Source organism: Serinus canaria, chromosome Z (assembly GCF_022539315.1).
Source record: "Serinus canaria isolate serCan28SL12 chromosome Z, serCan2020, whole genome shotgun sequence".
NCBI classification, from domain to species: Eukaryota; Metazoa; Chordata; class Aves; order Passeriformes; family Fringillidae; genus Serinus; species Serinus canaria.
In genome coordinates, this window is record NC_066343.1 from 37,908,536 (window position 1) to 38,030,431 (window position 121,896).

General features: G+C 39.6%; 4 protein-coding genes and 2 long non-coding RNA genes across 20 annotated transcripts in view; 3 read left to right on the top strand and 3 right to left on the bottom strand.

The window, feature by feature from the left end:
* The window catches only part of AOPEP (aminopeptidase O (putative)), a 579,142-nt gene extending 552,845 nt beyond the window's left edge, over positions 1–26,297 (bottom strand). For 6 of the 9 annotated variants that reach the window (XM_050986949.1, XM_030237059.2, XM_018922983.3 and 3 more), the window contains exons 1-4: positions 25,823–26,042; positions 17,469–18,422; positions 10,290–10,456; positions 3,698–3,860 (exon numbers count right to left, since the gene is read on the bottom strand). In XM_050986949.1, the coding sequence (XP_050842906.1) occupies positions 3,698–3,860; positions 10,290–10,456; positions 17,469–18,274 (1,136 nt within the window). In that variant the 5' untranslated portion in view covers positions 18,275–18,422; positions 25,823–26,042. Of the gene's footprint in view, positions 1–3,697; positions 3,861–10,289; positions 10,457–17,468; positions 18,423–25,822; positions 26,147–26,216 lie in introns of those variants that run through there. The other 3 variants (XR_007780448.1, XM_030237056.2, XM_030237061.2) reach the window with 3 other exon arrangements.
* A 19,705-nt stretch (positions 26,298–46,002) lies between these two features.
* LOC127061077 (uncharacterized) lies at positions 46,003–52,834 on the top strand. 2 transcript variants are annotated; one of them, XR_007780519.1, is made up of 4 exons: positions 46,003–46,264; positions 47,959–48,048; positions 49,513–49,585; positions 49,935–52,834. It is a non-coding gene; the product is annotated as an uncharacterized LOC127061077 (long non-coding RNA). The 2 variants fall into 2 exon arrangements; XR_007780518.1 differs by having other exon boundaries at positions 49,513–52,834.
* Positions 48,451–50,262, bottom strand: LOC127061078 (uncharacterized). The gene is made up of 2 exons (XR_007780520.1): positions 50,198–50,262; positions 48,451–48,786 (listed from the first exon to the last, which is right to left on the bottom strand). It is a non-coding gene; the product is annotated as an uncharacterized LOC127061078 (long non-coding RNA).
* Positions 52,835–52,999: 165 nt separating the features above from the next.
* On the top strand, positions 53,000–62,804 carry LOC103822944 (fructose-1,6-bisphosphatase 1). Its single transcript, XM_009097980.4, has 7 exons — positions 53,000–53,207; positions 55,659–55,821; positions 57,401–57,493; positions 58,549–58,692; positions 59,896–60,033; positions 61,269–61,388; positions 62,371–62,804. The coding sequence occupies exons 1-7, from the start codon at positions 53,038–53,040 to the stop codon at positions 62,560–62,562; spliced, it is 1,020 nt and encodes a 339-aa protein (XP_009096228.1). The 5' UTR covers positions 53,000–53,037; the 3' UTR covers positions 62,563–62,804.
* Positions 62,805–62,921: 117 nt separating this feature from the next.
* LOC103822945 (fructose-1,6-bisphosphatase isozyme 2) lies at positions 62,922–87,306 on the top strand. 4 transcript variants are annotated; one of them, XM_018922986.3, is made up of 8 exons: positions 62,922–65,076; positions 67,089–67,370; positions 70,032–70,194; positions 71,109–71,201; positions 75,943–76,083; positions 77,279–77,416; positions 83,238–83,357; positions 86,481–87,306. In XM_018922986.3, the coding sequence occupies exons 2-8, from the start codon at positions 67,198–67,200 to the stop codon at positions 86,673–86,675; spliced, it is 1,023 nt and encodes a 340-aa protein (XP_018778531.1). In that variant the 5' UTR covers positions 62,922–65,076; positions 67,089–67,197; the 3' UTR covers positions 86,676–87,306. The 4 variants fall into 4 exon arrangements, with proteins under 4 accessions (XP_018778531.1, XP_018778530.1, XP_030092793.1 ...); XM_018922985.3 differs by having other exon boundaries at positions 67,092–67,370; XM_030236933.2 differs by having other exon boundaries at positions 67,226–67,370.
* Positions 87,307–100,578: 13,272 nt separating this feature from the next.
* CTSL (cathepsin L) lies at positions 100,579–105,595 on the bottom strand. 3 transcript variants are annotated; one of them, XM_030237233.2, is made up of 8 exons: positions 105,485–105,595; positions 105,038–105,173; positions 104,564–104,686; positions 104,314–104,469; positions 103,908–104,132; positions 102,193–102,361; positions 101,793–101,910; positions 100,579–100,991 (listed from the first exon to the last, which is right to left on the bottom strand). In XM_030237233.2, exons 2-8 carry the CDS (start codon positions 105,161–105,163, stop codon positions 100,892–100,894), a joined length of 1,017 nt encoding a protein of 338 aa, XP_030093093.1. In that variant the 5' UTR covers positions 105,164–105,173; positions 105,485–105,595; the 3' UTR covers positions 100,579–100,891. The 3 variants fall into 3 exon arrangements, with proteins under 3 accessions (XP_030093093.1, XP_030093094.1, XP_050843131.1); XM_030237234.2 differs by having other exon boundaries at positions 105,467–105,592; XM_050987174.1 differs by having other exon boundaries at positions 105,461–105,523.
* Between the last annotated feature and the right edge of the window lie 16,301 nt (positions 105,596–121,896).

Here is a 121,896-nt window from a genome sequence, read left to right on the forward strand (position 1 = left end):
GTTAGCCTATGTTCTCTACAGTGCGCAGCCTCTTTGGTTTGAAACTTCAGTTTAAGTAATCTGGTTCTACTATGCCTCAACAGGCAAAGCACCTAGCATTGCCTAAAGCACTTATGCTTGGAAGATCATGCTGACACAGGAAACAAAATGATGACATGTAGAAAAGGATAAGAATTCGTTGAAGTATTAACACTTTAGCACCTTACATAAGTCCTTCTGTCAAAGAAGTGGACTCTAAGTCCTTTAATTGACTACATATGTAGTATGTATAAAGAAGTATAAAGAGTATGTATAAAGAAGTATAAAGTATAAAGAAACCACATCTGTTGCTACACATTTTTTTCCTAAGGATTGTTTAATCTAGTATATTTCTACTCTAAAGCAATGTCACTTTGCATTTTATTATAAGAGTTGAGATTAGGCAGGAACATGAAAGTTACCGCCATATCTCTTATAAAGATTCCAATTCCTTAATGACCACAAGGAGACAAAAAGTTATAAACATCATAGCTCCATTTAACATTTACTTTGATACAGCCTCCTTAGGTCAAACTCACTGGCACCTGGATACAAACTACATTACAGGTAAAACTCACTGGCACCTGAATACATATTGCATTACAGGTAAAACTCACTGGTACCTGGACACAAATTACATTACACATTTCACCAGCTTCTTTCAGAATTTCCTTTCTTTTCCGGCTGCCCTAGAGTTTATCTCCACTATCTTATCTGAGACACATGCCTATCAATCTATCAGCACTGAGCCAGAATAATTTTTTGCACCAAAATCAATCAATAAATAAATTACTATGACCAAATGTGCTGAACTTTGGAGAGGAATACATCTACAGCTTATTTCTGCAGAGGCAGTCACATTATAACCATATAGGTAGCAAAGAAATAAACCCAAAGCAATTTCTAGAAGCTCATCAAACCTATAAATTATTTCAAAGTTAGAACAGATATTTCTTACTGATCCTACATAACGTATGAAAATTTCTATCCTCAAAATTAATTATCATTTTTAATCAAAATCAGCCAAGCTGCAAACCATTAGAATAATTTAATTTTAAATTCCAACAAAAACATCCATTTTAAGTCCTCAAGTTCTAAAGTCTCAGTAGTTCCACTGTTTTAATGCTAACAAAGTATTATTCAAAACAGCTGTCTAATAGACAAGTATTTTTTCAGCAAAATTTCAGACTGAGTAACAGAAAAATGTTAAACGCTTAAATAATAAAGTTAAATAAATTGATAAATAATAAAGTTAAATATATAAAAACTTAGAACCCAAATCACCCTTTACAATAGCATAACAGTTCCTGTTGATGTGGGAAGAGTAGTGGACCTTGTTTGCCCGGACTTTTGCAAACCATTGGCCACAGTTTCCAACAGCCTTCTCCTGGACAAATTGGCAGCATAAAAACTGGAGAGGTGGTCTACAAGATGGACACAAAAACTGATGCACGGGCCACACTCAGAGAGAGGTGATCAGTAGTTTTCACTAAGGCTGGCAGCCTGTCACAAGTGAAGTTCCCCAAGAAATTGTGTTGGGCCCCACACTGTTCAACATCTTCACAAACATTCTGGATGATGGATTTGAAAGCACCCCCACCAGGTTAGCTGTTGAGGTAGACACATCAGAAGGGAGAGGTATCTCAGAGACCTGGACAGGCTGAGAGGGCGGGGCTGGCAAGAGCAGCGCAAGGTGCAGCAAAGACGAGGCACAGTCCTGCAACTGGGGTGGCATCACCAAAGGGCCAGCGCAGGCTGTGACCTGTGTCTGGGGAGCAGCCTTGCTGAAAGGGACACGGAAGTTCAGGGGACAATCTCTTGGCCACGAGTCACTGGAGTGGCACTGCAGCTACAAAGGCAAATCAGACCCTGGGCTGCAGCTGCAGGGGCATTGCTGGCAGAGAGGGGGCAGAGGGAATCAGCACGTTCTGAGCACAGCTTGTTGGGCAGCACCTGCAGGAAGCATCGCGTCCCCTTCTGGTCCTCACAATTCAAGAAAGACACAAAAATGAACAAAGAGCTGCAGAACCTGCCCTGTGAGGAAAGACAGAAGGAGCTAGGCCTTTTCAGGGAAGAGGAAAGAGAACTTCATCATAGTGTTTCAGTACTTGAAGGGCATCTATAAAGGGCACAGAGTTGCTCTCTTCACAAGGAGCCACATGGCCAAGACAATGGCCAATGGATGTTAGATATCTTTATCTAAGCTCATTCCCATGAAAGAATGGACCACATGAACTTTCAAAGTCCATTACAATCTGGTTTGTTCTGTGATGCTTTGATATGAATTTGAAAAGGTGAGAGTAATATATGAGGAAATGAAGTCCCATGTCTGAGACTTCTGCTAACTAAGGTGAATACATGTGAAAGCAAATGGTATTTTTCCAGAAACTTGTTTTTTATCTTCAGTTCTTATATTCAGGCGCATATTGTTCTGTTCATCTACCACCCTGTAATAATTTAAACTCAATGAGTTTTCACTAGCCCGGGAGGAGGACTAGATGTATTCAAAATAATTACATTTCTACTAGTTTTGTCAAAACCAACTCAGAATAATTGGTCCAACTCTATTTTATGGGACCACTGTATTAGATCTTGCATATACCTGGTCATTACACGTCACCCCAGGCAAACCACTGCACAGGCCAGCTCTAACTGGGCAATGAGACTGGATGAGAACAAAAAACTAAGTAGGCAATTGTCCGATCGGCTGTCTGTCTCTGTCGGACATGCGTAGGGTGGTTCGCGTGGGACGGTTCGCAGGCAGCCCGCGATGAACAGACGAGTCTGGACTCCTCTATAGTTCAGTCTTCGGGTTGTTTATTAAAGCTTATCTCTAAGGTTTTTGTTCTGCCCAGCCGAGATCTGACCAGCAAGGCAGCCACAAGCACTCTCTGCCCCTTTAGGGCGGTGGCACATTCTTATACTGATAATTGCGTATGTGATATTTACAATTTTTCTCCAATACCCATCACCTTTATTAAACAGTGCACCTTTAGTATGAACCAATCTAAAATGCACACATCACAGAGAAGATGGATGACAAGAAGAAGGAGAAAAGCCACGAGGTCGGGCCTGAATCCTCCATCTTGCCTCCATTAGACCCCCCTGTACCAAAACCTTAAAACCTATATTCTATTCTATAAAAACACCTGCCCTACACCATTCAAACCTCTGAAACTTCCATACCCTCATGCTTTGATAGCACGACCCTTGAAGGGTCAAAATCAAGCCACCAGGTGCCTTTGGCTACATTCCAGGACTTCTGAGCCCCCCAAGGAGTCTCCCTGGGACTCAGAGCATCCGAGGTGATGCGCTGAGTTCCCACAGGCAATATTGTAGTAACAGTCATTAGTATGCAAAATGGACTGAGTCAAGTATTTTAAGAAACAAGACAGCACCTGGCATTGCTGCAGCTGAGTGTTAAGTATACAGGATACAAACCTAGCAGACAGCGGAATTTACAAACCCTGTTGCTCACTAAGTAGCTTGCTTTCACACAAAAAGAACCACTCCCATGAAATAATGCCTTTGGAATTATCTTCCTGTCAAGATTTTTATGTTCAGATTAAACAAGCTCTATTTTGATTCCTGTGCTAATATGACTCATTTTCACATTCCACAGAGTACATGGAAAGGCTACCCATATATCTAATTTTTCAAAAATATTATAAACACCAACCTTAAATCGGTTTGTGATGATGGCAAGGAAAACTCAGTGTTTGTTCCAATAGCAGCTTTTTGTTTGAAGGACTGCTGTTTAACTTCCTGCCAGCACCCCACAGCAATAGTGAAGGTGGATGCTGGCATTGGCATAGACACATAGTAGTACCAGCTTAAGATACCTGTAAACAAAAGAACATTTGCACAGACTCATGAGTCTTACAGTACATATTAAGTACCCAACATTTTCATGTACTTGAGATTTTGGGCCAAACCTCCCACCTTACATCCTGGCATGTTTGTGGAGGAAATAAAAATAATTCCATCGAGACACATAAGAACAGTTGCATGTAACCACCATGAAGTCTATGTTCTGTTTACTTACACATGCAACTTTGCTCTTTCTGCAAATGTCTTCACCTCTAAATTAATCATCCATAAGTGAGATGTTATTAATGCAACTTAATATGATTGTGCTGTTACTACCTAAGAGTTACATCAGACAGAAAATCTAGTAACACCTTTAAATACATACACAAACACAACATTAAAATTTAACTCTTTCAACCTTATATCTACTATCTTGTGATTTTGTCTTGTTTGCATTATTGTTTCATACAACCCAAACCCTTTCTTTTGTGTTCTGGGCAGTACCAAACTGATAGGCAAGTTCTAACAAATAACACTAATGTTTGTGAATTGGACTCACTTATTTGAGGTACATAACATGTCAACCAGCCAGTAAGAAATCCAAGCTTAGAATCAGAGAAGATATTACCTAAGTCAGCAACTTGGTCATGTTACCCCATGAAGGTGCTAAAACAAGACAAGAATCTATTAGAAGGTAAAAAATATGCTAAGTTCAATCATTATGGAACACAGTGTCGGGAGACAAAGGAGTATGGGATTTCCGTATGTACAAACACATTTTTATAAGGTGGATGTTTTAGAACAGCATACTTTCATTAATACAAATGTTGCTTAGATTTTCTGATTATACCTTTAAAAGGGATATATTTTAAGAATAACATCCACCTATTAATTTATGGTCATAATGCACTATTACTACACCATACTAATAGATTCATTATCTTGAAAAGAACCTAGCATGAGTTACAATCTGATGATTCATGTGCAAATGACTGTAGCTAGGGCAACGTGAAAACATACAAACTTCAGTTATTTTGACAGAACCTTAGTACTTGTTCTTTTGCAAAAGTATTCTGACTAGGACTATGGAACACTACCAAAAGGGAAAAAAAAGGAAAATAACACAAGTGGAGACCACAAGGCACAGAGGAAAGGAAATAGACAACTGCTGCAAAGCATCACTTGATTTCCTTCCTTAATGACCTAAGAAGGTCAGGCTGTCCAAAGGAAGGACAAAGAAAAAAAAATCTTTAGTTTAGCCTCAACAAGTTTTCCACCTCCTATTTAGTATGACAAAACAATACCATTTGTAAAGTCTTCTGGGAGGCAGATAAAGTCTTTGCCTCTTATATGCACTAGAAACCACTTATACTCCTTCACCCCATTCCACTTTAGGCAACATCCATCAAAAACCTTTTGTCAGTATTGTCAGGTGAATATATATTTCTCCTGTAATTTTCCTAAACTCCTGTCAGTATGCAAGCAGAATAGACTTATTTGCTCCAAACACATTAAGAATAAGGACGATAACTTTGCCAAATTTCATTCCGCCTTTTGGGCTTTTATAATTATTAACTTAACAAAGCTACAAATAAACAAAGACAAGCAAATGCCACCTTGAGAGAAAAAGGTTGTACGCAGCAGCAACAATATATTATTTCAGAATACAAATTCCTGATGTACAGAGTTTCATTGACAGACACTGTGCTAAAGGCCCTAGCCTACACAGACTGTAGATAGTAACAACTTTGCCATTAACTTATATACATACAGGAGAAGGTTCAGAGGTTCTGCACTTAGTGTTATATCTAAATTCAATAAAGCGTTACTAAATGCTCCATATAGTTATGTTAATTGCAAAAGCATAGGAATTAAATAACATCAGAGAAAATTGTAACTGAAAAACTGTCACGTGTTTTAAACTATGTTCTGCAAAAAGCACGGAAGTCAAAAAGCAGTTACAGAAAACTGTTCCAAATGGCACAAGGTATAAGGGAGAAAGCTCTCATGACTGTGTGATTGTCTAAAAGGAAAGGGTGTTGGCCTGTGCTAGGTAGAGATCAGAGAGTGTTACAGTGAGAAACAAGTTCAGTAAGACAGGCTAGAGCAAGCAAGAAAGTTTTTTCCTAAAAAAACACTCCACAAACAGCTTGAACAGAATGTCTAAAAGGCAAGGCAATCAGATTAGCAGTCCAGAGAGAAGAACAGCATGTACTGCATTCAGAAATCTATACAAATTAGCAAGGAACAGAATATTTAGAGCTGACCCAATGCAAAAAGAGTGAAGGCGCCAAAGCCCCTTTTACTTTGCAAGGATTTTAGGAATCATGTGAACTATGGATCCTCCCAGAGCAAGATCCAAGTTTTATAATGTGTCTGCATATCTACCCAGGGCTCAGCCCACTTCCTGCAATGCTTTTTGATGCCTTCAGCATTCATATTCAAGAACTAGTAGATTACCTTTATATTTATCCTAGAGTTGTGACTGAAATCACACGCATGGGAATGACAAAGCGAGTTCTCCCTATAGAACCATAGAATCCTTCAGATTGGAAAGCAGTGCATTTGCTAATCAGTGACTGAAAAGGTCTTTTTGCTGGCAGAAGTTCTCTTGGAGAGAACCATGAAGCACCTTCTCAAAGACAGTTTAACTAACTCACTAACCTTGTGTCTTCTCTCACTACTGGTAAGATTGTCTCCCAGCCTGACCTCTCCCATAACTTCACTTCCTTCCTTACACTATTTTCACGTCAGTGGGCTTTGTTTTGTTTTTCCTTCATCTGTATCCTATGATCTATCCCAGCATACAGATTGGGATCACAAGCTTTACTCAACTCCTTTTTGCTGCTCTCTGCACCCTCTGGCTGCATTGTGCTTTTCAGTGTCAGCCTTGGAGACAGCTCCATCTCTAGGATAACAGAAAACAGTGCAGCTGAAACGTGGCTTTCTTTACTAAACACAGCATTTTGTACCATAAAAACATCTTCAGACTAAGTGAGAACACATTGGGAAAAACAAGAGGTTGGGCTGGGATTAGTACATGGGAAAAATAGAAGTCGATCATCCCAGTCCTTGTACTTGTAATGCAATTTTAAAACAACTTGATTCTTACATATACATCTTTTGGGCAATTCTAATAGATTCAAAGTATTTTGTTATTTTCCCTACCTGTAATTCTGACTTTTTTTCAGTTTTGCAAAGCAAATCTATTGTGTCATAACTGCACTAATCATGCAGCAACAATCACCTAATCTATGAGTTAAAAGTGAAAAACTTTCCATGCAATTGTTTAACAAGAGCAGGAAATTTTAATCTATTTATAACTGCGCAAAAGAACAATTTAAAGATTGTTTGTTTCTCCTACTTGAAATAATAATGATGAATGATGTAATTACTTCCTAGAATTTTTAATGCATTCAGCTATCTTTGACATCACTAAAATTGTTTGAGTCTTGCAGAGTTCATTATAACTGAAAAAAATGCCAAAGCTATATCTGTTAATGTCAGATGCAAGTACATTATGAACATTTCTACTTATGAGTATATTTTTTGTCACATAGTTTGCACTAACACAAACACCACAAAATACAGCTGATGTTTACTATTTACAAAAACCCACAAAGTTCAACTACCTCTACGGAAAAGGAGAAATAGCCTCACACAGCAATGGATATACAAAGTAAGAGCTAGTGCTAATATATAAAAGTGCAGCTAAATACGTAATTATGTAAAAACTACTCTCTGGCTGGAGCACCAGGATTAAGAACCCTCCAGCTTTCAGAAACTCTTTGTGATATGTAGGGATTTTTTTATCTCATCTGAAAACCAGAACTCCCCACAGATCTCCCTCACATTTTTGCCAGAGCATTACCTTAGCACTGGGTCAGAGAGATGACAGCACATGACAAGCTCTCAACTACCATGCTGTAGACCCTGATACATACTGGAGATCAACCAACACAAGTACTGCACCCTTTTGTTTCACCTTGTGGAAAGTGAGGAGCACATGCAAAGGCAACAGTAGAGTAGTTAGCAGCAAAGGTTGTTGCTGCTAACTATACTGCAGGAGCAGCGGCTCTTCTAGCACTCTATTTTTTCTCAGTACCAGTGTACTCCTCACTTACAGAGCAGGTGTCAAAACAAGATCAAGGATTACATAGTAGTAGAGTAACCACACAAAAAGCGAGCCAATCTGTTCCACACTTAATGGCTGAATATCTACTTCTTGAATATGAATGGAACAAATAGAAAGGTGTTTGTGACTAATGTATTTGCAGCTTCTATGTGTTATAGTAATGTGCTAAAGGAAAGTAAAACTGACAAATGTAGAAAAATAAATCTAATGTTTAAATGGCTCACAATACACACACATGTAGTGCTCCCCATCAAGCTTTCTCCCAAAGGGCATTATTAATTGCATTTTTCTGATCAATATTTTTAAGTACTCCATAAAGAATGCAAGGTATTCTAAGCACTTTTGGTCATTCTCAGTTACCATTTCGATTTGTATAAGTATTCTAGCACTATTTTCAAACAAATATGGACTCCCTCTATTTCAAGTGACAGCATCAACCACAGTTTTAAAGGAGGCAGAATGCAAAAATGGCACATACAGGAGGAAACAGACTCTTGACAAAACCTGCAAAAACAAGTGATAAATGAGGAATCTGCATATAAGAGTACACCTAGCCCAGCTGGATTACTGCATCCGTACATGTAGAGATGTGTGAAGAAGGATGCAGGTCTCTAAAAACTTGAAGGAGTTGACTTTGCTTGGTGTTCTCTTACTGTCTGTCTGCTCACTGGTTTTAAATATTACTTTTAAAGGGAAAAAAAAATTCAGCTAACTTGTAATTCTATTAAAAAAAAATTTATTCACAACTGCTTACCAAAATGCTAATTATTTCCAATAAATTGCATTTTTTTAAAAAAATTTTGTTACTCTGCCAGTTATGTATGATATTATAAATATACAGCACTAGCAATAGCATACTGTATGTAAACAACTTGGCAAACTTATTTAAATTGAAGTTACCCTGGAAGGTTTTCTGGTGCGTAAAGACAAAATTTTAAGCTGGATACATTTCATAAACCTTCCAGAATTGCCAAACAACAAGATCTATGTGGACAGGTTATTTAAAACAACAGAACATTTAAAACTTTTTAGCTCTTAGAGATTCTATTAATTAAACTCACAAATGTGAATTCCTAAATTCATTAGGAATTTATCCAAGGCTTCAGATTAGCACTTAAATCTTGGGTTTACTTGGATTTTAAAACATTCCTCAGAATATTACTCCTTTCCATTTTTGCCTCTGTATTAGTTTTGTAAATTTTTACAATTCCAAAAAGCTTGTTGGTTTTTTATTTCCAGCTGTATGTAAGCATGAAAATTAGGGTCTCTCATTAAACCAGTTAAACACTGATGGAAAAGCTGCTATCCTAGCCTGAAGTCAAGAGGGTCCTTGCTTTCTTGATGCTGAGACAGAAAAGTATTATTTTCCAACGGAACTGATCAGCTCATCATAGCAGTTTTCCATATTTCAGCAGCAGAGACAAGCCTTGAAAGAGGCCCCATATATGGCCAAATATAATCAGACAATTCCATGAAAATGGATTCTCAAATCAAGAGACTTTATCCTTTTTTTCTGCTCAAGAATAAAGCTGTGTATTTAAAGGGGAACAGAAGATATTTCTCCCCAGAAAAGCTTAATTCTAACCTTTTCTTACATGCTATGTCCCATTAGACCTACTCACACTAGAAAATACTGACTCAGTTTGACAGATTATATCAAAACTCATGAGAACAAGACACACTTCATTATATGTAGAACTTACACAAGCCTTAAAAACTTCCTTTACTGTGCAGAAAGAAGTTTAGATAACAAAGTATAACCAACACAGAAGAAATCCCTGTTTGCTTACTGTTGAAAAAGGTATGTTTTGTCAATGCTAAGAAACCCCATGGAGATCAGATTTTCAGGGCACTGACCTAATATTCTTCAGATATTCCATGTATTCTAGGCAACACATATGGCACAATGGCTGCTTCTAATCATATGCTGAACTACACTCAGACTAGAAAACTAAAACTGAAAGATACTTGTCTACCAAGGCTTGAAGGTATTGAGAGCCTGATAAGGATTGCATCTACAAAACTCAAGTACACTGTGATTAAAATAAAGATAATTTATGAAGAATTAGATCTAGTTTTGGAAATACAGAGTGGGGGGGAAAGCAATATAGTGAAATGCAGAAATGTAGATACTTCAAATGCTTATAAAGTTATCCTGAGGCCTTGAGGAGGTAACTTTTTCACAGACTGACATGGAGATTACAGAGAGACATGGAAGTGTTTTTAAGGTTAGGAATTTCATTCTTTCACAAATCACTTAGTTACCAAGCTTGATTCCTAATTATAAAAGTTTGGAAAATAATTTGGCTTGAAAAATGTATTTCACCTTCTTGATGCTGGACTGGTTCTGCTGAGTTTTCACCACTCATTAACACAACAAAGCCTGCAGCTGTTCGAACTGAGGCTTGCCATGTTGACAAGGCAATTGGTGGTTCTTGGCATGGAAAGAGAGCTCTGTTGTTTATTGGTGATCCCATTGTGTAAACACATGGCCTAGATGGAAGGAAAAGAGATTGACATTGGAATTACAATAAGAAAGATTGAATTAGGTTCTACATTAAAAAAAATCAAAGATGCTGTCGTACTGAGGTGGTTTCTTTCTTTAACTTCAGCTCTGCAGGTTCCAAACCTGTATGACATGAACAAAGTACAATCTAAGTAATTTAAAACAAGAAAAGCAAGATTACTACAATAATTTTAAACTAGAAAATACTAACTCCAGTTTTTCCTGTTTTTACATGAGCCTTCCAGCCTCATACAATAGCTTCCAGTTGAGCCCATAAGGTCAAAGAAGGCTTCTGAGCATCTTCTGACGATGCCAATGCATGCATACCTCCCTGCTACCATTCCAGTAGTGCTTTCACTATCATGAATCCAGTCTCCTGGATTAGCAACCTTAAGGCTCATGCAAAATCAGCAGTAGATCTAGTTTTGAGCCTTCCTTAGTCCAAGCCTCAAAAAATCCTGGCATTTTTACATTTAAAGGTAATGAATCCTAGCTCACCTGTCTTTGGGAATTTCAGCCACAGGGCATATAATAAGAAGAATTAATTTCTATTCTGCTAGCTTCAGCCTCCTTCTTGCTTCTTACATAGCAATCTTCCTTGTAGTACTGCTCCTTTTGGAGTTACTCTAAACCTTTCCCCAGCTGAACCTGTCAGTCTACTACCCCTTTCCAATTTCAGCTGCAATATTTGATGACAGTAAATTTCTTATTAACCATTTAGCTACAGCTGGGAAGGTAACAAGGCCTTTCATTAGCTCCTTCTAACGTGCTATTGCTGGTGGATAGACTTAATGATTCTTGGTTTACTTATTTTGTCCCATTTTACAGTATTATCTAAATTCCTATAGCATGCATAACAACACTACTTATTTTAAGGAAAAAAAAAAGCTAATTTTTCAATTATAAATTATATAAATATAAATTATATAAATTCACTGTCAATAGGTTTCTTCAGTAAAAGAAAGTTCTGAAATTATCACTTCACTACACTGAACTTTTTAAAACCTATGATATTTAAAGCTAAATATTATGGGAGCAAAATACATTATTTTGTGAACCTTTGAAGCTAAAAATATTCTGATCAGTATCTTTCATTACTTGAGTTGAAAAGTTATTAAAACACTTCAGAAAGGAGGAGATAAATTGTTAGAGCAAAATTGATTTTGCAATGGCTAAGATCTTAGCCTTTTATTTACTCTCCCCCCAAACTGCTTTTCCTTTCAAATTATTCCTTTTCTAAAGCCAACTTCAAACTATACAGAGAGAAAGAACTTGGAAATTCTGACAGTCACAGATTAAATATATTCCAAAGATAATTTTGTCCTCTTGTCATTGCTATCTCTGCTATTGGATCCAGAGCTGTCTTGGCACATTTAAATTACTGTTAATTTAAATTAACTAATGCAGGCCAGTTGATCTTCCAGCAAAACAGAGATGAAAGCTGCAGTTTAAGTAGGCCTTGTGTTAAAGCACACAAGCAGGAAAAGAAAATGGTCTAACTTCCCCCATCATGAACCAGAGTGAATAGAGTAGGACCTAGACATTGAATGAAGTTCAGGTAACTGCAGTGGAGAGAAAGCCAAGTGGTTATTTCTTAAACAGTAAAACACAATGTGCAGCCAAAATGTAATGGACAACTAACCTGCATAGATTTTTAATTTACTTAGTTAGAATTTAATTCCTAAAACTGAATCTGTAACCTATTCGATAAACATAGAATAATTGGCTTTTCTCCTGTAAAAACAAAGAGTGAATGGCAGTGAGTTCACAGGAAAAAAGAAGAACCTGTTTTTTCACCTTCCAGGAAGAACTGCTTCCCCTAGCAATGTTAGTCAAGAGCTACTGGGATTATTATTTACCCTAAAACACACATGTGCTGGGAAGGCATGGAAAGAAAAAAGGAAAGGTGGGATTACTGACTACTGCTACAAACATTTTCCTAATGATTTGCCATGCACTGTGAAGGCTGTTTTGCCAGGTGCCATCAGTACAATCCACTCTTAGGAGCAGTACAGGGGATCCTCATATTCTATACAGGGACAGAGAAAACTGGCTAGCAGAACAGTGCTAAACTAAATGTTATAACGCTGTGTCAAATATAAGATAAACATTTCAGATGCTACCAAGAACATTTATGTCACCTGCTCTCAGAGAGCACCTTTACCTGCAGACCATAAGGTATTTTACAGATAATGTCAACACCACTTTGCAGATGGGGAAAATGAAATTCAGTGAACTCAGATATGCTTAGTGCTAGCACTCAAGCTGCTCCTAGAGGCTTAGTTCTAAGCCTCCTAGTCTAGTAGCTCATTTTAATTCTAAAATATACACACACAGGAAGGTCACAAGTCTCTACCATAAAAGCCCAAGTAGAAAGTGAGTTAGATAAGTGGAGAAAGACTGGTCACATACATAATCTGTTCTTCAGAAGTAGGACTTCTTTCCATTCCTCACCCATTTTAGTACAATTTTTGACCAGGTATATTTATTAACTTCATTATTTTCCTAAATATACCCAATTATGTCAGTCTGCTAAAAAATAATGATGAAATTGACAGGTTCTAAATTTTAAAGGAAACTATTGGAATAACAATTATGTAAGCCTTTAATTAGGTGTTTGTTATACTTCTTTTACAGTGGTAATTTCTTTTTATAGCATTGGTAATTGTGCAATGTTACTTTAGGACATCCACTGCAGCTGACAACTGTCTTTGTTTGGGGTCAGGCAGCACTATTCCAGCACTTAAGAGGACCAGAAATATAATTCTTATACTGGTATCAATCAGTTTCTTCATTTGATCCAGAAAAAAAAAACCAGCTAATCTAAGCACATGATAGAATAGCAAAGACAAATAATTAGGTTTAGACAGCTTTTGTCAATTGATAGCAGTATTTACCCTTTTTTAATAATTTATCTCCACCCCTCCTAGCAAGAAACTTCACAGTTCCTTTCCTCTTTCTACTACCTATCCCTTCCACCCCAGTCTTTAACTTTTAATGATCCTGTAATACTCAAATCATCTACTTATGTAATATTTATGCCAACCATAATCTTTGCCATGATAGGCTTCAAGAGTTAAGGAAATTTCATGCAGCAAAAGAAAGGTAAGTGGAAAACTCAGAATATTTATTTAGTTATTTGTCACACTGGAAGAACAAGCATCCCCAAAACATTCACAAAACACAGGAGTGACATCTCTGGCCACTCCTCTGGACAGCTTTATGACAAGTAAACAAAAAATATAAATAAACAAAAAAATAGGCAAACTCTGAGTACAAAATGAATGGATTTGTTATGCCTGGAAATGTAGAAGGCAAGAAACAAATATTTGTAAAAACCTTTAAATTATCTCCTCTGAATCAGTTGTCCTGACAAAAAGGAAGACCATGAGAAAAATGGATAAATTTTCCCAAGTGAACAGCCATCCAGACTACTCGAGAAATCAGTACTAGTTGTGGTTATGTTTGGTTTTGCCCCAAGAGGAGACTAGAGACTGTCTGTTGTTCAGTAATCTCTCTGATGAAAATTTGATTCGTGCAATTGTAACTCATCAGTAGTCCACATATCTTTACAACTCAACAAAATCAGTTCAAACCACCTCTTGGCAGACCTCCCTCTCCCATGTAGGCCTATGCACTGTACTAATGAATTAAAATGATCTTCAGGCTAATAATAAATGCTCGGTTGATAATCTGTTCTCGGAACAGGAATCTGCAGGCCTTGAGATGCCTACCATCAAACACCTGAAACATATTCCAAGGCTCACCCATGTCAACCTGCTTTGCCTAACATCTGAGGCTTTATCAAGGGAAAAGCCCACCTCAGAAACTCTACCCCTTTCCTGTATTTGAAAAATCACATTCCCTATTTTTGCAAAGGTTGTCTCTAAGGATGTGAGGGGGCACCCCTTCCAAGGGTGATCTACAAGGCCAATCCCTGTAAAAGCACTGCTGTTTGCAGCTCTTCTTTACTCTAAATCACACTGTTGAAGCAGCAGGACTTTCTGGCATCTAAATCACAAGAACTTTTTTACTCTGCCTTACCAATTTACATATCTGCAAGGTTCCAGTGACTGTGATCAGATTCCACCAGAGCAGGTATTCTTGTTTACATTTTGCTGTTGAAAAAACCACCAGTCAATAATACCCATGTTTCTCATGCAAACCTATGTCTTCCTTTTAGTTAGAGCAACTAATTCAGAGGATAGAATTTATATTTTTTACAAATATTAGTTTGTTGCCTTCCACATTTCAGGAATATCAAATCCATTTATTTCGTACTCAGGGTTTGCCACTTTTTTTGTTTGGTTTTGGTTTTTTGATTTTTGTTTGTTTGTGCTTTTTGGGGTTTTTTGTGGTTTTTTTTTTTTTGTTTGTTTGTTTTACTTTTCCATTCTATTAATATCATTTGTCAATCTTTAGAATTCATTGCATAGCACATGAATGATCCAACGAACTTTAAAGTACTCCAATAATTTGTCAAATATTTATATTCCCATGTTCCCATTGTTGGGAACAAAATTAAACAAAATAACAGTAGAGATTCCTCACAGCTGAGGAGAGCCTCTTAAGGTTTGGTCTGTGACCTATGAGGGTTCTGGACTATCTTATTCTACCAAATCTTGCCTATGAAGAAACCAAATTCTTTATTCCCTTCCTGTATTTCCAGCTTCCAAGAGCACAAAACAATGCTAAACTCACACCACTGAAAAACCAAACATCTCTTTTCATAAAACATTTCATAATTTGTAGTAAATAACTCCTCCTTCCAAACTAACCTCAGTAGTATTTTCCAAACATATCTTATTCCCTTCTACTCTCTTCCCTGCTCTACTTATTTCAATTAGATTAGCTCCCTAATATGCCTTATGACCCAGCTGTATACACACCTGTGTAATCATAACAGTGATGCAAGGAACTAGCATCCAAGTTTAGAGAGGTCAAAAGTGTCCCTTTCATCAAGTGTTTTTTGGTAGGTATCCTGATCATTCCTTTCCTCTTTCCATTAGCACAAGTCAGCTCTGTCATTGCCTTTTCTGTTTGGTCCCAAAAGCTTGGACAGGGAAATTCTGAAATTCTACATGTTCAGTTCCTCTACCGAAAACAGAAGTGTGTTCTGCTGTGATAACATGTCTGTACACATATATCTGATCTTGCCTAAACTCATCCCACAAGCTTTGTTTCCACTGGTGTTATTTGTGTATTATAATACATCATTCTTTAAAACAAATAAAATTGAGCTCTTGATAAAATTGTGCATAGGCTAAATTTCAAAACATTGTACTAGTGTTAAATTACAGGAAACACTGAAGTGGTTACACAATGTGTGTACTTTGTAATTTACTTTTCTTCAGAGCTGGAACCACCATATAGACTCCTTTAGCAAACAGTGTGACATCTGAAAAAAAAAAAGCACCAGATTATTCCAAATTTGGAACAATTTGAAGAATTCTCCTATGGCAATATGAGATTTACCACTATGTTTATGGGCTCATCACATATAGAATTTGATTTTAAAAGGATACCAAGAAAGATTCTAATGACTATGCTATGAAAACTTATTTTCTGACAGGCATTAGTTTTTGGAATACCCTACACAGGCCCGATAATAAATCAGTTTGTACTATTTTATACCATCAAACTGCTGGATCCATGTCAAGCCTGCTTTTTCTGCTCCACTGCTGATCCATAAAATTCCATCCATTAGTGTACAACTGCCATGAAATGTCACTAAATTAAAAACAATGCTCTGCAGTGAAAGGGTTATAAAGAGTCAAAACTGTCCATGATTTAGATGACTAAAAGAAACATTCAAATGCTCAAACCACAGAGAGGAGGAGTCCTATACCAGCGGAGTGTTGCTAACATTAGTTAGTCGGGCAGGTGGACACAGACATGTGATCGTGGGCAATTGCTCTACCTTCACATGCAGTCAAAATTCAGAATTTTCAGATATAAGGGTACTATGTCAAGTTAAATTTCCTAAACTCATACCAAAAATAATTCCTCAGGGAGTGAGGAAAGGAAGGGAAAGAAATAATGAACACTACTGAGACATTTCTGGACTTGATGGTGCTTACTGAATTAGTAGCAGAATTCCCTAACCAGCACAAATACAATCAAAAGGTCTCATTTTCCTCACCAACACAGATGCTAGTGAAAAGACTTAATTTATATGAATATAACTGAATAAAAGATATAATTTATCTTTTGACTGAAAAAGAAAAGCAAGTATTCAATTAGGCCACATTTGTTCCTTATCTTCCAACTTTGTTCCTGCTTTTTAGACATCAGAAAGAAATAACAGCCATTAAAATCCAGCTTTCCACATTCCAATAAAACAATTACAGTTGTAGAAGTCAAGAGTAGATTGTAGTTTCCCTTCTATAAAAGGCTTATATTGAAGATTTCAGTACAATACCATGTCCTTTTCACTAACACTAGATATAATCCCAATACTTCTTTCAGTTTGCAGTTCATTTGCTATCATCAATGTTCTTAACATTATAGATGAAGATTCTGAAAGCTGATTAGGAGAGACTAAACAGAAGAAGACTGTATTTCTAAGCTGATTACAATATTGATAAAGAACTAATTGTGAAGTAATTCCATTAAATCTTATGTATAATGAACTTTATGCTGTGTAAGCCAGGAAGGGAAAAGAGCACAAAGTAACCTAACATTCATGTCTTATCTTTCCCTAAATGATAATTCCCCATTTCCTGCACACACTTATTGAAATACACACGTTATTTACTCCCACTCAGAAAGAGCAAACAATCACTAAAACAGGCCTGTGATCTTCAAGTCCATTAGGGTTTCATGAGCAGAGATTGTCTGTTCTTCTACAGGACAGCAAAAGGATTCAAACCAAGGATGAAATGAAAACTGTGGAACAGTTTTCATTATGTTCACAGTTGCTCAGCAATTATATGATTCTCCATTCTCGCACCCATTTAAATTTATTGCATACAAAGCTTTCAGCAAACAGTTACATACCTGCCACTCTGGTCTGTAGTCCATGCAACAGATCTTCCCTCTGGCTTGGTTTTGTACCATATTCTTATTGCATGAGGAAAGTCCACTGGAGTCTGAATTCCTGATTTCCTTATCTCCAAGCTCCAGGTGCCAGTACTAAACAGAAGCTCCCCACAGCCAGGTGCCTGGCTACAGTGAGTAAAATAGTGTAGCTGTTCCTTCCAGCGATCTGCAGGTAAAGTCACAAGTTCATGTACAATCCGATTCCTGAGATTTTCCAGCTCCTTTGAAACACCAGTTAGCTTGGCAGACCTTGTAAATTTTTTAATGCCTGACACAGCAGCAACATCTACCTCTTCAACCTTTAGCACAGATAAATCACAGCAATCCAATACCAGCAGAAAATCCTTGTTTCCATGATCCTCTATGTCACAGCAGTCCTTTGAACTAGAAATCCCAGAAGCCTGTTCATTGTTGCTATGGTTACTATCTTCATCAGAAGTAGCTTCCTCTTCTTTACCACTGACAGCAAAATCATTACATTCCGTTTTAGAAGAACAGGTACTAACATTTATCATAGGAATGTGGCAGGGTTCAGATGCTCTCATTTTACAGATTTCATCAAACTGTGGCTGGCAGCATTCTTTGCCAGCACTGCTGGTTTTCCTGTACTGGCTCCCAGTCTCAAAGAACAAAACTATGCTGCCTTCAATAACTTTACTTTTAAAATCCACATCCAAGTCCAATACATAGTGCTTTACAAGCATGTAGCTAGTGTTTGCCATTAAAGGCAAATCATCCTTCATGGGGTCTAGCTGTGTCTCCATGTTCACCTATTGGGCAAGAGTTTTACAAAGCCTTGAACAATTCTGACATATGATGACTCCAGAAGGAGAATATTCAGTCTCCCAGTGCTAAAAATAATATGGAATAAGATTACAATATTGAAATTGTAGTTTATCCACTTCTTGCACTCTAAAAAGAAAAAAAGATAAAGAAAATCATCTCACAACCATTTCTGAAATGCACTGATTCTAACTCTATTTAAAGTCCAGCTGCCTTTATTACAATGGTACTGCTAAAGGGTGATTGTATCTCCATACAATGGTATCAGGCTAGAATGGCAGCTGCTTGCTTCAGGATTTGCTGTCAAGGACCACTGGCTGTATTTTTCAGATAAGAACTTAAATTCAGATAAGAACTCAAATACTTTCATTTGAGTTGTTCTTTCAGAGAAGAACTCAAATGAAAGTATTTCTAGACTTTTTATAAACTTTTATAAACCAATAGAAACAACCAAAAGTATCAAAAGATAGTGATATATTTCTGCTGTGATTTTAAATAACAAGAGTAAGTCTAAATCACCTCATAGGTCTTAAATGTTTAGAGTAATAAATTCCTATATACAATGCTTGTCCACAGATTAATATACTTTCCACATTACAACCACTCTCATATCAGCTCTTACACAAAAATAAGCCAATTTACAAGGAGTGCATTCCAAGTATTCCTTTGAGATTGCTCATGAAGGTTTTTAAAATCTTAAATACTTGAGGTATCTAATTACATTTTTGTAGCTGGAAACTCACAATAATGACTCAGAATAGTTCCTTACAGAAAACAAAAAGTCTTTTCACTGGAAAATAAGTAAATACCTATAAAGGCACAAAAATACTAAAATGCACCAACATTCGTTGCAACAATTGGCAGAAGTTCATCACAAAGTTGAACTGACATGCATTCTCTGTTTTGCTATGACCATTTGCCAAAGTCAAGCACATTTAGCCCACTTAAGTCCTTTCTGTTTGCTTTCTAGATAAGGAATAGATATCAGAGGATGAAATACAGACAGTTCTCCCCCTGCCATTTCAGTGACACTCACCATGATGGGCAGCCAAAGTGCCTTAAGAGAACAGATACTCCATTGTGACATGCACAACCCATTTCACAGTTTTACACCTCATCACAGACTTTACCATCCAAAGCCAATTTTTATATAGTTCTCAAAGTCAGCACAGAGGGGAACTCAGACTACCCAAAGACTTGCTGTATCTTTTCGTAGGAATCCAGGGCATGCTATCAAGTTACTATCATTATGTGAAAGGCTCAGGGCAAGAAACTGTCCACATAGTTCCCTCAGGTAGTTTAACACAAAGCACAAGAACATAGCATGTATCTCCCTGTCTCAGTGCCTTTCTAGCTCTTTCAGGGCTCTTTTTGATGGCAAGCTGAGAAAAACCTTTCTTTGAATTTTTAACAATCTTTCAGTACTTCTGCAAACATGCCCAGGCAACAAGCTCACATCAGAAGGTTCTTCCACTGAAATAGCTCAGTAAATTCAGGCAACATGAGCAATGTACCTATGATGTCTATGTGTAATGCTGTGGACTGAACCTGATGTTACCTGGATTTTTTTCTTACTACCAAAACCTCATGACTACTAGCAGGTCAAGTAATTATTGGTGATAGAGTAAAGAAATAAAGTGACTTGGTGGGGGAAACCCCAACACTTAACTAATATTCAAACTGTTTTGCACAAACACATTTTTAATTTGTAAATATTTAGAATATAATACTGACACCTTTTATAAAATATGAGTACTATTCTATGCACAAAATTGTAGGGAGAAGAGGCCAGACTTGGGAAAAGGCAATTAGAGAAAATTACCTGCTACACCCCAGGTCCTGACTGGGTGTGTAGAGCAGATGTAGGCAGCCTCTCCCTAGAGGGGCATGGAGAAAAGACAAGCAAAAAACTCTAAGCTGTCTTGCAAATACAATTATCCTCCATGCATTGCAAGGCATTACACTGAGCTAATTTTCTAAAACTGCAAAAATTGATTGGTTTTCTGTAGAGCTGCTTTTTTTTTGTTACTGAACTGAAACACTAAATGAAAAGGGAATGAGAAAATTAAGAATCAGAACAGAAATCGACAATTTCAAGTATAAGAATACCAAAATATACGCCCAGGAAACAGCGTTCTCGGTGATCGTCATGAAATGCATTGCTAATTTTATGACATTCAAATGCATTGATAAATGGTTGCATCCCACAAAAGTTGGCTTATCAAATATTGGACCTCAACCACCTTGGGAAATTACCAGTTTTATTCCAGAAGAAAATACAGGAATGAACTGTTTCCTTGGATGCTGAAATAGACAGCGGGCACTTAAATAGACAGCCTTTTATTATCAAGGAAAAAGTAAAAGATCAGGGCACTGAATGACCACGCACACAACCTCTGTAGCAATGAAAAAAATAACACAGGAATCACATTAAAGCAAACCTGAAATAAAGCCAAGCAAAAAACAAATGGTAAAGGAAGGATGCACTTCAGCAAAAGAGGAGGATAAAAATTACAGCAGAATGTAGTATCAGAGTTAAAAGGTAATGAACTTTTTCACAAAAATTTTTAAAGGACCATTCTCAGAACACATAACAGAACAGAACAAACTTATTTATATGTATATAATTTGTTACATTTATTTTAAGTCTAGGTATCTGTACATTTGCTTTCAATCGGTAATGCTAGTTCAATGATGTTGTAAAACAACATACTGATCCTTTGTTTGAAATTTAGCATCTACACATAGACTGTCCCTCATTGGTCCAACATGACTAAACCACTGAGATGATATACAGAGAATGTATGTGTGCATTCACAGAAGAAAGAAGTTGTAATGACAGATACTAGGGACTGGTGAGAAGGAAAAAGGTAGCTGTGCAACTATCAAACATAAACCCCATTCTCTTCTTTGCATAGACTGTGATGTCTTTTCATAAATATGTGATAATTTGGGGGGGTTTAACTAAACAGGATGTAAATAATGATTTCATTTACCATTTGATTCCAACTGCATTTGAATAAATATAACTTCATGGTGTCTTTTCTTCAATCACATCTTCCCAAAAATTGTAAATAAATCATAGTATTATTATCCCTCCAACACAATTACTACTGCTGGAACTAAAATACAGCCTATCAAAATCCTAGGCAAAATCAACAGGAGCTGCAATGCTATACAAATTTGCAAGTCAAGCCTAGGTAAACAAATAAGGATTCTTTCCTACAAAGGAAGAATTATTTCCGACATTTTTGTGACAAATTAAGTATAGACTAAGATGGAGTATAAAAAACTTAATTCCCAAACTGTGTACAATCACATAACTAACTCAGTCTAGCATTTGCCATTTATTCTGTATTTCTTTTCATTTTCCTTAATAGGTTAAGAGGACAAATTCTAATCATGGTGTTGATATAATACAGGAAACACATTACCTCACCTTCTGAAGCAAACCCCTTGCTGTACACCTTGAAAGTTCTCTGTGCATATTCGAGCTTTGTGCATGCAAACAGTACATCATTTACTACTGCGGCATAAATATGCTGTTCTGAGAAATATTCTTTGAATTTGATAAGTTGTTCACTACCTTACACATATATCAAGGTACTGGCATCACAGAAAAGATACATTTTTTGACATCTTTTTTTGAAATACATCTCTTATTCAACATTGTCTTCTGTAATATTTTTTTACTATAATACGCCCCTAATACAAGTATCTGGTTTTCACTTCTGTGCAATTAATGCATTTCACCTTTAGAAAAGGAGGTTCACTAGCTGAACTCCAGGCATGGAAAAAAAATTAAGCAGAAATTGTAAAGCTGCTACAAAGTCCTCATGATCATTTCCTAAACCGTGTTTCATGTTATACTTCTTTTACACAAAGGGATGTAAAAAATTACTAGTGTATTTTAAAGATAGACCTTAAATTCAATGGATCTTTCTTATTAAATGTACTTTATAAACACATTTTGTAAGTAACAAAATAAATAAAATTACATGGAAAGCTGATTATTTGGTTTTATGTTTTAATATTTTAGAAGACAGATGTTCACAAAAGAACAAACAGTAACAGCAGATGGTGGCCAACATTAATAGAGTCAATCTTGATCAGCAGCACATAATAGAATTGCATAAAAGACATGAAGAATGGGAAACAGGAGAGATATGATCCTTTGGGGAATTATATTTGTATAACATTGTTTTCCACTCAATACAAAAAGCATCAGCCTGAATTAGAAACACAGGTCTCTGAAAGCAAATATGAGAAAAAAAGTTTCCAGGCAACATAAAACACAGCTGCAAAGTAGACAAGATTAAGCTTTGTACAAATGTCTACAGGTGGGAAAAAAAAAGTTTCTTTTTGATAGGCAATATACTGTAACTCATAGCCTCAGGTTTAACAGTTAAAAGCAAAAAGGAAATAAAGAGATGGGAAGGACTTCGAAATATAGTTTTGTCCAGTGAAAGTTGAGGGAAAAAACCCCCAGGGACAGCTGAACTACACAGAATACCCATTTCAAATGATGAACCAGAAGGGGGAGGAGAACTGTTATACAAAGGAGTCTAGTTAAACTTGTAAACAGCACGTTAAAAACTAGAGTGATCAATTATGATAACTGATATTGATATTTCATTAATCCAAGAAGCTGTTATTTCAAATGCTAATAGTTAACTACTCCAGTCTAACTCCACTCTAACAGTAACAATCCAGATAAGAAAATTAGAAAAGCCTCTGAACTTGCTGAAATGTCCATCAGAGGCACTACTAGGTGGAAGCAAGTGAAAGGCTTACAGACTTTAAAAAAAACCCAAACAAACCCACCTTGAAAAACAGATGATGCGTGGTCATTAGAGATAACTTAAAATATATAGTCAGGAGCTAGAAACACACTATCAAGAATGTTCTGAATTATCTACTCCCTTTGCAAGCACACACTTCATTTTCACTGCACTACTGCTACAGCAGACAGTGAAGAACTGTCTTACATGTGACACTGTCATGCCTCGCACGACTGAAAGGCAGGCACAAAACACAGCTGCCTAAGATAGTCCTGCATCTTGTCATGAAGGCATACACCAAACATGAAGCATACACAAAATACATCTTGTTTCAGAGCACAACAGCAGCTGTCGTTTTTCATGCATTTCCAAAATCTTAGAAAGCAAAAAATAATGAAAAGAGGGCCGTACAACAGAAGATCAAGTCTCCAAGCAATCCAAGCAGTTACAGCTCTGTAGTTGATATCTATCAAGCCCTGGAAAACCCCCAACATGGAGCTGTTGCAAATATTTGAACACATAAAATGGTTAATGCCTTACAAACCCTACAACTGTTTTTCATTGTGCAAAATCAGAGTCACACAAAGTAACACACAAATGCTGACACAAGTAGCAGGCATGAATCCCTAAGACAGTGCCCATTTCTGTCTCAACTTTTGTTTTTCACACCTCACACAAACTCATTCACTGAAATAACAGTCCATTTAAGTAACTCCATAGAAATTTACACAAATTTAGTTTTCTAGCAAACTAAGGATGGTCAGAAGAACCCTACCAATTTATGCTAAGATGCCTGTTTGAAGATCTTGCCAGAATCATCTGCTTAGATCAACAGTCAGCAGAGACAGCTAATTCCACGCACAGCCACTCAAGCACACAGCCTGGCAGGTGCACCTGAGCTGGAAATGTAAGCTAATATCCTGATCCACAAACAAGGATCTCTAAAGCACAGAGCACTTGATTGTGTTACTTACTCACGGTATTCTTCAAAAGGTGTAGAAGAATTTCAGTGACACAGACTCTCCCTACATGCCACTGGCCAATATTCAGACACATTTAAACACCACCTTTTAATACAAGGAAAATAAAGCCACGTTTGGTCTCTCTTCACCTTCAGCCAAGCATGATTTTCTTCACCTGTACAAAAAAGCTAATTCAAATACTTTCAACAAGCAGATGTTACAATTAAGGCTATAATGCTCTCTACTTAACATTTAAAGAAACTTTTAAATGAAAAAAAAAAGTGTATTTTGGATAAACATTCTCTTTGATAATTAGAAAAGGTTTATAACTAATGCTGCTTAAACTGCTTTCAAGGGAGCTCCTTCCAAATCCAGGTTTATACATTTTCCACGCAATATAAGACACTAAGATCTTACTAAGAACTCAGTTTTGACCACCAGCATCAGCAAGAATTTTATTCTTTAGATACCAAGGAATACATTATTTCGGTAATTACGAACTTTTTTTTTCCCCTACACACACACATAAGACAAATACCTAGGAGATCTTAAGCCTTTTAAGGCAAGAATGGGTTCTACAGATGGAAGTAAGGCTTAAACAAACTAACAGAAACATTTGCTCATGTTAAAGTACTATAAAACAATGCACAGAAGAGAGCTTACAGACCTCACTCTGCATCATAAGAAAAACAGCGCATTTTGTAATGAGGCTTTGATGTGAAAATTAATTCAATCATTGATGTCCCTTGATAAAACAATTGGTACCTTTCCAGAAAGCTCCTTTAAAGCCTGAAAACTGTAGGAATAATGAGTATAATGGAAGACATTCTTTACCAACTACAGCAGCAAGTTGGCAGTAAGGGAAATTGATTTCTATGAGCTGAAATGACAAGCCAAGAGAGAAAACTCCATCTTCCAGCTCAAATAAGAGAAATAACAAAAGAAAAGAAGTCCCCTCCGACCTCCAAAATACTAATTCCCAAAGAAAAACACCCAAGACTGAAAAAGAAGCCTAACTTACAACTGGCAAAGGAGCTAGGATGAGTAACCTGATATTATCCTTAACCCATCTTTCCTCCATTGAAAATTATTTGTATTACAGTAATGACCAAATACTTAAAAAGAGACCAAATATGTGTTTTACAATTTTCTGCCCCAAAATTTCATTACTTTATCAAAAAACCCTCAAAAAAACAAAAAAAAAACCCCAATAACCAAAATTAAAAAACAAAACAACCCCACAAAAACATAACTAACCCCATGACCAACACTTGTGTAAGGACAGAATTTTCCAGTTTTATTTTACAAAATGATTTCAAGGTGGACATGGGCCTGGGTAATTTGCATGAAGAGGGACTAGAAAATCTTCAGTGGTCCCTTCAAAGTGAGGGATTCTATAGAGATGCTGAACAGCATTAAAGAGGAACTACCCTGGATTTTATTTCAACTCAAAATGCACAAGGAAAGGTTGTGTGTAACTGACTTTCAGGACACGGAGCATGCATGTCTGACGATATTCATATATAGGAATCACCCAAATAAAATCTGCGCGGAAACAGAACGACTGTCTTCAACTTAATGCAGCTGTTGTTAATGAATAATACCTACAATGTCAAAGACCTAAATCTTTAAGGCTGGAATCAGAAAAAGTCTTTCCAATGTTGTCACTGGCAATCTGTCTCAGCCATTTAACTAGATCTCTGCAATATAGACTTAACATACAACTACGCTGAGATCCTCAGATGAATTACACGCCACCATTTATTAAGAGAGGAGTTTCACCTACATGTTTCCACTGTAAAGAGGACAATGAGTGGAACAGATTTGAGACGGTCGAACACATCCACGTTTAAAATTCTTTCAGGACATCAGCAGCCCACAAGAAGGCATCGACCCAAGCTGCGTGAAAAAGGACAGCAGGGCTCGTCAGCCGCACGCTCCCTACTGCTTTGCATTCCGCCTCCTCCACAGCTCCCTACCCTCTGGGCGCAGCCATTTAGTTTGTAAGGAAAAGCAGGGACGGAGAGTTTTGTCACTTCCAGCAGCGCCTCCCTCGCACGAGGCGTGGCGGAGCGGCGGGCAGCGCTGCGGGACAGCGATGCCGGCCCGTCCAGCCGAGGCGGCGGGTCCCGGCCGGAAGCACGGAGACGGGGGGCGACGGACAAGGAAGGAACACTTACAGCGGCGGCCACTGCCCCGCCTGCGCGCCGGCTCCCGGGGCCTGTGCGGGGACACGCGGGGACACACAGGGACACGCCGTCCCCTGCCCGGCCCCGCCAGCCGCCCGAGCTGCTGCCGCCGTCGCTGCCACCACCCACCCGCGCCCGGCGCCGCGCCGGCTTCACCTCCCCGCCCCTACGGCGCGGCCGCGGCGCCCGCGGATGAGCTCATCGGGCCGCGCCCGCCCCGCCACCGCCTCGGCCTTCGGCGGCGCAGCTGCGGGCAGCCGAGTGAAACGCGTCTGCTGTCAGCAGAGCTGGCCTCGCCTCCTCAGCTAGAGGCTGATATGGTGGGTGACAAGTTGCCCATCAGCCGGCAGTGCCCTTGTGGCCAGGAGGGCCAAGGGTATCCTGGGCATCGGAAAGAGTGTTGAAGGTTGAGGGAGGTGGTGCTGTCTACTCGGCCCTCGTGAGGCCGTATCTGGAGTGCTGTGTCCAGTTCTGGGCCTCACAGTAAAAGAGAGACAAGGAGCAACAGGAAGAGGTCATAAACAGTCGCAACAGTGGCCATAAGCATAAAAAAAAATCGCTTCACAATAAGGAAGAATTTCTTTTCAATTGAAGGTTGCAGAACACTGGAACAGACTGTGCAGGAGATTAAGGGTTTCAAACCCTCTCTGAAGATACTTTAAATCCACATGGGTGTATTCCTATGTAATCTGCTGTAAGTAACCCTGCCTCGGTGAGGGGGGTGGTTGGACTGGATCATTTCCTGAGGTCCCTTCCAACCCTAACTATTTTGTGATTGTGAATTTCTTTCTCCTTCGGTGTGGGGGAAGAGGGGCAGGGCAGCAACTGGTGATGTTCAGTGTTGGGATTGTCCAGCCATTTGTACCAGCCCTGGAGGACACATTGAAATATCTACATGGAGACACACACTTTGCACACTGAGGTGGGCCCATGTGACTGATCTGCAGGCAGCCAAAATCCCAGTAGCCTCTGCTTAGAGCATAAATAAAAGCATTTATTTTTACATTATATGTGTGATTAGACACTTAATTGAGTCATTTAGATTGGCGATGAATGATTAAGCTCTTGGAGCAGTTAATCAGTTTAGCTGATTCTGTGTGACAGGGCTTGTTGATGCAAGCTCCAAGGATGCACCTCAGTGGAAAGTTCTGTTACTCCTGGTAGTGCAATAAAGAGACATGAAACATTTCCAGTGATTTTGAACACTGAAACAGCCCATGAACATTTAATTGCTTATGCACATGGAAAACCACTGACAGCAAAAATTACAAGTCTCTCCCAGAACTGCCAGTTGCATTTTCTAGGGCATTTTCAAGGGTGGTGGGAAATTTGGATTCAGATCCTTGCTAACCAACAGAAATAGCAAACAAATTTCTCTCCCATGAAGCAATTGATGTCATCCTTGGATTGCAGTGACTTCCTGTCCCCACTGGACAAATTATGCTAGGCAGGGAATTTGTGAAAGTCGTTTGAAAATCATCCTGAGGAAAAGGATTTGACTTAGTTTTGTGAATGTGTTTTCAGATGAAAAATTGTTTGCACCTGATGGGCTAATACAATGCTTACTCTTCAAAAACCACTGGCCTGTGGAACCACATAATGCTTATTCTGTAGGAACAACAACTGGAAAGTAGCCAGTTCTGCTCTGCCAAATTTTATCAGTTCACCAGGTAGTCAGGTATGACTTTGGGGTCACTGACCAGGGACCCCAAAAGAGACCCCCAGGACAGAAGGACACATGCATAGAGGGGAAAGAATATATGTCAGATTTCAGGGAAATCATGATCAATGTATGTTTATTCCAGGAAAATCAATGAATATATATGTAAAGAAGAGTACACAAAAAGTAGCTTCTTCTGTACTCAGCATGCACAATTTCTGGAGGAGATATGCCTTTGTGCCTCTGGCTGAATAGAGAATACCTGCTTCTTAATGCTACACTGGTGTTAAGGAGTTCTTTTCTTTATCCTGATTTTTGGTATCAAATGCCTGTTAGCAGAAAATGTAGGGGCACAAATTGGACTCAGGAGCCTATATGACATTTGGATGCCTACTTGCCCTTATGAATTGCAAACTTATTTAGAGCAGGTCTGATGGAAATGGTTTTTAAAGCATCAAAAACTGCCAGAAATCTCAATCTTTTCAAAGTAATTGGAACATACTAGCACTGGTAGGAACATAACAGAGAATATTTCTGACACAGCCAGATCCAGTAGAGGGTCTTCTGTTTGAGGATTGCATCCATACCACCTGTACTCCAGAAGGACTTTCTGACTTTGTCACTTTCTGACTAGGTCTATCTGCAGTAACCAAGGGAAGGACGAGTCTAACATCAATATGCCACTTTGGTTAGGTTTAAGTATGTGTCCTGAATTCAGATAAAACCACTATTGTAACACTTTATTTTGAGAAGATCTGAGATATGTAGATACATATGTATAAATGTATAGATATAAACAATGGAACTACACATTACTTTGCAAATACTTGAAAAGGAATATTTTCTCTTTTTTTTTTTCTAGTCAGGAAAACCATAGGCTTAAGCAAATGCTGCACTGCAGCAGCCTTTGAGGGTTTTTTGTTGTTTTCAGTGCACAATATGGTCTAAGTTTCCCACTGATGTAATAGTAATGTACAGAGCTCTTTGATTTAACTGCACTTTGTTAAAGATCTGTGGATTGTCATCGTTGTTGACTATTCTCACTTTTACTTGCAAAAGTGACAGCTTTTCCAGGGACTGAGAAAATGCACCATTATAGCCTAAAGAAAATAAACCAGAATACTATCATGAGCATAAACCAACCTGTTTCTTGCTCTATATTTACCCAAAATCTACTTATTTCTTGAAAGAAGAGCTGTTCTCTGACAAATACCATCTGTCCAAATCCATACAGCATGGCACATTGTCAGCATCCTTCCCATTTACAATAAATCACTGTGGATTGCTCTTGTCAAGTGAACAATGGATAGCCTGATATTTATGAATACCGGAGGCTTGTTTTTATTTGACATTAAATATAAGCCAAATAGTTACCTGCTTGTGATTCATAAATGAATTTTATTTGTTACTTAAAAAAATAACTTAGTGTAAAAATCAGTCACTGCTGTGACTCTCACCAAACTGAAGATTACATAAAGGGGTATTTTTAAACCAGCTTATTCAGGGAATATTTCAAGATTATTCATATTTAACACCTTTAATAATTATACTTTGTCACTAGATAGGTCCTAAAAGTAAAAAATACTGAAAGTAATTGCTGAATACTTTAAAAAATAATTCATCACTAGTATTTTGGTGCCAAACCTGACAGCAGTAGCAATTATTTGGAGCAGTTACTATTTGTAAGGAGTACTTGAAGCATTGAGAAGAGAACAAAACTCAGTCTAACTGAGTGTGTCTAGACTGCTCACAATTAATAAACTCTATTTACAAACCACCTTTTAAGTGATCACAAGATGCCAATGACAAAGAAATAAAAGACATGAAGATTGTATTCTGGAGTGACTAATATTGCCATTACTAGCATAATTGATAATACTAATTACTCTACCCATTATCTTGTAATTAGTGTGATCTTTTAACCAGTATTTGCTCCATCCGGTGAAGTCAAAGTAGATTAGAGCTTGTGTATAAATTCTTTTACAATCACACTATGTGGTTGTGCTGTTCAGAAATAGTATATGAACCCATGTTAAAAATATGGCTCTTCTTTAGAGCCACAAAAAGAAATGGAACATAGTACGGCACTTTGTTGGCATAGCAAACTGTGCTGTTAAAGATCAGTTGAAGACTATATTTGACAATTGACGTTGAAGATGCATTTGATGAAGAGTGTGCAAAATTTTGGTGATAGTTTGAAACCTAATGTTGCCTGCTTTCAAACTTTTTTGAACATATCACAAGCCTTACACTGTTAATTATTGTTTGTGATAATAGGGCCGAAAACCCAGTTAAGCTAAAAGCTCTACCCACACAGAGGAAGAGGCATAATGTATTTTAGAGTTACCATGTAAAGAAACAACAAACATACTTAGTATCAGGGGAAAGGGTTTAACAAAGAGGCAGCAGGAATGGTGTGATGGCAGCAAGGATCTCCCACACATCTTCACAGTAGTAACAGTGTATATAAGTAAAAACTGTTGTGTATAAATTTTATAAAGGAAATAAAAGGATGAGTAAGAAAGCACAATGAACAAGGTGATGTAAAAGTAGGTATGCATGAAACATCTTTAAAACCGTATAAACTTGCACACCTCAGTCTTTTTTATTTTATTTTGAAGGCTTTCACATAGGTCCTTACTACTAAATTCTTTACTTGTTTTGTCATGGGTTTTTTTTCCCCAAATGCCACATATTTAAGAAAAAGAGTGATACTCATAGAAGTATCACTGGTTATCACAGATTGAATTGGGTTGAGAGGGACTGCAGTAGGTCATGTAGTTTAGACTCCCTGCTCAAGAAGGGTCATCCCAAAGTACATGGCACAGGATTGCATCCAAGTGAATATTCTTGATTATCTCCAGCGAGGGAAACTCCACAAGCTCTCCAAGAAATCTGTTCCAAGTGCCTGGTCACCTGCACAGTAAAGAAGTTCTTCCTTATGTTCAGGAACTGATGCTGTGCTTTAGTTTCTACCTTTGTCTTATTGCTCAGCACCACTAGGAAGAGCCCAGCTCCATTCTCTTGCCACTCTCCCTTCAGATACTCACAGACAGTGATGACATTCCCTCTCAGTCATCTCTTCTCCAGGCTGAACAGGCCCATCTCCCTCAGCCTTTTCTTGCAACATTACCCAGGCCCTGGAGCAACTTGGTAGATCTTCTCTGGTCTCTCTCCAGGAGCTCCATGTCTCTTGGCTTGAGGAGCCAGAACTGGACACAGCACTCCATAGGTGCCTCACCAGGGCTGGGTAGAAGGACAGGATCACCCCCCTCATGCTGCTGGCACTGCTCTTCCCAATGCACCCCAGGACACCATTGGCCTTCTTGGCCCCCAGGACACACTGCTGACTCATGGACAGCTTGCTGTCCACCAGGAACCCCAGGTCCTTCTCCACAGAGCTGCTTTCCAGGAAAGCCCCCAGCCTGTGCTGGTGCTGGGGGTTATTCCTCCCCAGGTGCAAGGGACCCTGCATTTGCCTTTGATGGATTACAGATGGTTTATCTCTGCTCATCTCTCCAATCTAAGTTGTCAGGTATGCTGCTTGACATTAAAACCAGTGCATTTGCCTGCACAGGTCAGAGTGGTCAGATGGCCCTGCTGCAGCTAAGCTTTATCCTCTTCCAAGGAAGCCCTTTCTGCTTTAGTTGTTTCTGAAGCTGAAGTTGGGAGGCACTGTTCCACTTTACCAGTATATAAAAGGAGATTTATCTGCAAATGGTTTCTGAAATACTCAAAATCAATGTGTTATGTATACATATGTGAAAGCCTGTAAAGCAATTAGCTGCGGAGACACCATTGAAGCTCCAGGAGAGGTAGGGAAAAAACAAATTCTACCTTGCCAGACTGCACATTTTGAAATAGTAAAAAGCAACATTTAAAAAATAAATATAAGAAGGTAAAAATTAATTCAGATGCTGTGTTGTATCTTAGCTGGACACATTCAGCATTTGAACACTTGGGTTTCCAGAGATATCTCTCACATGAAGTTATCTTTTTGGAAGCAAATATAAAGATAAAAATGGACTCCTGATCTTAGGATCAAATTTTATGTGGATTCAGTGACTCCTGCTCATCACTTTTAAGTATTAGATAGTGCTAAAGCTGCTGAATATAGTATTTTTCTGTGGCTTGATTATTGAATTGAATTGATTCTCGAATTTAACTTGTGTTTTCCTAAAATAATTATTTCTTTCGGCTGCAGTGATTCTTATCCTGCTGTGCAGACAAATGCCCCACATAATGGTTGTCTTAACTTGGCCTCATGCTTTGATACAAGTTTGGCCTGATCACATCTTAATATAGTTTTAAATGTGGAGGTCCAATGGCCTGGCCTGGCCAGCAAGCCAGCCTAGTGGGTATCAAGCCAAGGCCACGGAAAGCAACACCCTTAGTCAGGGGACTAAGGTGTTTCAAGTTTGTGAGAGTTCAAGTTTGTTCCAATGGTATCATGGGAGTTACTATGTTTATATGGGTTATATAAACAATCACCGTTGTGATTGGTTAGAATGTTGCTAGAATGTTCCATGATAGTCTTAAGTGTTTGTCTGTATTAGGCAGCGCTCCTATTATTGCAGCAAAATGAAGGACGCTCAGATTTTCCCGTCACCCCCCTTTTCTTCTGAGATGACCCCTCACAATTGCTGCCTGTCCTCACAGGCATGGACAGAGCGATGTGACATTTAAATATTAGAGAAAGAGACTGAAAAGTCTTGCCTTCAGAAGCAAGCAAAAGAAAATTATTTGCTGCCCCTGAGACTGTGGGTTTCATTATGCTTAATGGAGAGATTGGCTCATTGGGAGCCCTCCCAGCTGGTGCACCAAGGGGAAGTTGAATGGACTGAACCATCATTAAAAACTCCTGTTCACTCTCTGATCTCCAAATGTAATGTAAACAAAGAATTTAAGTAAACATGCATAATTTAATAGTGACTTGCCACTAGCAAAATGAAAGAAAAGGCCAGGAACACAAAAAATGCTACAGGGTAAAACTAAATATAAGCAAATGAGTGTCATTTGCTTATATTTAGTTTTACCCTGTAGCATTTTATAATATGACAGATGGGCTGTAAGGCTTCTGATACATAAACTAGAGGAGGATGGCTGCAGGGAATGCAGGGAATGGCCTGTGGTACTATAACCCATCCAACCCATATATGTCATGAAGAAATATGATTGTATCCCATAAGAATACAGGTTGCTTGGTGCCAAAATAAGTTTCACTTGTTGTCTGGAGATGTCTTAACCTTGCAGAGTGTATTCTTCCTTTTCTGAGCAAGAAGATGTAGAAAGGTATCAAGGTCTAGTTTCCTGAGCCAGCTGTCCACTGTCAGGGTTTGGGGCCACTGAGGTGCAAAGGGTGTCCAAGATGCAGCTTCTGGCCCCTCAGCTCTGCTGGTATCTTCCACCTTCCTGCCAGCTGTGCCTCTGCATATCAGTAGCTCTGTCTGTCACATCCATAAGAAGCCACAGGAATGCACTCAAATCTTTGGCTGCAGACTGTGTAGTTTTTTTCAGACAATACCAAAAGTAAATATGATAAAGGGCTCAGATCTAAAGTTGTATAATTTGATTCAAAATCTACAAGAAAGCTAATGCAGGGTTGGATGGTGAGGACATAAGCTGGAGAGCCTGACAGAAAGATTTATGTAAAACTCCCTGTCTCTTTCAGGCCAGTAAGCACTGTCTCAATATTTAAGTAGCATGCACACTGGCCTGATTGACTAAAGTGTCTTAGCATAGAAGTGTGACAAAGTTGTCTCCCCATTTTTTAACTGCCCTCTGGTTACTGAGTCTGGGAACCAAGATCTCAGAACTGGACTGAGAATACAACAAATTAAAGTGATTCCATTAAGAATTAACTTCTAAAAAAACCAGCATAATTCTTTTTTCCTGCTTTCTTCAGCAAGTTCACCACATTTCCTACCCTAGGAACGAAGCTGTGTCTCTAGGTGAGGTTCTTACTCCATGTTTTGGCAAGGAAGAGAGTACATGTAGTTAAGACAGAATTCTTACTTCAAAACATTTAAAAAGTTTTGAGATATCATGGTGATGAGTGATATATGGTGAATATAAATACGCTGTGCCAGCTTTAGTGAGGGAAATACATAAATGGTTTTTATCAAATAAAGCTGTTGTCATTTAGAACTCAAAGTGGCCTTTTGGATTAAACGTTTGTGGAAACCCTTTTTTTAGCTATTGTAAGACTGTGTTTGGGGAGGTTGATGGAGTGTGCATTGGATCTTTGGCACAACTTGTGCTTGTTCTTGCTTGTTCTGGGCAATCAGTCCATCATCTCAGCACCAGGGTGTTAAGGAAAAATCTCGGAAGCACCAAATTTAAAGAGCAAAATTCAGCATTTCTTTCACAGGACTCAAGATAAGGTTTTGTCCTAATCTGATATGTGCCTAATAAATTGTAGACTTGCATATGAGGAAGATTTAACATTTTATGTGGGATTCGGCATGACATAGGCCCAAGAAATGCAAGCCAAAACATTATATTGTGTGAAGGAGCATGATCTGGAAAACAATTTTTTGAAAAGGTGTTCAGATTATGTACTAATCTCAGTTTTCACAAGAGCATTATTATGATACTTTTTTCAAAAAGTGTACATTGCAGCTTCCAGAAGAAGACACACTTCTCAGCACATCATTCTATAATATATGCATTATAGACTTAACCATAAATGACTCAACTGTTTCTAACTCTTACTACTAGCAGCTATAAATTTTGACAGGTAACTTTCTCAAGTTAGCAAAGTATTAGAGGTTTTAGTCTCATGAGTTAGACTTGTGTGATGATGTATTCATTATTTACCAAGAAGCAATACACATAAAACAAACACACTTGTTTATAATTTTAAAACATGCACATAATAACTAACAACTAACTAACTAACTAACTAACTAACTAACTAACTAACGAACTAAATAATAAATAAATAAATAAATAAATAAATAAATAAATAAATAAACCATATATATATATATATATATATATATATATATATCTATATATATATATACACACACTTACATATTTAGCATAAAATTTGTAAATGTTGCAAGTTTGGAAACATTTTTCTGAAGCTACTCAAAAATTGTAAGAAGAACATCAGTTAAGAGGAACTGTTGAAATCTTAAACCATGATTCACTATCTGCAGTGATAATGTGAAATGTTTTAATATTTGAAAGAAAGGAAATTACAACATCCATAATATACATACTTTGAGAATAGTATTAAGGCTAATTCAAATCATTCAGCCTTTGCTAATAAAATTTAAACAATTTTCTAGGAATGTGCTAGTTTGGGCTGGTTAAACCATGGCAGTGATTTATCAAATTCTTTATGAATCATCATTTTACCTTTGAAATCAGTAAGTGTAATCAGAATTACCACTGTCTTGCTCATACTTTGCCTAATTTACAAGCCTTGTGTTTCTTTGATACTAAATTTTCGTGGTTAAGTTAGATAAAGTAGACAAAAATTCTGAATCTGTGTCCCAAAACTACTGTGCAAGTCACAGTCTCTCTGGTGTTCCCAGCTGAGAAGAGACTGTCAATAACATGTAAATAAAGGATAGTAATAACTTGAGAACTGAAAATTTTTGCAGGTAAAACATGGCCATAATGACCACCTCTGAAACCTGTAGGTTAACAATGAATGAATTCTATGTGTTATCTTGTATACACTCCAGGCAAAGCATATGTTTGCCTCCAATACTATACAGTAATGGTTGCAGAGATAGCTGAGAGTATCACCAAAGAAGCCTATTTAATTTATGAGGATCAGAAATAAAAAGCTCAAATACTGTTCTGAGACTATTTTGTTGCATGCATGGATGAAAAGCATGACAGGGTGATCTGCATGATTATGGTGATGTTGTAAGGGTTCAAGCTTTCAACAACCTTACCGAAAGGAAGAAGACTGGATAGTGGGTGTTATTTGGTAAGTCTTCTGGACATGCAGGCTTTTTTAGCCTGCGATATTCTTTTAACAGTATCCAACAACTTGCCTTTATGATAGAGGACCTGGCTAACTCTCTTCTCAAGGACAGTTGATATTTCCCATTGCACTTTTGTAGGGTGGGGTCTGGCTTTGTAGGTGGCAGATACAACTCAGTGCCCTGTTTTGAATGGGTGAGCACTCACAGTGATATAATTTTATCTTGAGGGGGAGTTTTCTCTTATTCCCACAAGCTCCATTTTAAGGATTGGATCAACAAAATAGGCTACACAAGCACATTTTTGGGGGAATCTGGGATTCTTTAAGAAATCTCTATTTCCTTTTCTTAAGCAAATTGATGTAACCATGTTTTTTTGCCATGCAGTAGATGCAGATGCACATAAGGTGGTTTTTAGCTTTATGAAAATAACCCTTGAGAATTTTGTATTTTCCTCGGACCTCTACTTAATAGACATATTTTTTCCTCGAGTCAGAGCTCATAAGAGAACTTGCTGCTGGTGGGAATGATGTGAGTGAGGAGGTGTTAGGTAGGCAGATTCATCTCTGAGTAATGGGTTGTTACTGCCGGTTTGTGCTTGAGGAAAGACGTGACTTAACTTTCTATGTTGATTCTAAAATCTGGCACTAGGAAATAACATCACAGGTAATAAATATTTCTAGATCATAGCCAAATATGGCATTGAATATGTTCAGATTTGCAGCCATGATCAATAGCAACTTATGAAAAACCTTTAGCAGGGAAGGCTACTCTTTTTGCATGTACATTATCTGTGGGGATGTTAAATCTTTGGAAAATGAATCTTGATAATCCTTGAGTGCTTGCTGTTCAGAAATGCAAGCAAAATTCAATATTAGGCAAATCTCCATCGATGTGAATGTAAGTAGCATCATTTTGACTTAAAGTTGGCAGAATAATCAAATAGTTTTATTAAACTAAGTTGCCCCTGGATCTCTAATAAAAAATAAAAAGGCACATAAAGTAATATTTCACTTGAGATAAATAAAACACAATGAAGCAAAGTAATGATGGTAATAATTTGATTGTTGAGGGCCATGGTGTAAGTCACTCATGGTTTAATTTTCACATTCTAATCAAAAATTCACTTACATTTCCTCTGTGTCTGTCATTATTATATCATAATATCTACTAAATTAATACCCCATCCTTCTCTATTTAAAATTTCATCTCCTACCAACAGAAATCAATTTTATATTATACACAATTAATGGCACTTTAAAATCTGTATATATGTACATTTATAGTAAATATAATCAAGTACAATTTCAGATGTAGAAAATCCTAAAATAACTCAAGCTGTTTTACAGCATTGTCTTAAACTATTAGAACTATATATTTAATACTAATTATTCATAAGCTAAGTAATGTAGGCTAAAAGACTAATATTGAGAGAACAAATTACTTTCATCTGTAATGCTTTAGTTGAGTGCTAACTTGAATAACAATCTGCATAAAGATACAGGCAGTATTGTGTCCTGGGTACACAGGCTGTTAGTAGCTACAGGTCCAATGCTACCTGCTGGAAATAGCAATAGCTGTCGTGGGAGCTCTGGAACCTCTAATTTAGTATTAAGTAGTTATATTGCAGTGTCAGACTCAAACTATAGAAAAATGCTTCCTTTCCAGCTGTCTCCAGATGTTTCCCTTCCAGGGCGACAGAAGACTCACAAATGCTGTATGAATATAATGCTAGGATTGGACTGTAAGAGTGAAGATATAAACAAATACATTAAAATAAAACTTATTTTGCACTAATTTAGTGTTATTGTACTACAAGTATTGTAAGAAAATAAAATACCAGGTTTAGCTTATACAAATTCTCCATATATTTATTCCGGCGGAATTACAATCACTTGGTTGTGTCCAAATCAAGTCTAATATAGTAAAGCACAGCTCTGGAAATCTCAGATTCATAGCTCAGAATATCTGCTTATATCTGTGGTGAATTTTTTCTTTGATCTTATATTAGCAAATGACAACTGTCACATACTGAGGACTTACCATTTTACCATTAGGTCATAATGGGATCACCCACATGTGCTATGACAGAAATAACCACAATATAAGTTCTTCTTATAATAACTCAAAACTGCTGTGTTTGCTCATCATTATTGCCATACTATATATTTATTTTTTCACCTGTTCTCTTTCCATAATCAAAGACACTGGAAATCTCTTCATTTCCTCCTTTCCTTTGTTTTCTGTTCATTGGATTTTTTAATGAAATAAGTACGTCAGAGAGGTCTGTGGGACAATTCAACCATTAATGGAGTTGAGTTGAACAAATGACTTTACAAAAGAATACTACAAAACTTTGCGTCTGAAGACAAAATTCAAAACTGAGTTTTATGAAGTCTCCCATAATGTTTAACAGATTTCCTTCTGTATTTGAGTTCACAGCTCTCTGGTGAGCATCCCCATATTTCTCTAGCAAAAGAAAGTTGTGTCTCCACTAGACCTAGGCGACACTATGGACTTTTGGAGTCCTGTTTTTTTCTGCCCTATACAAAGAAGAAAAAAGTCACTGGAAGAGGTATAAAGACCTTTTCCTGATGTGTTTCCTCTCACAACTTTCTGTTGGTTTTAACAGGATAGGAACTGGGCAAAGGTAAAAAATGGAGCTGATATTTTCCAGGCAGCATATATGAACAGAGTGATAAAATCCCCTTATGCTGCAACCCACTGAGTGCACATTGTTATCAGGAGCAAATAATTGCAAAGACTCTAGTTAATTGTTAGATTCATACACAACTTCTTGCCCCTCTGTCTTCCACTGCTGAGTGTGCCTTATAGGATACATTCTTCAGTATATGAGGGAATTAGTGAAACTGACATCCCTATTATATTTATGCTCCTTAATTTTCCATGTTCATTCATGTGACATGATGTTGGATTTTTCATCTTTCTCTCATACAATCCTTTCACTGCTGAACATGTCTTCCTGGGAAGTCTATGGGCTTCTTTTTTCCTCTCCACAGCACAGGGGTGGGTCTGCATTGTGACACCAGGAGAGCTTTTTTGCCTACCCAGACCTCTGCTGTTGCATGCAGATAGTACATCATCTAGAAATGAGGTGTGTAGATTGCACGTCTCAAAGCAGGGATCTGTAGATGGTTGCCCATTTGATAACTGTTATCTGTGGTGTTTAGCTGTGAGGAAATTGAACTTGATCAGTCAGGCAGAGATCTTTCCAGTATTAAATTCTAGCTGGGGGAACTACTTTATCTTGACTTTTCCTCTTCATTCAGTGCCCAAAATCTGATACACCTGATACATAATCTAATGGTTGTCTTTTTAGGCCAGTGCACAGCCATGCTGACAGAATTTGAATTACACTTCTGTATAAAAAATCAGTTCCTGTGGATCTGACTGCTGGACAAGTGGCACAGACTGTAAATGCTAAGGTAAAGGGAGACACCTGTCTCAGTTCTATCATGTACCTGTATAAATCTGTATCACGGATACTGGGAAGAGAACTGAAACTCTCAGATAACTTGGGAATTCAGTGGAAATCCAAGAAGAAAACTTGTTATGCATTAGTAAATTTCTAAAGAGTAAAAATTGACAGCAATTTTGTGCAATTTGATTCACAAGCAGTTATTCTTGAAAGTTTAACCAAAAAGAGTTAATGCTTAAAAGGACCCTTTTCAGTGGAAAAGTATTACTCAATCCTCTGCTGTTCTTGTAAATATAATTGTGAGTCTGCATGTGAGATCTCTGTTGGTTGTAATTCTGGGACAATATTACTTCTTCTAGTTTTTGTTTTCCTGTTTCATGCTGTGTAGGAACTAGTACTTCTTGCTTAGCACATAAGAATTAGTTTTGGTCACCTGAGGAGTAGGTTGCAGTTGGGTTTTGGCAAGAGAACTGCCACAGAACTGGCATGATAGGCAGCTGTGTTTTCAGAGGTACTCTGGAAAGGCAAAATGCCTTGGAAGAGAGGGCTGGAAATAAAATGTACTCTTAGGGCCTAAATGGCCTCATGACTGAAGAATGAATGACATGTTTCTGTTTGACTGAACTACTTTACGGTAAAAATGAAGGCTTTATTTGAAAGAGATTTGCCTTAGCTCTTTAAAATTTTATGACTGCCCATGCAGTCCTTCTTAAGCATTCCCAGAATAAACAAATCAGCCAAGGGGATGCTCTTGGCATTCCGTAGCCTGACCTTTTAACTGTTATAATTGTGTAAGATACAGAAAAATTGTAATAACATATCAGATCAGCTTGTTTCACCTAAGTGTTGCTTCTGTTTTTCTTCATTTTTAATTCCACTGAAAGTTTAAATGTGACACTGATGGCTCAAGGGATACTTCTGACAGTCCATCATAGAGACACCTTTGGCTTTTTGGTCACTTTAGAGAGTGGAGCTTTCCACTGATAATTTGCTGGTCTGACCTTCAATGGATACAGAGAAACAGAGTAACATGGATGCCTACACATTAATTCCTTCAAATATCCTGGTTCCTACATCACTACTACTCACAGTAACCATGAGTCCCTGATTTATGAGGTGTTACAATGCCTCATTTCAAAGCATGCAGCTTTACATAAATCATTGCAATTTTTTATTTCTTGTTCAGATATAAGAGATCCTTAAGTTTCTATAGAGTGCTGTGTCACCGACATAGTTTATGAAAAATCCTTTACTTAGGAATTTTCCTCTCCTGAGAGCTGAGAGACCTCAGGAACAAACTGTAAACAATTCTTATCGGCTGCTGTGGAATGCGATGGGAAGGTCTGTGATTGGCCCTGTCGGACTGTTTCCAGTTAGGGGCCTATCACAAAACACCTGCCCAGTGTTTCTCGGGCTGAGAAGACTTTTCGTTTACACATTCTTTTCTATTCTTAGGATAGCCTTGGTAGTGAAATCTCTAGCTTTATTCTTTTAGTATAGTTTTTATATCTTATATATGATATCATAATAAATCAAGCCTTCTGATGCATGGAGTCAACTGTCTCGTCTCTTCCCTCATCCTGGGACCCCAGAAAACCATGTAACAGTGCTGGACCTTAAAATATTCCACTATTTACCTTAGTTCATTTATAGCCACCAGATAGCTCTTACTCTGCTTATTCAGTAAAGCACATTTATCTTGGCCAGAGCTATGTTTTTTCAAAGAAATCAGCACTTCCAGCAAGCAGCCTTCTGCTTTTATTTTGTTGCTTAAACTGAAAGTAACAGATTGAAAATAGAATTACAAGTTCCAAACCAGGAAAATATAAAAGTAGTAACCATTCATTTATCCAAGGTTTTACTTCCTTTTTTCTATAAGGAGTACACCCACTTACTTCTCTAGGTAAAGTGACTTTTCCCAGCTTTTTAAACTTAAACTTCCAGAGCAGATGGAGATCTAAGAAGAAGACCACACATCCTCTGTTCTTCCCTATTTTACAAAGATGTTAATCAAGTCTGAGCTTTCCTCATTAATAGTGATGCAGAGAAGGAGACAACATATCACACAAGTGCTATTCAGCCAGCAAGACACCAAAGCTCATTCAAAAAATAAGTAAGAGTTATCCCAACAGTTGCAGTGCATGTCTTCCTGAAGTCAAAACTCAGATCTAGAAAACAGAGAGTTACATTTCCAAAATAAGTGTTTAAAATCAGATTTTAAATACATCCTAGTATAGAGGTGGCCTGGTATTCTGTCAAAGTGAGACTCCCAACATTCCATTGACTTATGTTCTTCATTCAAACACTCTCCTTATTTTAGAGAAACATTATTTTTCATTTGTATATCTTCTTTTTTTTCTTTGTATATCTTTAAAACTCTTTTTTATTCAGACCACCAAGGACCAAAACCCTTTACTTTCTCCCTGATGCTGATTTGCTCTGCCAGCATATCAGTGTATTGTTACTCAAATTCTGTCAGCCTGTAAGAACCACTCCTAGCTTGGTTTTAAAAAGTAAAGGGCAGTTGTGACCAGGGTGTGAAGACCAGTAGGCCACAGAACACAGGCTAAAAAAAAGGATTCTGTGTATGGAGTTGCACAGAATCCCTGTATCCACCTGCCACAGTCCTATCTATTGAGTACCAGTCAACTTTGTAAGGCTTTCCATAAGACCAGCAACAAAGGTGGCACATGGCTGTTTCATTTCATCCTTTAGAATCCCCACTCTAGCTTTTCATTAAGAAGTAATGCCATACACTTCCTAAGCCATTTTAGACAGTAATGCTTTTATAAAAAGCATTCAAACACAAGGAGTTCCATGGGAAGCAAGAACATACTTGCTAAATATTTGTCTAATTAATGCAAAATCAGGACACACAAATTTGCTGACAAGATGAGTGGAGGATATAATCTCTACCAACAGGGTATACCTGCAGCAAAATTCATTTATATTAAGTAAAAATATCCATAACTCATGCCCACTCAGAAATTTTGTACTTATTCAGACAGGCCTTTGTATATGGAACCTGCATTCCCTGGCACTAATGTTGAAAATATATTAAAGTATTAAAGTAATTTAAATACATGTTATTAGCTGGAAAAAAATGAGATTATTGGTGGGGGAAAAAAAAAATAAAGGAGAACATCACAGGCTTTTTCCAGGTCTAAAACTGCTTGTTTTAGATTGTAGACAAGAAAAAGCTAAATTAGTAAAAGAAAAAAATGGGCTACATGTGAGGACAGGGTTTATTTTACTTTAAATGTATCATTAAACATCCATAGATCTGAAAATTTCCAAAAAACAATCAGTGAGTTTCTTCATTGCCACAGCTGCTTATGGCTTATTTGCAGCTTTTGTCTTTAAGAAGAATGCAGGAGGTCAAGAAGTCTATCTGTCACTTAACTATGTTTTCATTTTTAGCTCCAAGTGTGGTTCATCCAATTTATCCTTCTCTGTGAAAGGATCAAACGACACTGTATAAATGTCAGACCTGGGTTAAAAGCCAAACTACTATGGTATGATGTAGGATATACAGAGGCTATTGGCTATGATTTGTTTTGAGATTTGGTGCTCATAGGAGCCTTCAAGTTACTTGCAGAAATGTGACCCTAAAACATTCAGACAAATACTGATAAACAGGAGTTATTCCTCACAAGCTTGAGTAGCCCTAGGTTTGTAGTTGAAAAGCTTTCAGACTGTTAAATCTGACATGGGGTACTGTTCTGTCTCACAGCAGTTCTGATTGTTCAGCTAGGTTTATGTGACCAGATCATGCAATGCTGTGAGAGGTGGGAGCAGGTATCTCACAGCTGTCTTAAGATTGGGGACTCTCAGGAGTCAGTGCATTAACAGATCTGCCTCAGTGGAAGCAGGACTGGGAACTCAAGGTCTTTTGCCTTGAATGCTGAAACTCCTGACTGAAACATCTCTGTAAGTATTTTGGTACATCAATTAGAATTTGATCCCAGGGATACATTTCCTATGGAAGGCCATTTCCACGTGACAAAAAATGGTAGAAGTGGTAGGGACTTCTTAAATTAACATAACCATTAACATGGTTGGAAAAAGTCAAACAGTAAGAATGTCACAGTGGTTCCTCAGAAGGGATATTTTAAAATTCTAATTATGCAATAATATTGCCTTTGTAATACTTTAATATTATCCTAGTATTACTATGGCAATAATACCTTGATAAATTATGGTTAAATATGAATGTTTTCAAGTTTAGGAACTGAAAATTGTATTACATAAAGTTGATACATAAAAATCAGGGAAAATGAAGTTCCTGTGCAGGATTGCAATAAAGTGTTTTAAAAGACAGTGTTGGCATTGGGCTATAGCTGGGCTATTCTGCCATGACATTTTCACAGCTGTTGTGAATATCTTTCATAAGCTTCAGTGGTTTCTGTTCTAAAGTAGTGCAATAATATTTTTCTTCTGTTCTTGTTTCCCTTGTTTGCCTGTCCTCCCCTTCTCGTTTTTTCCCCCTTCTCAATATCTAATTTTTATATGATTTAATCTCATACTAAATTTTTAATGATTTAATTCTTTTGTTTCTGAAAGCACTTCTCCATTACATTTCAAATGGAAGTATTTCCCAAAGTGCCATTAAAAAACAATTGCATGAAACTGGTTTAATGCTCAAATACTTCATAAACAAGCAGCCACAAACATCTTTTTATTTCTCAAAACCTGTTCTGTCTGCTCTGTGAGATCCCAAAATCTTATTGGTGTTAATCTTGACATAGCTCTTTAAGTCCTTTTCACCTATGAACACCTTTGCTTGCAGACATCCACATACATTAAAGTTAAATGGATATGGAAAGACATGTTATATCCTGTGTATATCAGAACAGAAGTATCCTTTTGGCTAGATATGAGACAATGGATATTAGACCTCAGAGCTTTTGTCTGTAGAGCAGTCATCTCCCATTCCTGCACCCCACTGGATACACAAGACAAGACACTGTGGCGCAGGAAGAAAGCATATTTCTGTGAATAAATAATTAAATAAACTAAATTAAGTAGAATTTTGAAATGTTGTTGATGTCATAATTTTTTCATTTCTATTTTGTGTATATTTCATTACTGTGTCTAACATCAGTACAATAATAAATGTATATAATTTATAAATAAGCATGCATATTTTGGAGTGCACTCAAGAACTTTTCACTTACATGGGTGCACAATGACAAAGATGTTTAGAGACCTCTGCTCTAGACCATCTAGTTCACCTTGACCACTGTGCAGCTATTACATCTGTAATGAATAAAATACATGTATAATGTCTTGGTAGGGCATTATACATGAATTTTATTCATTATAGATGTAACAGGAAGATGAAGGAGAAATCCTATTAGTCATGATAAAAACAGGTATCTTCCCCTATGAAAATTACCTCAATCAATTTCCAGCTGTGCCTAGAGTTTGACAGTGCTTGCTCATCCTTTGCAATTAAGACATGGTGGAAGCAGAGGGCAGGAGGTTTTGACTCTTTCTGTCTCATAAGGATTTAATGTCACAAAACCCACGTGGGGCCTCCTTAATTGGTTTTGGTATTCAGCCTGCAAATGACCAAACCTGTAACCTGGATTTGCAAACAGAAGGAAGCACTGAATGTACAAGGACAGTTTTCTGGTTTCTGTTTATTTAAGCTGGAAGAATTAGGAATATGTTACTTGGCAGTCTTACACAATTTGAGCATTGAAATGACTCAATATATGTAATTCTTGTTGGTTATTTTTAATTTTCCCCAAAACTAGGTTGTTTTTTTTTTTTCTCTCCTTAAGGTGATATATTCAGCACATATTAGCAAAATACAATTTACAGATCAACATTAGACTGCACCATGCAAAGAGGAAAAGGTGAAAAACTGACAGTAAATTTTTGAATAGCAGTGGAAACATTGCAGCAGTTCATCTGTAAAACCAGGGACATCTTTATATGACTTTTTTTCTGTTTTCTTCTCAGACTGTGGACTGTGTAGAGTAAAGACTGTTTTTTTCTTCTCTTTCTATACACTGACAATAATTACTTCCATGAAATCATGCCCTTCATCCTAAACAACTATCGTAAAAATAAAAATCACAGCCATCACCAACAGCAGTAAGGATGTCAAATGCAGAAGGTCTAATCATGTACTGGTGAACCATTGAAAACAGTCTGAAAGTAATCAGACTGGGAGGACAGATACAGAAATGGGAGTGTGTGAAGTATTCAGTGAGCACAAGCAGAGACCTGGAGATAATGAATGCGCATTTCCAGTAGGATTTAAATTATGATTTTGTATTAGCAGTAGGGATGATATACAGGGGCAGTCTCTTGTCTTCTGGAATAGACGGAGAGAGCCTAAGAGCTTGACTTCCTCTATCCAGGCAGAGACACATGAAGCTGCTCACACCAGCGTCCTCTGCCCCGGAGAGCAGCCAGGCTCTGGTTCTGCAGTAGCTCGTCCTAAATAAGCATTGCCATCTGATGGCAGAGCCTTGGAACTGCACAGTCTCTGTGGATAGCGCAAGCCGGAAATAAACCAAGTGACTTGCTCCGAAATTAAGTGTCTATAACAGAACACCCGATTTTTTTTCGATTTTTTTTTTTTTTTTTTTTTTTTTTTTTTTTTTTTTTTTTTGGTCACCATTTTATGATGAGTGCCCTGAGAGGTTGTGGAGTCTCCTTCAGTGGGGATATTCTGGACATCTAGACACAATCCTGTGCCATGTGCTCTGTGATAACCCTGCTTGAAGAGGAAGGTTGCATCACATGACCCACTGTGGTTCCTTCCAACCCGACCCGTTCTGTGATTCCCTTTGAGTCACACTAAAAAAGTTTTTCTTCTGCCATGAAATAGACAGGGCAGGAGATATTTCTCCCTCTTTGATGCCTTTATTAAAAGTGATCAGCTCAAGGCTGGGAGGCCCGATGGATCCGCGGGTTCGCCGTCGCAGCTCCCTGGAGCGACTTGGAGAAGGAGACAAATGCAGCTTTGTCCACTAAGGTACAAAGTTGGGGTGTCCAGGCTCACGAGAGCAGGCAGGGGTGTACATCCCCAGGTTGCCGATTTTGAGTTGGCAGACTCAGGGGCTCGCTCTACCGATGCCGATTTGAGGGGCCATTAAGGTTTTCAGAGTCTCTGCTGGCTTCTCACCTCACCCCTGATGTCCAGAGACCACTTTGATCTCTGAGTTCCATATTGGCTCGCTGGTTTAGGGGTTTATTAATTGCGTTTGGAATAGGGGCTTGCTCCATTGCATTTTGGCTCTAAACTTATCTGCATATCAACTCCTGGTTCCCTCCCCTCCACCGTCTGGGGGGATGCCATCCTCCCACCTGGCCACAAGCAGGCTGATGCTGATACAATAGAGTGAATTCTCAACCATAGATGGCAAACGACCCGATACTTAACAGGTGATTCGACAAGCAGCTAACAAAAGCACTCCTCTACCAGAACTGGTTAAACTTGTAATTCTACTTTTGGAAAAAAAAATGGGTAACCCTTTTTTTGTTCATAACAAGCCATATCCTTGGTATCCTTGTTGCCTTTTCTCTATGTTCATGCTGTTTTCATCAGAGTCACAGAAGGAGATACCTCTGCTTAATAATGTAGCAGGCTCCTAGGACGGCAGAGCTGTATCTTGCATACACTAGTGTTTTAAGTTATGGCTTCCTGTTAGGCTATTGATCACAAATATAGCTGGGCTACAGCAACAGGAGTGCACCTTCTAGAAGCACTAGTCTACATATGTAAGGAAGGAATAGGAAGAGAAAGTGTGCAGGCCCGGCTCACATCTTCTTCTAAGCAGCATCTCTAGTTGCCGCTTGCAGGAGGTGAGCCCTGAGTGGATATGCCCCGCAGCTCTCATACCTAGATTCTAAAATCAAATGGGAGCTAATATGCCTGGGTGCTGGAATTTGATCAAATGGGAAAAAATATTTTTTTTTTATGATCAAAAGCCTGATTCTGACATTGCCATCTACTGAGTTGAGTTATTCCTGTCTTGGCACATACTGTGTTTTGGGTATCAGCATTGTGTCATGTGATGAACTGGCACTGGGACCATGCAAGGCAAGGGCAGGAGTTTAGCCTTTGCAAATTTCCATGTGTGTGTGAGTCATGAAATTGACTCTTGAGTGGTCTTAAAAATTATGCTTTTCATTTAAACCTGGACATGTACTCATGAATAGGTGAATTTGATTTTACAATAGATCATTTGATAAGAACAAAAGCATATACCCAAAACCACTACAAACCAAGACAAAGTTGCTCAGCGTGCATCTCAAGCAAGAGTGATGACTGCCTTTTCTGTGTTGCACTGCCACCTACAAGATTCAGGTGTGGACTAGATCCCTCACGTGCTAAAGGTTGTATGCAGAAAGCAAAAAATGGCCATGCATGTCTGATACTCTCATTGTCAAAGGAAATGGTTTTGCTACTACTGCCATCAGTAAGGAAATACTATTTGCAGCAATGATGGCAAGTTTTAATATCTGACTTTAGAACTGGATATTATAGTTATCCCAATAACTAGTTAATGTAAGAGGATTTTGAGCTACTATTTATTAATCCTATCATAATAAAATGGACTCTTAAGCAACCTGAAGTATTCTTGCTACCCACCTATCTTCCCTGTTTCTAAAGTCATACCAACTTGCAGAAATGTCCTAGCTGTTTGTGTTCAACTTTCTTTCCAGTTCTCCAGAGCTGGCCCTGTATGTGGTTGGTATATCCCTTCTCCACTTTCTCCTGTACTTTTCACAGTTGTATCACCAAAGAAATATCAGGTTAGTAGAGCAAAAGAAAATACGCGCAAATGCAATTCTGATATATTTGAGTTAAATACCTCATTATCCCTTTTTCCTTAATTCTTTCTTAAACAGAGTGAATTCCCAAAGTAACCAGTCAGCTTTTCATGAAGTCACATTTTTTCTCTGTGGCACAGGATAAAGTTTTTCCTTTGATTTTCCTTACCAGCCTCCCTACAACACAGCATGATTATAAGGATTAGCTGATTCTTATTCAGAATTCAGAAGCTGTGGCAAACTATGCAAACAATGGATAAAATGAATTTTTAAAATGTAATAGTTATCAGTAATTTTAAATAGGTTTAGTGTCTGTACTTCAGGCATGGAACAGAATACTTATGGTAGAGATGAACAGAGAGTGATCATCTAAACCATCACTCATTCATTTGTTGGCCATGTTTTTTATTGCTTACACAAAAGGAGGGTTTTTTTGGATATTATGTTGCATTTCTGCATCATGCTTCATAGTATGTTTATCACTACTAGAAGTGTTCAGATCTGATCGTCCTCACACTGTCAATAAACCTGGAAAAGCCAACCAGTCTTCTGGACCTTTATCTAGGAAAACAGTTTTAGTTGTGCTGATTAACACAGATTATCTGAATTGAAATTCAGAAATTCTGAATTGAATCATGTACAGTTAAATTACCATAGCTAAAAAATGATGAGCTGGACCTCTGTAACACTGTCCATGTAATTCTTCCAGAAGAATAGGATCTGAAAAAAATAGACAGAATATACTTGGAAATACAATATAAATATTTTTTTAACACAGCAAATAAATCTGTAAGGACATTAATAGAAAATGTCTCCCAGCAATCTAACCTATGATTAGGGTTTGAGAATGTAGTATGACCATTTATATTAAGCGTTTTTCCTCCATCAACCTTGAATTTTGCAGGTTTACAACTTAAATTTTAAACAAATATTTTTTGTTTTTCTAGTTGGTTGTTACATTGACAAACTGTGTCATGTAATCATGACATCATGTTACTCAGTATTGGCAGAAGTTATTTATTTCCAGAAAGGGAACTGTTATAACTATATAATTATAACTCCACTTTAATTGCCTTCTTAGCCTAGTTTTGAAGTCTCATCTTTCAGCACTAAACTCTCTATCTGGTTTTAACTGTGGTTTTGGGATTTATTTCTGGAGTGGTTTTTTTTCGTTGATTTTTGTTGTTGTTGTTTTTGTTTGCTTATTTGTGTTTTGACTTGTTTTTGTTGTTGTTGGTTTTGGGGGAGGGTTAAATTCATTTTTTCTTTACACAGACTTGGTGTGATTACTTAAAATACTTTTAGTTTATACATTTTATAAGATGAGAAGTCATAGCAAATGCAATAATTTATATTTACTATCTTGTTTTACTTGCCTGGTAGAATCTTGTGAATAAGTAAAAAATACAGAAATATAAAACTAATGGTTCAATATCTGTATTTCAGAGTTACACAGACTGTTTCCAGGATCTACTGCCTGCACATTAAGTTCTTTGTCTCCCTCCAGAAAACTGCTAAGGTAGTCTCACATGAGCTGGTCTCACACTGAAATGCTGACAGTGTTTCCATTCCCACAAGAGGGCACCAGGCACGGGAAAATCCCTTCACATTCATTAATATCAGCCTTATAGTTCATCTCTACTTCTTAATCACTTATAGTACTATAATGCATAATATCAAATGAAACCCCTTTACATCTACTACACAAAGAAATTACCTTTCAGCCAATTTATACTCATAATTACCTATGTTTAAACATCTGTTTATGACACTTGCTATATTTCACCTGTGTTCAGAGAGATACTTTGCTATCACAGTTATATCAATGTTCTTGTCTATTGACTATGTGTGGACTCTTTCTCACACAGGAAATTCACATGGGCAAAATTAAGCACTTTCTGAAACAAAGAAGGCAAAAGATTGATTGTACATCTAGAAATCTTCCTGATTTCACATGTGCAGTTCCCCTTTTCACCTGGATCCATCTCTTGTAGCAGGCAGGATCTGCCTGATTTGTGCCCTTGAAGCTGCTCCAGCCCTTATCACCATGGCATCCCATGGCAGAGAGCAGCTGTACTGGTGGAGTGACATTGCCTTGCAAATCATCTCCATGTAACTTGCCTGATCTTACCTTCTGTCTACCCAGCCAGCACAAAACTTCTGCAGTTGTGAGCCTCCTGCACAAAGAAAGTTCTTCTTCAGCAAAAGTGGAATCTAAAGCTGGTTTTCCCACATGGACACTCTTACTTCAGGGGAAAAAAAAAGTCCTTTGTGACGGAGTTTCACTCCTATTGTCTTTGTGTCTGGCATTTGAACCTACAAGAGGCAATCTTTATTGAAGGATTTCTCATCAGTGTTTGTCCGATTTTCAAGATAATTTCGCAACTGGGGTTCTATGTGCTGGGAGAAAAGTTTGTTTCAAAGTAGTTACATGGATTTGTAATCTTGGAGTTCTAAAACTGCTGTGAACCATGTCTACTTGACGTCATCTGTGCGCAAACAAGTCCCTGTTTTCTTCTGTATAGAAGTGAGCTGTTTCAGCAATGTTTAGTCAACCAGTACTGACTGACCTTCTCAAATCCACAGATTCATTTTCAATAAATGTTTAACTACTGTTTTCTAAAGCCAAAGGTTCACAACATGTAAAGCCTACTTTTAAACTTACACTGATTGTATAGTTACCAAACAGCATGGTTGCTGTAGGGCTGCATGGCTTGTCTACCCTCAACCATTTGATATTAATTAATTAATTAATGTCATGTCAGCTTTCTATACTAAGAGTGAAATTCAAGAAATGACTAATTTATGCATACATTCTAAGGCCTCTAGGCATGTAGAGGTGGATTAATCTCAATCTTCTAGTGAGTTGGCTCAAATACAGAAGATTGAGGACATGCTAAATAGGCTGAAAATAATTCTCCTTCTCCATAATAGAAAATGCACATTTGGATGGACTTGTATGAAACCAGCAACCTTTCAAATGATTGCAATTTCAGTTCACAATACTTGTTTCTACCTGTGGGAATGGAGGAGTAAAACTCATCTCTCACTCATCTCACAAACCCCAAAAGTTCAGAGACAAAATCTCATCATCAACTCAAGGACAGTATATCTTCCCTGTAAGATAAGAGACGTTTGTTATCCTCAGGCATAGACACCAAAACCTTAGGTATATTTTGAACTGATCTTGACTATTTTATACTGAAGTACAGCTCTTCCTGCAGATTACTGTTGTGCTTGTTAAGTCTTCACATTCAAGGCAAATTGGCCCTAATCAGAGACTCTGTGATTTATAACTGCATGTCATATATCGCCAGTTTATTCTGCCTGCTCGCTGCTACCCAATTCCAGTGCACTCATCCAACATTTTATTGGGTCTTTGCTATTTGCTCTTCTCAACTATTGAGATTGCAAATAGCTGTTCTAAATGGTTGTAAAGCATTGCTTACCCTTAAAGAATGAGCTAACTTCCATGTTTTGTAAATTTTCCCAAATCCACATGCCTCAAAAGAACATTTTTATGATAGTGGGCTGTTGACCACTTGCCAAAGACAGAAATATCTTGTTCAGAAGAGCACTACTACTCATATCTAATATCTTCAGGAGTGTCTGTAATACTGGGCATGAGCAAATTAGGCCAAAGTTGTTTACACTTTTAGGAGAAGACATTTATGCATGCCTTCCAAGTATTTAATGCATAGATACGCAATGTACTCTGCATGAAGATAGAATGTTCATGTATGCAAAGACGTGCATCTTGTAAAAGACTTTTGCCTTGTGTTTGACACCATTTGGAATGATTTCAGTTTGTGGTTTCAACTTAGAATTCGAGACCGTGCTTATTAAACTCATTAATGTATTCTACTGAAAAATAATTTTTTTAAATATTTGTCTTCTTAGATAATATGAATATAAAATAATAGCTAGTACAAAAAATCTGAGTAGTACACTCGTATTCAGGTTTGTGTTTGTAAAATTATTGTGTGAAAGGGTGTATCTAGGGTCAGGAGTTGGACCAACCTGGTTTCCTTGACTAGTGCTTGGATTTTTCTATCAAACATAAACAGCAAAACATATTGTTTGATTTTGCTGCAAAATCAGAAAGGCTAGAACCAAAAGAAATGAGATTCGGGAGGGTCTAGATTCCCTTGCAGCAGTATTTGTGTGAAGTGCTTTAACTGCTAGCTTTTGAAGTGGGACTCAGCCTTTGTTTTTCTATTGAACAGGTTTGGAGGGTTTGTTATGAAAGTCTCATTGGGTCCAACTGCCAGGGGCTTTTTCCTTGCAGCTTTTTTATGGTGCTGGGTAAGGCTGGGGCACGTGGGGTTAACATGACCTCTGTAAACTAAGTTAATACTTGATGGAATCGGTTACTGAATATGTGGTTTTCCTGTACTGAAGAGTCAGGATGAGAGCATTCCTGTGCAGCAGGAGATACTGACCTTGCTCTGTAGATTGTGTGCGGTTCTCTATAATCTACAATCACACTCACAGAGTGTTGCAATCAAGTGGTGAAACCGAGCTGACTTCTGAATTTTGGGGCACAGTTTCAGGATCGTTAACATTGAAGTGGGACCACCGCGAACAATAAGAACAGAACTACCAGCACCAGTGTCTCGATCAACTCCGTGCCGTTCACGTAACGAGTGCCCAAAGCACCAAAGCATCCTTCTCTCGCTTCTCCCCGCACAATGTAGGAGACAGTATCTGGTTTAAAAAAAAAAAAAAAAAAAAAAAAAAAAAAAAAAAAAAAAAAAAAAAAAAAAGGTGCGGCGGGGATTCCCCGCGGCGTATATTTCAGAGTGTCGGTGGGAGGCAGGGGTGGGATCGCTTTCCTCACTGTCAGCCTTGCCGCCGCCCTCCCGCACCCCGGCGGTGGCGGGGCCGGGCCCGCCCCGCCCCGTCCCGGCCCGCCCCGCCGAGGCAAGTGGCGGTGCTGGCGGCCGCGGCCCCACTCGCACCGCCGCCACCATGACGGACCGGTCCACCTTCGACACCAATGTCATCACCATGACCCGCTTCGTGATGGAGGAAGGCAGGCGGGCGAAGGGCACCGGGGAGTTCACGCAGCTCCTCAACTCCCTCTGCACGGCCATCAAAGCTATCTCCACCGCTGTCCGCAAAGCGGGCATTGCCAACCTGTGAGTCCCGGGATGCGCCCCGCACCTTTCCGCATCCCCGCGGGTCCAGGGCATCTTGCTGCCTCCGGGGTGGTGGGTGTCGGGATGAGGATGGGAATGGGTATTTCTTGCACCAGAAAAGCCTGTGAGTAGGGTTGCATCAACCCATCCTCTCGCACAGAGGTGGAAGTATCTTGGTTTCTTGATTTTTTTCAAGTGACATAAGTCCTATGACTTTTCAACAGTGTAAGGTGCCCAGGTGCCCAGTCTTTGAGAAATGCTTGCTGATAATAGAACTTAATACTTTCAGCAGGTGCGAGTGCCTGGAGCCATAAGACCAAATATACTGAAAGACAAAGCCTAGCAAAATAAGGCTGGATTATTGTTCATTGCATGATGCTTAATATCAAGGCATCATTTTATCCTTTGAGGTGTCAAATCAAATTCAGAGTGTTTTTTGTTTTTTTTTTAATAGTGCATCATAGCCACTTGAATTTTTTTATGAAACTTTGGATATCTAAGGCTTTTAGAAAGTGCACTAGTTAGGAATGGTAGTGTCTGTAGTCAGCCAGTCAGAAGGATGTTGTTCTGGAGATGCATCAGAAGGAATTTGGAACTCTTGGAATGTGAAATACCTGAAAGTACTTGTAGGTAACTAATCCTCATAAGTATTTTACTTACTAAGTAAATTGCTAAGTATCTTCATATCCTGAGTTGTGTGCTGGTCAAGGCTTTAAACATGGGCTACTTCATTACTTAATGGAAAATCTTGTAAAGAGAAAATGAACTTGCCTCTACAAGCTATGCAGAGAAAATATATTGAGAAAAAAGGCAAAAATCCTCCACTTATGTATGTTTGAGCTATTTTTCTGTTTTGACTTCATTACACGCATGTAATGTGGTAATTGTGATGTGCCAGCCCTTTCATATGCCTCCTGTATCTATCAGTAGAGACCAGGGTGTCCCAGCTCTAATCTGATTTGTAAGCTTAGGGCCCTACTCCTTTAGTGTCTCACATGTGTGTCAGTCAGCAGCTGCCCACAGGTTTGGTATCTGTGCCCATGGACTTGCCTTATGATCCCCTCCACAGCGGGTTTAACTCTCCATCAGTGCTGGAGAGGCTCTCCATCAGCCTGGTAGCAGGCTTTGGCCTCATAAGCCTCCTACTGTGGAACTGCATTTTATAAGAAGTGGTGAGATTTTGCTTTCCTGTCAGGGAATGTGAACAAGTAGGGATCACTGCAATCCATTTCTTTGGACCATCCTCAGACTCAACTATGTGCTTAGTGCTGCTCAGCATGGGAGGTGCAGAGCAACTGTGGGAGACATGCAGACCCTTCCCAGTTGCAGGCCCCACACCTGATACATCTCCTCCTCCCAGGAGTCCCCAAAAGATGGGGTACAGAAGCTGTTCTGCTGCTATGCCTCCACTCATAAGGACGGTGTTCCAAGTTTTTTTTTCTAAAAGCACTTTCACAGTGGCAGAAAGATATTCAAGTCACTGTAGCAGAGGTAAAGACAGAGAGTTACACAGACAGAGAGGTCTTGTTCTTTGTCTTATGCATAAAACTGAAGAAATGCATTGCTAAAGTAGTGTCCAGTGTTATTACATAAAATCTGAAATACCAGTGTTCAGCCTAACCAATGAACTGTAGCTGCAAGACCTAAGAGTCACCCGAATGTGTGCTGAGCTGGCTATGGTTTTCCCCTTCTAAGAGCTAAATTTCCCGTTTCCCTGTTTTGCGTGCTTACGTAATCACCTATCATAAGGTCTCCTGGTGTTTCCGTGTGCCAGATGGTTTGATTCTGATTAGCTTGCAGCATTTTATTTGCATTTCTTATTTGTATTTCTCAGTTCTTTTCCCAAGGAGACATTTACTACTTCAAATCAAAACTGAAAACATTAAATCATTAATCAGTTGCTTTATCTGTGAACAGACTTTTTCTACTGCAATTTGCACATCATATTGCTCATCAGGAGTATATTACATATAGAGGATATGGCATAACTAGATAACTAGTGTGGTCAGATTCACATATATATTCATATTTTTTAAAGTATATATTCATATGCTTTTAAAACATAAAATATTCAAATGAATTCCTAGCTTTTAGGGTTTGCAGAGCCTGGAATACAGGAATAAATAGGTCTTAAGTGCTCATTAAAAATCACAGTTGTAACTCAGCCTTCACAGCCTGGTCTGGCTGTGTTTAACTATAGTTCACAAACTATTGAAATGCAATTCCTTGTTTTGTATTTCTCAGCAACTTCTAGATATGCAAACACAGCTAGTGATAACATGTCTCAGCAAGAATTCACTGGCCAGTAAATATAAAACAGGTTTAGAGAGCTGCCATGTCATTTGAAAGTGCAGGATGTTTACAGGTGGTTTTACAGGTGTAAGAAACAGAACCCTTTAGAAGATGCAGTACTCTGTTCTCATGAAATGCTCTCTCTTGCAATTGCTCTAGCTATGGGATTGCTGGGTCTACCAATGTGACTGGAGATCAAGTAAAAAAGCTGGATATTCTTTCCAATGACCTGGTGATTAACATGCTCAAGTCATCCTTCAGTACCTGTGTTATCGTGTCCGAAGAAAACAAAGATGCTGTGATAGTGGAAACTGAAAAACAGGTTAGTAACTTTAAAAGCTCTCCCTGCTTGATTTCAGATCAGCCTGTACAGGTGTACTGCTCCACATGAGAGAGTGTTGGTCAACATTAGTTCTTTCTGTCGTTTCTGCTCTCCAGACTAATGTTTGTTGGTTTGATTTATTTTTTTATGTGTTGTTCCTCCCGACTTTCTTTTTCTTCCACCTTTCTGTTATTGTGGGGAAAATGTTTAATTCATCCCCATCCTATCTCTGGAACTATGCTCTGAGTCAGTCAAGCCCTTTTGAAGTGTTACTTTTTGAGTGGGACACTGATGAGCTGTTCTCTGCAGGTCAAATCTCGAGGTCTTTAATTCATGAAAATTCTCCTCGAAGCCTATGAAAGACTTAGCAACAATGAAACAAAAGCATATTTTACATTTATTATTCTTTATATTTACAAGCCTGCATGCTCTTATTCTGGGATAGTTCCTATTCCCCAGCTAATATTTTGGTCTGATCATATAAAAATCTGAGAAAAAAATTAGTAAAAACAAACAGCAAAAACATAATTTACGAAGTATAATGAAGTTTGCTTTTTTAAAGAGGTTCTTTCTCTCCCTGATGAGAAATCTTCAAAATTTATTTTCTAGGCATTGGATTTTCTTAGGTCTGAACAAATTCTCTCAAAGATCACTGAGGGAGTCCAAGTATTAATGCTTTTCTAAACTAAATGTGAGCCAATACACCGTTTTTATCAATGCATACCAGGAATTCCTACTTGCAGAGTAAAACATTGCTGAACTTAAATTTAAGTTTCTGACATGCAGAATAAAATCAAGTGAAAAACAAATAAACACTGTTGTTACACACTATTATTAAGACAACTATGAATAAAATGATGAAGGCAAAAAATATTTAAAAGGTACAGTTAGTTCAGCTTTTCCCCTGTACTGTCAATTTCCTATATTAAGGCATCCTACTGAATACCTTAACCCAGCAATAAGGCAGAGATTTCTTTTTGAGTTCCCAAAACCCAGGGTAAGATCAGTCTGGCTAAGGTAGTACCTGACCATTTCAGAGCATAGATAAAGGAAAATTTATAGTTTAGGCATGGCAGCCATTAAAGAGCTTTTTAGTACCTCTATAGGTAGAGGTTTTAGTTCTATATGAAAAAAAGGCCAATCTTCATTTTGTTTTTTCTCCTTACTATTCAGAAAGACATGTTGTAACCAAAGAGAAAGTGCAGCTTAGCCTAGATGGTGGATATGAGAGGATTGACTTCACTTACACAGATGAAACTAAACCAGTAAAAGTATTCCCCTTTTTTTTCTCACATTAAAAGTGTATGAGAAAACTTCACTTTTCCTGTGTTATCATCTGCTATGTACTTTAAAGATTTCCCAGCTTCTGGTTTGGCACAAATCACAGTTGTAATTAAGGGTTGAAATCTGGACCAAAGAATTGCTGATGTTTGAATTCAGTTACTTCATAATTGATGAAGGTGTTTTAGCTTATATTGCTGTGTAAGTCTCTGAGAAAATTTACTTACTGAAATGTTTTTATTTGGAGGAAGTGGGTAAATGCTGTCACTAATCTGGTTCTCTTTTTTGTGTTTTTTAGGGTAAATACATAGTCTGCATAGACCCTCTAGATGGTTCATCAAATATTGACTGTCTTGTGTCCATTGGGACCATCTTTGCAATTTATAGAAAGGTAAAATTCTTTCATGTAGAATAGGAAAAACCATTGTTGTGCAGCTTTTGGTGAAATAAAATTACATGGGAAGACAATAAAATCTAACTAAACTTGTGTGTGAAAGAGACTCAGGGCCAGCTTTAAGTTAAATCTAGTATTTCACAGACACATTTGAATTCCAAGAGACTAATTTGAATTAGTCTCTTGGAAGTCAGGATTTGAATTAGTCTCTTGGAAGAAGAAGAACCTATGTGTATATGGAAGCCTAGCTGATATTTAATTAGCCAGCTAATGAAATTACCTCTTGGAAATTACCCCATGTCTTAGGTTTCATGAATATTTGTGTTGAGGCAAAATACCACGTGGTTGTCATCTACTTGGAGAATGTGCTGTCAGGTTTCCTTGTTCTCTGTACTAATATTTCTGTTGGCCTGAGGACAGGCTTCAAAAAAAACCCAGAGCTGAAACATGTCATATGCATTTGAAGTGTCTAATTCACTCTGAAAGGCAGAAACGCTGTCTGAAGGAGGTTGAAATACCAGACTTACAGGTCACAACATGGGGGAAAAAGCAAATCAGATAAAACACACCCAACTGTCCATTTTAATCATCTTTTGTATGTCGTCATATATTCCAAAGTAGCTATTTTCAAATTCATTTTTGTGTGAAGCAAAAGAAAACCAAAAAAAAAAAAATCCCAAGTACTTTTGATCAACTTTGAACTCTGTGAGTCATGTTTCATTTCTTTTCAACTGTGCCTCTGAGTTTTCCTCTGAGTTGTGTTCATCATCAGCTACAAGGAGGTGCATAGCTCTTTATTATCTCCTTAATCCTTTCCTGCTTCCTGCATTCCTGCTAGGCTTAGTTAGAAGTGCATTTCTAGATCAATGTGTTTGTATCCTATGTATAATTTGTATTAGTGCATCCAGTAGGAATCTCAGTTGAGGATCATGGGAATACTTGTGCCACCACATGGCATGGATACGGAGCAGAAGACTGTCCCTATCCCAGAGCCCTGTCATGTACCAGCAGTAGAAATGAAATAAAATTGACTACCCTCTTTCTTGTTCTAGGTGTCCCCTAATGAACCTTCTGAGAAAGATGCTTTACAGCCTGGACGTAATCTCGTGGCAGCTGGTTATGCACTCTATGGGAGTGCCACCATGCTGGTACTGGCAACTTCTGCTGGTGGTGTCAACTGTTTCATGCTGGATCCGGTGAGAAGATCTTCTGTTTCTTTGTTTCTGTGTTAGGGATTGCCAGGCACTGTCTATAAGAACTGTGTGGCCCTAGGAAAATCAACCAAAGGAGCAGTTTTCAAGGTAGCATGAAGGAATGAAGTACAAATGTACTTATAACCCATCAGCAACAGAGTCAAGAGAGTTGCATTCCACCTGTCTGATGCAGAGGTGCCACGTGTGACTGAACAACAGGAAGACGGCCGAGTCAGCAGAGCAAATACACAGCGTGTGCAGTCATGTGATATTTAAAATAAGCAGTTTTCTGCAGTACAAAATACCATTTAAGTCTTATTTGTCTTTTCCTTAATGCTAGGACCTTAGTAAACCAGAGGAGCATAAATATTTAACCTTCTTCTGTATCTTGAGATCCCACCATGATGTGTAAAAGAGTAAGTGATGTGTATGGATGATGTGACGTTATAGCATGCTTTTGCCATGAGTTTTAAAACAAAAGTCATGCTGATCATAGCAGAAAGGAGTTTGCTTTAGTGGCCTGTTTCTTTGTGATCAGTCAGGGTGCCACCTGCCAGTCTTAAATTTTTAGAACCTGCAGTGACCAAGCTGCAGGAAATATAACTTGGTACTCTCTATTTAGTAGCAGCTTAAATAGATGCATGCATTTTTGACTTTATTCAAGTAACAGATTTAACTTTGAGCATGCATGCCTGTTATTTTGTTTACTGTTAGCACTAACTTGGAAATTTACTTCAGAGAAAACTAAACAGACCAGTCCTTGGTCACATGCTTCCTGTTAGCCCAAGCGAAAAAGAGCTGGAGTATCTGCAGCTCTTTGAAGATGTTTATGCATGATTCAGCTAGCACTCTCAGTTTCCAAACTCCCAGGAGTTCTGAAAATTATATTGTTCTAAGTCTAGGAAAAAAATGGAGAGATAAACAAATCTACAAATAGCATTTTTTGGGCGTAGAAAATAGAGAATTATTAGAATGGTAGTATGAGTAAGCCAGTATGATGACAGGATTCATGCTCTGTGTTTTATGTATAAACAAAATATCTTGTATGTAGACTGCAAAGACTACTTTTTTGTAGGTACTGAATGATTTAAAAATTGACAGTGGTAGTAAGTTTTTATTAATTTGTGTATGTTATTGGATTTTGCCTTGGTTTGCAAATAAGTGAGCAATTAATGCTAACAATTATTTTTTCTTTCTTATTGTTAGGCAATTGGAGAATTTATTTTGGTGGAAAGAGATGTGAAAATCAAAAAGAAGGGAAATATCTACAGTCTCAATGAAGGCTATGCTAAATATTTTGATCCTGCCATCACAGAATATCTCAAAAAGAAGAAATTCCCTGAGGTAAAATATCCTGTTTCAGAGAAACTCTTTGATGACTAACACCATTCACGATTTCCAGCTTTATGATCCATCACTCATTCTCTCACGAACTATTCAGAGCTTGTTTTCCTTTCCTGTCTATTTGAAATATAACTTGATGTATGATTGCTAATGCAACAACAGTTGATATAACCAGATATTTCAGCATTCTCCAATACTGCCCTGCACCTCTTTTACGTTTTTTACTTTCTTCCTTTTTTCTTTTTTTTGAGTCTTTTTTCTAATCTTTTTTCCTGAATGAGGAACGTGAGTAATGGTGCTGAAGGCAAACCTGGGCATCTGGTAATCAAGTAGCGAGGAAATCTTGTCTGGTGATGAAGAAATTTGATCGACATGTCAAATGTATTGTGTTGTGTTGTGTTGTATTGCTGCTTCCTTACTGTAACGTCTGAGTGGCTGGAGAGCAGCGTGGAGATGGCAGTGGGTCATTGCTCCGTGGTCACACGAGCTGTGTCCTAGGAGTGCCTCTCTCTTGAAAACCCAGTGTAGTTTCGAGGCTGCTTTGTGTTTGTGCAACTTCCTGGTGTCAGGAGCCCCAAAGCTCCAAGGAGTGCCCATAAAAGGTTCTCATGCCTTAAATATTTCATCACTGAAGTTATTACACTGGCAGTGACATGTGAACATCTACTGTTGTCAGGTGTAGGTGTCCCTTCCTGATCTTGCTTTGAAAGAAGATTGATAAATGATAAAACATTTGTCTTTCCAGGCTTAAGTTGTTGTTTATGTAGATATTAAAATGTACGCCAGGGAGTAGAATAAGGAAGTCACATCAGAAGTCAACTATTAACTTTTTCTTAACAAAAAAATTGCAGAAGCTGGCAAAAATAGTTGGAAGAAGTAGGAAAGATCACTTCTTCTGCTCTTTGATTCTTTTTCTGCTAGAAAAGACAAGGCCCCGGTATAAATTCCTAGCACATGAGCTTTTGCAACTGGAAATGAAGTGTTTTCCAAGTGTTAGAGCCAGATATTTTCTGGTTTTGACACTACTGCTCATCTATGCTGAAGTCTTCTGTCAGTCCTTGGCTTTTCCTAGTTAGAAAATGAAGAGGATACTGACATACTCTGCAAAACTACTTTGAGTATTATCAATGAAGCACGATACAGAGATGAAAGATGTTAGGACTGCTAAAGAGGCATCTGGGGGAAGTTGCCCTGGTGTGCTGTCCAGTTACTTTTATTGGAATGTTTTTCTCTAGGATGGCAGTTCACCGTATGGTGGGAGGTATGTAGGATCTATGGTGGCAGACGTGCATCGCACCCTGGTGTACGGAGGAATCTTTCTGTATCCTGCTAACTCCAAAAGTCCCAAAGGAAAGGTAAGCCTGAATTAGCCCAGTTACAGAAAATATCACATTATGTAGGCATTTCACTATCAAGATCAATATTTTGATTACAGAGCCTGTGTTTTGTAACTTGGTAGCTTGTATGTCTTGTGGGGGGGATATGGCCATCCCTTGCACACCGTCACAAGAGACAGCAGCCTGTTGTCAGACACCTGTTCTAGGGCTGCTTCTCACCTATTTCAACTGCAGTGACTTCTCTTTGTCTGCAAACATATCCAGCTTGTGGAACACGCCGGGGGGTGGGCTGCTCAAACAGGCTCCCCTGCACCATATCAGACAAAACCGGTGGTTCTGATCCCAGTCGAGTAGAACATTACAAAGCAAAGAATCTGCATTACCCTGAGATTTCTAGCACAAACTAGTTTGTAAGAAGACTAAATGTAGTTGACCCACTGTGAGAAGAGAAAACCATCTGCATCTTGTGTGTGGTAAGAGGGTGTCATCTGGAGGAGCTGTGCCTAGCTGCATCTGCCAGGACAATGGTCAGTCAGGGAAGATCATGCACTTACAGGCTGACAAGGGGACTGTTTATTCAGCAAAGACCTTTGATCTGTTTTGTAATTCTCCGTAAAATATTGCCTCAGGTTGCAGATAAGATGCAGTTATTCATTAGAGAAACCTAGTGGCAGGCTCAGAGCTCATGTTTTTATTTTCACACGCTCCTATGTGGGTCTGCCTTATTAACAGTTGTCTTAACATACAAGCTTTATCTCTCTGTAGATAGCACAATGCCAACATGGGCTATGGAGAAAGCGCTCAGATTGGGGAAAATCCAGCATTCACTGTGTTTTTAAAAGAAAGATCCACACAATTTCATTGTTGCATCAATGTTTATATGAAATAAAGAGTACTTAGAATATTGATTGGTTTAAAATCATATGCCAAATATATTTACATGCCATGTTTTTTGGCATTGCCTGGCCTGACTTCTGCAATTTTGACTTTTGTCTTCTAGCTGAGACTGCTCTACGAATGCAATCCTATGGCTTATGTTATTGAGAAGGCTGGGGGCATAGCTACAACTGGTCATCAAGCTGTACTAGATATAGTGCCTGAGGATATCCACCAAAGAGTGCCTGTTGTCTTGGGGTCTCCTGATGATGTGAAGGAGTACCTTGAGATAGTCAAGAAACATTCAGCTAAGTAAACAAAGCTTGCTAAATACACTTTGCACAGGGGATAAAATGTCTTACAGCTGAACCAAAGAATACGCTGCAGTACTGTGAGATTGAGCTGTCTGACTTCTGTAGCAAAAGAGCAAATGAGCCATATTTTCATAAGATTTTTTTAAAGTGAAATCTTATGCAACTGCAATGAAATATTGTGCAATGAAAGGCATTAAAAGATTGCATTAAAGGAAGCATTAAAAATTAAAGCAATGGAAAAATATGTTTTCTTTTTCATTTATCACTTGTGGTTACTGAAGAGCCACAGGTGCTGCAAGGAAATACTGTGTTGCATTCAATATCTAGGGGAAAGAATCTCACCTTTCCTGGATAAGTTACAGACTATCAGAATACAGCTAACTCTGTCCTCTTTTAAAAGTCCTGGTAAGAAGACCTAGCATCCTCTTACAGTGAGTGATTTTTCCTAGACCAGTGTCTACACTGCAGAAGTTGCTCACTGTGCTTCAGTCTGGGTTTTACTCTGATGGAGAATTAGTGTCTGTGAAATATGGGCAGTAGTGTATGTTAATTCTGACACATGATGTTAATATTGCTGCTTGCCACTCTATCAGATCTGGTTACACAAGGATGGAAAAGGACATGTTAGTGTGGAGGGGTTTTAATGGGATAAAGAGTATGTGTAGATAGCTTGTACACAGATACAGATTCTGCTGTGATGAGCTGACTATCTTTGCCAAAAATTAACCTGCTTACTTGATGAAAACATGAACTTTTGTATTGCTTTTGTATTGCTCAATCTGTATTGACAGATGTTCTTTATGTTATTTTGGATTGGGGATTACCATGGAAAAGGATTCTGCTGTGCAAGCAGGATGGAGGTGCAAAGATTCCCCCAAAGCGTACTGATTTAATATGCTCATTCAGAGCATGCGGCTAGTGAGAGCATGCTAGTGCTTGGGAGCTAGATGGGCTGTCCAGCACTGTGTGGATACTGTGTTTGATTCAATTAAAATCAGCAAATCTTTGATATTTCTCACTGCCCACTTGCCTTCACCAAACTCAAAGTAAGGATTCCATGGGTATTGCTGTGGGTAAGCTGCCACTGAACGTTGACTCAGTTCATGGTCTGGGAGGTCCTGTCTAGGGGTACCATGAGCTGTAAACCTGCCTGTATCAGTGCACATAGCCTGACTGAGCATGATTCTTCTTGTAAAACAAGAGAGAAGTATGAAGAAGATGAAATCCAGGGTGCAAGGGCATACTCTATGAGGGCTGAGACACATAAAACCTGAGGACCCCCTTCTGGCAGGTCATACTGGGGCATTTGGAGGCGTACAGGCAAACCTTCGACAGTTGTACATACGCATCTGTTCTCCAAACTGATGGGGGCAAGATGTTTCTGTCAGGGACTGAATGGCCTAGTTTCAGCTGAAAATGTCAATTCTGATGAGGCTTTGCTAGTGGAGACAACTTTCAGGGACCTGAGCCCTCAAAAGACTGTGAGAGTGCTGGCAGTAGTCAGTTTGGACTACAGTGCATCAGTGGTCTGTTGTCATGACTCAGCAGACAGAATCCACAGCAGTGATTTTTGCCTGCTTACTGTAATTCTTTGTCTGTATTCTCCCCTCAGTCTTTACAGGAATCCTGTAAAGGACTGCATATATCTATTTTTAATATACACTTCTGACAGCATGTAAAGGTTATAGGAGGAAAGTCAATACTGTCCATGTTTGGTAGGTCAGTACTCAGTGGTTTGGTTTTGCCTGCGGGCTGACATTTCATACTTAGCATTTTACCCATTGTGAGATGGGTTTATCTTCTAATCAGTAATATGTAAGCCCACATTTACATGACATCTCTGGCTAGCCACCAGTGGGGAGAACTTCTTAGCAATCTCCTTCCCTATCTCCCTTTCCAGAGCTCTCCCTGCCTGTCAGTGCAGAGCTGGAAGGGGGATTTGTCACAGGGTCTGCTGTCAGCCCTGCAGCACTTTTACCCACTGCCCTCCTCAGAGGCTGCATTGTGCCCTTTGGTGAAAGGTCACTGGCTCCAGTTTCAGCTGGCGCCATCCAAGCGACTAACATTTCATATCAATTAGAAAAGGTGTCACCTTTAAGGCTCAGGACTGGCCCATGCACCAGTGCAAGTGTGAATAATCCCCAAGAGCTCTTTATATTAGATGGCAAATCTCCCAGATCTGTCAAATTAAAGTTTTTTTTTTTTGATCTTCCTATATTATTCCAACCCCTTGTACTGAGATGTTCTCAGGCTTGTAGATAATCATCACACATTTTTTACACAATCTGATTTCTCCCCAAAATGGTAATTATTTGTATAGCCTAATCATTCCATATAATCATTTGGGTTGTTATGTTTCAGTGGGATTACAGTATTAACAAAATAATAAAGGGTGAAGTTTTCATACAATCCAATTGTGTGCCTTTATCCAGGTTTAATTTCTCTTTTTGCTGTGCTGTTCACTGCAATATTTATGGAAAGATTGGCTGAAGAGTCTGTGTTCTTTACATAATAATGTAAGTTAATTTCTTATTTAAGGACCATTATTTGAGAAGCTCAAAGCACTGTGCTTTATATATAATAAAAAATCCAGTGCCTATAAAATACATTCACAGATTTTACAAAAAAAAAAAAAAAAAAAAAAGGGGGCAAATAGTGGACTTATTAGCTCTGAAAACACTCTTTGAACCACTAACTCCAAAACAAATTTTCTCTTGGAAGATGGTCTGAACTTTGTCTTTTTGACCAGTGTAAATGATTACTTGGAATTAACAGAATATCTGCATGTGATGTTTTGACAAAAGTCAGAAGTCATAGGCCAACCCTCACCCCATTTCTTATTTACTAATTTGATTTGGTATGCTAAAGGCATTCCAGCTACACAGCAGAGAGATTTGGCACTGAAAGCATTTTAGTATGGGTCAGGGTGACAGCTGCCATGATGATGAAATAATGTGCAGAATGTAATGGTTGTACTTTAAGCCAGCAGTTATTTTTGCATGTATAACATGAAATCTTTTGTTGATCCTACCATGTGCCATCCCAAAGCTCCACATACATTATTTTTGGGTTTTTTACACAGTCTGTTCAAAAGAAGAAAGTTTCCTAACCAGGCAGAACATGCTGTGTAACTTTTATCTTGTGATGTGAACAGTATCCTGTACATTTAACTGTAGCAGAAAAGAGAAATCTTCAATATTTCTTTCTTCTTCAACCATTACCTTAGAGGATGTAGTATAAAACCTGCCTGTTGCTCCATCCAAGTAACTTTGCTCACCAGTCCTTTCTCCACCTTGGAACAGGACTGGAAAAAACTACCCAAAGCTAAGCACATGGGATGGAAGCAGCACTGAACTCTGTCTTTCTGCTTGTGGCTAGTGTTCAGTGCTGTCAATCTCTAAAACCCTTTCTTGCAGCTGATTTCAAAGTAGAAAACCCTAGCATTCAAATCCCTTTAAAAACCCTACAAATAATGTATTTTTCATAGATGAAAAGATGCTTTTCATCTATGGTGGGCTTTCCATATCTTCTACTTTAAAATAGGAGTGCTGCTACTAAGTAAAATGAAGGCTACAGTATGTAACAGCATATAGTTTCTCTTACTGCCTAGTCACAGCGGGAAGACAGTGCTGTAATTAAAATCCATAACTCCGGTGTTTCAGACAGCATGTATCTATTGCAAAATCGTACACATTACTTGGAGAGTTTCTGTCTACCTTCACATTGGCATCATGTGCTCCTAGGATATTGCTTGTAAGGAGTTACTGGCAGCATAATTGCAAATTGAGGCATACCTATATTTACGTGGTGCACTACAATATGGAAGCCAACATAAAATTTCATTTTGTGAGTTATGCCATTGACGTGCTTAAATCAGAGAAGCCTTATTTGTAAATTATTGGAGACATAATTACTTTGTAACTAGTCAAGCCACAGCTAACTAATACTTCTCATTCAGTCAAGCACTATAATATTACAAACAACCCAGACCAGGAATTAAATCATTAAAATGGAACTGCAGCAGACCAACTAGCAACATGAAACACTTTAAAAAACACACGTTTAGATGCACCCCTTCAAAATCCTCCTTCAGGGCGGAGGCCAAAAGAGAGTGAAAACACAGGATTTATGGGAAGGGAACTTCACTGTCTGGAGTCACAATGCTGTGGGACACTGTGGCATATTTGGTTACTGGTGTCTGGTGCTTTCATTTCTGGTGCCTTGTGAACGTAGCCCTGGCTATGCTGAACCCATTGCTGAACAGGATCTACAGGACAGCCATTTCCAAGAACGCAGACAGCGAGAGTTTTGCATTATAATCAGTCTGATGTACAGTGAGAATATGTAGCTAGATCTGCACAGAGCTAATTTCAGTGCAGGGGAGGCCCAGATGAGCAGTAGTTGCTCAGCTGTCCAGTCTCAGGCTCCTTTCCTGCATCCCAGTGGAGCCATGGAGCCAGCCTGGGGTACAGTTATTCTGAGCACTCAATCACATGGTCTCAGAAACATCTTAATAAATTCTGACCAGCAGCACAGCCAAACACAGCTTCACCTCAAAATAAAACAGCAACCCAGGATCTCAACACGGCAAGAGAGCATTTTGTCCAGCTGAGAAGGAGCTCTGGTACCAGGCAAAAATGACGGACAAAAGCCCCTTCGAAACAGATATGCTGACCCTCACGCGGTTCGTCATGGAGAAGGGACGCCGCGTGAAAGGAGCGACGGGGGAGCTGACGCAGCTGCTCAACTCCATGCTGACTGCCATAAAGGCCATTTCTGCTGCTGTCAGAAAGGCAGGCCTTGCCCACATGTGAGTCCTACCTTGCCCTACCGGGAGGAAGAGGAGGCAGAGAGACAGCTACTGGCATAGCAAGGCTGGGGTGTGGGCAGAGATTCAGAAATACCTTGGAAGTGTCTTTGTTAAGCTGAGTAAGGTCAGAGGCTGGATTATCAGGAGTGGGAAGCAGGAGAGCTTTCTTTCTGGAGCATTTTAATACTGGGTGCAAGATAGACATTTAAACTAACTGCTGTTTTGTAATATTTTACTCTAAAAATGTAAGTCAGAGCAGAACTTTGATGCACTACTCACCTTGTTATCTCTTGCACTTGTTGATACTGATCTATTTTTATATCTACTGTGAATTTGTTAAAAATCACACCATTATATTTTTAATGCAGAATATCTCACTGCAATATTTTCTGCTAACATCCAATCCCTCTGCTGAACTGTACAAGTCAGGGCTTGGCCTTTCTTGGGAAGCTAATTTTCTGCCTGTCTGCTGTATAAGCAATGCTCCAAAGCAACAGCCCTGAGAGAAAATCCATGCGCTGCTGGGCCTGGCTGCATTTCTCTTTCCTTCCTCAAGCAGTATCCCACGTGTAGGGTTACAGGCAGGGAGTCTCAAAAGGCCCTCTAGGAAAACCAAACATAACAATTTGGCATCTAGTGCTTTTGCAGATGGAATCAAATATGGCCTTGGCAAAACCTGGAATGTACTGAGCTGTTCCACATGGGCAAGTGCAATAGACATCAGTCTGTCTTTTAATAGTGATCTATCTGAAGGAGTTCAGAGATATGTAATGCCCTAATAAAATCATGCATTTCAGAAAGTTCTTGATATGTATTGAAAGATATTTTTCTGAACATGCATGAAAGAGACCAGGAATATATTTGTGAAAGAAAGTCAACATTTATTAATTGTTCAGGGATTTGGGATTTTCTTTCCTTCCACAGAAATACCAAAATGTGTGACCCTAGGGGTTGGGGGGGATTTTGTGCTTCTGTTGATTATTTGGTCCAAGTCCTCAATCATCTAGGCAAATCATTAATTCAATGTCTCAGAACTATTGCCCTCACTTCATAAAGCCTAGAGAGGACATGAGACATACTCAAAGTGAACCACAATTTCAGTCACCTATGCTCTTACTCTTAAACTATGCTTTGTCTCTGTCCTTACTAGGTGAAACTGAGCTATTTTGCTTCCTTGACTTAAAGGAAGAGTTGCTTTTGTATAATTTTTACCTTTATACAGACAATCTTAGAAATAGTTTGTAACAGCAGAGAAACGGATAGGCTAGAGGTGCAATAACCTCTGATAGTAGCAATAGTAATCCTTCTTCCCTTTCAGAAAAAAACCCAAACCAAACATTAAGGAGCAAATGTTTCTTTTTATGAACAAAAAGCTTCAGATGTTGTCTTAGAAATATCTAAAGTATCCAAACATTCAAATTAGTAAATTGCACCATTCAAATTACTGAAACTAACCATGAAATTTCAGGGATTCCCATGGCAAACTTTCAGCCACCGTGAAAGTGGCTTGCATCCATCTGCATTTGTGCAGTTAAAGAACTCTGATTTTTCTACTCCCTCCAAATAGGAGACTGAAAGTGTTTTCTTTAATGTTAAAGTACTAAGCATGAATTTAGACAAATTTTCAATTCAAAATTGAAGGAGAACTTTTTCCAAGTCATAGACTTGAGCTGTGATTGTGCCTGAAAATATACTAACTGGAGAGTAGGTACTTACCATTCCCTGCAAATCATAGTCCTTTCCAAAATCTTAAATTTGGCACCCAAAAATAAAATGTCCCAAACACTCAATACTTCTGAAAAGCATAGGCAGTTTTGAGCTTTGAGAAAGACAAAAGACCTACTCCACTCCCAGCTCAGGCCTGCCTCTGACCAACATCATTCTAGGGAGTAATTACTTGCTTCTTTCTCCTCCTCTTTTCCCCCCACCTGCCCCGCCCATGATCCATACCCCCCCCCATGCCCCCAAAACATTTAATTTCCCTTAATGAATAAAAAACGCTGCATGGTTTTTGTATTTTTAAGATGCCCAGAACATGCACATTGGGTGTAAACAGTGCTTCCTCAACTGGAAGTCTCAGAAACAAATATACTACTATGCTATGTCATTAGCATATTGCTAAAATCAGGATAGGGAAAAGAAGCGCCATCCTAACTCAGCTGAGGATCACCAAATAAAACAGACCTGGATCCTGAGATACAGGTGCATATGGAAAATTCCCTGGGGATGCCTTTAAAGCCCTAATTTGGGGCTGGCAGGGGTCTGAGTGAATGTGGGTTAAAGGACCACCACGGAGCTCTGAGCAGCTAGTGACAGAAAGTATTGCAGATGCTCACTGCACTTTCTGCTTCCTCAAAACTGCAGCCAGCTTCTGCATGGGGCTGCTGGGGAAGCCTGGTAATTACCACCTGGGGGGCTGTAGGCTCTGCTTCTGGCCTGGAGAGCACCTGCACAGGAGCAAAAGGACCTAGGTAAGGACTCAAAGAGCATGCTTTTATTTTCTACAGCAGCCACAGTCTTACAGCTGTTTCATCCAAAGATTATCTAAGGTGTAGGAAGATAAGATGAAGGATCAACCTTGACTTGTTGAGGTTTTTTTTTTCCTAAAAACCTGTAATGTTGGCCTCCTTCAGGTTTCTTGACATTTTTACTGTTCTGCAGGTTTGGTATAGCTGGCACTGTGAATGTGACAGGTGATGAGGTGAAGAAGCTGGATGTGTTATCTAACTCCCTGGTGATTAACATGCTCCAGTCCTCCTACAGCACCTGTGTCCTGGTCACAGAGGAGAACAAGGAGGCCATCATCACCCCGAAAGACAAGCGGGTCTGTGCAGCTCCGGCGTTCAGGGGGGTTGTCGGCTCAGGCAGCAGCAGGTGGCACTCTTGCTTCAAGTATGAAACCTGGCCTTGGCCCCCAAACCCAACCCTTCCCGGGGGAATTCTGAAAATTTGCACCGTTTCTGCGTTGTTTTGATTAATAACTGTAGTGGGTGGCATGATTTCAACAGCTAAAAGAGATGTGGAGACTAAAATTATTATTAAAGTTTTGCGAAGGGGGGGAGAATAATTGTTTTTAAGCCTGTTAACACATCCCAAATCCCGGGTGAAAGTGTACTATTACATTCCCTGACCGCTGGTGCAATGGTTTTGGATTACATTAGTATTTAGAAAGATAAAATGAGATGAGAGGCTGGCAGAACTGGGTGTTATGTTACTTGTCCAAAGGAAACACCTGACTGCTTCATCAGGCTTCCCCCAGGAGGGGATCCTATTACAGCGAGTTACTGTTCACGCTGACGTAACCAGCCCTTTCCTGAAGATTTTTTTTCTTTCTGTCTTCTTGCCCTCAAACCTCACAACACAGCAAAATCCTCTCATTCTCAGTAAAGGCAGCAAAAGAAAACATATTCATTAGAGGAAGATGCTTTCTTCCAAAATAAGTCACTCCTTTTGCTTTTAAACAATTTCTTGCACTGCTTGGCAGCAGAGGGCTGCTCCTCTCTATGATCTATTTGTGCTGTCTGGGCAGAAATGTGTCGTCTCCAATTTCTCTGAGAGCCCTTGGGGAGCTGGTGCTGTGCTGCAGGGCCCGCTGGGTCAGCAGTGCAGCCTTCTCTGACAAGCTGGATCAGGCACGCTTGGAGGGCGAAATGCAGACATAAAAACATGGGTGCTTTCAAGTAAAAGGAAATAATAATGCGAAGCTACTTATCATTAAATGGTTCCCTTCTGTTTTAGGGTAAATATGTGGTGTGCTTTGACCCCCTCGACGGTTCATCCAATATAGACTGCTTGGCACCGATAGGAACAATATTTGCTATCTACAAAAAGGTAGGAGGAGCAAATCACACGTGGTACGATTTGCTTGGTGAAGGCGAAACGTCTTGAGCTCACCACCTAGCCTAGTTTCTTTCCATGGTCCCTTAGGTGCATCTGGACAAAAGGGAACCTTAGAGAGAGTAGGCGAACACGTGATATTCACGTGTGCTAAAATGCTGCCTGAATTCACAGGAAGGGGACTCCCAGCCCCGTGAAATTGTTAGGTGAGAGCACACAAAGGCACTTAACCATCTCGCCCCCGGGGCAGCGGGTTAGCTCCTTCAGTGGTGCTCGGCTCAGCGCTAGGTGCTGACAAACACTGCGGTATTTGTCCTCCTGACTCACACTGCGGGGGGCTGGCAGCCCTGGACTGGACCGTGTGGCCTGCCAGAGCCAGCTGCTGTGCCTGCCATGGATGGGAGTCCGTATGGAAACGCTGGGGGCTGAAGGAAGCGATCCCCGACACTCGTCAGGGCCCCCGCAGCATGTCTGCTCCCCTGCGGCTGCACAGAGCACCAGCTCTGCAGCCGATTGCAAACACTAAGAGTTACAGTCATGCCAAGTCTTGTGATTTGTTTGCTAATCTCCCAGCAGCTGGTGTTTCTTCCAAAGCCTGAGCTCACGGTCATATGACTGTGGGAGACCCTCAGCCATTGCAATTGTGAAATAACAGTTTACAGTACTTGTGACTTCAAAGAAGACTTTGCAGACTCAGATGTTACACTTCAAGTAAATGAAGATATGTTTTCTAAGTCTCTCACCTTTTAGCTCATAATTTTCAGCTGGCTAGTCCTTGGTTTTTACATTTCTTGTAGGTAATACAGTAGTCATCACTGTTGAGAATATGCATCTACTAGTGAATTAAATACTTATGGCACAACCTCAAGAGGGTTGTGGCACAAGCCAAGTCCTGGAATTTGGCTGTCTGTGCTGTTAATGGTTAGTGCAAACCCACACCATGGATGCTGTGCAAGCCAGACAACTCTGAGATGGTCCCTGGGTGTGATTTTTGAGAGAGCATTCCTGGGACTACTTCCAGTACCATGCAGTATCTTGCTTTTTGCAGGGAAGACAGCTTTATCTGTATTGATGAAATCTATGAAGTGTGCTCTAATGTTCAGCAGAGCATTAGAGCACATCCTTTTCAGTTATCTCTCCAAAGACACCCTAAATGACAAGAGCATCTCCCAATATTTTCAGTAGACAATAGCTGCATTTTCCTTTGAAATAATTAAGTAAGAAGTGCTTTATTGATTGTTACTAAAGGGTAGTGTGAAAGAATAAAACAGAGATGTTTATTCCAGTTGATAAGAATAACTTAAGAAAGAGAACATAATTTTAGGCCATTTAAGATTCATGAATAACAATTTTGAAAAGGTAGAACCATTGTGATTCCAAAGGATGAAACTTGGCATCTAAGACTGAGATGAGCTCTTGACTGATTTTCTCACCATGTCTCACCCTAACTTCATTTCCAAAGGCACACTCTCCAGAGCAGAAACGTTTGTCTTATTTTAGAAAGAAACCAAAACAGGTAATAAGCACTCTTATAGAAAGGCCTGACTTGGAAAGTACATTTCAGTCCTGAAAACAGTTGTCTGATTGCTCCCAATCCAGAGCCCCCACCACAGTGGGAGGGACCATTTCATCATGTAAGAAATGCACTCTATCAATATTTTAGAAAAACACATTAATTTAATTTTCCACCTGGCCTTTGCTTTCTGAGACCACAGTGGTGCAGTTGAAAATCAGAAACATCAGAAAAGTGGGGCTGAGGGAGGAGCCTTGCTGAATCAGCAGAGGGTTGGATGGCTGCTGCCACTGAGGTGCTCTCAGTTGCCAAAGTGTCAAGATGTGGTGACAATAAATGCTTTTTGCCTGGGTTCTTCCCATGTTTTCATGCCACTGAGCTAAATCTACAATCCTCAATTCATATTGCACAAATATGCTATGAAACTCTATTGCTTTGTTTCATTTTGGTTTTAATTTGTAACTTTGCCCAATGCTGCTGATGTATTTTATTTGCTACCCTTCATTGTTGTGAGGACAATGTCCTCCCCTTCATGTGGTCCCTCTCAGAGAAGGTGTAAGAATTCAGTAAAAACACAAAGGCTACTCATGAAACACATGATAAAAATGGAGACCTGGAAATCAAGTCATTTTAGTGCTGCTCCCAGTGCTGATGAGAATTCCCTCATGTGATGCTAAGCAAATCACAAACACAAAAAAAATTCAAACTCAGATATCACCTGAGGGTACCCCTGTAGCCAAACCCTGCAGCCTTTGTTTCATAAGCCTCACACCAATTATGAGTTATGGTGACAGAGTCACTATAACTCATTATTTGCAGTCCATCTGTCTATTTTATTGTTTTGCATAAAGGCCTCTAAAGGTATTTCACTACCACCATCACAGTCAAAATGTAATGGACAGAAAATCCATCTGTGCACCAGAAAGAAGAGAAAATAGCAATTATCAGAATGTACTGCCCAGCTTAACTCCCTGGTTTGTTTAACAGTACATGGGACTTGGCAGGACAAAACTCCTGCAGTCCTAATGTTGAAGTATCAGCTGATCTGTAGCTTTTTCACATTTTGACTAGCTCCGCAAAATGTTTTCTCTTTTCTTCTTCTTTTTGGAAGCTATCTCTTGGAAACACAGTAGTGAATAAGGGTGAAAAAACAAGTGAATTCAGCCCAACTGACTATACCTTGAAGGAGGAGTTCCTCTGTTTTTTCAGAATAGTCAACAAATGTATAGTTTCTCAATCATATTAACATAGAAAATGCATTTAATAAATAGGACTGAAAAGCTCATCTCAGAAAAAATGTATTTTAAAACAATATCATATATAACCCAAAGTCACATGTATTATATATACACCGTGTTCTAGAAAACAAAGCACTTTGCTCTATACAAAATGATTTTTTCTTTAATGAGAGGAGCATACAAAAATCTGTGACAGCCATAATATGTTTGGAACTAACTGTCTCAATGAATGTTTAATCCTGCATTTGATGCTGCAAATAATTAGTCCGCTATAGACAAACACTGTTTTTAATGCTGAGATGTATGTACCATAGGGGTATATTTTTGAAAGAGATCAAGCTACCTAGGCCATAATAGTTGGTACTGTAAGGATTGTTTTGCAAAGTATTAGCTACTATTAGTCAATTTTCAAAGCTCTGAAATATGCAAACAAGAGTTTAAACTAGTGTTCCTTCATTATCTGCATTATAACCTCCCAGGATAAGCAGCTTGACATAGTTTCAAGGGACTGAGCACTACATATATTTGTACATGCTATATTTCAGTTCCCATGAAGTTGGTTGTCAACTGGATTTTTTATTTCCACAGAAGAACTTGGCAAAATAGTAGTAAAAGGATTTGAGCAAAATACAGTTAGAGACTGTAAGTGAAGTGACTTAAATAACAAAGTCTTTCAGCTGAAAATGAAAACATTTTGATGTGAAATTACTATGTTCTTGTACCAAGAAGATGTCATTTTGGTGTCCCACATCTCAGTTTTCCTCAAGGTGTTGGCATACACCTTACTAGGTCCCTGATGGGCAAATATTTTATATTCTACACAAGACAATCTTCATGGATTTTAATTTTTTTAATCAAATATTCAGGGCTAGACCTGCTATTTCTATTTAGCTCCTACTCAATCTAAAGAAGCCTGTGCAATCACTGAGAAACTCTCTGAGTTGGGAACAATAAAATACTAAGCCGTGGTCTGAAGAAAGGGGAGTGTTTCATTTCAGTTCCCCATGGACCACCACCAAAACATCTGTACAAGACCCACCACAAATGTTGAACTTTTAAATAAGCATTGATATCAAGCAATCCCCACCCATGGGGATTGGGTAGCAGCAGGAGATGAAGGCTGTAACCAGCCTTTCCAAGTACGGTTGGCTGTCCTCCTCACCCACCCCACCAGACAAACTCTTGTAAGCCATGGCCGAGGCACAGCCCTAGAGCTGGCTGGAAATATTTGCACCTTGTCTGCTCGGGCCACTGTTGCTCCAAAAGCAAGGGATAACCAAAGTGCCAAATCAAAATATGACTGTCAGAAATGGATTAAAAGCATGAAGCAAAATGCCACCTGAATGTCCTGTGTAGACTTGTAGATGAGTACCTGCAGACACGCACACTTTACATAACCAAATGTGTTTGTTATTTTGCATATAATATGATGAGCATTTGTATATGATAGATGAACATTTATATCCCTTCAGTTATGCATCCCTTCAGTAGAAGAGACCAACACAAAAACTTGGTTCCATCATGTTGCACCATATACCCTTTTATTCTATACTATGGGAGCATTTTTTCTGTAATGTTAATTACAGCATTCATCTCTCAGTTTTTCCCTCTGAGAGGTGTCAGTATCATAGCTTATGTTACATTTACAGTAAATTAGTATCTCTGTTCTGTCTCAGTTTTCTGATGATCCTCAGTTTATAGCTGGGGATATAATGTTAAGAGATCAGCTTTGTGGCGTGTATCGTATTGATTGCATGATGTATAAAATAACAAACTCTCAACATCCTGTCTCAGCATGTACATGTACCTGAACCAAACTTGCCATGAACAAAGGGGGGGGGGGGAGTAACAATCTCTGGTTTTGTTGTTTCAAAGGCCTGCAGAGACAGAAAAAGGAAATCTGTCACACGTTATTATTGAAAAGTTGTTTCTATTGTTCATTATCAGAATTTAACCTTTGGTTCAAATGGTATTTTTTCCTCAGGAAACAGATGATGAGCCCTCTGAAAAAGATGCTTTACAGCCTGGACGCAATATTGTTGCTGCAGGCTATGCCCTGTATGGTAGTGCCACGCTGGTTGCCCTCTCCACAGGGCAAGGAGTGGACTGCTTCATGCTTGATCCGGTACAGTCATGGTGTTAAGCACATTGCCACTGTCTTTTAGAGCTCTCTGTGCTTGGTTTTACTTGTTTTTGCTGGTTGCTAATCCTTGACTCTATCCATTTTATGCAATTATTTTTTCCATATCCTGGATCATCCCACCTTCTCTTTATAAATATTTAATAATATGCAAGCATGTTGGTTGCAATACCTGCTTACTTTTTTCCTACTCAATAGAAGTGAAATTAACTTAAATTCTCAATTAAGTGTTTGAAACCCTCTTCATTCAAACCAACTCTTAAGAAAATTTAATTTGTACAATGTTTTTGTCTTCACTTAAAGGAATCTGTGTTAATTTTATTCTTGATTTTTCTGTCTGAACAAGAACATCAGCATGTTCACTGTTTAGCCTGAGGCAAGGACCATTTTTTTGATAGTTTAAGCCAAGTGATGTTTAATTTCCTGAGTGCAGTAGAGTTTTATGGCTGTCACCTAAGATGCATACCCAAAAATTTGCAAAAGCACAACAATGGCTGTACAATTTAACATGTGCCACTCTTCAGTGCCCAGGAGCACACTGAGTCTTACTGTGGGAATGCAAGGAAGATCATTTATTTGTAAAACCAGAATCAGATGTGGGGAATAACATAATGTGGTTTTTTATGGTTTTGAGGGGTTGTTTTTAATAAAAGGATGAATTATTACCAAAACTTCTTGTAACATTTGTAAATAGTCTCATTCCAAGTGGACAGAACTGGGAGATTAACTGCTCTTCTTGAGACAGAGAAAGAGAAAGTGGAAGTTGAAATCAAACTGCAGAGAGCAACACATGGGTGTAGCTGACATTCACTTTAAGTTACTTAGACAAGACAGGCAAAAAGAGTGCAAAGTCAGAAGACAGTGTCATTTCTTAATTTGCATCCTTATGATTTGAGGACAGAGATTCATGATCCATCTGCTATCAGGGCTGATTTTTGTTCTTTTGATACTCTATTCCAATTAGGTTTTGTTTATAGTACCGATGTGACAAGTTTTCATTATTTTAATGTAAATTCTCTGCTTTCTGCTCTTTTAGAAACATTGTGAGGTTATACATTAGACTGGTACTGAGAGGATCAAGCTGTGCTAGCATTTCTGCCATGTCTAGTGTGACAACTGTTACAGAAAGTCAACAAAATTTTCTGCTGCCTGCTAATACCTCATTTATCCTGTCCTGCAGGGTATTGGTGAATTTATTTTGGTGGACAGAGATGTTAAAATCAAGAAGAAGGGAAAAGTATACAGTCTCAATGAAGGCTATGCAAAGTATTTTGATCCTGCAATGACAGAATATTTGCAAAAGAAGAAATTCCCTGAGGTAAGAAAATATTAACACTGTACCCAGTGTACCGTGCACTGGCAAGCACTGCATTCCATGCAGTCCTGCCTGATGGAAAAGGATTTGAAGGTCTTCCTGAGTTCAGACCCATGTAACCCTTTCACACTAGCCGGTCCATTTTGGATATGCAGGTAATGGAGCTTCTTTTTGGCATCCTGACATCTTTTACAACTTAGACTTTGGTAAATAAAGTCATAACTTGTTTGTGTGAAGGGAAATGTGCTGAAGAACTAGACCTTTCAATGAAACTCTGGAAAAGTGCACTCCAAATTTGGGGATGCCCTCATTTTCTAGCTTTATCTGAACATGCAGTTCAGTAAGGTGGGCAGTTGGACTCTCAGGGCTGGATTCCATGTGCTGTCCGGAAGGTGTTTGGAGGAATCTGGGTGACATCACCTTCTCCTTCCTGTACCCTCTTGCATCTGTAAAATGCAGTATCATTCTTGCACAGTCTACTTGGATCATATGGAGCAAGAACCAACCTAAAGGCTGGGGAGAAAACCTAAACAAATGGTGTGAGGCACAATTTCACTGTGTTTGGTGGTTAAAAGAGAGACATTCCATGTCTGATAAACTTCCTTGGACAAATATGGTTTGATATTAACTTATCAATGCTTGGAGGACAGAACACAAGCTCTCAATGTGGAAAACTGGAAGCTCTCTAGAAAGTGTGGCTGTGAAAAGTAATTCATAATGCAATATGGTGATGTGGATCAACTCAGGACTTAATTTGGTCAGGAAGCTGTTTTTAAAGCTCTTCCTATTAAAAAAAGTCAGATTATTTTTAAGCTATTAGTTGTCAAGGATACTTGTAATATGGTTTGTGTTAAATAAATGGATTCAGTAAAAACCTCAGGGTTTTTACTGAATCCACTTATTGCAGTAAAAGGGAAATATAATCAGTAAGCACTTAAACTATGGTCCCATGATAAGCTCCTCCTTCTGAGCTAAAAAATCTGGATTTACCCTATCAGCTATAGCTGCAAGACTACTGACTTAATATCAAACCCTCCTTTTCATACTACCCAGACTGTCGTTACAGAGAGTCTAACATCACAGCATTCTAAATATATTAACTTTGAATATTTGAGATTATTTTGAGACTTCAAAGTGTGCATTCAGTTCAGCTGTGAGAGAAGCAGAAGCCCACAACACAACTTTCATACTTCCTGAAATCCAGCTGGGAAAGTGAAGAACATCTGTGCTTCTCATTCTGCTGATGTTATACCAGGCTATGTATTCAGTATAATGCACTAAGACTGGATTTATTAATTTGAGGTTTTGAAAGCCACCAAAGTGTTGTATAAAGTAAAATTCTTACACAAGTGCATCAACCCCAGGCAACTAGGAAAAGACTGAAGAGATTTCAAAATCATTAGAAAGACCAGACAGACGTATTTCCCCACAGGATCAATGAGGACACTCTATCATGTGACTTACTAAATTCTAAAGTTAGGACATACTGGGAAAAATTCATTTGCAAACACTCTTTTATCTCAAGTCTTTTCATCATTTGATGAAAACCTATTGAAATTGTTTGTCTAATGCAAGAGAAGTTGGCAGATATTTTTGTTACTTTAAAGCAAGCAGCACAGAAGTGCGTGGGTTATTTGGAGCACAGGAAATCATCTCAGTTGTGCTGAACAATCTCATTTTTGCTGCTCTGAGATGTACAGCTGTCAGCATGAGAAGGGCTGAGGCACAAATGTTATGGCCACAAAGCACAAGGAAGTGCCCTGCCCATCTGAAGCTTGTTATGAACCTGACTTCTGGAAACAGCATAACTCAGTTCCTTGGTTTGGAGAGGACATAATAGTTGCATTGTGGGGAGGACTAGAGAGGTTTTGCCATTTCTCCATAGCATGAAACCTGCTTCCTGGCCTCATCTGTAAGGCTACCCAGCTGCAGCTGTAGGAACATTGGTGATGTTCCTCCCTTCCCTACAGGTGGAGATTTTCACAGTTTTGGTCACTCTCCCTCTCTCTGCAGCATGCAGAAGGGTAAGGAGGGTGTCTGCTGAATATCCCCTGCCTGGGACTTGAGGAGGACCTGATGCATAGGCATGGAGGAACACCTCCTCATTCAGGCAGATCATTCAGCCTATGCTCTTCAGGGTGCTAGAAGCCAAGAGAGAGGCATCAGTTTTAGCTGTCACTTTTTTGCATTTTTCTTCCTTAGATCTTACCTCTATTAACTCCTTTTTGTGGTTCTTGGTCCACATGCCGTTCAGATGACTCTCTGACATGGCCATGAAAAACTGAAAAGTTAAAAACATAACAGGACATCAAAAGTAGTGTGGTCTACAACTTATCCTATGTTATATATCATTGTCATTAGCATCAAAACACTAAAAATCAACCCTTTATGAGTAGAAGAGAGATTTCCCTGTACTATCTAACAGCAGTCTCCCAGATCAGACAGTCTGGACTACAAAACCCCATCAACCCTCAAATTTTCTTGTGGATCACATTTACCTAAGGCATCAATTCTGAATAAAAAGCACTAGAAAAATGCTGGTGTTCTGCAGGCCAGACCTAAGCCTCCTACTACTATCATGTAGTGGGAGACATATATCCACCACATCTCTTCTGGTGTGAGAGTGAAGCTGATTTTTTATTTAGCATGACAAAATCACACTGCTGTTTAACTGGTTTGAAGAGCAAGCTTCTGTTTGCAAAGTTGCCTGTAGTGCAACATGTTTATTCCAGTCTGCAATGCCTAGTGGGTGCTGCTGGGCCAGGAACTGTCTCTGCACAAATTTTACTACAACTCCTCCCCAAAATGGGTTCTTCCTCCCATAATGGCAGCAAGGCCCTAGCTTCTCTCTGGCACTGGTAGAATTTTAAATACCCTGTGGACATTGTCACCTTTTGCTATGACACCTACCTTTATCTTTGCTTCCTGCAGTCAGGCACAAGAGAAGTTGTAGTCTGTAGAAAAAAATTCTTGCCCTCCCTCTCCTAGTCATCATATTTATATAAGAAAAACCTGGTCTTGTTCTGCTGTGGAAGAGCAGGGCTGTCAGAAAACAGTAGAGGAAAGACATGAAAAAATTAGTAGAAGAAAGAAATGAAAAAATGACTTCTATCAGAATGTGAAGGGAAAAAAAATCACAGGACCTATCTGTTATGAATCATTTTTGTTCCTTGGAGTCAAGCAAAAAAAGAAAAAGCAGCAGAAGGGGTAAAACAACGAGTAGCCACAAGTTTACTCAACATGGAGGCTGAGCAAGGGAACATGAATCTTTCATTGGCATCAGCTAAGCAATCAGAAGTACTTATTGAGTAAACACAGAGCTTGGCATTACTGAGGACTTGGGATGAACCTGTCTAGCATTCATGCTCCATTATTTTGTTTGAAAAGAATGCCTGGGAAATATGCCAATATACTTGCAACACCTATTAACTTTCTTATCTGGAAAAAAAATGCATGAGCAACAAAACTGGAGAAACAAGAAATAACATTTCACTAACTAAAATGACTATTTATTCTTCCATGTAGACAGCTGTATGCTAAGGGAAGTAAAAATTTTATTTCAATATGTGGTTCAAGTGGTACAGATAAATTCCTCCCTTACCAGAAGGGAGGAATTTATCTGTATTTTTCTCAGCCCTGTGTCTCTAGCTGGTGAATATCTATTGGGGTAAGAAACAACTAAAATTGTCAGTGGCATGTCATGAGCTTAGAATATACTAAGTTGGAAGGGAACCCACAAAGCATCCTTCACATAACACGGTCCATGTACACACAAATTATGTAAATAATCTGCGTGTAAATAGGAAATCTAGCACATTCCAAACCAATCAGATGACCTGTACACAGGTGGCTCAGCTGTGCAGCTCATGGTCACTAAATTTCATACCTGTGGTTTACAGAGTCCTTATTTGATAATACCATAGAATCAATCCTTAGCAATCTGGTTCAGGAGCTGCTTGTTAATATGTTATGGCTTAAACTGTTCTTTAGACTCAGTTCACTACCTTTTAAAACCACAAAAGAAAGTTCTTCTTTTGATTGTGTTTTTAAAGGTAATTTGAGACTATAATCATATGTTTCCCTCCAAAAACGCACATTTTAATCTCTTTACTACCTCTTAAGGTGTTTGGTTTTTCCTGATGTCAGGTTTTTACAATTGTGAAGTCACAAGTACAAACTGCTGTGAGATGGAGAAGCTATCATTTGAAGCCTAAATATGTAATTATTTGGACATAAACCATGAAAAACAAGGGAGCAAATACTTAAAAGCTTTGTTCATTTGTGCCTACAATTAATGGGACCAGATTTAAACAAAACTAAATGTAAAAGCTCTAGGCTGTGCCTTATCCATCAATCTTTCACAGTCTGCATTGTTTTCTTCTGAATTTTTCATAGTTCTTCTAATGTGTGCACCATGAATCATAAAAACCAACACATGTGCAGTTGAACAAGGCTTATTACATATCCTGGAATAGGTCTCTTTTCTAATTTTATTATCAGCTATATCAAAAATCCAAGTCTTATGTTTAGCAGCATAGAGCCTTACTTCCTAGTGTTCTGTTGCTTTATAATGTGTAATTTCATGAGAATTTTTTTCCATTTTAAAAGAGAGTAATTATCAATACTTCCCAGTCACATTGAACAATTTGAAAAACTTATTCAAAATAGAATTATGTTTTTCTCTATTTTATTTCCAGTTGTGGATCTTTTTCCCCAGCCAACCTTATGATTTTGCAGAGAAAGATGACCAGCTTATGGTGTGTGAATGTCTTGCAGCTGGCATTGCTGAACAAGTTTTCTATGTATTTTTCTTGATATAATATCAAAACAGGATGAGCTTTGTAGAAAGTGCTAAGATCTTTTATTAGAAAACTGACCCAGATAGGAAAAAAACCCACTGAGACCTTTTCAAGCTTTTAGCACTGTAATACAAAGCATATATGTGTATTAAATGTTCATGAAGTTCAGTCTCTAGTAATGCTCTGGGATGATGAAAATGCCTCCTCAGCTTTATTGAAGACAGACTGAGAGATTTGAAAAAACCTGCAAAATTATTTTCTTAGCAAGCTTTCCTTCAGTTTACGTCTGTATTTTGTATCTCCCCTTCATAAAAGTTCTTCAGTGGAGCTTATTTGGTCTACTGTATGTACTTCTATTTGTTCAAGACACCTTGCTTGTCTTCTGTGTCTTCTGCCTACCCATTTCTATGACCAGCAGACTTGAGGCTGACATGAATACTTCCTTGATTGCTCTTGTTGAAATGGCCTGTCCTTCAACAACATCAGTTTCTAAGCTGGGAGCAAGGAAAATTACAGTTCTTAATAAATTGGAATCTCCCAAACTGAGCTGCAGAATGAATGCTATGACCAATTTCACCACCTGACAAATAAGCTAGAAGGTAAAAGTTGGAATGCTCTTGGAGCCATCTGGACATGTAGAGAGGTGACAATTCTCCTCATGCTCTGGCTTAGGAACCAGTGAAAGATCAAAAATCAAATTATTTTGACCTTGTTCTGATAAGGTGAAGAAGTTTTCAGTCCCTTGGTTTTTCACAGGCTGGGGTTGATTCCAAATTGTGCACCCAAATTACAGGCACTCTGGTTGGTATGCTGTGAATGCAGCTCATTAAAACTCTAATCTTTGAACCCTGTAGACAACCACATCTTACAAAAGGCTGAGCTTAGGACTGATTTCAGTATTTGCAGTATTCATAACCAGCCATTGCTTTAAGCATCTTTGATTCCTGTTTCATATCAAAACTACTTTTGCCATGTTACCAGTTGTCTAGCCTGGCAAATACAGTGCTTTGCTCCATGTTTTTCAGGATGGCAGTTCCCCATACGGTGCCAGGTATGTGGGCTCCATGGTAGCTGATGTTCACCGTACATTGATGTACGGTGGGATCTTCATGTATCCTGCCAATCAGAAGAGTCCTAAAGGAAAGGTGGGTAATTTGAATTCCTTTCTGGTGAACTTAGCCAACCTAATATCTCTGGTAGGACCAGAGCAATAGTTTAGATAAAGAAACAAATAATAATGTTCCACTGTGGAAAAAATTAATAATGAAAATTACCCTCAGCAATTGAATTTAGGAAAGAAATTTAGGCAATTGCCACTTTAGGCCAGAAATCTTCCTCTGTGTTTTCATATTATTAAATACTCAAGTGGCTTTCACTGCAAACAAGGACTTAATGATTTTTCTAAAGGTAGTACTTCAGTACCATAGAAACCGATTGAGACACCTGTGCGTGGCTGGCAGATACAACATGGATCTAAGGAAAACCTCTGCACTTTAAACTGGCAACTAGAGTTATCACACCAGCCAGTGGGACATGCTGAGCTCCAGAAAGGGTTTAGTCCAGTGCTAGAAAAAAAGGATTTCCTACCTTATGTTTTCAAAGGACACTTATATCACCAGCTCTGCAAACTCACACTTCTACTACCCAATCAGAAAAGGTGATTACAGTGGAAGGTGGGTTTCATTCAGTATTTTAGGAAAATATGACTTCCTATTTGGACACCAGTACAAAATGCACTGTGATAATGCAGCGCAATGCAATGCAGTCAGTCTTTAACGAGATGGGCCACAGACCATTGTCAACCTCAACTTCTCTTCTGCAGTATCAAATACCCATATTATCAACTTTCTAAACAAATACGTTTCATGGGACCTAGTCATACAGCTGATCTGTGGTCTGGCAGTAACCTGCAGGTCATCCTTAGGAAATCATGGGCTCAGTACAAAACTGGTTGGACATGGTGTTCTGACTCCAAAAATACATTCTTTCCTGATCTACACCACAGTTAAAACCTTCTATTCAAATGTTTTTGCATCCATGGCTGGTACATGAAGGAATCTGCCTCATGTCCCACACTGGTCTCAGAATATCCCAATATCTACTGTCCTTAGGGAGAGAGGACTACTGGTTTCATCATGGTAAGCTTGTATTTACCAAAATGCCAGCAGATCCAAATGGTCTTCAAAGCGAAAACAGGAAAATAGTTATCTTCAACGTATACAACTAAAAATGTCTGCATGTTTGTCCTGGCAAAAAATTATTTAAATTTTTGAATCACCATCCCACAGGAAAAAGAACCAAAACACCATCCCAAAAAGCCCTCACTAAATGATGTGGATCTGTTTGTACATAGGGGAAAGGGACAAGAAAGGAATTTGCTGTATGTGGAAAAAGTAGGTTTGCTGACTGGCCTCTTTAAATGAAACTTTTTGTTTTGAAATCTGTACTAAACCATTGTTGAAAAGAGAGAATGAAAAACAGGACAAAAGCACTTGCCTAACTTTATAGAGATAAACGTTTCCACAGAGTTAACCCACATTTATTATTGGATTGCTCTGGCTTGAACTGCCACAGTAAAGAGAGTAATGGAAGAAACAAAACATGCTACCATTAAAAATAAGTTTGCTTTCTGTCTCCGAGTGCAGGTGTATATAGTTCTTTTCACATATATCTTTTCTTATTGGAGAAATAATACTCTTGTGGCAAGTGCCCTGATCATCTTTCCCCTGAAAGACAGTCTCTGCACTTGGTTAGAGAGCTGAAAGAGTCAAATATCACTGGAAATGATCAAAAGTCTTTAGAGTAAATGCAAATTACATGGATGTAGGTCCTAAAATTTATAGATCTTTCCTGAAGTTAAAGAAAGAAAACTAAATGCTCAATAAACACTACAGGACAAGACAACAAATAAATTTTCTTTTTAAATAGTATACTTTGAATTATATTTTTTATAAACTTAAGGCTTATAGTTCTCTACTACGTGAAAATGTTAAACCTATCTGAAGACGGAGCCCGTCTGAAGATCCCTAAGTGCAGTTGCACTGCTACCTGATGAAAAACTGCTTTCCTCAAGTTGCAAAGTCACAGTAGCAACAAGAAATTTGAAATGTGGTTCCATGGTGACACCACTGCTGTTTGCTAGCTCATGACCTTCCAGAACTGGGCCAAGCAGTAGGAAAAAGAGTGAAAGATACTGGTCCTATATTGCCTCAGAGATGGAGTCCTTGTACCAGAAGCAGCACTTCAGTGGGCTTTAAAGATAAGAAAGAAGGTAACACAGTCCTATTTAAGTTGTGGTATATCATGGTTTTATTGCAGTGTGCTAAAGGCATGATGGGTAGTGAAGCCCTGTGTTCAACCCCTTTCTCTGACTCTATATACAGCAGCATTCTGTCACACTTCCTTTTTCTTGGAAAACTTTTCCTCTTTTGTACACGTCAAGAGTCCTTTAAACAAAATATGTGCTAATATTGTTGTACATGAGTGCTTCATAGATAAAGCTTCAGAAATAATATTTGTTCAGAACTGACCAGCTATCACCGCTGTTCATTTAAACACATATGTCCTAAATAAATTTGCCATATGTCCTAAATAAATTTGCATTCCACCAGATCATACTCACCCCAAGAGGTAATATTTAAAAAAAAATGTAAACAGATATCAGGGTCCAAATCAAAATGGAAATTTTGCCTTTAATAAATAACTGCAGCTCCTTCTGAACCCACTGTCTGGCTAAATTCAGACCACTAACATCTGTCTACATTTCTGAAGAGAAGCAATAAAATCCTGAAATTTGAGACTGGGAGCATCAAGTTTCAAACTCCAAAATATTCTGACTAAACATAACATGATTATCCCAAGCTCTGAGTTAACACGTGAAGACTCCATATGAGAAGATATTTTGGCTTTTCTTTCCCAGTACTGTTAGCTTAGCTGGCTTAACTCTTTTGCTGATGCCTGTGGGCTCCCCGATTTTGACATTTTTGACAGAATACAGCTTCACTGGTGCTGCACGTCTGTATGACAGCTCAGAAATGATAGTGGTGATGCCTGGATGTAAGGTCAGCACACTGTTCCTTCAAGCAGAAGGCTTTAGGAAAGGTGAGAAGAAGAGAGGGAAGGAAGGACTCTCTGAAAGACAGTGCTACTTAGGTGAATTGAAGTTTGGCACAAAATTTTCTAAAATCACTAAAATAATGCTAAGTTTTGGCAAGTCCTTTGATATAGTTTCCCTCATAGGCAATCAAGTGTTTCCTCTTTCTTTCTAGCTCCGACTTCTCTATGAATGCAACCCTATGGCTTTCATCATTGAGCAGGCAGGTGGCATAGCAACTACAGGGACCGAAGCAGTGTTGGACGTGAAACCTGAGAATATTCACCAGAGAGTTCCGTTCATACTTGGCTCTCCAGATGATGTGCAAGAATACCTTGCTTGTGTTCAGAAACACCAGAAGAGCAGCTAAAGACTTTCCACATCCAGATCTTGCTTGCCCATTTTCAGTCTTCAAGAAAAGCTTTACCTTTCAAATACTGGATTATAGAATTTACCAGCAATATCTCACTGTAAGTCCCAGTTTATAAGAGCAGGAAAAATAGTGAGATTTTGTTTCTCCTTGCAGGCAAATGTAAAAATCCTGTAATTCTGATTTATTCAAGGCAAGTGCAGAGACAGAGTCATGACAGACAGAAACTACTTACTTTATATAATATTAACAAAAGGAAGTGAGTTGTGTCAGTATCCCCATTTGATCTGAAGTTTTCCATCTAACATTACATGGATGGCATTGTTTGCAACAGGATTTCTGCATCAATACTTCCAATATCATTATCTGGATTTTCTGTCAGAGACTTTCTTGCAGATGCATTTTATCTTGACAGCCCTAAGAAGAGCAAAAGTCTTATGCTGTCTAAAACAATATTTTTAAGCTGCGAATTATATATATTTTGGGTAATTAATAGAGATGAAAAGGCTGCAGCATTGCCAGGATATTTAATTTCTCACAAGAACAGGAAGTATCATATGTTATTTACACACACCTTTCAAAGCACAAATTCCAATAAACCATGGATGTGAATCCCAAATCATGACTATTCTGTTGATCAATTGCCCTCTGTAGGGGATACAAAGACACTGTTAAACCTCCATTTTCTCTTACTTTGAAAAGTTCTTATTTCAGATTGGAGCTTGCCCTTTTACATGTTATATTGCCATCACTAGTCACAGTGTTGTCCTGTCCTTAAGTGGAAGGGGACACCCAAGTTTTGTAGATGCTTGTGGTCAAAGAGAGCAACAAAAGTCAGATGGTCTGCAAAATTTTATTAGTAAATTCCACACTTGGCATGAGAATTGATACAAGTTAATCCCTGATCTCCTAAAATATGCACACAGCAGCGGGGTTAGGATAAAGAGTTAGGGCAAAAGGGGAGAGAGCAGGAGGCAGAGAGAGAGAGGAAGAGAGAAAGAGAGAGAGGTGATTAAAAGACAGGGGGGAAGGCAAGAGAGACGCAGTGAGAGAGTCCTGTCTACAGCATGGCTCCAGCTAATGGGAAGTCCAGGGACAGGCGATGCACATGTGCCTGGGCTTTGTGAGGATACCTTTTTTTCCCCTGCCATGAATACAACTTTCTCATTTTCTATACAAATTAGTTATCATGCACAGTCAGTTCTTTCAGACCTTTCTGTAAATGGGTCAGAGGGCTTCAGGCATCTTGGGTGGTCTTGATCCCTTGCCATAGTCCATGCATGCCCCCTTCTCAGTCTCATTCTGGTTCTTGCACTCTGTTGTCCTTATCTCCAAGAGTTACAGCAAGACTGTTTGTCCTGGAAAGGTGCTGCCCTACTTCTGCATGGCCACTTCTCCAGGCACACCCTGTTCTTTCTCACAGTGTGTGTTACCAACAACCACTGGTTGTTATTACCAACAGTCCTTGGTTGGCTCCACAACTATCTGGGTATTGCTGTTTGAGACACACACATTGGCCCGTTGTCCTAGGGAGGGAGCATCCTGCATGACCGTCCTGAGAGTCACCTTTGACCTCTTCAAAGACCAACTTAGAAGAATCACATGGGATATGGCTCTAGAAGATAAGGAGGTCCAAGAGAGCTGGTCAATATTTAAGTATCACTTCCTCCAAGTTCAAGATCAGTGAAGCCCTATGAGCAGGAAATCAGGAAAAGGGGAGAGTAGATCCTCATGGATGAGCAGAGAGTTTCTAGAAAGAAATTTCTGGGATGTGAAAAAAGAGCCAGGCCCTGTGGGAGGACTACAGGAACATCATCAGAGCATGCAGGGATCAGATGAGGAAGACCAAGGCCCCCTTGGCATTGAATCTGGCAAGGGCAAATGAAAGGGTTTCTACAAGTATCTCAGCAGTAAAATGAAGATTGGGAAAATGTGGGGCCACTGCTGAATCAGATGGGTGTCCTGCTGATGGAAGACACAGAGAAGGCGGAATTATTGAATGCCTTTGTCTCAGTCTTTACTGGTGAGGCCAACCCTGAGGAGTCAGAGGAAAGAGAGGAAGGCTGGAGGAAGGAAGACTTCACCCCGGTCACAGAGAGTTGGGTTAGAGATCAGCCAGAGAGACTTAACACCCATAAATCCATGCTCTGATGGGATGCACCCATGGGAGCCCAGGGAGATGGCAGATGTTGATAAGCCAACCTCCATTATCTGTGCAGAAGCATGGAGAACATTGCCCAATGACTGGAGCAAAGCCAACATTACTGCCATCTCCAAAAAGGACAAGAAGGAGGACCTGGGAAGGTGCATCCTGCCATCCCCACCTCCATGCCTGAAAACAGATCAGAGCAGCCCATTCTGGAGGTCATGCCCAGGCATGTAGAGGACAGTAAGCTCACTGGGAGTAGTCACCATGGGTTCACCAAAAGGAACTTGTGCTTGATCAATCTGATGAACTTCTGGTGGTGGCATGGCAGGATGGGTCAGTGAGGGGACAGCAGTGGATGTTTTCTGCAGTGACTTCAGCAAGGCTTTTGACACTGTTTCCCATGACATCCTGGCAGGTAAGCAGGAAGTGTGGGTTACAGGAATGGGTGGTGAGGTGGATCAAGAACTGGCTGAAGGGCAGAGTTCAGAGGGTCCTGACCAGCAGAACAGAATCCACCTGGAGACCAACAGCCAGTGGCATTCTCTGGGATCAATACTGGAACCAGCCTTGTTCAACTTGTTTATCAATGACCAGATGAAGGGATAGAATGTACCCTCAGCAAGTTTGCTGATGGCACTGAACTGGGGGAGTGGTGACCCACCTGAAGGCTCTGCTGCCATTCTGTGGGACCTTGATAGGCTGCAGAGCTGGGCAGAGAAACTTAATGAGCTCACCAAGGGCAGGGGTCGGGTCCTGCACCTGGGCAGGCGCCGCCCCAAGCGCCAGCACAGGCCAGGGGCTGCTCCTACAGAGCAGCTCTGTGGAGAAGGACCTGGGACTCCTGGTGGGTCACAAGCCATCCACAAGCTGGCAGTGCCCCTGTGGCCAGGAGGGCCAAGGGTACCCCGGGGTGCATCAGGAAGAGCATGGCCAGAGGGCTGAGGGAGTTGTGCCTCCACTCGGCCCTGGTGAGGCTGCATCTGGAGTGCTGTGTCCAGTTCTGGGCTCCTCAGTACAAGAGAGACAAGGAGCTACTGGAGAGGGTCCAGCAGAGGGTCACAAATATAAATTGGGGTTTGGAGCATCTCTCTTATGAGGAGAGACTGCAGGAACTGAGCCTGTTTAGTCTGGAGCAGAGAACACTGAGAGGGGAATCTCATTAACATATATAAGTATCTCAAAGGTGGGTGCCAAGAGGATGGTGCCAGACTTTTTTCAGTGGTGCCCAGTGATTAGATGAAGACCACTGGCCATAAACTAAAACACAGAAAATTTCTTTACACTGAGGGTGGCAGAGCACTGGACCAGGTTGTCCTGGAGTCCTCCTCTGTGAAGACATTCAAAATCCATTTGAACAGGTTCCTGTGTAACTTGCTGTAGCTTACTGTGCCTTGGAAGGGGAGTTTGACTGGATGATTGCCAGGGGTTCCTTCCTACCCTAATGATTCTGTGATTCTGACACTTCTAGGCTTCTGTAGCCATCCACCCCATAAGTTTTCTGGTGCTAGATCTCAGACTTGACACTGCCTAAGGAGATCAGAAATCCACTGTGAAACTAGCAGTCATTGACCAATGAGAGCAAATTAAAATTAATAATTAGCAATTAAAATAAATGTTTGGTTACATTAAGTGATTAGGATGTGAAAACTGGGCTTTAGGTCACTTGAAGTATTAGACCTGTCTATCTAACCCCCTTTATAATTCTCCTGTCTCATTATATGAACGTTTTTTTTGGAACCTCCTTGATGTAAACAACTTCTGCACCCTCTTCTCATTTTCACCCCCGATTCACACCTCTCACTGTGCTGGTACAAAACTTTATCAAGAACATTCTGTGAATTATATTAGCACATAGAGAGGAGTTAAGAATACTCCTGCCAAAAAAGTCCAACAGTTATTTTTTAACTTACAAGTGTATTTTATTATTTATAAAGAAGAGGCAGGGTGAACAAAAACAGACAGAAAATTATTCAGGATGAGTATTTACCCTTAGTTATTGCTGTCCCAGGGGTGAGGATGTGATTTCAGTATTGCTTCAGGTATCAAAGCACTCTTCATTCAGGTGTTTATCTGACACTTTTTAAAGCTGTGACAACTGCCCAGGATCAGCAAGTACAGTGTGTACTTGTTTATTCTGTTCCTCATCACGTGCCTTCCCAAAGCTCTACTATCAGCAGCAGAACACAAACAACACTTAAATCCTGTAGACTGAAGAGGAAGCAGAAAAAAATAGAAATAAAATCTTTTTACTGCATGATGGAATTGTGCACCCTGATTATAGAAACTAATAAATCAGTTTTATGGAAAAAAAAAAAAAAAAAGTGCATGGAGTACATATACACATATATATAATAATTTTTTAGACATATATACATATATTCTCTCTCAGAGTCTCTATATAGGTACACAAATAAATGTAGATGTCACTAATTTATCGAAGAACTCTATTGCATTTTTTAAGTTGGAAACCTAAAACCGAGTTTAATTTGAGGCCAGTCTAAGTAAGCTAGTTTTACATCAGAAGGATCACTGGTAGCTTGGTCCTGTTCCCAAGGGCCAGGACAGATGATGAGGCAAGAACAGAGATGTGGCATTCCTCAGCATAACCACAGGGCCTCTAAAACCACCACTGAAGGACATGCTGAACATTTGTTTTGCAGTGGGTGTACCCGGGCTACTGGTTAGGATCTGTGCTCCTGCTGGCAGGATGCATGCACCTGCACACTGCCACGTGTCAGCCATTCTGTGCCCTACTTGCTGTCACCCAACTTGCCTTCATGAAGTATAGCTTCACAGCAAAGCCTGGATCTAACCCCAGCTGCTATTTTCCCCACATTTTGGGTTCTTTCCTCAGTTTGCACCAAAAGCACATGACAGTGAAGGGGCTAGTGCTGGGACACTGCTCTGACTAATAACTGCTGCTTGGGTGGCTGCTGACACTTAAATGAAAATTCTCATAGTTTGTGGGCTGCTGGGTGGCTGGTGCTTACAAAGAGATCCATATCTGCTCTGTATAAACAAACCTCAAATGCAGATTAAGAAAGCAGCTGCTTTATACAGTGTGAACAATGGATATTCTTTGCTGGAGTCCTGCTTCGCTCTACCTCACCTACCTAAGTACTTGTATGTACTGTGCTACCTATAGCACAGCCCTGCAAGCACACCACTCCACAAAGTCCTTCTTAAAGGCTCAGGGTGAGTTTTAAAGTTTCCCTCTGCAGTGTGAGACTAGTTCAGACCATGTCTGCAGAGCTCTCTTACACCAACTGTGGGTGAGAGGACATCACCTATGAAGTGCTTGCAACACCAGGCCACAACTTCCTTCCATGGCCTCCCATCGTGGTTTTGCAAGGTATCTGAGGGCTGCTGAGAAAGTAAGGCAGATTTTTTAAATTTTTTAAGAATCAGAGACTATTTAGTGGTTGGACCGGTGTGAAACGGGACACACCACAAGCTGCCATCAAGGCTGCTGAGAGAAGCAGGCAGTGCTCATGATAAAGATGTTGTGACTGCAGAAGTCAGCAATGCCTGATATTATTCCTCAGACACTCATCAGCATGATACAAAATTAAAAAGACATAGAAACGCTCAGTCAAACATACGTGAGCTAAATACTAGTTCACATATGTACCTTTGTATCAGTATTTAATAACTTCTTGGCATAAAATGATATATGAATAAATCAGTGTCCATTTGACTTCCTATTAGTTTTGGAGAAAAATGCAGAAATGGTACTATTTGTACTGTGATATAGATAGATAGATAGATAGATAGATAGATAGATAGATAGATAGATAGATAGATAGATAGATAGATAGATAGATAGACAGACAGACAGATATGTGTGACTGTTGTTAAAGCACTGGTTGTCTAACTTGTTGCCAAAGTTAATTCTTCTTTACAATTATTGGGAACATTTGCACCTATTTCAGAAGTAAAATAAAGGCAAACTACCTAAACCTAGTGGTGTCCAATAACACAAGAAAACACAGCATGCCCACCAGTCTCTAATAAATGAGCAGTTGTTCACAAATAACTTTGACTTGAAACTGAGTTAGTGTGAGTGGCCAGCCGCAGAGAGGTGGCCTTGTGACGGCAATCACAAGATGGGGGATCAGAGAACAGGTTGGGGCTGGCAGGCTTCCCACCAGTCCCGTGGCACCCTGGCTGCCTGTGCTGCTGCCCTGCCAGCCCAGCATGCTGAGGAGCCGATCCTGGACACTCTGCAGCAGGACCTCACCCATCCCTCAGAAAGCAAGGCAGCTGAAATGCAGATGGTCTTTGAAATGTAGGATCAAATGGGTGTCTGAGCATTTGTATCAAAAGTTGGTACTTTATTCTGTTTTCAACAAAACATATACATGGAGAGTTTTGCTGTTTTTTTAATAAAGCCAACTCATATTTCTGGAAAAATCAGGCAAAAGTTTTATTCATTTACAAAATAACAGCTATTTAGAGACAGAGAAGAAGAGCTTTTAGCTTAAATGGATTATACCACACAGACTCGTTGTGAGAAACGGGGGGTGGTACCCATGGAAGAGAAGTTTAATAAGAGGAAAGATTATAAAGTCAGTAACTTCTGTGGGACTGCAAAGGTAAAAGTTTCTATTTTCCAGAGATATAGAAAAATAGAGATAGATATAGATATATATATATATATATATATATATATATATATATAGATAGATAGATATAGATATAGATATAGATATAGATATAGATATAGATATAGATATAGATATAGATATAGATATAGATATAGATATAGATATAGATATAGATATAGATATAGATATAGATATAGATATCCACGGCCCAAAAGTGGGAATAGCAGAGAATAAATGAACACTGAAATAGAGGATCTGCACACGTTACCCCGCAGTACAGAACACCTGAAGTTTTGATGAGACATTCCCTACCACTCAGGCTTCATGTCATCAGAGACAACGTTCACAAACCCTGTGTATCATTACCAAAATCACCTTTGTTTTTTGTTCCTAGCTTTCTGCAAATACAGATGTGATTTCAGAAAACACAAAACAAAAAACGTCAAACTAAGCATGTGATCTGATTCAAGTGAACTAATTTTAATACTTCATAGAGATAGGATTTTCCACTGTGATCTGCCCTGAGGAGGTTGCTTTCATCCGATGCAATGTTTTACATCATGGCTTTGCAAGACTTTGTTCATCAGGAGCCTAGCAACCTGTGTTCTGGTAGCATCTCTTGTAGTTCTGACCACTGCACTCAGTGAAGGTGTTTGGTGAGCCAGCTTGCAGAGGGCGTTAGCCAAGACAGCTATGTACTCCCACCTTCATAAACAAGAATTTGGCTTAAGAATTGTTGTCAGCTGCTGAGCAGGTCACCCAGTGAACATTTTATCACTTTTGAAGGGACACCTCTGAAGGAGATAATGGCCCCGCTCAGTTACTGGGTCAGCTGTGCTCAGGCTGAGTGTGCATGGCCAGCCTAACCCCGGCCCGGGCATGACCGTTCCTGATGTCTCATCGATTCTGCTGACGCTCCAATGCACCGTGGGCACGTGCCCAGGGAAGAAAGGAGGTCAGCTTCTCTCCACGCCCAGCTGCCGCGACACCGGCCGTGGCATCGTGTGCTCTGAGGAGCACAGCTCTGAGACACCCTGCTGGATGACACACCATCGGTCTTTTGCCCTTCTGAGCGCCAGGTTTCCTGTTTTGTTCCTGCGTGGACAATTTTCTCCCTCTTTTAACAACACAGTATGATTTATTGTTCCAGCACAGAGAGAAAAAGGAGGCTGCTCAAACAAAAGCAGGGTGGATAAGTGGAAAGGGACACGCATACCAACGTAGATCTGAAATTTAAACTCAGCAGAAGAACGCTGAGAAGGGGGATGTTTACTTTTAGCTCTTTTGAAGATATGCTGGGATAAAACAAAGCCAAAGGGGGAGACTAGCCTTCTTGCAAATCCACACCCATAGCTGCTAATCAGTTGCCTGCCCTCTGGCAGAAGGCCTCCCTGCTTTTGGCCTTCTTCCTCTCCCACTTTTCAGCTCTGTGTCAATTTAGATTAAAAATTCAGCGTGGAGGGAGTTTCTTTTGCTCTTGGTTTGCAGAATTACTAAGAAAAAGGGGCTACGAAGTTCGTTGAAATGTCTGGAAATAGTGCTACAGAAATACCATTTCAAAAGTATTCCTGATGGGCACTCTGTGTACACAAGCTTTGCTTGTAAAATGCTCTATTATGTTGTGAGAAAAATGTGACAGAAATGCTCATAACAGCACTGAAGCAGAAAACACAGGTCCTCTCCAATTCTTCCCATGACTAGTAAGCAACAAATTGCAAAAAGGCAGCAGAATTTATTCCTAACCTTTGCACAAGGCATTGGAATTTCTATATAAACAGAGAGAGATATGAGAGAAATCTCCAAAAGCCTATGCAATTTTACAACGCAGCTGATGTTTCCAGTATATATTTCCTGTTCCAAAAAAACCCAGCTGTCAGTTTATGCTTCATGCTTGAATGAGGAAAGCAATACAGCTAAACATGCTGAGCAGAAGGAATGTTAAGATGGCTATTGAGAACTTGCATTCACAATTCTAGCATTGTTGTGCTATTATGATAAAAGATTGTGCTATGTAGCTTTATTTTTGGTGGGCTTGATTGGGGGCTTTATTAGTTTTTTTTTTTGTTTTTATTTTTTCTGGTTTTGTTTCTGGTTTGTTTTGGTTTTGTTTTTTGTTTTGCTGTATCTAGCACAAATGGGCACCTGCACACACAGCAATGAACTGGTTTAAGAGTTCTGTGGGGTGTTTTTGTGCCTTATTACGAGCACCATAAACTGACATTTTACAGAGATGTGCTTAGAAGTACCCTTTGTGGGAAAAACCACCTGACTTGGCAGCTCTGAAGCCATGACGTTTGACCTTTGGCTATAAGCAAAATCAAGCATGTTTCAAGACATGCTACAACCTCAAGGGGTTCTCAACATCCCATTTCAGCATCAACTTCTCAGACACCCTAAGCCAGTCTGAGCACCTAGTAGCCCAGCACTTATTTTAAACAGAATCTTGTCATGGCATGCATGCTGTGCAGGAGGTTTTTATCATTAATTAAAAAAAAAAAAATCTTACTCCATAGAACTTAGAATATTTCCATGGCATTTAGTAGCATGTAGTTTCTGAGACTAGAATTTTTCCTAGTAGAGGCAGGAACTGGCTGTAATAGCTTCAGAGGGCCCTCAGTGGCACCCCAGGGGAGCACATCTAAGCCATTCTCACCCTGAGAGAACACACAAGTACAGACAAAGAACTTTGAAACACAAAGTTAATTCCAGGTCAATGTCCAAAGTGTCACTAAGCATATGAACAACACAAGGCTGGAAAATCATCTCTTCCTTGCTAAGCTCTCAGATCAGAGCACATAGAGGACCTCACATCCCAAAGCCACCCTTAACCAGAACAGGCTTCTGAAGGTGGTGGGAGGGGAATAGCTCACTCCTGACTCTGCTCCGTCTTTGACCACTTCTTCCCAAACCTGGACTGCAGACGGTACCAGCTATCAACACTGCAGCACCACATCTGACAACACACAGTGTTACTTCTACAATGTGTTTCCCAACATCATTTTATTGGGAAAGTCAAACAGGTTTCACTCAGAAGTAGGTTTTGGATCTCCTAGAGGTGGTGAGAACCATCGGTGAACAAAACAAGGAAGAAGCGTTGTAAAAAATAATCCAACAAGTATTTTATAAATGGCCATCGCCATGGTTTCTTTGTTCCTTCGAGCACAGAGGTTGGCAGTAGCTCTTCAGCAGAAAACAGGCAGGATGGAAACCAAGTGTGTTGCAGAAATCATATTTTAAGGCCACTGGACAATAAATCTTTGCACAACTGAGCTTTTATAAAAACCCAAAACAGTCACCTGTGTTTGTGAACACAAATGAAGGTGGCATCTTCTGAGATTCTTCTGAAACTCGTAATCTACCTAAACTAATCAATCCACAGATCAGGTCTCCACCCGGTGGCCAACCCTCCTGCTCCCCCAAACTAAATTCCTGGTTGGGCTCCCTGTTTTCAGAAGAGCCTTATTATCACTTAAGTTCAGTTTTGTGAATTGCAAATGAAATTCTGCTTTTGATTTTAGCCTTTCTTCCACGTGCTTTAGGTGTCCCTGCACTCACCTAAAATTTCACTCATGATTCGATAAAACTATGACTAGCAGTTTTTTTTTTTAAACTGTGACATAACAAAATCTCTATTACAGATTTAAACAATTATTTCTTCAAAACAGTGTATTAATTGAGTCAGCATTTCATGCTATGACTTCCCAGCAAAAAGACTGAAGAGCATAGGATGGACAGCAAGTAAAAATAGGTGCTCACTGTCATACATCTTGGTGAAGTCCAAAGAGAGCTAGAAAGCAGAAACATCAGGTTGCACTATGACAGCCTTCAAGCTATGCTCAATTCTTTGGTTAATAGCCAGAAATTAATTGCTGTCAATCTCTAATATGTCAAAACTGATTAGCTGGCATTAAGCTTAAGACATATATGACAGGATTTGTTATTTTATGGAGGAGATTAAGGAGCAAAGGCTGCATATATTCAGAAGCTCATTTTTGGGGTTTTTTTGAAGTGGTTATTCCCAATTTTCCGGTGTCTCTGGTTGTCTCAGAACCATGTTTTTGGAGTTCTGTTATTCAGACCAACAGTTAAACTTTCATCATAGAAAACCTTCAATAATACAATTAATCATGTTTCCCTTTCCTTAAGTTTTTCACTGCATGAAATGACAAGTATTTTTTTACCATAGCTCTTCAAAGCATTTTGAAAATTACTTTAGAGCATGGCTTGTGTAGCAGAATAATAAAATTATTTGTTTCACTGTCAGTCTTTGGAAATTGATTAAACTTTAGCAAAGACAAAAACAGTCACATTAAAAAAATACCCCTAAAATTCTGTTCTACTCAGCAGTCACAGATAGTATGAGAAATTGAGTGCTCTGAAGATAGTTTCCTACATGAAATTAAACTTCATTTCTCACCAGACTCTGTAAAAACTTCATGTGTAAGTGAAATAATTTAATTTCATTATTTTCCTTGCCTCAAGAATACATGCCTTTAAAAGCTCAGGTCCAGTGATAAAATATAAAGCGAGTGATAAAATATATTCAACACGCAGAGCAGAGAAACTGCTAAGAGACCTTTAGGACAAGAACATTCTAAGAAGCATAAACACAAGAAAACCAAATGCAAAACTTTTCATTGTCCCAAATTCTAATAAAAAAGTGTATTTTCACAATTAAGATGCTAGCAAACAAGGACTCCAGTGGTTTGTCACTGTTCTGAACTGCAATTTAGCATGCAATAGTGCCCAGCTCATGTATTTCAATAGGTGTAAGACCCCATTAACAACAGTAGCTGTTATTTAGACAGGATCCGAACCAGGTATAGATAGGATTTTTTACTGATAATACATGTGCACTATTATATTTTAAAGTAAGTAATTTTTTAATAAATGCAGCTTCAGCTATCAGTAGGAACATATAACCAGTGGAAGCTTTGGAGAGAAAACACTGGACTAGTAATCAAGAGCTTAACTACCACAGCTTTCTGTGGAGCCATTCTGCAGCTTTCCATGACCACACATAGCTGTATCTTCACAAAGGAAGAATGCTGAACAGAGACAACACTTCCCCCACTGGAACACACACCACTATGGAATCATTTGCTACTTTACTATAGTATTTCTGAAGTAAATAAAACAGCTTTGCCGAAGATAGGGCCACTGCAATGGAATCACAAAACCAGATTTAATATTGTTCTTAAAATGTGTTCTTTATATTCCAAAGAAAAAAAAACTTATACAAACTGCAACTTACACAAAAATTTTAGTCTTTTTAGTGTCATGTAAGGCAATTCTGGGTGAAGCTGTTACTTCAGGTTGTGTAAATACTGAGTTATCTACATGACCTGACTTACTCTGTCCCCTTCTTTATTATTCACTCTGAGAAGGATGTTCAGCCAGAACAGTCAGCAAGTTTTAATCCACAAAAATAACTGCATAATCACATATTTGTTCTAAAAAAGTCAAAGGCTGATGGCTGTTTTGTGAACTACATGCCCATTCACATGCAGATACTTTGGAAAATTATTTCCTTTTCATTTCCCATCTGGTCATAAAAAAATACCTTGTTTTCCCAGCAACTTTTTTAAACCCTGGATTTTGCAACCAAACACCTTTCCCTCTTGCCCATTTTTTTAACAGTTCAAGTCCCAGCAGGCTTTTTACTGGTCTCACTTCTTAGCCAATAAGGAAAACACAAAGCATGAAGCACTACCAGGCTCACAGTAACATCACCTTCCAGTATTAAAAAGTGTTAGGAGAGACAAGTGTCAATCCATTCCCAGTTCCAGCAGCAAGAATGAAAATAATTTTCTGCATAAGGAGCTTATACAGTCAGTTCTCAAGGCAGCATTTTGCTCCTGGCTCTCATTCTGAATGTACAGACCAGTGCCATTTCCTTCTGAGTATCAGCCCTTAGAGGACCACCTGGTGAGCTCCATAAAACTTACTCCACAGCTTCCACAAGCAGTGTGGAGGCTTTCCATAACTAGCTTAGCAAGTCAACTTAATAGCTAAGTTCTAACCAGTATTTCTGCTCTGTGGCTTGTTACATAGCCACTGGGCTGAGTGAGGCTCTTCCTTTAAAAAAAAAAAAAACCAAAAAAAACCAAAGCAAACTTGTCAGGAAATTCAGGTTGAAAGAATTCAGCTGCAAGCAGCACATAACTCACAATTATTATTACGGATAACTCACCTTGTTTTTCTTTTTAAAAGAGTTTATTAAATGCAACTTAAAGACTTACATTATCAACAGTAAGGAAATTAAATTGTCTGTAAGTTATGGTCTAAGTGTTCCTTTGTGTGCATGGCTATCAGCTTCTGAAAAGATGGGCACAAAAACCTACAGGTCCATGAACTCAGTGCTCGTGCTAGTTATGCTACAGAACCACACCTCCTTCACCTACAGCCCAAGAGCAAGAGTTGATGTCAATACCCAAAAGCCAAGCCAAACCTTCTTCCCCCTGCTGTTTTTGGTATTTACCAACCTTTGCAGGACCTGGCTACTAGCACCTGAACCACACCTGAACAGTAGCATGCAATAGCTAATGCTCATGTTTGCAGTGATAGCTGCAGAGATACAGTGCCCTGTGTGAATCACCTCAGTTAAGTCAGCCAGCAAGTACACAGGTTACAAAGCAGCTCAATATCACTTTCCATAGGGAAAAAAATGTCTCCCTTATCCCTTTTCCTTCTCCAGCTGAAGCTGATACAGGGGGAAGACAACATCTAGTGTCCTACATATCTTTAGAAACAAGCCCTCTGAACAGCCCAGGTGTGCTTTAGGTGCTCCTGCTATAATGCTCAAAAGGACATAACTGCACAAACTACACAAATGTGCTGCTTTTAAGAAAACTAACAATTAAAAGCTAAGTGAAGACCAGATGCTGCATACAGAAGACGACAAGACTGAAGATGTTTGTTATGAGACACTAGGAAACAGGGGTATTTTTCCACTTCCCATTTTAAATAAATCTGTAAATTCTATTCTCCCTTTTGTAACAACTACTAAGCCATCCCCACATAGGGCTGCATTTTAGTGACCAATGGAGAGAGAGGTACACACATACAGACTCTACCTAAGAATACGATTTAGGATGCCTATTTGACAAAAGTCCCAAGTAAAAAAGACGACCAAAATGCCAAGTCATATGTATGTAGTGGAATTTAAGTATTTATTTAAAAAGTAAACCTTTGGACACATTGCAATAAAAAAAAAAAAAAAAGGAAAAATACAAAGAATCTATTGGATTAAGCAGTTAAAAGCTAGCAATATTACAAGCTGTTTACATACCAACATTTACATTAATTTAAACAAGTGGCATGTCACCAACAAGTAAAATATACTTCAAGAGTTTTAAAAATCAAGTCGAGTTTTGAAAGACACAAGGCTACCACATGCGAACATGGGTTTGGTCATTCAGTTAAAATCCCCTCTTGTACTGAAATGTTCAGTCTTCACATTATACTAGTGGATAGCTAGCAGCTGTTGCTATTCCACAGTGGTTCTTCCTGTCCTTGGCCATGTAGATATATCCTTTGTCACCCCACTTCTCACCCCAGCTGAAAACAAAAGCAAAGTGCTTGTTTATATACTCAGAAGTTACTTATTTACTGCCTTTCCCTCTATGTGTTTAAAACTGAAAACTGTTGCCTTCCCCACTTGTGGAGAAAATCCAAGATAGCTGCAGCCAAAAACTTAAGTGTTTTCTGCCTTTTTGTTTTCCAACAATTAAAAGCATCCCAGGAGGCATCCCAAGTTCACAGAACTGAAGAATGCAGTCATTCTCTCACGAGGTAATCACATTGATGTGCAAACCTTGACTACAGGTGCCTGAAGCTCAGACACTGCTCCCAGGCAATTTAAGGGAAGTCAAAGGCTGAAAACAGCATTTGAGGGTGGTGCCCCAGTAATGCTGAGAACATGAGACAAGCTCATGTGATGTGCCCTTCGGCATTAATTTATTTTCCCTCCAACCTAGGAGGTAATGTCATTTTTAAAGTTCAAGTATCATCCTATTTCACAGAAGTGAGCAGCACTCTGTTTCCAAAAAAAAATCCATGACACCCTCACAAGCAGGCTTCTCCTGCTCCCCTGCTTTATTCACTAGGTTCACAGGCTGTTCCAGCACTGAGCTCCCTTAAATTAACTGAACAAGCAGAATAAGATGGCTGCTTTGGGCTTACTTTATTAGGCTGCCAGCAACACGAGTTGGATTTTATCTTCTGTCATATCATACAATCTGAAAACAAATCCCCAAATTTCCCACATACAGATTTTAATTACTGGTGTGTCTCTACCTCTCCCCTTACAAGTGACAAGCTTCTTTTTATTCTCCCCCAGATACATGACATAGACCTTACCTGTTCTTAACAATCCAGTATTTCTTCCCATCTACATCTTCCCCCTCAAAGCCATAACCTACAACCAGAACACCATGGTCCAAGTCTTCACTGCTGCAGTCTGGTTCATAGTAGATACCTGCAAAGTATTCACTCATGAGCAAAATCATCTGTACAAAACCCTTCTCCCCCACAAGAAGCTTTGTGTATTTCGACTCCACATTGCACAACTTCTTGAAACTGAGGGAGAAGTAGACACACACAAGAGAAATACATGTGGGAAAAAACCTGACATAGAATTAAAATGACTTCTGAATTATCATACCTGGTTTTTCTTTCGTCTGTTTAACTGCAGGGTAGTGAATACTGATTAATTAAAAAAACACAGTTATGTGGATAAATGTAATTAACAAATCCCCACCTGACTGATAGAACTGAAATGAAGAATGGCCTGCATCAATAGCAACAGACACTGGACCCACAGCTGCAACTGCTTTCATGAGAGCTCTTTCGTGTCCTTGAGGGATGTCAACAAAGCCAGTGTCATTAGCAGCATTGTATTCTGCCTTGTAGTGACAGTCTTCATCATCCTAAGTAGAGAAAGCTGTAGCTATTACACAAGTTTCCATTTAACACACAGGTGAGCACAGAACTACCATACATTGTGTGACTTTGCTGAGCAAGAGACTGTAGAGGATCCAACTGCCTAAGCAGCACTTAACAAGGATAACAGGGAATACAGAAGAACTGCTTCTGAGCCTCTCAAAAGTACAGATAAAGTAAGTGACAGTGGGGCCCAAAAAGTCCCCACCAACTTTACTAGAGGTGCAGAGGGCCATCACATCCTGGAACTCTGCCCTCTTTGGTTGGCAGGACAAGTATCTTTACAGGAAGGAAAGAAGTCCAGAATGCATTAATGGACAATGGAACAAAGCCAAGTATTCATTAATTACAAAGCAATCCAGAAACTGCTCATTGAGCAAGCACTTAAAATCCACAATTTTAACATGTCATAGTTTGAAAAGCTGTTCAGAATGATTTGAAAGCTAGGAATTTGTATTACATGACCTTACAAAATTTGGGGGTGGTATTTGTGGTATTTCTAGTAGGGTTGTTTTTTGTTTTATTGGGTGGGTTTTTCTGTTGTTTTTTTTCTTTGATTTTTACAGTGAAGCCTGAACTGCTGATGTCATGTACATTTACAGCAGGAGAGATGTGAGGCCTAGTTTGGAAGTCAGGTCATGTGAAACTGAAACAGTTTTAAGCAAGCACATCCTTTCCTCACCTGCACTATAGGTTAGCACCAAAATTGTTTCCCCAACTAAATGAACACAGACTACAGCTTGGTTGCTTACTTTTCATACTCAGCAAGTTAGGCACTTCCTATAATTAACTGTGATCTCTACGACAGCCAAGATTAGGAAAGATTATAGGGACACAGGTGAACAGGAACTCAGATCCCAAACAAACAGAATTGCTATTGCCCAGAAAAAAAGATCCTCTATAGTGAGCAGAACTCTTAAAAGGTGAAAACCTCAAACTACTGGCTCTCAAGTGATACCACAATTGTCTACTGTTCTTTTATCCTCTTGTATCTGTTTAACATTTGATAGATCATTACAGGGATTTTAAAAGCCTGTCCGTTATCTCCATTCATACACACTTAGTCCAGAATCAGAACTCAAGGCATTAACAACAAGTGTTGTTAAAAATCCAATTGACACTAACCACAAGAATTAGGTGGTCTATAGGCAGCAACTTTGTAATAGGCCAGTTATGGGAAGATGAATTGCTGTCCTACCACTAAGCAGCACTGTTGACAAGGGCTGGGTTCTTGGTTTGGTGTGGCAACCAAGATAAGGGATGGTAGAAGGGCTACAAGGAGGGGGAGGAACAAGAATACTTGCTCCAGTTTTTCTAACTGGTCTGTCAAGATTTTGACCTCAAAGACCAGTGCAATAGGTGATTCCTACCAGGGCTAGCAGTCATGCTAGTTCTCTTAGTGAAGACACAACAGGAATTACAGATGCACTGATCTCTACAGACATTTTCCTTTCTAGGTATGAGTTTCCCAACACAACGTTTTCCACACAAAAGACATGACACTTGCAACACAAGTTCAGCTATTTCACTTACCTTTGCAGTGTATGGATAGGATTCCTCTGAATCAATGCCCCCATTATCCTGTACATATTGGAAAGCCTGGTCCATGAGACCACCATTACAACCTTGATTCCCCTCAGGGCGAGAGCAGTCCACCAGATTCTGTTCACTCAGTGAAACAAGTTTGCCAGTTTTTCTGAAGTGCTGCCCTTCAAGAGCTCCTGTTGTGCTGAAAGCCCAGCAAGAGCCACATTGCCCCTGAAGTATAAAGTGAAATCATAAGTTACAAACTACAAACCCAGACAGTTACAAAATGGTGCTTAGTTTAGTAAGCTTGTAGTAGGCACCATCAAATAGGTATAGGATTTTTCCCCCTACAAGAAGTAGCATTCAGGAAACTGGATCTGTAACTGGTCAGAAATTCACCATCAGATAGTACCTGGTCTTTAACTGGAGTTACATAGCCCTTCTCTCGCCAATCTACTGATCGTGGTGCTTCCAGGAAGTTGGGCTCAAGAAACTGGGATCCTCTGTATTTTCTTTCTGATTTCTTGTGTATATAACCATTCATCAGCTGTCGGAACTCCTCAGTTGTCTAAAAAACAAATGAATATAAGCAGTCACTATGTACTGCTCTATCTATTACACACCATTACTTAGAACTATACATTACACGTCTCTACACATACCATGTCGCCAAACTGATTCATTCCCAACTTGTAGCTGTGTTTTCCTAATGCATGATCCAGATTATGGATTTCAATCATTTTCAGATTCTTCTCCCATACCACTCTCCTCCAGCCTTCCTCTCGCTAAGGGAACAAAAAATATGCTTACTTCAAGTAGGCATTTCAAACCAAGTTTCTCTGCACAACAAGAAGCTTTCTCAGGCTCATAATACCGGGCAAATGTACACTACTCGAAAGGGAAGCACGAATGGTGTTAAGCGATGATCTTTTTGCCGCCCTCATAAGAAAAACAACGAGCAGAGTGCAGCTGAGTCAATACACAAACACGGGAAAGGAACCTGGGAAGAGAAGGATTATGCTTCCCAAGCCCTGCCCATAGCCGGCGTTGTAACAAAGCAAACATGACTCAGCTGGTGGGGCCCAGCTCCGTGCGCTCAGCGCTCGCCCAGCAGAGCGCGTACGCCGGGGGCTCACCTCGTGATAGTCCTTCTTGTGCCACGACTTCCACAGCTGCCAGTGGTCGTCCAGCTCAGGGTCCAGCCTCGGCGCGCCGAGAACCGCGCCCAAGCAGAGGCACAGCGTGGTCAGGAACGGGTTCATGCTGGCCGATCTGCCGAGGACGGAGGAAGAGCGGTCAGGCAGGGCGCCCTGAGCGCGGGGGATGGCAGACCCGAGCACCCCGCGCGTCCTCCGCCTGCGATCGGCCGGAGCCGAGCACCCCGCGCTGCCCGCCCCGCCCTCGGCCGCCGCTGTAAACAAGACCGGGCGGCGGGGCCGGGACGCGGGATGCGCAGTCGGCAGCCTCCCGAGGAAGGGGCTGGAATGGCGGCTCCTTCCCGGCAGGAACCGCCCCGCTGCAGGACATGGACGCGACCGAGACCGGCCCTCTCCACGCACCCCCACCTCACATCCCGCGCTCACCACACTCGAGAATCTCCACCACACTCCTACCGCCTCTGCCCGACAACACTCGGCCTCTGCCGCCCCTCTTATCCCGGCCCCGGCCGTGCCCGCCCCGCCGCGCCCATTGGCGGCCGGGCCGGGCCGCGCCTCCCGCCGGGCCCGGGCCGGGGCGGGGTCTGCCGAGGCCGTCCCGCATCACCCCCGGCGCGGGCACGGGACCGGGAGCGCCCCGGAGCGATGCGGGGCCTCCCTGGGGGCCCTCCCTAGCGCCGGAGCCGCTAGGTTGGGCAATGTTTGTCCAAGTATTTACTGCGAGCGCTGTCGGGCCGGAGATAGTGGCAGCCCGCTGGTGGAATTTAACCCGGAGGGCCTTAACGTGGGCAGCTGGCACAACGAAGGGAAAACTGAGTCTGGAGGCAAAGAGACACGGATGGCGGGTGTTGGCAGCCCCAGCGCCGTCCGTGTGCTCCGGTGAGGGCTCCTGCTCGGGTCAGGTCGTTTCGGCGGCTCCCGCCCTGCCCCGGTGGTCTATGGCCGTGGGTGCCTCCGGCAGCCCCAACCCGCTTCTGCTGGGGGGACAACCGCTCCCTCTGCACCTCTGCCGGGGGGTTTGTAGAACACAGCCGACAGGGTCATTCCCGTGAGGCTGGCACCAGGCAAAGTGTCCCCCGCTGGGCGCAGCAGCATGGCAGTGACAGTGCTGCCAGAAACATTTCCAGGGAAGTCCTTTTATTCCCCCATGTTTGAGTATCTGAAAATTGCTTTATTGGGTATTTTGTTTTGGTGTTTTGGTTTTGTTTGGTTTTTTGTTTGTTTGTTTTCCTTTTTAATTTTTTCTGCTTCTGGACCCAAGTTCGGTAAAAGGTGTTTTAACACCAGTGGTGGCTAGTGTTTATGTGCAAAACATTCAGTAATACTGGAAACCACTGTTTGTGACATCAAGAGTTGCTGCACAGACGAGATACTAATGGGATGGACTTGGCTTTCATGTAAGCAGTAGTAGACAAACTTTGATTTTTAACAGGGAACTTGTCTACAGTAGTAGAATAATGCAGGTATTGTGAGGTTCACCCTTAAACCCTTGTAGAGGCAGCATTGCTGATGCCTTTAGGTTATAAACTTTAAAACATATAGTTAGTGTAAAAATCAGGGTTTGCAGACTGTTACACAACAGTGAAAAGGAAGAAATCATATGATACATACTTCTCACTTTTTTGATGTCTTAAGACATACAGTGTATTGCTAAAACAAACACAAGCAATACATGTTTCTTTACCCAGATAATCTCAGGAGCATTCTTTGGCCTAAGGAAACTTGACAGACGCAAATACATAAAGATATACTGAAGGAGTTGCCTTGTCTTTTTAAAGTACTTGTGCAAGTCCTCTATGGATTTGTATCTTTCCACCAGAAAACTTTTCACTTCATAATCAGTTCACATTTAAATGCCTCAGAGAGTTAGATATAACATCATCTAGTTTGGTTAACTTATAATAAGGGATTTTTTTTTTTCTTGAGTTTTGGGGTTTTTTTAAGATGTGTGGCATTTGAAAATATTTTACTTTACAGCTTTTTGCTGCTGTTTTTTTGGGCAATCAGATTTCTCAGTCCTGTTTAAGTTAGCTATGTTTATGCAGTTGTATCTAGTATTGACTGAGCATTGAAAGACCACAAGTAAATTATCAATGAACTATGGACAAGAAGTCTTTTTCTTAAAGGACAGGATGTTTAGCTGGCATGACAGGAGGTAATGTCTAAATGACAGGAGGTCTTGCACCATAAGTCACATGTCTGCTGTTCCGTAATGTGCCCTGAGAGGCACGAAGACAAACTGATGCTTTTTTGGATGATATGAGGTCTTGCCTCTTTGAGGAAGTTACCGTGCAGTCAGCTAACATATGATACCACTGTGCTATTCTCTCCTCCTGAACACTCTTGGTGCACGTACACACACACACACACACACAGGAGTCAAATACTATTTTAATATGAAGATAAATTCACCCTACAAGTTTATTTAACAACTGTACAAAGGGAAATCTTAGCTGAGAGTTTGTTGAAATCCTTGAAGGAGACAGGAATACTTTCACCTTCAGCATGTTGACTTAGGCTTGTACTGAGTCATAAGTGTTGTGCGGATATGTCAATTCCCTAGATATTTTGCTAAGGACATTTGAGAGCCCAGGTGGAAGAATGTAAGCATATGCAGGGGAAATCAGCACAGCAGCCGCCATGGTCAGAATTTGGTCATCACAAGAGTGGCCATTTAGAAACCTGTGATAGGAAACTGAACTAGGACTACCTCCCAACTCCTGGATGCACATTTCCTCTCTGAGAATTTTATTATAATGCATCAACATGAACACTGACAGTCCTGTTGCAGCAGCTGTTCATTATTTCAGGCAAGGTAAAGACACCATGTTACACAGCTACTAGGCATCCCTCTGTTAGTATCCCTGCTGCTCCTGCCTGTGCACCACAACATGTTCACAAGCCAAACTGTAAGCCCAGCGTGGTGATGGTCTGCTGAAATGAGCAGAGGGTCAGTGGCAGCAGTTACAGGTAATAACTAGGCAGACACTAATAAAAATAACTTTCCATCTAACTGTGCAGCCTTGTGACAGTATGTTGCAGTCACACCAGCACTAGCAGCCTTTGCTAAATTGTAAACCTCTCTGTGGGGACTGAGCAATGCACTCCTATGATAGCAGAGAGAAGGGGTGAAATCAAGAGCTCTTTCAGTTCCTCTGCTTAAAAGCTCAGCTGAAGCCATCCAGTCCAGAGGAGATGTAGCTAGCCATGTTAATCACAGCAGCCAATGTTGTATCTGCAATAATCCAAAGATTAAAATTTGGAAGGAAGACACCTGTCTATTACTTTAAATCTCTCCATTCCAGAGGATAACTTTCTAAATTTTTTTAAAAATCTCAGCTATTGAGGAACTCTACATATGCAAAACTCCAGGTATTTTGCCAAAGGCATACCACTCTTCTAAGAGGCAGGAACAGTACCTTTTAATAACTAGTCATGTCACCATTGCTACAGCCAAAAAGTTTGCCAACTTCACTGCAGCTCTCAGGCTCTACAAGTTACCAGAAAACAGAGTCTATACATTTCTAAACAGTGCCAAGAACTTCCATAGCAGTGTGTTGCCCCTGAAGCTGAAGGAGTCAATTTGGCATTGAATCTCCAGGGACAGATCTAATCAACAGGAGATGTGCTGCTGCAGTTTCAAAGTCTGGTTGGTACTGCACAAGTTGCTGCACAGACATATGTGCAGCACAATGTCCTCTCCCCCTTTGAAACCAATCTACTTATTTGAATCCAGGACTTTAGAAACCATTTTGGAATTTTTAAATCTTTGCTGTTCATTCTCCTGGTACAAGTACAGAGAGGAAGGGACCAATCTGCATCTGCCAGAAGACAACCCAGCAATCAGAAAAGCTAAGCTCCTTTGTAATGGCAATTGACTTGCCAAGCTACAGGAGGCTGGCAATATGTGAAAACCATCTGAGCAATGTAAACAGAATAACCTATGTCACACTCAACTGTGACAAGATTGTGTGAACAAGCAGCTCCTCTAGACCAGCAAACTCAAGATAACTCATGATGAGCCATGATCTTTACTGAAGTAAAAACAAGTGGCATGTTTGCCTGCCATTTTATCTGAATAGCAAAGGTAGGACATTTATTTTATTTAGTCAAAGTGCTGGAGATCTCAATTACTGTTGAGACAAAATTCAGGATTTTTGTTCCTGAAATAAAAATATTGAACTGGCTTACTTAAAATGCTATGCATGTGAACATGTTTGTTTATACAAACATTAAAGTCCTCTAGGTTACTATTTAGTTTCTGTCATTTTACCATACTACACAACAGCTTAAGAATAGATTTCTACAGGAGTATGGTCTCAGGCAAGATGTATTTCAGTGTTATATAGCCCAAAATGCAAAGCCTTGCATTGCAGAGGACACTGTGCTGATTTTACATCCCAGAGTCTGATTTGTGTGTGAGAAATGCCAGTCATATTTGTCTTTAGGAAAATGAAACTTTAAAAAATACAGGCCAACTTTCTTTTCTAAAAAAATAATCATGATTTTCTTCTACCTTATAGTAAATGCAGGGGAAAAGCATTGTAAATTCCCAAACCCAGAATGACTGCTTCAGAAAGCTGGGAGGATGTGAGAAAACAGTTGCAGTAGGGATATCCTTATGCTGCTTGCTTTAATACTTATTAGTGGTATAGAAAAGTTTTAGGAACTGCAGATATTTTTTATTGCTTTGAGCATGCCTGGGAAAAAGGCTACCAAATAAACATGAGTGGTTTCTCTTCTTCTGTGCAGTTCCATGAAAATAACCAACTTTCTCCCCCAGCATAGACATTTCTCACCACAGATCTGAGGTGGCTCCTGAATTTATAATGTCCCTCTGTGATTAAAAACTTCGTTCATAAGTAGCCTCTTAAGAATCTTTGTTTTGGATTCTCCCTAGTAAAATGTAAGATTCAAACTGCTTCAGCTGGAGCATAACCTATAATGGGGTTATTTGCATCATTATTGAGTTAGAAAAGGAAGCAGCATTTGCTTCAAGAGAACCCAGATAGAATTCTGTGAGTGTTCCGAAGACCTAGGACATGGCTGAGGAGCAGTGACACAATCCTACTGAAGTTCTTTGTTTTCAGCGGTCTTGTGATCTATCAGAATCACCATTTCCTCACCCAAGTGCTAGATAAGAAACCACATTCCAGCTTCTTTGCTGGCCCACAAGGCAGAGACGACTTCGTTTGCATCTCAATGTCTCACCTAGTCACAGGAGTTGGGAAATGATGCAAGGCATTGCTTGCCTTGCAAGAAAGACCAGGTGGGGGTCCTCCATTCCTTCGGGGTTAGGGTTTCTCATAAGAAATATTCTGTTTCTGTGAGGTTTTTTTATGAAGGTATTTTTTTGTATGTGTGTGGGGGAAAAGAGTTCTTTTGTTCTCCTTTTTCTTTTACCTTATTTTTTTCATAGAGGTTAAATACTGAGTTTGAAGTCAGTTTTGAAGCTTTGACCATTGTGTAATTCACATGCTTAAAATTCTAAACTTTGATTGATTCCTGATTCATTACTCAATGTCTCTGTCTGATTTCTGGCAGGTAGTAATTTCTGTGTTTTGGGAGATTTGAAAGCTAACCGGGGGAAATAGGGGGAGTATGCAGGGAAGTATAGTCATTAATTGTTGATATGGAAGTTTACAAATATAGAATAATTTTCACACTGTATTGATGCTTGTCTAAAATCTAAAGGTAAATGGTGTTTTTTCCTCCTTATACTAAGAAGGATATTAAAAAGAAAATTCTCTAAAGTATTTACCATTTCCTGACTCTCCTGATTTAAAATTTTATTCTAACAAGTTGGAAGTTGTAAATCCAGTCAGTATTGCAAGATTCCTCTGACCAAGATCAATTTTTTTACTGCCCATCAGTACTCTACAGATCACAGTGAAAGCATTTAAACAGATTTCAAAGAAGGTGTGGGTAGGATTTCACATACTATTTAATATTTGAAATCACATTTTGTTTTGGTTTAATGATCCAACATTTCTATTTTGAGACAGAAACAGAGAAGTTCAGAGAAGTTCAGAGAAGTATAAATCTTTCAGTGTTTGATTATGATGTTTGTGCTTCTGCAAGCCATTGTAAACAGTTGCATAGCATGAAAGACAAATCTGTCTCTTGGAGCTGTAGTGTCTAAAGTGCAAGCTGACATGCTGGAAAGCATTTCCCGTGATAAGGTTAGAGACTGTGAGTGAGGTGAGGAATTATTTTTAAACTTAAAAGTTACAGGCTGGGCTTCATTAACAGATCATGTGAGAGAAGGTTAAACAAAAGCTGCTTGCAGAAGAGGAGAGAGGCTGTTGAAACAATCGAATATGGGTCTAAAGTTTGTTTTCCTGAAAATCAGGTAAGAGCCAAATGACTGCATGTGCTCTTGGGGTAAGAACAGTGGTGACTCACACCTGCTGTTATTTCAGCTTTACAAACAGGAAGACTGAGGAAAGAAGAAGCAGTAATGTGCAGCTGTGACCACTGAAATCAAATGAATGACTATGAACAAATCACTATAGGCTCTTCAGTACCATGATTAGCCATGGTAAATTGTAATGCATCACATCTCTTCTCCTATTTCTGCCAGTCAAGATAAATGCCAGGGTTACTTAGTTTGGGGGATATGAACATACTTGTGATATAAATGAGTGAAATGTGCATTGCCTTGTCAGTCTCTGAGATTTAGCTGAAGCATTGTCAGCCCATTGATCCTCAGGATGCTGGCAACTGCTGCCAAAATTACATTATAATTTCAAGTATTTTAATAACGTCTTAATCACTGTGGCAGACACATTACACCAGGTCTTTTATAGAACTTTTATGGCCACCAGAGATGTTCTTGATTTGAATCTTTGCACTATCAGTAGAGCAGAATTTCTTTTGATCTCTCCTTTGGTCAGCCTTAGCCTGTGAGGCATCCTAAATATATGCCACAAGCTTCAGGACAGCACAGCAGAAGGCTAATGAATTCTGCACTGGTTGTTCATTTGCCACTGAAAGCAAGTGTGTGCAAGAGGACATTCATGTGGATATGAAGTGAGGCTGATTTCGTTAGTGGCCAGCATGAAACAAGATACTTTAGGAAACTCTTTCACACCACAGCAGTGACTTGATGGCTCCATGACAAGGCCATACATAGTGCAGCAGCTGCAGAGCTGAGGGTTGAATACTGCTTCTCAAACTTCTCTCATGAGCTGCTATATATAAGCTTATGCAATTTCCTCTTGCTCCATATGGAAACATCCACAGGGATTTTACTAGACCTTGCCCTTGGGCAGAAGAGCACAGTGAGTGACTGACAGAGTATTCATAGAATCACTTCTCATCCTTGTCACCAGAGTCTTCCTATAGTCTTATAGCAGGCTGTCTTGTGGTGTGCATGCGTTACCAGAAAAGTGGGCTGACCTGGAGTGGTTATGATGGTGCCTACAGTAGTTGTAGTTTACAGCTGTGCTGGATAGCCTAATATTGGGGCCTGCTCAAGCCAAGCCTCACTATTCACATTACAGTGAATACAGCCCTTCCTGCAGATTCCTCCCTCCCTAAGCTCTATTGCTCAAAGTCAGACTTGGATATTAGCTAAGTAAGCTGTTTTACACACTGGCCTGCAAACAATCATTACTGACCATATCCATGATCTAATGCAAAAAATTTGGCCTTTGCCCATGGCTGGAAAGGTGGTGATGAAACCCCTTTGTTCAGAGGCTGTCCCAATGCTGTGTACCTGGGTTGCCTTCTGCTCTCTGGTCCCGTGATAGTGGTCCCAAGCTCTCCCATTAACATGAAGGGCAGACACTTGAGCACACACTGCAATCCAAACAGAGTGCTGCATGTCTCCTCTCCCCCAGCTGACTTTTTTTAAGGACTTTGTTTTTGGCTAAACAAGTAACTGCTCAAAACAGAGGCTGTGTTTAAGGGTTTTGCCAGGCTGGTCCAGCTACCATGTCTGTTAACAAAGGCTTTCCCTGGTGCAGGTTTCAGTGCAAATTTTCAGAGACCCTCAGTCCTGGCACTTAAGATCTGGAACCAGGTACATTCACAAGCTGCCTGAAAGAGGTTAATCCCCAAATACTATGATGAAGACAGACACAGAGGAAGGAAGGGAGAAAGAAAGTGAAGAAATATACAAAAGAATCAACATACTAGCAGTCTAGAGTTTACCTAAACCACCCTTATTTTGTGACCATTTTGATGTATGTACAGTGGCAAATATTAATGTAAATTTTTAAAAAAATATTACTATTTTTTATTTTTTCCCCCTAGCAAATAAGCTTGAATTCTGTACTTTTCTTTTTTTTCAGGCAGTACTACTACATTAGCACAGCTGGACATCCACTCTAAATAGTCTTACATTGTAACAAGGCAAGGACACTCAAGAATGGCTCCATACTGGCACAGCTCTCTTCTTCCTCTGTTTCATGAAAAAATATACCCATAACTCAAATATGAGTCACAAACATTATTTCATCTGTTGTTCAATAGACTGAGATTGTACTGTCCTAAACCATTCATGGACTGTAAATTGAAATTCCTAGAAAGAAGGGTCAATTATTAATGGAAAAATATACTTCAGTGATGTTCTGTATTTAGTGTACTGTAATAATTTAAATTAAAATGTTCCATCATAATATTACGAAAAATGTCTCCCCTTGAAGCAGTATTTAAAACTAAAACAACAAATACTGGATAAGACTCAGTTGAGTTGTCTAGGAAGATTTCTAATACCATATAGAAAGCTATTTTCCCTTCTTCTTTAGTTCTCACTGAAAGAAAAGAAAAGCAGAAGTGGCAAAATCCAGCTGGCCTATACTTCTTCCTCTATTTGGCCACATTTAAGAACTACATTGCCTGTTGCCCAGTATGCAAGTCTTCAGTTGCCTTGCTTGTCTGAAGGGGACTGGAGACATTAAATCAAAGAGTCATCAAAAAAAGTCTTTCAGAAATAGTTTAGAAAATTCTGACTCAGAATTTTGTCTGGCTTTTCATGTTTGCTTTCAAACTGAAATCTATATGAACATATTTTTAAATGATAGCAGAATGTCTAGCATAGATATGTCTGCATGTTTTAGCTCTGGCTGTAACATGCCCTTTTCACCTGGACTCAAGGTGAATTTTGTGCCTGTCTGATGATCCAGTACAAACCCAGTGCCACTGAGGTTGTTTGCTCCTCAGTGAGGTAGAAGTACATCTGCCGCCAGTGGTCTTTCTCTTAATCTTCCCTCAGACGACTAAGGTTGTGTGCTGACGGCTCCTGATGCAGAGTGAAAATGATGACAAAGGACAGATTGCTAGAAGTGAATTGATAGTTGGCTTAAGCAGAATATGTGGTATTTTCTAATGTTTCCCCTGACTTTTCCACCCACCAAGTCAGTTCGTAGTCCTTTATAGTGCTCTTTTTTGCCTCAAATTCCTCAAAATAAAAATAGCAAAAATAAGCTCTTCCTCTCCCCTGTCCCCAAGCTTTATCACCAAGACCATTCACTCTGTAGAATTTGATTTCATTAAGTGTTAGCCTTACCTTATCACTATCCTTTGAGAAAAGCAGAGGTCAGCAGCCACCCTAGACATTGCGTTAATGCACATTGTGTGTTTTTTGCTAGATCTTGACTGAAGATAATCAAAACAAAATAAAAAAGAGATGATAAAATACCTCACTGTAGTGGTATCACTACTAAAGGCAATATTTTGCATTGATTAAACACCTTTCTCTTCCACTAACATTAACTAAAAATACTTTGTTAACCAAGACCTGTGAGGGAATAGGGGATCAAGCCTGAAAATTATTCAGGACTAGTGTCTCTTTAAGACCTCCACACAGTTGTCAGGACATGTTTCTACATATTTTCCTAGCTAGAGCTTGGTTGCAGAAACAAATTTTCTGGGCTGACAAATCAGCATATGTGTTGCTGCAGCACTGCCTAAGCTTTAGTGAAAGAAGATGAAAGACAAAACCTGATTTTAATTTTTTTTTAAAGGTGAAGTGCTAGTATGTTCTTTGATGAGGGCTTGAAGCATTTTTTATGCAAAACACTGGAAAGAAAATTCAAAATTAATCTACTGCATTTGTAATTCAGTTCAGCTCAGATGTAGTTCCACATCCTGAATTCACTACAGGCTTGAAGGCGAAAATAACACACATGGCCCAGTGAGATCTTGGCTGCCCTTTCGTTGTTCTCTTCCTCAAGCTGAGAAATCCTAGAGTATACTGTTTTCACATACTAGAGCAAAGGTACATTCTCAGCCACTCAGCTGCAGGGTGCAGTGTGTTTTTTTTAATAAGACTGCAGATACTAGGGCTGTGGGTGGCTATGAATGCTAATTCATATATCATAAAGGAACAGTTTTATTCTCAGGTCCCTGGACAACCTTATCCTTACCTTCAGTTATGTACTTGCAATTGTGTATATGCATAATTCACTTGTTTGTTGCCTGTTTTCCCTGTATTTCCATTTTGTTCCTCTGTCCCACTAGTTCTGGGAACCATCAGGACTACCTCACATTTCTCAAACAACCTTCCTAGTCAAGAAAATCTGCAAGTTTCACATGAATCATAGTGAAACACACAGTGCCTTACCGTGCATCCTTACGCAGGCTGAGCTGAAAGTGTGCGAGTAAGAGTTTTGTTAGGTAGGCAATGCAGAATAAATGGTGAGATTCACGCTTGTCCTGCTTCCACTCCCTTAGTCAGACCATCAGTACCTCGTGTTTGTTTTTCCTGTAGAGAATACAAGACCAAGGGCACCATTCATCCACGTGTCTATTTCCCTGCTATCTCTTTTGATGATATCTTGTATCTTGTGATTAGCCATCACAAGTCAGGTGTGAAAGGGAGAAATCTCCAACTTGCCTGGAAGGCAGCTTTTTGATAGGAGAGAAGAAACCAAACCAGAGCCTCTGCTGGGGGAAAGCCAGGGAGACCACAGCTGCCACAAAATGGTGCTTGGCTGCTGCACTGCATTGTTCTCTGATCTGAGCATCTATAGCTCCAATCTGGCACAGCTTTCACTTGCTCAGTGAGGATAGGAAGAGATACAGAGAGAAAAGAATGAACAGGAGACAAAAGTGAGTCCCAATGTAAAGAAAATGCATGGGTTCTGCCCTTAAACTACTTCTGCCACCCATGTTGATGTCTATCTCCACAGCTGCTCTCTCATTTACTTGCAAAAAATCCCACAGCTACCTCTGTGTTATTACTGAAGTCTAGATAGAATCTTGGATTGATGAATTGTAGCTAAGAAGAGCAATTCCTACATGTGCTTCTTTTGTAAAGAAACTGAAGTATGTTGAAGTAAATGGGCAGTGCAATATCCTTGCTCACTGCAAGCAGGATAAGCCTACAGAACTCACTGCAAGCAGGCATCCTACAGACAAAGGAGGAGTCAAAGGCAGGATGAGTTTTGCTTTTCTGTTTGGCTGTTTCTGATAAGGTAAAGTCTGGGGTAAGTGAAAAGACTGAGCATCCTGTGACTGCCAAGTATGATGTGACAATGTGCTTCTCATCAGTAGCAGAAACAATGATGACAATAAACATCAATCGTTTTCCCAAGAAAGCATCTTAGAAAAGCAGTTAGGATAAAAGAATCATCACTAAAGGTCAATATATTGCCTGAGCAATCCATTATTCAATATAGTTTTTCTTTTTAGAAATAGGAAACTTTTCCATTTCTATAGATGGCATTTCTGTGACACTGGGCAGGAACCTCCAGTTATGTTCTGAAGACACTGAAAAACCATGGCTTGTATTATTATCCACAGAAGTGGTCTCACGTAATTCTGTCAATTCACTCACATGAATAAAATACACACACACACATGCACACTTTTGAATGTTTGCAGGACTAAGCCCTAAATACCTAAGCTCTCTGCTTCACTGGGATGGAAGAATTATTTTTTCTGCTCGGGGAATAGCTGATAACACTAAGTCTTTTATGCACTTGTAATGTGCTGCATCATTTTTTCCCCAGCACTGTACTAAATTTCAGGAAGACTAAAATAAAAAACTAATTATAGGGCACATATATGCAGTCTACTAAATAAAGTGTCATTTGAAGAGTGTATAATTTATAATAGAGTATTTCTCAGTAGACTAAATGGATAGTAGCCTGATATTTTTTTGACACCTGACTTGAGAAATTAACAAATTTCAAGGAGTTGCGTAAGCAAATTGTATGCTATGGAGGCCAAGTGGAACTGTTAAGAAATTTTCTTCCTGCCCCAAAGCTACTGTGAAGACCACACAGCAGTTTTTGCCAGGGTTACTTTCTGCAATGAAGTTTATGAGGATCCCTAGTGTTTTGTTTCAACCTGTACAAGTGTTACAGCAATATTTCATAAATATATATATATGTATCTCAGTGTCCAAAGGGTCCAAACTGAGGGCTTAAATTAGCATCAGAAACTGAACATTTCTTCAGGCAAGAGTTGATGAAGCTATGCTGCTTACAGATGAGATTAGCAGTCACATTACTCGTATGTGGAAACCAGCAGGGTTAGGGCTGAAGATCAAAGCTGCTGTTTTACATAGACCTTCTTATGGCTTTTTTTCACTTGTCTTTGAGCCTTGCTTTATGCTTTCTTGTCTTACTGTCTCTGTTGAGTTTTCTTTTGTCACTGGAATAATTTGATTTCTTTGGAGCTTCCTCAGACTGGAATAGATGTGTTTGGTTCATTGCCTGTCCCCCTTCTTTTTAAATCAAAAGCCATCCCCTGTGCTGTAAACATCCCTGCAAACCTTTCCTTTCCTTCTTCTCATGTTGCTGCCCAGTTCTCTGTATGGAGGAGGTCACTGAAAGCATGCAGCAGAAGATGGAGTGGTGAGCAGTGTCCTCTATAGTGTGTTCTTTGGTATGGAGCCTGGTCAGAGTGGTACATCCACACACCACTAACATGGGCAGATAGGGTACCTAGAATGCTTGATCAAGAAAGGCATTATGCTTCCCCTGGAGGAACAACTCTCAGACTCTTCTTGCTGCTGCAGAACAGCATGTGCCTAGATGCATTCTTATCCAACCAAGCCTTCACTGAGATGTTTAAGAGTGTGGAGCGGGAGCCCTGCTAGCATGGTTGCTTTAAATGTGTGTGCCCATACATGACTTACTTGGCTAGCAGCTATTGCAATGAAACTAGTTTTGCCAGTACCTTGGGTCGACATAGTCTTTTTCCCATTAAATAGGTCACAATGTTGTTTTTTGATTTGTGCTCTTGTTTACCGGATTCTTACTGTGGCTGACAGCCTGAAGGCACAGTGTTGCAAAGGGAGAGTGGGGATGGCTGGAGGTCTGATTAGAGATGTGTCCCTCTTGCTGCAATGCCCTCTGTATCTCCCCAGAAGCCCCTGTACAGACAGACAGGAGGTGAGAACGGGGAGGAGATGGGGTCAGGGTAAGCTGTGCTATGCAGTTTGATGATTGTGCAATGCTGTGTCCCCAGACAAAGACTTAAGTCAGTGCAGCAGTGCACTCCAGGGTCTCCCTGCACCAGACACCTCCCTTTTTTTACCAGAATGCATTGCACACAGGCTGTGCAGGAAATCGGATGTAATAGATTTGTGGTTATATTGCGAAAAAAAAAAGACTGTGTGAAATCAGCATGTTTGTTTATCTTACAGAATGGTCATATGAGAGAGCCCTCACCTTCTTTCACCGGTAAATTGTGCAGATTGTGCCTCCAAGGGTGATGAGGGACAAAATCAAGACCATCTCTCTCACCTCTTGACTGCAAGTGTGCTGTCAGGAATCAAGGAAGAATTGTAAAACAGTCAAACAAAGGAGGAATTTGGCAATGGTCATTTTGAAATAAACCTGTTTGTGACAAGCAGTGACTGTGGCAATATTTACGCTATGATTCATACCAAAGTGCAGCACCTGCAGTTCTAGTCCAGATGACTTTTAGGATAGAACCAGCTAGCAAATAATATTCTAATGTTTAATAATGAGCAAGCAATAGTCAAAGCTGCTCTTGGCTCTGGAACTGTATTAACTTAGGTAAAAGAGCTGGCTGGAAGCATCTTTGCACTGCCAGGTGCATGTTACTTGTAACTGACTGACAACAGGCTGGGGTTTGCACAGTTGCCTATCTCTCTGTATTCACTTGAAGTCTCTCTTCTCTTTTGTGTGACGATTGCTATTACAAGAAACTCTTAGCTGGCATATACCACATTAGAGCCCTTTGAGGATGCTCTCAGAAAGTGCCTCCCATTCCTCATTGATGACAAGACTGAACCTGTATCTATGCTAAAGAGCCAGAAACAGTGCCTGTGTCTGTAAGCTGCAGGCAGCTCCTGGAAACCTCCTTACAGAGAGATACAGACATGTTATTTTCTCAATGCCACTGCATAAACAAACTGCTACAGCCAGGAAGACATCAGAGATGCTTTGTATGCCTTGTTATTGATGCTTTCAAAAGGCAGTTTTTAGAAACTCAGCAAATTCCAGTGGACACCAGTGGGAGCTGCATGTTTTTACACCACAAAAACAGCTCTTCTGAGGGAATCCAAAAGTCAGGTTCCTGTTTCTTCACAGAAACTCAGCTGCAGAATACAAGACTGTTCTCCCTCTCCTAGCCTAATAATATTGATAAATACCTAGTTAGTGAAAAAGCCTGGCTTACTGTCTGTCTTAGCAGGGGAAAATGAGATCAGAAAAGGGGGGTCTACAGATTACTTCCTCCAAGAAGATCTTTGCTTCCAACAAAATCTTCAGCATTTGGACTTCTCAGTTTAGTCCTCAGTTTAGTGGGTTTTTCCTGCCGAAAGTACTTGTGCAGGGAAGTATCTTCACAAAGGCTAGTTGGGCAACTCCTCTGCTTAGAACTACATGTTCTCTTAGTTTTCCCCTGTACTCAGCTATTGAAGCTAGATTTGAACAGTTTAAAGACAATGCCCATAAACATTTAAGCAGGGAAAAAAAAAATCAGATAACCAGTTTTTAAAACAGAAAAATGACTAATCTAGAGCCTGGAAGAATTGCTTCTGTGACAAACCTGCTTGCTTACATTTTGCCTTCTCACCTGTCTCTAGTTTTTCACTTGAAGGAATTCTTTGTGGGAAATGCAGCCACAGAAAGCTTCCAAGGCCTTGAGCATAGAAGCTCAGAGATAGAGATGGATACAGTGTTTGACCTTAGACCTTGGAGAAGGCTTGGAGGCTTAGAATAGACTAAAATTAGAACAGACATGAAATAAGAATAAAGATCTGTAGTTTAAGCAGAATTATGTTTTAAGCAAGTAGATATAGGTCTCATATAAGTGGACAAATATGCTAAGCAAGATAGTAGAATACAATTAAAGTTTAGCAATAGAATTTGTTGTAGAGTTGATAAAAAAGTAGAAGATACAGCAATAAGTTTCTGTAGAGTTACATGATTGGATAAAAAAAGATGCATTACAGCAAATAGTGTAAAATGCAGCAATTAGCAATTGGTTCTGAAAATGCTAGTGAGCTTTGTGGAAATTTAAAATAAGAAATTTATGACAGACCTTGTAACTAGGATTATAACAGCTTTGGATACAAGGCTTCTAATGTGATTATTCCATGAGACTGATTTTGCAATAAACCATCTTTTAAATATCTTTTAAACATCTCTTCAGTCGACCCCATCTTTCTTTATCCTGAACAATTCTTGTTTCTTTTCATTTCCATTTCAGGTTTATGTCTTTTAAGTAATTGCAAATGTATCTCGTATTCAGCTAGTGTATTTTTTTAATTGCTGTAGAGATAAAATTATACCTCTGCACTTTGGAAGCGGGCTGAAAGACCGCTGTTATCTATACCTGAAGCAATGACATAGCCTTTGCCTGTTGTGAACTGGACAGCCTTTCCCCACAGCACAGCCCAGTCCTTTCTACTTATTTATTTTGATAATAAATTGTCTGTACATTTGCTTTATACATGAAGAGGAAATAATTCACAAATTCAGATTTCCAAAGCTGTGATAAATAAATGTAAATAAAAGTAAATAAACGACAAAACATACATGTTAATACAATTGCAAATAGCTTTCTGTACTCCTTTTTATTACACATATGACTCAGAGACACAAAGATTCTGGAAGTTGTAAAAATGAGTACCATCCTCCATTCACATGAAGTGTGACTTTCCCAATCTGCATATCTTCCCCACAGTGCAGAAAACATCTGAGGACAGGCAGAAATGTGAGGAGGATGCATCATTGATAAGTCTGCCTCTGATACTGTTACACAAAAAATGCCTTCTTCCCACCAAGCAAGGTCAAATTGTGAGAAGAGAGGTGCTGTAAGTTCTTTAGTAAGAAAACGTGGACCACTCAGAGAATAAGTTCACCCTAATCTACCAAAACATTTTAGCTGTAATACTGTCCGCAGTCTGGTATCCAGCTGCAATACCTGGGAAACCCACCATCCAAGAGCAATGCCTTAATCTTTGGTCACACTTGACCTGGTATCAGGGTCCAAGCTGACCTCTGCTCTAGCTCTCAGGGTGTGATGCCTTTCTTGGAAGGCTGGTCCTGGAGCATGGCCCCTGCAGACTCCTGGGGCTATGTGCCAGCCTCAGCATGGCAAATGCTGCTGCTTTGAGGGCAAAGAGTGAACAGATTAAATGAAGACTGTTCTTCAGAAGCAGGATCACAGAACATGCCTTAAATTCATCAGGTTTGTTCAAATACAGGAAGATGCTTTCTGACTCACTGAGAGAACTATCATGATTTGTTGGCTTATTTTTTTAATGGACAATTGAACCCAGACTGAGTGATGTAGACTCAGGTCTTGAAACCACCAGTGGTATTGGTTGGGCAATAAATGGAAAATTGAGTCTTGCTTTATAACAGTACTTTGAATTAAAATTAAACTTGCTCATTATATTGGTT

What these genes read in the sequence shown, in the direction of transcription:
- LOC103822944 (XM_009097980.4), top strand. Translation starts at nt 53,038, where the DNA reads ATGACGGACCGGTCCACCTTCGACACCAATGTCATCACCATGACCCGC. An exon ending in AAAGCGGGCATTGCCAACCT is followed by an intron (nt 53,208 to 55,658) that starts GTGAGTCCCGGG and finishes CAATTGCTCTAG; the next exon opens with CTATGGGATTGCTGGGTCTA. An exon ending in CCAAAAGTCCCAAAGGAAAG is followed by an intron (nt 61,389 to 62,370) that starts GTAAGCCTGAAT and finishes TTTGTCTTCTAG; the next exon opens with CTGAGACTGCTCTACGAATG.
- LOC103822945 (XM_018922986.3), top strand. Translation starts at nt 67,198, where the DNA reads ATGACGGACAAAAGCCCCTTCGAAACAGATATGCTGACCCTCACGCGG. An exon ending in TCACCCCGAAAGACAAGCGG is followed by an intron (nt 70,195 to 71,108) that starts GTCTGTGCAGCT and finishes CTTCTGTTTTAG; the next exon opens with GGTAAATATGTGGTGTGCTT. An exon ending in AAAAGAAGAAATTCCCTGAG is followed by an intron (nt 77,417 to 83,237) that starts GTAAGAAAATAT and finishes CATGTTTTTCAG; the next exon opens with GATGGCAGTTCCCCATACGG.
- CTSL (XM_030237233.2), bottom strand. Translation starts at nt 105,163, where the DNA reads ATGAACCCGTTCCTGACCACGCTGTGCCTCTGCTTGGGCGCGGTTCTC. An exon ending in CCTATCCATACACTGCAAAG is followed by an intron (nt 102,362 to 103,907) that starts GTAAGTGAAATA and finishes TTCTCTACTTAG; the next exon opens with GATGATGAAGACTGTCACTA. An exon ending in TACTGGATTGTTAAGAACAG is followed by an intron (nt 100,992 to 101,792) that starts GTAAGGTCTATG and finishes TTTTGTTTTCAG; the next exon opens with CTGGGGTGAGAAGTGGGGTG.